The sequence below is a fragment of the Orcinus orca genome, chromosome 20 (assembly GCF_937001465.1).
Source record: "Orcinus orca chromosome 20, mOrcOrc1.1, whole genome shotgun sequence".
Taxonomy (NCBI): domain Eukaryota; kingdom Metazoa; phylum Chordata; class Mammalia; order Artiodactyla; family Delphinidae; genus Orcinus; species Orcinus orca.
In genome coordinates, this window is record NC_064578.1 from 57,272,327 (window position 1) to 57,374,746 (window position 102,420).

The following is a 102,420-nucleotide window of genomic DNA, read 5'->3' on the forward strand; positions in this document are numbered from 1 at the left end:
GGACACTGGGAAAAGGAGTTCCCTGCTCCAACCATGGGACAGGCCTTGCTTACTCTTAAATCGCACCCAGATTTGGAGAGCAGTCTTGGAAAAGCCCACAAAGATTAGGGACCTGTAATTTCAGACTCTATGAACTACAGCAAGTTCCCAAATCTACACACCGAAACAGACACACTATATCATGACATTCTATGTCCACACATAGTTGTCAGCTGTCTTGTTGACTGTCAGATAGACTGAAATTTTAGAGGCTGTTTCATGATATTGAATATGCAAGAAAAGACCCCAGACAGGGCATGAGGAAGAATTGGAGACAGGTAACTTTCCTGCCTTGATAATCAGTGATCGCGTTCCAACCTAGCAAACAACACTTTTATTGAAATGATATTTATTACTAAGATTTCTTTCAAAATCTGAAGCCTAGCTCTAAAGGACAGTGAATTATCACATGCCATCTCCTGCCAAGATACATCACTGAACATTTAAAGATGGTAGATAAATTTTATGTGTATTTTACCACAACCACAACAAAATGATTAATGATTTAAAAATGCACTAAGAACTTTTATGACACAAAGACATAGCTGAAAGACACTACAAGAAAAAAGAAGTCAAATAAGAAAAATCTAGAAAGATGTGTCGGTGGAAGCTTGTTTACAAGGCACATGGTTCAAAATTTTTAAAGATATTAATTTCCTATGAAATTGAATTTAAATTTACTTAAACTTCACTTTCCCACTTTAAACAACTTTTTCTCAAAGTGCCTGTCAGAACACACAGCTTTACTACATAACAGAGGCTTGTTTATTCTTATATGATGCCATGCTTTTGTGCACACAAAAGGGATAACACTAAATATATATTTATACACTTAGTGAAAGCAGCCATACAAGAGTAACTATAGGATTCCATTTATATAAAATTCTAGAAAATAAAAACTATACTGGGAATTCCCTGGAGGTCCAGGGGTTAGGACTCCACACTTTCCCTGCTGAGGGCCCGGGTTCAATCCCTGGTCAGGGAACAAGATCCCGCAAGATGTGTGGCACAGCCAAAAAAAAAAAAAGAAAAAAGAAAAAAAACTATAATGTCTCCCTAGAGATGGCAGGTTGGCTAGGGCTGACAGAGAGAATACAACGGGGCCAATGGAAACTCTACGACAGACATGTTCATTATCATGACTTTGGTGATGGTCCCATTATGCACACATGTGAAAATACATCTTACATTTTTAATAAATGCCGTTTATTGTATGTCAGTACAACAATAAAGGGATTAAGAAAATCTAAATCTCTTCCTCTACAAAAATCATATCTGGCAAGGTAGTATTGACTCCATCAGCACCCTTCCCCATGTCTTGGGTGGGTCAATTCTGATTCCTTCTCAAAACAGAAGGAAATGCTGACAAATGCTTCAACATGGGGAAGTTATGCTAAGCTAAATAAGCCAGTTACAAAGAGATGAAAAATGTATGATTACACTTATATAAATTATCCAGAGTAATCAAATTCATAGAGACAGGTCCAATAGAGAGGGCATAGGAAGAGATGTTGTTTAATGGGTATAGAGTTTCATTTTTGCAAGATAAAAAGAATTCTGGAGATTAGTTGCACAAATACTTGAATTTTTAAACACACTAAACTGTGCAATTAAAAAGGTAGAGGGTAGGGCTTCCCTGGTGGTGCAGTGGTTGAGAGTCTGCCTGCTGATGCAGGGGACACGGGTTCGTGCCCTGGTCCGGGAAGATCTCACATGCTGCGGAGTGGCTGGGCCCGTGAGCCATGGCCGCTGAGCCTGCACGTCCGGAGCCTGTGCTCCGCAACGGGAGAGGCCGCAACAGTGAGAGGCCCGTGTACCGCAAAAACAAAAACAAAAACAAAAACGTAGAGGGTAAACTTTGTTACATGTATTTTGCCACAATCAAAAATGTAAAAAAAAAAAAAATACTGTATTAGGATACTATTAAGGATAGATTACAGCAGATATTTTGCTGAAGTCTTTCCCCATTTGCAACACTCCCCCTGTTGTGAAATTTTTGGTGAATGAGGTAGAAATTTTGGCTGAACATATGCCCATATTCACTGTACTTACAAGGTTTTTCTGCATTGTGAAATCTGTGATGTGCAATGGGCCTGATGTTTCACCTAAAGACTTATCCACATTCACTGCACTCAGAAGGCCTTCCTCCAATGTGAACTCTTGATGTCTAATGAGTGGGGAGCTGTACCAATTTCCCATATTTTCTGTACTCATAAGGCCCATTCCAACATCAACTCATAAGGTGCTCCTCCAGTGTAAGGAGTTTGGAGTAGTACCTAAAGAATTTACCATATTCTCTGAACTCATAAGTTTTTGACCACTGTGAATTCTCTGCTGAATGAGGTTGGAGTTGTATCTAAAGAGTTCGCCACATTAAGGGCACTCATATCGTTTTCACTGTGGATTTTCTGGTGATGTATGAGGTAGGACTTCCTAATGAAGGCCTTCTGCATTTTCTGCACTCATAAGGCCTTTCTCCAGTATGGGTTTTCTGATGCTGAAGAAGTACATTCTTATGGCTAAAGGCTTTCCCACATTCGCTGCACTCATAAGGCCTCTCTCCACTGTGAACTGTCTTATGTCTAATGAGTCTACAGTGGTACCTGAAGCCTTTCCCACATTCACTGCACTCGTAAGACCTTTCTCCAGTGTGATTTTGCCAATGTTTAATAAGCTTGGACTTGTAGTTAAAGAATTCCCCACATTCACTGCACTCATAAGGCCTTTCTACAGTATGAATTCTTTGATGTCTAGTGAGTGTGGAGGTGTACCTAAAGAATTTCCCACATTCACTGCACCCATAAGGCCTTTCTCCACTGTAGACTCTCTGATGTTTAATGAATGCAGAGTTGTACCTAAAGAATTTTCCACATTCACTGCACTTATAAATAAAGCCTTTCTCCAATGTGAACTCTCTGATGTTTAATGAGTGTGGAGTTATACTGAAAGAATTTCCCACATTCACTGCACTTATAAGGCCTTCCTGCAATGTGACCTCGCTGATGTCTAATGAATGTTGAGCTGTACATGAAAGATTTCCCACATTCACTGCACTCATATGGCCTTTCTCCAGTGTGAATTCTCTCATGTCTTACCAGTCTGTAGTTATATCTAAAGAATTTTCCACATTCTCTGCACTCATAAGGGCTTTCTCCATTGTGAATTCTCTGATGTTTTATGAAGTTAGCATTGTACTTGAAGAATTCCCCGCATTTGCTGCACTCATAAAGCCTTAATCCAGTGTGGATTTTCTGGTGCTCAACAAGCATCTTTTCTCAGCTGAAGGCTCTCCCACACTGAGTACACCTGTAATCACTCTGTCCACTACCAAAGGCCTCCCTGCACTCAGTGTCCCTGTGTGGCTTCCCCACACTGTGAGGGGCCGGCTGCTGCAGAAGGCCTGCGCTGCCTGAGAAGTCCTTTCTGTCTCTGTTGCATGTCAAGGTCCTCTCTGCCATGTGAACGCTGCTGTTGGTCAGAAAAGAAGGCTGCCCCTCACCCCTTCTGGAAAGTTTGTCTGTAATCTGCTCCTTCTGGTGTGGAAAAGGTTTGCCCCACCAAAGTATAGTCTGGGATCAGAGAACATTCTGTCATGCTCAAGCAGCTGCAAAAAGTCTTTCAAGAGTGGGCCATATATCTCACAGGGCTGGGCCTTCCTGGAGGATGGATCTGGCTTTGGAGTCCTGACCGGTGACACTCCTACAGAAACATCTTGCTCAGAAGGTGTCTCCTCATCCTGGACTCCATGCCAACAACCTGTAAGCAGAGAAATGCTGGTGAAGTCCATGATGATTTTGGTAGGAGGGGCAGCCCCATCAGAAATGACACACCGAAGGCTAGAGCCAGAGAGAGGAAGGTCTGCTGTGCAGAGATGGACCTGCATAGCTCCCATGAGAGAGCCCTGACAGTAGGTAAGGACTGAAGGAAAAGTTACTGTCTCAGTCCTATTTTGCTATGACAAAATACCACAGACTGGCTGGCTTATAAAGAACAGAAATTTATTTCTCACACTTCTGGAGACTGGAACCCATAGATCAGTCTGCACTCTCCTGCGTCACAGACTTCTCATAGTGTCCTCACGTGGTGGAAGGAGCTAGGAAGCTCTGTGGGGTCCCTTTTATAAGGGCACAAATCTCATTCATGAGGGCTTTTCCCGCATGACCTAATCACCCCAAAGGCCCCATCTCCTAATACTGTCACCTTAGGCATGACGTTTTCAACATACAGAACGTGGTGGGGACACAAACATTCAGACCAGAGCAGGGAGGAGAGACAGGCCTCCAAGTCAACATGGCCATGGCTACTGGTGACAGGTGAGCACTGTGTCAAAGGTTGTACCCAGACCTAGAAATACTTGATACAAAAGAAATGCTAAAGTTCAAGGACTATTTAAGGATACATGCAGACCTCACAACATCTTACATATAGGTGAAATGTTGAACACTGCAAAGGGAGCAATGAAACAACATGTGACAAGTCACATGTGAGAGTCACAAAAGTGTGGCTGGAGTGTGACAGAAGAAATAAAAATGAAAAGTAAGAAATGAGGTGTGGCACTGGTCCAAACATCAATCAATGGTGAACACAGGACAGGTTCCCAGCTCTGACATGTGACCTTTCTCAGGACCTCACACCAAGCCCAAGTACTTCTGAGTGTCTCCTGTCATTGATGTAGTGATGGCCACACTAGCAGATACCCCGAGTCCTCCCCATTGTTCCAGGTGAGCATTGATATAGCACCTGAAAGAGGCTAGTCCTACATGAAAGACAGAAAAAGAAGGGGCCAGCACACGTAGATAGAGATCCAACGCAGGGCTTCCAGCTTTCTAAAATTATAAGAACTTCACAGGAGAGACTAGTGACAATCAGTGGTTCCCCAAATTAGTAACTAGGTTGGTGCTAAAATTCCTGGCACAGGAGGCCCTAAGAAATGTCAGCAAGAGGAATGGGTTAAGCCTGGCACAACAAGAGTCCAAGCATCTAGACTGAGGACCCAACCAAGAACAGGCCAAGTCTGAAGGGATCTCAGACAAAATCTAGATTTCTGACTCCTGAGCTCTATCTTGGAAGGACTCAGAGTAGAAGAGATGGGGCTCCCTGCGGAGAAAAATGACACTGTACACACAGTCCAGCCCCGGCACCAACAACACATATGCCAGGAAACCAGGAAAGGAAGCAGTACCCGTGGTCTCAGTGTGGGGAGTACAGAGCTGCCCCCTGGGAAAAGGGAAAGAACAGAGCACAGCTCAGGGAACTGGCTGAGCTTGTGGACCTTACCTAGGGAGGTCACAAGTGCAAAGTTCTCCGTCATCACAGCATGGTACAAGTGTCTCTGAGCTTCATCAAGGAGGCCCCACTCCTCCTGGGAGAAATACACAGCCACGTCCTCAAAGACCACACGGTCCTGCCAAAATTGGAAGAGTTTGGTTCATGGACAGCTTCTTGTTTTAACTATATTTTTGTGGATTCTGTATTTATCTATTTGCCATCCATTAATTACAGGGCTAAACTAATGCCCAAATTTGTTTACATCTCCCTTGCAATCCAGAGCCCATACTCTCAACCAACTCCTTAACTAACTCTCACGAACCAGGTCAGTATTTCCCCTGCCCTAAAGCAGCCCAGGGCCAGGTAACAGACAGCTGGGGACAGTTCCCATACCCCAGGTACACAGAATTATACAAACTAGTCACCCATAAACTTTTCATCCAATCCTCCCTGCATTTCCCTCAAAAGTCTAATAAAGGCTCTGACCTTTGGTGTCCCTTAGCTTGTGCTCACGCCTCCTGACCGAATCTGGTGCTTCTAGAGGTAGCTCTGTTACATAGTGTACCTCCTCCTCTTGGGAAATATAAGTAATAAAACTGTCTTTTAATGTCATTGGCCTCTCTGTATCACGACTCACTCGTCTCCACTAGTTAAAATCCTGTGGGTGCAATCACTGATGCACTTCCCTTTCCAGGACCTTCAGCCCTCCCCCTACACATCCATCCCTGCTCATCCTCCTCCCACACGTCCCACCATGGAATATATACCAGGTCCCAGTGGCACCAGTGCCTGCTCTCTCCTTATTACCATTGATCACTGTGTCCGGCACACAGCATAAAACACATGGGAGAGGGAGCAGAAAACCACCACCTAAGGTGTGGAACTGCATGCATGGCCCTACCCCTCTCCTGCCACACAGTTTCCCTGGGGTTCCCCAGGTGTTGACCCTCAGACACATTCAGACTCGTCCCTGTCCTCAAGCACCCAGTGCCAGGGCCCAGGGCCAACCAATCACACTCCTCCTTACCTGCATCTCACTCGTTGGACTGCACCTTCCTCATGACTCTAACCCTTCCACAGTGACAGTTCCACAGACAGCCCCAGCCCACACCATAGGCACTTCCTTCACCTCCTTATAGGGCACTCTGCACATGGAATCCAGGCAGTGAATGGAAATGCATCCAGCATTCATCTCAGCCCAGTTCTGCCCCTGAACACCAAAGTCCCCTGGGGCCAGGGCCTGCCGCAAGCCCTTCTTAGAAGGTCTCACCACCTGGCCCTGTTTTTTCCTTCCTCCCCAGCCACCCTTTTTATGTGAGACCTCATGTCCCCTTAGCCCTCTCCCTCTTCCGTGTTGCACGAACTGTCCCATAAGCAGTCAGCACCTTCTCTCCTCACATGAAGCCCAGGTACACCGACCTCCCCACCCACACTGTGACTGCACCCTAAGTCTAGCGACTCTCCTAGCTGATCCCATTTCCTCCCTCAACATCCATCTCATGTTCGCTCTGGCCTCAGAAGACTCTCACGCCTACATCCCGCTGTCATGCACAGACAAGGACACTCTGCTCCCTCATCTGTCTTTGTGATGCGCATCACCACCAGCCAGGTACCCAACCCACAGACTTAGTCCTGAGGCCCTTCATTCTCACTCCTTGTCCTCTAATGGCATCACCACCATAAACTAGAAATGATGCCGCCTAAATCTTACCTTTGGCTTCATCGTAGTCCACACACGGGCCACTATGTTGTGGCTGTCTCCATCCTGAATCCGTCCTCTGAACTCCAGCCCTCTGTGTAAAAGTGCCCACTCAACACCTCCCCTTGGGAGTCTCTGGAACATTTGTGACGTGGACAAAAACGGACTCTCCTTATTCCACCTGCAAATTCCTCCTAAAGCTGACTTTGCCCATTTTAGTTGATGAGGCATCCATCCTTCCTAACAAGCCCAGAAACCTGAAGTCATCCCCAATTCTTCCTATCAGCCCACTTTCTTGAGTCCCTCACTCTCCATTACATAAAACATGGGCAGCTCTAGTTCAAAATACATCCAGAAACCAACCGATCCTCTATCTCAACAACTAGCATTCTTGTGTAACACCACCAACACTCATCTGGATTGCTGCAGGAAATCCCCCCTCCAAATATTCCTGCCTTCACTCATCCGTACCCCCAGCCTAATCTTTCTTCCAATTTGCAGCCAGAGGAAGCCTGTTAGGCTAGGTCATAGCACCTTTCTCCTCTGATTCAAACTTTCCCTACCACCCACCTTCCTCAGTAGAGGCTCAGGACTTCAGGCTATCATTAAAGGCCTCATACCTGTGTAATTCTCACTCAGCTCCCCATTTCCACTAGATATAACAGAGACATGCAGTTCCCTGACCTTCCCAGCTAAGTCTCACATGCAACTGTCTGAATATTCTGCATCCTGTAGTCAGGACTCTCTGCCACACCTTACCCCATCAGTTGTCAGAAATGGAACTGTTCCATGTAACCTGGTACTAAATATAGGATCCTGGGCCTGGTGAAAGCACATGATCTATAGATGCGAGAGAGGGAGAATGGATAGAAGTCTTGGGAGCTACCATTCCCTGAGGGCATATATATCAGAGTGAAAAAAACATCAGGGTGACAATTGGGATGGGTGAAAGGTAGGACCCCTCCACTCACCTGTACAGGGTCCATAACCATTTCTGCCACTGCCGTGGGACCCTGAGGAAGAAGGAAGCCTTGAGAAATGGGTAGCATTGTAGGACCCTACAGCTGAGCTGGACAACCACCCCAGCCTTGCCCTGCCCTGGTATAACGGGATCTCAGCCTGACAGTCTATGGTCAGTTCTTCAGAAAACAGTACTGCCTCTTACTAGCTCAGTGACACTGGAGAAGGACTAAGCCTCCCTGAGCCTCAGGGAAAAGAAAATGTTTATGAAGATAAGAATGCTTCCAAACTCATAGGGATCTAATGTAAGGAGGACATACCATGTATCAGCTATGATTGTACATAGGATCAATAGTTTTGTACATATTTTCAGTGCAAGTGAAGCAGCAGAGTTTTGAAACTTAGGGTCTTCATTTTTACTGCTTTTTAAGATTTCAGAGGATGTCATATATAGAACTTTGCATTGTAAGCAAATACCTAGAGGTAAATCAATGCCAAGCCATTTAAAAAGTGTTTGCATAAATTTAACTGAGTGAACAGGCTCATTTCTAATTGCCTGTATGTATTTAGAGGAATGTTGATTAATTAGTGTTTAAATTAGTTTTCATACATTCTTAAGTTAATGAGTCATGGGGAGGGGCTGGGCAGGCAGGTCAGCTATTAGTCCATTCAGCACCAGGCCTATCACTAAATAATCCTCAAAACAGAGCTTGTTGGGGACCCTTGACCGAAGCAGTTGATCATCCCTCTTGCCTTGAGAGGTGGAGGTGAGTTGGCAGTGCCCTTGTCTGGGACCCACTGGCTGCATTAGCCTGGCTGAGTGGCCCTGAGGGTTGGCAGAGCCTGCAAGTGGAGAATCCGCACCAGCACACACTTCAGGCTCTACAGAAGGAAAGCTCCTTACTCCATCCAGGCCTCCCTTTCTACAGACATATCCCAGAATCCCTCCTATGTCAGGTCTGCTCTTTTCTGGAGGGAGCATCAGGGATGCCAGCACCAGCCCTCATGCCCTGCCCTCCAACTCTCAGCCCTCCCCTCCCTCACCACAGAGCCCATCTCAAGTAACACTCTTAAGACTCCCTCCTCAATCTGATCCCCAGGTCATGCCCTGGTCCAATCCACACCCTCCATGCCTTTGATATTTCCAACCCTGTCCCCTTCCTCTGCTTTCAGACTATATGTTCACCTCCACATATGGTATCTCCATTTGGTGACATCTCCATCTTGATACATGTCAGGATCAACATGTCCAAATACAACTCATGATCTTCCCCCTGAACCTGCTCCTCGCGCTGACTTCCTCATCTCCCCACTATCAGATGTTCAGGCAAAAAACTTGGATGGTACTTCATTCCCTACTTTTTCTTACAACCGTATTTTATGCAACAGGAAATCCCGTTTCCTCCAAGTTTGAGATTTTTCCAGAATCTCATTCCATCTCCCAATGTCGCACTACCTTCCTGGCCCAGCCCCTGCCATAATTCTCCTGGGGTCTATCGCGGTGGTCTCCTCAGCAGTCTCCCTGCCTCCATTCTCATCCCGTTCTCCCAATTTTTAACTTCTAACTCTGGATACGGTTCTCCCATCCCCATTCCCTTCACAACCTTCCATGGATTCCACCTGCTCAGGTTGCCGTTTCAGGTGAGACAACTCCTCCCCCTCTGTCCACGACACAAGAGACTCCAGGTGTCCCCAATGCTGCCGACTCCGTAGCACCTGCAAGCCGTGCACCGGGGACCACCCCCCCCCGAGGGAACTCTCTCCCTCACCCCAGTCCACGGGCTGAAAGGGGACCCCTCCCAAGGCCGCCTTCTGTTCTGGGCGCTGGGGCTGACCGGCAGGGAATTGAACGGGCGCACCACCGGGTGGGGCCCTGGGAGACACATCACCCACCTCAGCTGGGCCCATCCCTAAGCCTCTCCACCTGCTTTTTCACTCGGTCACCTCCATGCCCGCCAAGCGGCGTTTAAGCCCGGAACTCCTAAACGTCCAGAGAGACCCCCCAAAGACAGGAAGGAACTCCGGAAGTCCCGCCCCAGATGATGCGCACGCAACCATCAGTCCCTCCTCTAAGCTTTCATTGGCCCAGTTACCGCCGCCGCCGCCAGTCACCGAGCTAATGAAGGCTCAGCAGACGAACGTTTTCCTCTGCACGCATTCGGGGGCGGGACTTCCATAGGCTTCATGTGGGGTCCGGTTTCCGTGTTTTTTCACCTTTTTCAGGGCAGTGAGTCCTGAGTCGGGACCGAAGAGAATGGAACAGGCGAGGAGAGGCGTTGGCCCCGGTGCCCAGAGGCGGCTGTGAGGCCCCCCCGAGCCCGTAGTTGACGGCAGTGCCCTCGTTCCCGCCCCGCCCGCCGCCTCTTCCGGCTCCGTTCTTCCCACCGACCGGTGACCCCGGTGACCGAGGCTGCGCCAATGAGGCCCGCTCAGGTGGGTGCTGCGTCTCCCGGGCCCCCACCCGGCCCGACTGCCGCCTCCGAGTCCTAAATACGGACGGAGGGGCGCCCGCTCGGTTCCCTGACAGTCAGCCCCAGAGTCCAGAACAGAGGGCGGCCTTGGGAGGGGGTCCCCTTTCAGCCCGTGGACTGGGGTGAGGGAGAGAGTTCCCTCGGGGGGCCCCCTGTGCACGGCTTGCAGGTGCTACGGAGTCGGCAGCATTGGGGAAACCTGGGGTCGCTTTTGTCGTGGACAGAGGGGGAGGAGTTACCTCACCTGAAACGGCAACCTGAGCAGGTGCAATCCGTGGAACGTTGTGAAGGGAATGGGGATGGGAGAACCGTGTCCAGAATTAGAAGTTAAAAATTGGGAGAATAGGATGCGAATGGAGGCAGGGAGACTGCTGAGGAGACCACCGCGATAGACCCCAGGAGAATTATGGCGGGCTGGCCCAGGAAGGTAGCGCGACATGGGAGATGGGATGAGATTCTGCATAGATTTCATTAATAGAGCCTACAGGACTTTCTGATGTGCCATGTATAGCTGTGAGCAGAAGTAGGGAGTGAAGGACCATCTCAAGGTTTTTTTTGTTTTTGTTTTGTTTTTGCGTTTTTGGCAGGAAGCAACCACAAGGATCAGGTTTCAGAAGATAATGAGTTAAATTGTGGATGTGTGACCCTAAGATACCTCAAGGTGGAGACGGCACATAGGTATGTGGACATGAAGGTCTGGATGCGGGGGAAGAGGGCTGGACTGAAGCCGTCAAACGAGTGGAGGGTGTGGACTGAACCAGGGCATGGCCTGGGGATCAGATTGAGGAGAGAGATTTTTTTTTTTTAAGAAGATGTTGGGGGTAGGAGTTTATTAATTAATTAATTTATTTTTTCTGTGTTGGGTCTTCGTTTCTGTGCGAGGGCTTTCTCTAGTTGTGGCAAGCTGGGGCCACTCTTCATCGCGGTGCTCGGGCCTCTCACTATCGCGGCCTCTCTTGTTGCGGATCACAGGCTTCAGACGCACAGGCTCAGTAGTTGTGGCTCACGGGCCTAGTTGCTCCACGGCATGTGGGATCCTCCCAGACCAGGGCTCGAACCCGTGTCCCCTGCATTAGCAGGCGGTTTCTCAACCACTGCGCCACCAGGGAAGCCCGAGGAGGGAGATTTTTAAGGTTGTTATTTCTGATGGGCCCTGTAGTGAGTGTCAGGAGAGCTGAGACTTTGAGTTTGGGGCATTAGGGGGTTCATCGTCCCTGATGTTCTCTCCATAAAGGAGCATATCTGGCATAGGAGTTACTCTGGCCTGTGTCTGTAGAAAAGGATAGCTGGATGTGATGAATTGCCGGCCTGGATGGAGATGAAGGTGTAAGGTCGTGTAGAATGAGCCCTGCAGGTCAGCTCTTCTCCTAGAGGAGAATCCCTGTGGAACAAAGAAATAGCCAGGTTTGTGGAGCAGATTGGTTCCAGACAAGCACACTTCTGACACACCTCTTCCACCACTCAGGGCAAGAGGAATGAGAGCTCTATAGTCAAGGGACTCCTGCAGTGCACTTGAGTGGATCCTTTGCAAACAGGAAACAGTCTTGTTTGCAAAAAGGAAAAGTACCTGACCTGCCTGTTCAGACTCTCCCTACAACTCATTAAATTTAAAATGTATGAAACATACTTACTGATCAAAACATCTGTTAACCAGTATCCTTCTAAATATGTACATGTAGAGGGGCAGTTAGAAATGATGACATTCAATAGATTAAACATAGGAACACTTTATAAAAAACTGCTTGAAATTTAATTTACCTGTAGTATTGGTAATACTTTAGGTGTTAGCAAATTTAGTGGAATGTTATATATCTCATTTTCTGAAAACCTTAAAAAGCAGAAACAGGAGGGGTGGGATGAGTTGGGAGATTGGGATTGACATATATATACTCTATGTATAAAGTAGATAACTGATGAGAGCCTACTGTATAGCACAGGGAGCTCTACTCAATGCTCTGTGTGACCTAAACGGGAAGGAAATCTAAAAAAGAGAGGATATATGTATACGTATAACTGATTCACTTTGCTGTACAGCAGAAACTAACACAACACTGTAAAGCAAATATACTCCAATAAAACTACTTTTTTAAAAAAAGCAGAAACAATGCAAACCCACATTTTGAAAACCCAGTCCCTTCATTTGAACTGAAAACATGAAAAATTGTGAATCTTATGTATAGTTACAGCTGATAGGTAGTGTGTCCTCTTATGTTTAATACTACTGTCAGCCTTATGAGGTAGAAACCATTGTTATCCCTATTTTACAGTAAAGGAATTGAGGCTCAGGGAGGTTCAGTCATTAAAGAAGAGTCACACAGCTGATAATAGTGACACTGAGGTCAGAGAAACAGCATAGACCATCAGGCTGAGACCATTTTGCTCCAGGGCAGGCCAGAGGTGATAGTCTAGCCCAGCCTGTAGAATCCTAACATGGTTGCCCATTTCTCATGGCCTCCCTCTTCCCACAGGTTCCCATGGCATTTGCAGAAATACTTATGGACCTGTACAGGTGAATGGAGGATGTGCCAGACCTTCATCCACCCCAGTTATCACCCTGATGGTTCTGCCACTCTCATATAAAGAATGCTGGTGGCCTGAGATTGTTCACCCATCCTCCCTTCCTTGGGTCTGAAGTCCCTGTGGTTTCACCAAGGCCTAGGGTCTTGAACTCAGTCCCAGATTATATGGAGCTGTTCCCGTTTCCAACAACTGATGGAGTAAGATGTGGAAGGATGTCGTGGGCACAGGATCCAGAATGTCCAGACAACTGGAGGTGAGACTGAGCTGAAATATTCAGGGAACTGCAAGTCTGTTACATGTGATAGGATTATGGTTGTGGGGAGTGAGTGGAGGGTAGGGGCACACAGTTATCAGGTCTCAATTACAGCCTGAGGTTTTGGGCCTCTAATCCGAGGGAAGTAGGAGTTAGGGAAGGTTTGAAGTAGAGGAGCCAGGTATTTGACCCAGGTTGTAACTGGCTGTGTGAGAGGGAAGGTAGACGTAGAGTGACATGGGGGAAGTGACTGTGGTGGACGTTGGTTGTCGCTGGACAAGAGTCACTGCCGTGGAGGTAGCGAAGTGGTTGCCTTCTGTTTGTGTTCTGAACAGACCTGCCCACATTGAGTGATGTGGAGAGCGTGGGACTGGGAGATGAGATGGAAGGGCAAGTCAGAGGTGACCCCAAGTTTCTAGCTTTCTCTGGAAAGATGTGTTCTGGACACAGTGATCAGTAGAAATAAGGAGAGAGAGGCACTGGTGTCACTGGACCTTGTATCTCTTCCACATTTGGGAAGTGGGGGTGGAGGTTGAGGAGGGAATGGACTTGTCGGGGGAAAGAGTAAAGATCCTGGAGAAATGAGCTGCGCATTGATTGAACCATCCCCATTTTGGCAGGGACTTGTGGTTTTTACAGACGTGGTCATACATTTCTCTCAGGAGGAGTGGGGGCTCCTTGATGAGGCTCAGAGACACCTGTACCACCATGTGATGCTGGAGAACTTTGCACTTCTCTCATGACTAGGTAAGGCCCTCATAACCCTTCCCCCACCCCAGTGTCCTGGGCTGGGCTGTTTTTTCCAACCAAACCATGAGTAATCCTTCCTTCCTTGGTTTCCTAGCATATATGTGTGGGAGCCATTCCCAGGCTGTGTGCACCGTACTGCCTCTCCCCAAGCAGCCCCATCGCATGTTGCTCTGAAACCTTGCCTGTCCCTGGTCAAGTTACTCTGTTCAGATGCATGGAGGCCTTCCCCCTTCTTGCTGATGTTTTGGGGGGCCTGCCTGTGGCAGAAATACATGCTTACTACTTGTAGAGACCACTGACTCTGCGAGACCCTTCTCTGTAGTTCTTGCGATTTTTGAATGGGGGCCGTCATGTGTTGGCTCGCTCTGGGGGCATGCTGTCCACTCCCTTTTCCTGTGTTTCACCTGGGTTGGTCTGTGCCAGGTCCCATAGAAGTGCTCACCATGAGGCAGCGAGAGGGGCCTGAGTGTCTTGAAAGGATGGACATTACTCCATCAGTGCCAAAAAGAAGTGGCTCTGGAGCTTAGGAGCTGGGAGAGGGTGTGTTGTCAAAGCTGGCTTCAAATCACACTGGAAGCCAGGCCTTTGTCCACCACTGGGTGATGCCAGGGACAGTGGTCACACTTCATTTCTACATTTTCTTTCCTATTGTCATTTCTAATCTTCCAGTCCTCGGCTACCCTGACTTTTGTAGTCTCCACCTCCTATTTGTTCCTTTGCCGTGCTGTCAACATTTGACCCACACTTAAGCTATTGTGACATTTGCACATATCTTTTTTATCTAAGTTACAAGTTCCTGTATTTTTTTAATTGAAGTATAATTGATTTACAATGTTGTGTTAATCTCTACTGTACAGCAAAGTGATTCAGTTATACATAGATATACATCCTTTTATTTTTTAATATTCTTTTCCATTATGGTTTATCACAGGATATTGAATATAGTCCCCTGTACTATACAGTAGTATCTTGTTGTTTATCCATCCTATGTATAGTAGCTTACATCTGTTAACCCCAACCTCTCACTCCATCCCTCCTCCAACACCCTCCCTTTGGCAACCACCAGTCTGTTTTCTATGTCCATGAGTCTGTTTCATAGATATGTTCATTTGTGTCATATTTTAGATTCCACATATAAGTGAAATCATATGGTATTTGTCTTTCTCTTTCTGACTTACTTCACTTAGTATGATAATCTATGGCTGCATCCATGTTGCTGCAAATGGTATTATTTCATTCTTTTTTACGGTTGAGCAATATTCTATTGTATATATGTAGCACATCTTCTTTATATATTTGTCTGGCGATGGACATTTAGGTTGCTTCTATGTCCTGGTTATTGTGAATAGTGCTGCTGTGAACATACGGGTGCATTTATCTTTTTGAATTAGAGTTTTATCTGGATATATGCCCAGGAGTGGGATTGCAGGATCATATGGTACTTCTCTTTTTAGTTTTCTGAGGAAGCTCCATAGTATTTTCCAGTGACAGCACCAACTAACATTCCCACCAACAGTGTAGGAGGGTTCCCTTTTCTCCACACTCTCTCCAGCATTTGTTATTTGTAGAGTTTTTAATGAATGGCCATTCTATTTGCACATATCTTTAAACAGTCCTTGGATACCAACTACTGGGTCACAATCAGACATCTCTGGCTCTGGACACAGCCTTCTACCCAGTACTCACTTCTCACCAGCAGCCATGGCCTTGTGGAAAGCCATTTTCAGAGGAGTGAGCTGGGGATCCTTCTCCTCCCTGCACTGTAACCCTTCCTTGTGTCCTTGCCTACTGTCAGGGCTCTCCCATCATCTGAGCTTCCCAGGTGCAGCTCTGCACAGCAGGCCTTCTCACTGGCTCTGGCCCCTGTTACTTATCATCAGTCCTATGGATTTATTCGTAGGTGTGGGTGACACATATTTGTGGTGGGGCTGCTCCTCCCACCAGTGTCAATATGCTTCACCAGCGTTTCTCTGGTTGCAGGTTGTTGGCATGGAGCCCAGGATGAGGAGCCAGCTTCAGAGCAAGGTGTTTCTATAGAAGTGTCACTGGCCAGGACACCAAAGCCAGGTCCCTCCATCGGGAATGCCCAGCCCTGTGGGACATGCAGCTCACTCTTGAAAGACATTCTGTCCCTGGCTGAGCAGGGTGGAATGCACCCTGGGCAAGGACTATACACTTGTGAGGCAAAGCTTTGCCAGCACCAAAAACGTCACATTAGAGAGAAACTTTCCTGAAAGGACAAGGGGAGGCCTTCATTTGTGAAAAACTGTACTGTCCACATGACACAGAGGACCTTCACATGCAGGGAAGGTGGGAAGGACTTCCCAGCCAGCACAGGCCCTCTCCAGTACCAGCCTCTTCATGGTGTGGGAAAGCCACATGGGGACATTGCAGATGGAGAGGACTTTCAAAATGGGCAAAGTGCTTACAAGTGCACTCAGTGTGGGAAAGCCTTCAGCCATAACCATACACTTGTTGACCAAGAGAAGATCCACACTGGAGAATAGTTTTATGAGCATAGGGAATGTGGGAAGGCCTTTCTTAGAAAGTCCCAACACGAGCAGCATCAGAAAGTCCACACTGAGCCTGGGCTCTATGAGCACTCAGAATGTGGAGTATTCGTTACAGAAATATCTGGCCTCAATGACCACCAGAGAATTAACACAAGGCCAAGGCCTTTTGAGTGCAGCCTTCTTTAGACCGTCCCAACTCGTTGGTCACCAGAAAATCCACACTGAAGAAAGAACTTACGGTGGTAGTGAGTGTGGAAAATTCTTTAGGAACTGTTCCACACTCATTAGACACCAGAGAGTTCACACTGGAGAAAGGCCTTTTGAGTGCACTGAATGCGGGAGAGCCTTCACCTGCAAACATAGGCTTGTTGAGTACCAGAAAATCCACAGTGGTGAAAAGACTTTTTCAGTCACAAAGACACAGTTGTTGAGCACCAGAAAATCCACACTGGAGAAAGGCCTTACAAGTGCAGCAAATGTGGGAAATTCCTTATGGACAGCTCCTCATTATTCATTAGAAAGTTCACACTGGACAAAGACGTTATGAGTATGGCAAATGTGGAAAAAAAATTTTTTTAATTTATTTTAATTTATTTATTTTTGGCTGTGTTGGGTCTTTGTTGATGCACGCGGGCTTTCTCTAGTTGTGGGGAGCGGGGGCTACTCTTTGTTGTGGTGCACGGGCTTCTCATTGTGGTGTCTTCTCTTGTTGTTGAGCACGGGCTCTAGGGCACGTGGGCTTCAATAGTTGCAGTGCATGGGCTCAGTAGTTGTGGTTCATGGGCTCTAGAGCTCAGGCTCAGTAGTTGTGGCACACGGGCTTAGTTGCTCTGTGGCATGTGGGATCTTCCCGGACCAGGGCTCGAACCCATGTCCCCTGCATTGGCAGGCAGATTCTTAACCACTGCACCACCAGGGAAGTCCCCAATCTATTTTTAACATTTTGAACTCTTTCCTTTATTGGCTATACCATTTTATGCTCCCATCAAACGTCCACAGAGTTCCAGTATCTCCACATCCTCATTGACATAATTCTATTTTCCGTTTCATGTTTAATAGTAGCTATCCTAATGGATGTGAGGTAATATCTCACTGTAGTTTTGTTTATTTTATTATATATATATATTTTTTATGGCTGCGTCGGGTCTTAGTTGCAGCATGCGGGCTCTTTGTTGTGGCACACGGGCTTCTCTAGTGTGGCATGCAGATTTTCTCTTCTCTAGTTGTGGCCCGTGGGCTTCTCTCTAGGTGTGGTGTGCAGGTTTTCTGTTCTTTAGTTGTGGCGCGTGGGCTCCAGAGCATATGGGCTGTATAATTGTGGCATGCAGGCTCCAGAGCGTGTGGGCTCTGTAGTTTGCAGCATGCGGGCTCTCTAGTTGAGGAGTGCGAGCTCAGTAGTTGTGATGCGTGGGCTTAGTTGCCCTGTGGCATTTGGGATCTTAGTTCCCCAACTAGGAATCGAACCCACATCCCCTGCATTGCAAGGTGGATTCTTTACCACTGGACCACCAGGGAAGTTCCCTTACTGTAGTTTTGTTTAGCATTTCCCTAATGATTAATGATCATGCCTTCTTGGCCATTTGTGTATATTCTTTGTAAAAATCTCTATGTTTACCCCTTTAAAATTTTTCTTATTGGTGAGTTTTAGCAGTTCTTTATATAATCTGGATACTGACCACTTATCAAATATATGATTTGCAAATGATTTTCTTCCATTCAGTAGCTTGCCATTTCACTCTGTTGATTGTGTCCTTTGCACAGAAGTTTGTACCCTTATTTTTGCTTTTGTTTCCTATGCTTTTCATGTCAATGCCAAGAAGTTATAAATCCAATGTCATGAAGCTTTTCCCCTATGTCTTCATCTAAGAGTTTTTGAGCTTACATCGTACTGTCAGGTCTTTGTTTATTTTGAGTTCATTTTTGGGTGTGGTGTAAGGTAAGGGTCCAACTTCATTCATTTGGATGCAGATATCCACTGTAATTTGTTGGAGAGACTGTCCTCCTCCCATTGAATTGCGTTGACACTCTTGTTGATTATTTGATCAAATATACTGGCTTCCAGTTCGGGGCACTCTGTTCTGTTTCATTGGCCTAAAGTTTTGTGTTTATGGCAGTACCAGTGTTTTGTTTTTGCTTTTTAAAAATTTTTATTACAATGTAGTTAATTTACAATGTTGTGTTAGTTTCAGGTGTACAGCAAAGTGAATCAGTTATTCGTATACATATATCCACTCTTTTTTAGATTCCTTTCCCATATAGACAATTACAGAGTTTTGAGTAGAGTTCCCTGTGTTAGACAGTAGCTCCTTATTAGTTATATTTCAGTTTTGAGTCCCTGGCTTGATGTCAGTCATTTCCTCTTTTAGAGCAGCAGCTGATTAAGACCACAACCAATCACTGTCTATATCAGGCACTCACACTCTGGACACCATCCCTTATGTCCCAGGGCCAGGAAACCAGGCAACTGGAGACAGCCTGTATGCCCCTGACCCCATGAAATTATTCCAGCTAGGTCATCCATGGGGAGCCTGGGAAACCTAGGTAGCCCCAGACCACCTGCTATGTATAGGGTGCTCCCTACAGCCTCAGGTTACTTACTGTGTCCCTGTACAGCCTGTTGTGTGCCCTGCCTGATGCCCTTGTCTCATCCTAAGCCCTAGGTAACAGAATTCTTCTTTTTATCTACCCAAGTGTCATCAAGAACTTTTAAATCTTACAAAACAACTACAAACCCAGAAGAGTGTTAGGAATGCAGTGAATGTTGAAAGTTATTCAGCTATTAGCCTAAACTCAAACAGCACTGGTAAATTTAAATCGGAGAAACATCTTCGGAGTGCAGGCAACATGCTGGTTCCTTGTTCTACGTAATTACAGAGCGACATTTGGAGATTAGTCTTTGTGAAAGAGAACTCAGCCATAAATTGAACTTCATGCCTCCAGACATCCCAGGAAGATTCTCTTAAGTACCAAGTATATTGGAAGCTTTCATGATAACACCTTGCACTTCCGGACCTGCCTGGAGTCCTTGCCAGAAATAAGTTGTTACCAGTATCTGTTATGTTAGCCTTCCCTCCTCTGCCACATGGCAGGGTGCCGCACTGTGTATGAGTCATCCTTACAGTGCTTGGGAGGCAGGAAGCTACACTTTCTTCCTTCATCTGGAGGACTCACCCGTCTCTTGACTTTTGGGGTATCTCATTCACTTCCCACTGATTGTTTTGGGTGGGATATTACCCAGTTCTGGACAAGACGACTCCAGCTGGCTTCTGCAGGCAGCTTGTGGAGATTTCCCTTCTTCGTGAGTATATTTGATTGACTTGTAATGGTTGGGTTGGTTTTTCCACCCTCAGAGTCACCCAACCCAGGACTATCAGCAGAGCTTAGAAGGGTTTGAATTCCGCTCTATCCCCAGAATCAAAGCTCTCAGACACCAGGGAACACTACCCTGCTCACCTGTCCCATGACTCCAAGATTCAACCCTTCTCTCACTCATGAACTCAGGATACATTTCTGCCATAGCAGTAGAATTGTTTCACTGCATGCACCTGCTTTCACATACGTGTACCATACTTAATGACGAGCTCGTTCCCTGCTCAAGGGCAGGACCCATATCTCTGTCATCCATATCATCCCACTACTCAGAACACAGTGCTTGGTGGGTGGAGCAGCAAGACCACAGCCAGACCCTCTGAGTGACCACAGATATGAAGACAAGGCAGAGAAAACTGGATGGTGAGAGAATGAACCCTAGTGGGTCCTTCACCCACTGGGATGCATCTCATATGTCTTGCAGTTTGGGGCCCAGGTCCCTTTATGGGCCACCTTGTCCCAAGGAGCTCCCAGTTATGGAAAGAATAACCCTCTGCTTTGAACCAAGAATTGTTTCCTGAGAGTGGATTCTCTGACTCTCATGGATCCCAAGGCTCAGATTCATGTACAGCTACAGCTACAACCCAGACAATTATCTTGAGAGGAGATATAAGAGGGTAGTGTCTTCAAAACGCAACTTACTTTCCTACAGAATACAGGAACCACACAAGCTATTCTCAAAACATTATAAATTTAGTGGAAAGAATGATGTTTTTTCTCACTGAGAGCCGTATGTGCAGTAACAATATTGGATAAAACACAACATAAAGGGTTCGTGTCCACCTTGGCAACACAAAAGTATGTATTTGATTATATAAAAGGCTCCAAGGAGGGCTCAACTGGACAGTACATTTTTTTAAACCAAAGGTCATATTGATTATTTCATGCAGCTTTGAAATTAGCCCCAAAGACAGTCCCAAGGGAGGAATTTCAACACAACCTGACTGATAAGAGCATCCTGAGAATAAGACCACAGTAGTAACTGTGAAACCCATACGTGGCTACCTGTATGCATCCTGGTTTTCCTGTTAAAGTTCCAGTCACTTTACAATGTTTCACAGAAACTTTTTTTCCCCTGCAAAAAGCGCTATTTTTTCCATTTGGCCCAAGGCTTGGAGAGGGCTCCAGGGTGGTTAACAAGCTGCCCAGTGGCTGCAGGGACAGGCTTCAGGGAGAAGCCCTGACCCCAGAGGGGCTCCTCACAGGCCGCTGGGCTCCAGGGGCTCCTAGTGGTGCTTGAGGCTGAGCCTTTGGAAGAGACATTCGCCCAGCCCAGCCTGGGGGCCAAGCAGCCTGCGGAGGTTGGTCAGGTGGTCGCCAATCTTCTTGATGAATTTCACCTGCTCATCCAGGAAGTGGCTCCAGGAAGTCCAGAGGTGGAGTCTGCGCGGGCAGAGCCCAGGGCCTGCGGACCCACAGGGCCTGGCGCAGGTTCTTCTCCGTCAGCCGGGCGGCTTCCACGGCGTACTGGGCTTTACCCACGCTCCTGGGACGGCTTCGGCACGTCCTGTAAGAGGGCGCGGCCACAGCGCTGCTTTTGCCTTTTCCAGTGAGCTCGGGCCCTCCGGCTTCTCCTCGGCCAGTTCGCGAAACGATGTCTCACGCCCTCGAGAAGCGCAGAGACAGGTAGGTATGGGAGAGAGGCAGATGCACGTTATCAGGCGGGTGACTGCGGCCTCCACCTGGCGGAGTAATTGTGACGAATCTGGGAGCTCATGCTTGGTCGGCAACAAGGAGCTAAGCTCAGAAAGTGGTGTTGGCTGGTCCCGGAGGGCGAGGAGAGCTGAGTGGGTGGTTCCAAGATTGTGACTGGAAAAAAGGTTGGAGAGTGGTCAGAGTCAGGAGGAAGGGGCGCCCCTGGGTCTGTTCAGTCCAAATGCTGTTGAAATGAGAGATCTGCCGGACGGCCAAGAAACTTTTATAAAATTAAGCAATGAGTTTTCTTTTCCATGTTTGTTTCTCTGAATTTAACTTAGCTATGTGTTTTATTGTCTTTGTTGTAGTTGCAGTTCAGCACATAGAAAATTAGAAACGCCCGTCTACTCAGGAGTAAAGACTTCAAGAAACACCAGGAAGAGGAAAGACTTAGGACTCACCTGGGATGACAACACAGCTACATGATCATCCTCACCCCTCTGGGTAAAATACAAACTTCCCAAACAATGGCTAACAATCCAGGGAAATAATTCCTCCCTTTGCCAAACCATCCTTGATACGCTGTCCCTGAAACTTCCTCAACGCATACTGACCCTCCAGTAGAGACCATAACCTCCCCCAACTCTGTCCCCTTCAGACTGTGATTCCTGGGCCTTGTTAGCAGGCATTTCGGATATAGTTTTCTGCTACCAGGGCTTGGGCTGATTTGCTTCCATCACGTGACCTTTAGTGTTTACATTCGGTCTTCAAACGTGTGAGACTGCAGGTTGTGGCAAGATGAGCACCCAGCTCCTGTTCTGGCTGCCATCAGCACATCATCAAACCTACAGGGATGGTGCTAGGATGGGGAAGAGCAGGGGTTATCTCCCAGCCAGGTTGAAACCACCTGTCACACTCGGTCCACGTGCATGATTGTGTGATCCTGTGTGTATATCCACACACTAGGCTTTTGGGCCTCCCTATCCCATGCTTGTCTCACAAGTCTTCCTGGAGCATTTGTGCATTTGTGTCCTCATACCTGGTGTGGTAGTTCAGCACCTCTCTCTATTCCCACAAGCCTCTAATGTGTGCCACATACACTGGTTGTGTGTCTCATGACTATCACATGTCTTTTCTGTTGTGGATGTGGTGTAATGCATGTGTGTGCGTAGGCTTGTTGAGGGGTGTCAGCATGCAGACCTCATCACAGTGTCCCCAGGATGCCTGTGCACGGGCCTCCAAGTTGTGCTGAGGTGTATCATTATTGTTACCGGACTCAGTGGGTCCTTCCCTTGGGGTGCATAGCCAGTGAACACACCAAGTACTTTCAGTTAAAGCAGAAGCATTTATTACTTGTGACAAGTAAGGAGACAGGGAGATAGCTCTCAAAGCACTGGACTGAAGTATTAAGCCTGGGGGGCAAGCATATTTAAGAAAGGACCGGCTTGGAAAATGTTACTGTAGGTTGCCAAAATCTGCAAGCAAGCAGGCACTGGGTTGTTTGCTCACGGTGTGTTATCTTGTTCACTGGGATTCACCGTAACCTTTTCGGAATGTTGGGTATTTGGAGCTTTGTGCCATGAATCTCCTCCAATCTCTTTTCTTAGAGCATTTCCGTTAGCAAACTTCTAATTCTGAATTCTTTCTCTGTCCCTTTGAGACGTACATAAAACTTTCGAAAAGCTAAATAATCCTCTTGTCAGTTTTACAACTGTGTAAAAATGTGCTCCCGGGATTTTAATTTATGGAGGTGACTGAGTGAGGACAGGAGAGGCTACTGCCGTTGAAAGTTCCCGAAGGAAACGACAGGCACAGCAGGACACGTAAGACCACCTGAAGCCTGTCACATGCAGGTGTCAGGAAGCAGAGAGGAGCTGGGGCTGTGCCTTTATGACCACAGTGGCGGGAAAAACTAGGTAGTGACTTCCACTAGTGGGCAGGAAGCAAAAACACACATGCTATAGCTGGGAGTTTGTAACCCGTGGCCATGAGACCAACTCGGAGGTGGGCCGGGACGTAACGAGGTCGGGCATCCGGGCGGCCGGCAGTGCGCCCTCGCCGGCCAGCGATCCGGATCCGTTCCGCTAATGTTCCCGCCGGTTGTCGGGCGCCATCTGGCGGTCACGTTTATTTTGTCCCTTCCCGTCCGGAGCTCGGGCGACGTCTGCAGGGGATGGGATTCGGCCGCGATGCCCGAGGCAGAGTTCCGGGAGGTCGGCGGGGCTGGCGGGATCATTCCGGTCTTGCCGGGCGGGCGCGCTTAGTGCTCTCTCCGGAGGTTGTACCTGCAGACTTATAGGGAAGAGGCTGGGTCCCCTCCGGTTGCTGAAGGGAGCAGGAAGGGGGTCTCCCGGCTCCGGAGGTGGGAACCGGGCCGGGTGGGGAGGCCCGAGGAGGGCGTGAGCCGTTCGGCCGCGGGCTCGCGTGGCCTGGTATGCAGAGGTTCCCCCGTGGGGTTTCCCGGGTCCTGATTCAGAGGCCGGCTGGCCCGCACTGCCTGCGGGCGAACCAGGTAGGGTAAGCCGGGCCGCCTCTGCCCCCGGGGTCGGGGGTAGAAGGGGGGGCCGTCAGCAGGTTCTGTCATTTTCTTCACAAGGGAATTAGTGATGCAGCCCTGGTCTCCAGCTCTGAAGGGCTTCCCTTACTCGTCAAGAGGTAAAGTAAACATTTCAATCACAGCCAAGGAGTTTTTTGCGTTGAATGGGCTCTGTCTGCTTGGTGTATCATGAATGGGTGCGGTTTCTGTCTTTATAATGTCTTTAGTGGGTTGTCTGTGATGTGCATCAGTTTAGTTTCGAGCTCATAGAAGGAAGTATGTTTTTTCTCTACTTTGTTGAAAAGGTCTTGTTTTATTATCTCCCCAACATTGGTCACCGTGTCAAACAGTATAAGATCCAATACAGGTGAAATTGAGAAACGTGGCAAATCCTAAAACAACGGCTATTGCAAGAAGGAAGAGTATTTTCTAGTATCAATTCTGTAGGCTAAAGGGGGGATTAATTACAAATGGCTAGGAGAGGGCTTCCCTGGTGGCGCAGTGGTTGAGAGTCCGCCTGCCGATGCAGGGGACATGGGTTCGTGCCCCGGTCCGGGAAGATCCCACATGCCGCGGAGCGGCTGGGCCCGTGAGCCATGGCTACTGAGCCTGCGCGTCTGGAGCCTGCGATCCGCAACGGGAGAGGCCACAACAGTGAGAGGCCCGCGTACCGCAAAAAAAAAAAAACAAATGGCTAGGAGAAAACCTTTGGTTTCAGAAGTGTAACCCTGTGCCAATGTTTTTCAAACCCTGCACTTAAAATGCATTTTATTTTTAAGTTGATTATACGTAACAAAACTTTTTAAAAAGCACAATTACGTTCTGGAATGTGGAAGACCACCTTCAGGTTAAATAAATTGCTATCCACACTTCCAGAAGTTAGAGAAGCTATTATGAATTAAGGGCTAATGATCTGTTACAGTGAAAGGATACAGATGAAAAGCAGGAAAGATGGCACAATAGGATAAAGTCACAGAGGGACCACATTGCCAGTTTCCTGTGCCCTGTCACTTAGGCCTCACAGCATCCGTGGGTGACAATATGAAGTGTACTGCTAAGGGGGGACCTCACACAAGACCTGGTATTATACAGGCTTTTTTTTAGTATGTCACGCACAAGGGACACCTGTGTGGCTGAACTTACTCTCTAGCTTCTCTGAATGTCAAACAGCTACAGAGACCCTAAGGCTCCCCTACCCACTGGCATGTCAGATTATTAGTATAAATTAGCTAGCATGGCACAAGGCCCCGGGTAAACACACACACTCTTATTAGTCCAAATGTTTCAAGGGCTTAGAAGTTATCTCCCAAGAGTCGGGCCAGTCTGCCAAACGTTTCTTTCAAATGAATACACATTGGACAACACAGGCCTGTGATGTAATCCTTTATACAGGTCAAGTAAAAATACTCAAAACTCGGACCCTTGTTTTAGCACATGTCGGTACTTATTATCTATGTCCTCAACCTTATTTATGGGCATCTGTATAAGGGAAATAGTAGAAAGGAGTGCTACTGCATGTGTTCCCCAGTCCACATTGGATGACCTTGAAACTGTGCCCCATAGGGGTTAACAGAAGCTGATGACTAACAACTTCTTGAGCTAGAATTATTAAAAAAAGGGAATATCATGTCAAAACCCCTTGCTTGTGAACTGCCTTAATTGGTTAAGCTCACTTGGGTGGGTTTTTTTTTCTCCTACTTGCATGTGCTCCAACTTCCTCCCTAGTTGAGCCATGTAGGTTTTCTCTTCTCTAGTTGTGGAGTGGGCTCAGTTTGTGGCATGTAAGTCTTAGTTGCCCCACTGCATGTGGGATCGTAGTTCCCTGACCAGGGATTGTATCACCCTCATCCCCTATATTGGAAGGTGGATTCTTTACCACTGGACCACCAGGGAAGTCCCCCACTGTAGAAAACATCTCTGACAGGGTGGGGACACTGTAGGGAAGGGAGCCTCAGTTGTTTTTTAGGAAATTGGAGTCAGCTCTTATCCAGCTATGTGTGAAGAACAGAAGCCTGTAATGCAGATACAGCTGTACACACTGACTACTGCCTCACCTTTTCTCTGATTGCCCTTCCCCCCACCTAAGACTACCCTGCCTCTTTGTCCCCCTACAGCACCTCACCTCCAGGAAGGTGGCTGTGAGACTTTTTTGTCTCCTGGCTTGTGCTGCCTTGTGAGTGAAATTCCTCTCCGGCAAGCTTTGACGTCCCACTGTTTGGCTTCTTGCACCTCTGATTCAGTAAAATAACCTCCTGTTCACAGTGTGAAACTCCCCACAGTTGGAGTATTCATACCAGGGAAATTGGCAAACACAATAATTGGGGGGGGGGGTGTTGGGTTTTTTTTTAAGTAGGTGTTTAGACTTACAGTAATGGAGACTATGTTAATAAGGACTACATGTGGGGCACTAAACATTTATTCCATCCAGCAAAGTCACTGAGAAAAACAAGTTGCAACACATTTCTTTTTATTCTCTCCACAGTTACTAATAAAAAGACATTTTAATCAAAGAAGACAATACACCTGGCAGAGAACACAGGAATGTTCAACATCATGAATCACTAGGGAAATGCATCAGACCACAGTGAGGTATGTATCCACACTTTTAAAACAGCTAATATTCAGGGGCTTCTCTAGTGATGCAATGGTTGAGAGTCTGTCTGCCGATGCGGGGACATGGGTTTGTGCCCCGGTCCAGGAAGATCCCACATGCTGCAGAGTGGCTGGGCCCGTGAGCCATGGCAGCTGAGCCTGCACGTCCAGAGCCTGTGCTCTGCAACGGGAGAGGCCACAACAGTGAGAGGCCTGTGTACCGCAAAAAAAGTAATATTCAAAACAGTAACCATACCAACCCACTACTTGTGCAGAACACAGGGGATGGAAGATTCCCAATGCAAAAAGGATACAACCCTATTCATTCGTTTTGAAATATGAAACCAGGGGTTTCCCTGGTCCAGGGGTGTAAGACTGTACTTCCACTGCAGGGGCCACAGGTTCAATCCCTGGTTGGGGTAGATGCCCCATGGTGTGTGATGTGGCAAAAAAAAAAAAAAATTAGAATATGAAACATAAAGACCGCAATGATATTAAAAGTCTAGAAAACACTAACTGAATGGGAAAAAAGGAAATCAATAGTAGTTGCCTGGGAGTTGTGAGGGGGTGTTCAAAGGTGGGTGTGGCAGTGATGGTGGATGTTTGGGGGTATATGTATCAAAATTTAATCAAGCTGCACATTTTATGAGGTATGTTCAAATTCAATACATGCCCATATACAGCTCAATTAAATTTTGGCTCCACATAAAAATCTGAATTTGGGGTGTGTGTGTGTGCCATGTGCCTTGCAGGAGCCAAGGATCCCCCTGGAATCTTACTCTGAATCTCCTTTTCAGTAGAACTCTGGCAAACCACAACCCCGTCCTTGACTCCTTGTCTCATGGGAGGGATTCTGTAGTAGTAGCGATGAAGACTGGTGAGCAATGAAAGGTTTTTTTTATTTTATTTTTTGTTGTGTTGGGCCGTTGTTGCTGTGCCTGGGCTTTCTCTAGCTGTGGTGAGCAGAGGCTACTCTTTGTTGTGGTGTGGGGGATTCTCATTGCAGTGGCCTCTCGTTGCAGAGCACAGGCTCTGGAAGTTGTGGCACACAGGCCTAGTTGCTATGAGGCATGTGGGATCTTCCCAGGCCAGGGCTTGAACCCCTGTCCCCTGCAGCAGGTGGATTCTTAACCACTGTGCCACCAGGGGAATCCCTGAAAAGTGTTTCCACTTAAGTTATCCAAGAACTCTGCCTGGGTCCTAAAAATCACATGCCTGTACTACACGATTTCCACACTCATTCCCCATTGTTTTCACTGTGCATCAAATGGCCTTGAGATAAACTATTTGCAGATGCTGAGGGAATCCTAAAACCTTTATGTTACTCAGTCTGACACTGACTGAGGTTCAGGAGGTTTCTGCAAAAACCTTTATGCAAAACAGCCACAGTGGTGGGAAAATACATGAATGCAATTTTATATTTTATTCCTTCTTCTTTGGTAGTCTCTCCCTGTAATTCCCTGTTTTAGTCCCACAGAGAGCCCTGCACTCTACCCCAGAAGGCCTTGGACAACGATGCAAAAATGGGCCAGAACTGGAGTGAAAACTATTCTCTGCCATGATACTACCCCCAGTGAGGTATACTAAGTTTGGAACACCCACAAAACCTGTTCCTGTGTCCTGTCCTAGCCAGTTGATGGAAGAGAATGACAAAACCCACGTGCTCAGGGAATCCATGCTTTTCTACAGGGGATACGAGAGCACAAAAGGCTACCTACCCTGATCACACTTAGATGACTGAGTCCCAGTATGGGGATCTGCCACTTGGAAAAGGTAAGAAACTCACAGTGACAGTAAGTCAGAAAGTAGAGCATAGCTCCTGAAAAGCTTCCTACAAACCTCGTACTCACGGGCAATCTGCACACTAGGGTTGTTCAGTTGTATGGCATTCAACTTCCGTTGATGAGTCCCTCACAAAGCCTATTCAGTATGATGTATTAACTAAGGAGACAGCTCATGTGCTACTCTCCTCATCTCATCTCAAGGCCTTTCTCCAGTATGAACTCTGGTGATAGATGAGGTTTTATAGACCTTTGGCTGAAAGCTTTCTTACATTTGCTGCACTCATGGTCTTTTTCTGTGGCGTGACCTGTTTGGTGTTCAGTAAGCTGGGTGTTTTGGCTGAAGAATTCTCCATATTTAGTGCATGCGTTTTTTTCCTCCAGTGTGACTGTCTTCTTCAGGCCTCTCTCCTGTGTGGACTCTCTCATGCTCTGCAAGCCTATACATCCAGGGGTAGGCTTTCCCACACTCATAGCACTTATAGAGACTTTTACCATTGTGAAACACTGCTGTGCAGTCAGCATCCTTTTGTGGAGTGACCTGGTGCTGGAGAAGGCTAGAGCTACCAGGGAAATCCATCCCAGCCTCCTGGCATGTGAAGGAGTTCTTGGATGCATGGACTATGTGGCTCCTCATAAAGGCCTTACCCCTGTCTCTTCTAAAGAGTTTCCCTCCACTGTGCTGGTGAAATTTCACACCTGACACACACAGTTTCTGGCCAGGAATTGTTCCCAGGTCTTCACCTAGAGGCAAACTTACTGTTTAAGGCCAGGCTACACATCTTCCAGGGACAGGACTTTGGATGGACAGGTCTCTGAAGTATTTATTCATGGCACTTCTACAGAAACATTCTGCTCAGAAATTATCTCCTTGTGCTCTGCTCCATGCCAACAAACTGAAAGCAGAGAAATGACACAATGTTGGGGGGAGTGCACACAGAAATGAGGTACACAGTCACTGGCTTTGGCACCAAAACACTGTGGGGCACAGGACATGATCCTGATATAATTTGAACCCCTGATGCCAAATCAATGGGGCCAAGCCCACTTTGAACCCCTCATGCTGGGGCTTGGAGTCATGTCCACTCTGTCATGTCCCAGGGTTCACCTCCCAGCTCCAGTTGGACAACAACATGGAACCTAGAAAATGCAAGTCCTAAGGGAAAGACAGGACAGGTGAACAGTCAGTACTAGCCCAGGAGAACAACCAATCCCCCAAAAAACCTGAGGAAAGAAAAACAGTGTCACAAAAAGAACCAGTGTCCCTGCTGGATCCCAACAATTCCTGGTACAGTCAGGGCCCAGGAAATATCAGCTGGAAGGGGGCAGAACCTAGTGCACAGAGGTGTGTGGGTCTACAGAGTCAACTTAGCAGGGAGTGGCTGAGACTGATGGAACCCACTGAACTAATTCCAAGTCTTATGACCCAGAAAAACTTCACTGAAAAAACTTCAGAGCTGCTGGTACTGGGGATACTTCTGAAAGGAGGTCGTACTCATTCAGCCTTGGCACCAACACAGATGAGAGGGAAGCAGTAATAGAGATGTGCCCACTGTCTAGGAGTCTGTGAAAAAACAGACTTGCCTTTGGAAAAGGGAAAGGCAGAGACCTGCCCAGGATGCTGGGATAGGTGGGAGGCCCTTACCCAATGATGCAACAAGTGCAAAGGGCTCCAGGATCACATCACGGCACAGGAATCTCTGGGCCTCATCAAGAAGCTTCCATTCCTCCTGGGAAAAGTACCCAGCCACGTCCTCAAAGGTCACAGGGCCCTGTGATGATGGGACAGATTTGTACATAAGCAGCCTCTCTCCCCAGGACCCCATAAGTACTTCTAAACCCAGCCCATACTCTGGGTTCATCATCCACCCCAGCTCTGTGACTTAGAGGGCAGTGGGCCCAATAACTCTTCATGCTTCCTTGATCAGTATGTACAACCCTGAGCAACAACAGGCAGGTGGACAGAGAGATACCATGTAATCTGTGAGCCTGGTATGCAGGGCCCTTTCCCTTTCCTCCAAGACAACAGCCTGAGTGTACCCACTATCATGTCTCCCAGATACAAGCAAACTTAGCCCCATCCTTCTCTCTTATACTTCTAGTACTAGGGCCTGGGGCAATTACTTCACACACTTTCCTCACTGAACCTCCTCATACATTACATGTCTACCATCATTCTCAGAACAGAAACCTCGTGCTACCATTCTAATTCTGCCCCCCTTGCTCTCTGTCCTTATCAGTTGTTAACAGACCTACATGTCCTAGAGCACTCCCATCACAATCACATCCTCAAGCATTTGTATATACTAGCCCCATTACTAAGACAACCTTTCATGTCTCAGTCCGCTGGCTGCCAAAAATGGGAATCTGTCCATAAAACCTAGGGTCTACAGACACCAAGTCCACAAAGACACCTGACACCAGTGCAGGGGCCATAAATGGTTCTGCTGAGCAAACCATTTAATATTTCAGGCAAAGACAAATACTCAAGAGAAAAATAAAGCATGTAAAAGAGGACAGAAAATGTTATAGAGTTGTGCCATAAGGTCATGTGGATACCTTGAGAAAAGGCTGTCCAGAAGTGGGACAAAAAAGTGCAAAGCCTCTCTATCAGAGTCATGTCTGGTGTGTATGAGCAGCATCCACAAGGCTAGTGTGACTGGAGCCCATTGAGCCAGAAGAATAAGGGATTGTGTTGGAGAGGAAATGGTTCTTTTCAAACTTTACTTTGGTTATATTAAAAATTATTACTTTATAAAAATCTCCACCTTACATAATCCATAGATTAAATTCTGATTTGGAATTATGCTAACATTACATAATAGGATTCAAGAATATATACTTTTTATACTTATCCACCATATTCTTTGATATATCCATTTTTTTCCCCCATACCTGTTCAGAGAGACTATCTGTAATTTCCTACTAGATTTCTTCTCCAGGGGTAGAGATCATGAACCACAATTTACTGAATTCACACTGAATATGACTCTCTGGAAAAGGGGTTCTTGCCAGAATCAAAGTGCTTGGCCTCCAGCAGTTGGGGATAACTGGGCATCATTGCTGACTCTTTAAACTTAAGAGAACTGCAACAAGCTATAGGACTTACCTCTAGTCCATCTGCATTGTAGAAACACAGAAATACCTTATTGAGTTCTTAACATCTTGCATTATCACTTTTTACACTTACAATGTCACTTACAATGACAAAAAGTGATAATGACAAAGCATTATCACTTTTTACACTTACAATGATTCATTTTATCACCCTTAAAACAAGTATTTTAACAAGATAGCTTAATCATTTATGATTTTCCACTAAAATAAGTATTATTCAGGAACTTCCCTGGTGGTCCAGTGATTAAAAATCTGCCTTCCAATGCAGGGGATGCAGGTTGGATCCCACATACTGTGGTGGGGCAACTGAGCCCATGTGCTTCAACGAAAGATCCTGTGTGCTGCAACTAAGACCTGACACAGCCAAAAATAAATAAAACAATACATAAGCATTATTTGAAGAGTACAATCACATTCTACCTGAAAAAGAATTCAGAGTAATGATAGTAAAGATGATTCAAAATCTCAGAAAAGAATGGAAACAGACGGAGAAGATACAAGAAATGTTTAAAAGAAAGGTAGATTTGATGAACAATACAATAACTGAAATGAAAAATACACTGGAGGGATTCAATAGCAGGATAACTAAGGTAGAAGAACGACTAAGTGAGCTTGGATGACAGAGTGGTGGAAATAACAACATTTAATGAACCAACATTTGCATTATAAGGGTCGAAGAAGAGAAAGGGAAAGGGCCTGAGAAAATATTTGAGGAGATTACAGCCGAAAACATCCCTAACATGGGAAAGGAAACACCCAAGTCCAAGAAGTGCAGAGTCCCATACAGGATAAACCCAAGGAGAAACACACCAAAACACATATTAATCAAACTGATACAAATTAAACACAAAGGAAAAATATTAAAAGCAGCAAGGGAAAAGCAACAAATAACACACAAAGGAATGATAACCATAAGGCTATATCAGCTGATTTTTCAACAGAAACTCTGCAGGCCAAAGTGGCACAATATATATTTAAATGGTGAAAGGGAAAAAACCTACAACCAGCAATACACTACTCAGCAAGGCTTTCATTCAGATTAGATGGAGAAATTAAAAGCTTTACAGACAAGACAAGCAAAAGCAAAGAGAATTCAGCACCACCAGACCAACTTTGCAAAAAGTGCTAAAAGAACTTCTCTAGGCAGAAAAGAAAAGGTCACAACTAGAAACAAGAAAATCACAAAAGGGAAAGCTCATCAGTAAAGGCAAACAGACAGTAAAAGAAGGAAACCAAAAAAAAAAAAAAAAAAAAAAAAAGAAGGAAAACATCCACACACGAAATATGATATCAAAACAGCAACCATGAGGAGTACAAATGCAGGAAATGGGAATTGCATTTGAAATTAAGACACCAGCACCTCAAAACAATCCTGTACATACATAAACTGCTATATAAAAACCACATAGATGCAGGGGACACGGGTTCAAGTCCTGGTCGGGTAAGATCGCACATGCCATGGAGCAAGTAAGCCTGTGTGCCACAACTACCGAGTGTGCACTCTAGAGCCCCCAAGCCACAATTACTGAGCTCACGTGCCTAGAGCCAATGCTCTGCAATGAGAAGCCATGTAAATGAGAAGCCTGCACACTGCAATGAAGAGTAGCTCCCAATTGCCGCAACTAGAGAAAGCCCGCACACAGCAACAAACACCCAACTCAGCCAAAAAGAAAAAAAACATACAGGCAGACTGCAAACCAAAAAATTACAATAGGTTCAAAAAAAGAAAAAAAAAAAAAACCCCAAACACAACACTAAAGATAATCATCAAACCACAAGAGATGAAATCAAAAGGAAGGGAAGACAGAACACCAGACAAAAACAAATCCAAAGTTGGGGAACTATGATCCCTCAAGCCATGGGAAGAAGAAAAAATAAAAGAAATTGCCTATATGAAATCCAAAGAAAGCTGGAGTAGCAATACTCATATCACACAAAATAGACTTTATGGTACAAGAGACAAAGAAGTACTGCAGAATGATCAAGGGATCAATCTATAATGAAAAAAACGCTAACAGCCATAAGAAGAGAAACTGACAGCAACACAATGATGGGGGGACTTTAACACCCCACTTACACCAATGGACAGATCATCCAGAGAATCAATATGGAAAAACAAGCCTTAAATGACACATTAGACAAGATGGCATTAATTGATATTTAAACCACATTGCATCCAAAAGCAACTGAATACACATTCTTTTCAAGTATACCTAGAACATTCTCCAGGATAGAACACATCCTGGGCCACAAAGAAAACCTTGGCAAATTTACATGAAATCATATCAAGCACCTTGTCCATATGAGATTAGAAATAAATTACACAACGAACTATTAAAAAAAAAACCCCACACATGGAGGCTGAACATGTTACTAAAAAACAATGGATCACTGAATACATGAAAGAAAATCAAAAACTACCTAGAGGGTTTCCCTGGTGGCGCAGTGGTTGAGAGTCCGCCTGCCGATACAGGGGACACAGTTTTGTGCCCCGGTATGGGAAGATCCCACATGACACGGAGCAGCTGGGCCTGTGAGCCATGGCCCCTGAGCCTGCGCGTCCAGAGCCTGTGCTGCGCAACGGGAGAGGCCACAACAGTGAGAGGCCTGCGTACCACAAAAAAAAAAAAAAAAACTACCTAGAGACAAAGGATGATGAAAACACACTGATCCAAAACTATGGGATGTAGCAAAAACAGTTCTAAGAGCGAAGTTTATAACAATACAATCTTTCCTCAGGAAACAAGAAAAATCTTCAATAAACAACCTAATCTTACTTACACCTAAAGCAAATAATAACAAAGATCAATGAAACTAAAAGCTGTTTTTTTGAAAACATAAACCTTGCCAGAGTCATCAAAAACAACAGGTGAGGGCTCAAATCAATAAAAACGGACACCACAAAAATACAAAGGCTCCTAAGAGACTACTGCAAGCAACTATATACAATAAAATGGACAACCTAGAAGAAATAGGCAAATTCCTAGAAAGATACAACCTACCAAGACTGAGCCAGGAAGAGAGGACCAGATGGCCTCATAGAAGAACTTATCAAACATTTAAAAAGAAAACACCTATAAAAAACTGCAGAAGAGGAGACACTCCCAAGCTCATTCTGAGGTCATCATCACCCTGATATCAAAACCAAATATACCACCCACACACAAGAAAATTACAGGCCAATATCACTGATGAACATACATGCAAAAACTCCTCAATAAAATACTAGCAAACTGACTACAACACATTAAAAGGATCATACACCATGATCAAGTAGGATTTACCCAGGGATGCAAGGATTCTTCAATATATGCAAATCAATCAATGTATACACCGTATTAACAAATTAAAGAATAAAACCCATATGATCATCTCAATAGATGCAGAAAAAGCTTTTGACAAAATTCAAAACTCATTTATGATAAAAACTCTCCAGAAAGTTGGCATGGGGGAACCTACCTCAACATAATAAAGGCCATACACAACAAACCCACAGCTAACATCATTCTCAACGGTGAAACACTGAAAGCATTTCCTCAAAGATCAGGTACAAGACAAGGATGTCCACTCCTGCCAATAGTTTCAGAAGTTCTAGCCACAGCAATCAGAGAACAAAAAGAAAAGAAATGCAAATTGGAAGTAGTAAAACTATCACTGTTTGCAGATGACATGATACTACTCAGAGAAAATCCTAAAGATGCTATCAGAAAACTACTATGCTCATCAGTGAATTTGGTAAACCTGCAGAATACAAAATGAATGCACAAAAATCTCTTGCATTCCTATACACTAACAATGAAAGATCAGAAAGAGAAATTAAGGAAACAATCCCATTCACCACTGCAACAAAAAGAATAAACTACCTAGGAATAAACCTACCTAAGGGGCTTCCCTGGTGGCGCAGTGGTTAAGAATCCACCTGCCAATGCAGGGGATGTGGGTTCGAGCCTTCGTCCGAGAAGATCCCACATGCCGCAGAACAGCTGAGCCCCCATACCATAACTACTGAAGCCTGCATGCCTAGAGCCTGTGCTCTGCAACAAGAAAAAAACGCCACTGCAAAAAGAAGCCTACGCACCACCACGAGGAAGTAGCCCCTGCTCGGCACGACTAGAGAAAGCCTGCGTGGAGCAACAAAGACCTAATGCAGCCCAAGATAAATACATGAATAAATTTATTAAAATAATAATAAAAATAAACGTACCTAAGGAGGCCAAAGACCTGTACTCAGAAAACTGTAAGATGCTGATGAAAGCAATCAAACATGACATAAACAGAGAGATAGACCATGTTCTTGGATTGGAAGAATCTATATTGTGAAAATGACTATACTACCCAAAGCAGTCTACAGATTCAGTGTAGTCCCTAACAAATTACCAATGGCATTTTTCACAGAACTAGAACAAATAATTTTACCATTTGTATGGAAACAGAAAGACCTCGAATAGCCAAAGCAAGCCTGAGAAAGAAAAACGGAGCTGGAAGAATCAGGCTCCCTGACTCCAGACTATACTACAAAGTTAGAGTAACCAAAAGTTTGGCACTGGCACAAAAACAGAAATACAGATTGATGGAACAGGATAGATAGAAAGTCAAGAGATAAACCCACACACCTATGGTCACCTAATCTATGACCAAGGAGGCAAGAATGTAAAATGGAGAAAGGACAGTGTCTTCAATAAGTGGTGTTAGGAAAACTAGACAGCTACATGTAAAAGAATGAAATGAAAACACCCACTAACACCATACACAAAAATAAAGTCAAAATTGATTAAAGACCTAAGTGAAGGCCAGACACTATAAAACTCTTAGAGGAAAACATAGGCAGAACACTTTCGACATAAAGCGCAGCAAGATCTTTTTTGACCCACCTCCTAGAGTAATGAGAATAAAAACAAAAACAAATGGAACCTAATTAACCTTACGAGGTTGTGCACAGCAAAGGAAACCATAAAAAAGACGAAAAGACAACCCACAAAATGGGAGAAAATATTTGCAAACGAAGCAACTGACAAGGGATTAATTTCCAAAATAATCAAACAGTTCATGCAGATCAGTATCGAAAAAAACACAAACAATCCAATCAATAAATTGGCAGAAGACCTAAATAGACATTTCTCCAAAGACATTCAGATGGGCAAATGCCCATGAAAAGATGCTCAACATCACTACTATTAGAGAAATGTAAATAAAAACTACAGTGGGAACCACCTCACACTGGTCAGAATGGCCATCATCAAAAAGTCTACAAATAATAAATGCTGGAGAGGATGTGGAAAAATGGGAACCCTCCTACACTGCTGGTGGGAATGTAAATTGGTACAGCTGCTATGGAGAACAGTATAGAGGTTCCTTAAAAAACTAAATATAGAAGTACCATATAATCCAGCAATCCAACTCCTGTGCATATATCCATAGAAAACCACAATCTGAAAAGATACAAGCAGCACAATGTTTACTGCAGCACTATTTACAACAGCCAAGACATGGAAGCAACTTAAGTGTCCACCAATGGAGGAGTGGATAAAGATGTGGTACATATACACACTGGATAAAAAAACCATAAAAAAGAACAAAATAATGCCATTGGTAGCAACATGGATGGACCTAGAGACTGTCATACTGAGTGAAGTAAGTCAAACAGAAAAAGACATGATGATATTGCTAAAAAACAAAAAATAATAGAAATAAACTTATTTACAAAGCAGAAACAGAGCCACAGGTGTAGAAACAAACTTCTTGTTACCGGGGGAAAGCGGGGAGGGGGGGATAATTTGGGAGACTGGGATTGATATATACACACTACTATATATAAAACAGATAACTAATTAGGACTTACTTTATAGCACAGGGAACTCTACTCAGTACCCTGTAATGACCTATATGGGAGAAGACTCTAGAAAAGAATGAATATATGTATATTTATAAGCGATTTACTTTGCTGTACACTTGAAACTAACACAACATTGTAAATCAACTATACTCCAATAAAAATTATTTAAAAAACCCCAAAACCCTCTAAGTGTGTGTATGCTGTAAAACTGAGTTTATGCAATGTATAATAAGTCTGTATCAAAATCTAACAATGGGGTAGTTGAAAAATATGTATAATTTCATTCAAAGAACTAAGTTAAAATTAGTAAGAACAAAATTAAAAACTGGAAATGTTCATTTAAATAAATAATTTTAACATATATGTTAGATAAATGCATATGTACACAAGAACAGATGGCAGGTATGGCTATAAATACAGAAAGTAGACCAAAAAAAAAAAAGAAGAAGAAAAAAGAAACACGTAAACAAAGAAGAGCCTTCAACAGGGGAACTTATAAAGACATTTTACCCATATACTCATATCTACAGAATACAGCACAAGAAAGGAAAATGAATGTGTTAGGGAACTGAAACCACCCACCTTGGCCAGGCACAATGATAATCACTTGCCTGAATTGTCTCACAACAGGAAGTTCTGATAAAGAGGTGCTGCCTCTGAAAGCTAACTGGGAGAATTTGGGAGGGTCTGAAAGGAGGAGGGAAGAGATGATATGTCCTGCCTACCTCCCAGAATCCCCCTCACGCTGGAATCCACCTTGGCTGAGAGGTGAGTGCACCACCAGGAAGGACCCTGAGTCAGAACAACTGGCCATAGACAACCCGGAAACTAACCCTATTACCATAAAAGCTGAGATTGCGAGCATCATGGCAGAGCAATTCTCCTGGGTTCCCTACTGTGTTGCTCTTCGCCTAGGCACCCCTTTCCAATAAAGTCTCTTGCTTTGTCAGCATGTGTGTCTCCTTGGACAATTAATTTACGAGTGTTACACAAGTGCCCACTCTCAGACCCTGCAAGGGGTCCCCCTGAAACCATGCAACTCAGATTGGGACTTTACTTGATATCACACACCTGGTCTCAGGACTTAATGAACCTCAGGTTCTTGAAGTCTCCTCACAGAAAGAGTTCAGTGAGACAACGTGATAGGTAAGAATTGGATTTATTTAGCGAGGAACACACTCCACAGACAGAGTGTGGGCCATCTCAGAAGGCGAGAGGCCTCAAAATATGACGTGGTTACTTTTTATGTTCTACGTAATTTCACAGGCTGAGTGGGAGGATTATTCCAACTACTTCCCGGGAAGGGGCAGGTATTTCCAGGAATTGGGCCACCACCCACTTTTTGGCCTTTTAGAGTTAGCCTTAGAACTGGCAGGTCGCTGGTGGGTGTGTTATTTACATGCTCATGTATTACAATGGGAGTATAATGAGCCTCAAGATCCACTGGAAATCAAATCTTCCGCCATCTTGGACCTAATTGGTTCAAACCTGTTTGTTTTAGTCAAGTCCTATGGATATGTCATTCCTTTAAAGGCTGTGCCCTGCCCCTTCCCTCCTGTTTCACCTCTTTCTTCCACAAAGGGATAGCCATGAAAAACATGGGTAAAGTCACACCACATTGCGCAAAAGAAGAAAAACACATCATAAAACATATTACATTCATAAAAAACTTTTAAAACAAGCGAAACTAAACAAGACACGTCAAATAGTTTCCACATAGTTGGCAAAACTATCAAGAAAAGAAAGGAAATGCTTACTTCAAACAGCAGCCAATACATTAACTTGCTGGGGATGGGGATAATTGTTTGGAAAAATCCCACAGGCTGCTTCTGAGGTCCTATTTATATAGCAATTTTGGCCTGAGCGGTGATATTAATCTCATAGCTTCTTCAACCGCACATTGAAGTCCTCTGCAATTTTTTTTTCCCAGGCAGGTCACATTTCAAACTTCGGAAAGCCAAGTTTTGGGGGTACAAATAATAACTATAGGACACTAGTAAAAGAACACAGATAAAACACTGCTGAATGAGAAGAGTTGGGGGAGGGCCCGGATGACGCAGCATTTACCTGAATCAGACACATCTGCGCCGGCGCCAGCGGAGTTTGTGGGTGAAGGTGGGGCCCGGGCACTGCGGCACCAACCGCCCGACAGAGTCAGGCCGGATAGCGCCCACGCCGAGCCTCAGACGAAGCTCAGAGAAGCGGGCACGGCGCCTTCCTGGCTCCCTGACCTCTGGCCTTCACAGCGTTGCGAAGTTCCCCGCCTGTGAACACAGCCGAGTTTACAAAATAACGACCTCAGTCGACGCCGGAAAAGCCGCCCAGACTCCGTCCTCTAGAACGGAAGTGACTCTTTCATGAGCCTTCATTGGCCCAGGGGCGCCCACGAACTGGCGTAGTTTTTTTCCGGGTAATGCAGTTCACGGGCCTCTAGAACCTGTCAAGGGGTGGTGCTCCCCGCCTACAGGAAAAGCCCCGCCTCACTGCCCGGGCTCCTGGGAAAGAGTGTCCTGGAGGCTCTGAGGACGGGGGCGGAGTTTCACGCTTCTTAAAGGAGACGAACCCAGATTTCCATGGAATGTAGTCTTCGCTGGTCCCAGAGAGACAGCCATAATATTTCAGATGTTTCCGAAACCTACAAAACCAAACGGGCACATGATACCAGGTTGTCACTATGACACAAAGTTCATGCATCCATAGCTGGGGTCTATTAAACATTGTCTTATTGCTCTTCCAAAGGATGTAGCCTAAGGCTTTAGACCTCACTGTGTTAGGTCAGAGTCAAGAGAACATAGACTCCAGACAGGGAGCCATAGTGAACAAGACAGAGGAGGAATGTGGGGTGGCCATAAGCAGGTGGACCATGTGTTGCTTCTCTGGTTCCCTCATTAAAGAGTAGAGCCAGTGATGTCCCATTCAGGGACACCATTTTTGAACTTGCATCTGTGAAGAAGCATGTGATGAAATACACCTGCACACAGCAATTACCTCACCTTTTCTCTAACTCTGATGGCCTTTTCCCACACCTAAGACCACACTGCCTCTTTATACCTTAAATATTTCAAGCACATCGCCTCCGGGAAGGTGGATCTGAGACTTCTTCTAGCTCCCGGCTTGGCTGCCTTCTCCCCTGCAAACATTGGCATCTCAGTGTTTGGATTCTTGCGCCGCTGGTGCAGTAAAAACTTCATATTCACTGTTTGGAATTGCCCACAGTTGGAGTATTCATACCAGGGAAATTGGCAAACACAACAATCAAGGTTTGGTTAGTTGTTTTATACGTGTCTAGACTTAAAGTAACGGAGACTATGTTAATAATGAGGACCATACGTGATGAATAACGATGTGAGCACATTTATTCCACCCAGCGAAGTCATTGAAGAAAAGTCAAGCTCCAACAGGTTTTTGCCTTCTCAGTTACTAATAAAAGACAGACATTTTATCAAAGAAGACATACACCTGGCAAATAAACACAAAAATGTTCAACATCATGAATCATTAGGGAAATGCAATCAGACCATAGTGAGACACCTCTACACATTTAAACAGGTAATACTGAAACACTAGCCATATCAACCAAGTACTAGAGAGGAATACAGGAAAACCGGAATGCTCCCATACTGTGAATGGCACACAAAAGGGTATAGTCATTGAATTTTGAATATGAAACCATACATACATATAATTTATTAAACTTATCTGTCATAGACAAAAAGGATACAAACCACAAAAACCCATCCTTTAACAGATGTATGGATAAACAGTCAGTGGGTGGTATATCCAAACAGTATATTTTTCAGGAAAAAAAATGAATTATACTTATCAGCAACTTAAATGATTCTCAAAATAATTATGCATCATGAAAAAGAGACAAATATAAAAGTAAACATTAAGACCCCAATGATATTAAGTGTAGAAAACACTAATTGAATGGGAAAAAAGTAAATCAATACTAGTTGCCTGGGAGTCCTGGGAGAGATGTCAGAAGGTGGATATGGGAGTGATGGATGTTTGTAATTATGATGGTTCTGTGGGTTTACACATATTAAAACTTAACCAAGCTGTACATTTTAGGTATGTTCAGTTCAGCGCATACCAACTATACAGCTCAATTAAATTTAATAAAAATTGGATTCACATAAAAAAATCTGAATCTTTTCTGAATCTCCTTTTCAGTAGAACTCTGGCAACCACATGTTAACCCCATCACATCTCCTTGTCTAATGGGAGGGATTCTGTTGTGGTAGCAGTGAAGACTGGTGAGCAATGAAAGGTGTTTCCACGTGAGTTATCCAGGAACTGCCTGCATCCTAAAAACCACATGCCTGGACTACACGATTTCCACTTTTATTACCCATTATCTTTGCTATGCACCAGTGGCCTTGAGATAAACAATCTGAAGATGCTACGGGATCTCAAAACCTTTACATTATTTAGCCTGACACTGACTGGGACCTCAGGAGAGAAACCGCTCTGTATCTCCTGAGAATTTTTGCAGAAACATTATCTTAAACAGCCACAGTCAAGGGAACATTCATGGATGTAATTTTAGAATAGGTTCATCTCTTTTTGTTTGCTAGTCACTCACTCCCTATTAATTCCTGTTTCTGTACCAAATATGGTTCCCATCTGATGTCTGTAATCTAACGCTCAGCAAAACCAGCCTACCATATTATGGACATTATGGCACATGGCTCTTTTCCAGCTGGACCTAGAGAACTTCTTCTCTTGAACAGTACTGGGGTCATGATCTGACATCCCATGTGAAAAAACAGAACTTATGCAGCTCCAAAAAACACTGGTGGTTCATAAAACTGTCCTCATCTCAGGGTGACCTCGGGACCCACCAAAAATTCTAACATCCAGGTCACATTAGTCCCAGAGCCCTGTAGTCTACCCCAGGAGGCTTTGGACAACAATTCAAATTAGATCAAAACTGGAGTGAAAACCATTCTCCGCCATGATACTATCCTTATTGAAGAATACAAAGATTGGAACACCCACAAAAGACGTGGTTTAAACTATAGTCTTTATTTTTTCACAGAGTAGAGCAAATGGAGGCAGATAGTTCCCAAACAGGGTGATCTGGAGCTAGAAACATCCATCGTGAGCATGACATGAGACAATACCACCAAGGAAAGTAAACTGTAAGCTGCCAAGGGAACCCACATTGGGTCACAGTGGTCAAAGCTGCTTAGGTCCTGTCCTTGACAGAAGAGCATGACAACACCCAAGTGCTCAGGCTATTCATGCTTCCCTCCAGAGAACAGGACAGCACAAAGGTCTACCTACCCTGATCACAATGCGATGACTGATGCCCAGTACTGGGATCTGCCACTTGGGAGAGGTAAAAAACTTACAGTGATATTGAGTCCAGCAAGGGGCTTGCACAGGTTAGAAAGTAGAGTATAGCTCCTGAAAAGCTTCCTATGAAGCCAGTACTCATAGGCAATCTGCACACGAGGGCTGTTCAGATGTATGGCATTCAACTTCCAGTTGATGACTTCCTCAGAGAGTCTATTCATTATGATGTATTAACTAAGGAGACAACTCATTCACTGCTCTCATCTCATTTGAAGGCCCTTCTCTAGATGAACTTTCTGGTATCAAATAAGGTAAGACCTTTGGCTGAAAGCTTTCCTACATTTGCTGTACTCATAGGGTCTATCTGAGCTGTGAAGTTTCTAGTGCTCAGAGCAGACCTTTGACAGAAAACTTTTCCACATCTGCTGCACTGATGAGGCCATTCTGGGGTGTGAGCTTTTCGGTGTTGAGTAAGCTGGATGCTTTGGCCAAAGAATTCTCCTCATTCAGAATTCTCCTCATATGGTTTTTCTCCAATGTGAACTCTGGTGCTTAATAAGAGTAGAGCTTTGGCTAAAACACTTTCCACATTCACTGCACTTATAAGGCCTTTCGCCAGTGTGAACTCTCTGGTGCGTAGTGAGAATAGAGTTTTGGCTAAAACATTTCCCACATTCACTGCACTTGTAAGTCTTTGCTCCAGTGTGAATTCTCTGGTGGACCTGAAGGTGGGCCCTTTGCCTAAAGGACTTCCCACATTCACTACACTCATAAGGCCTTTCCCCAGTGTGAATTCTTCTATGTTTAATGAGGCTGGCGATGTACCTAAAGACTTTCCCACATTCACTGCACTCATAAGGCCTCTCTCCAGTGTGGACTCTCTGATGCTGAACAAGCATGCGTTTATAGGTGAAGGCTTTTCTGCATTCTCCACATTCATAAGGTCTCTCTCCAGTGTGGACTCTCTGGTGCTGAATAAGTTTGCTTTTAGTAATGAAGGTTTTCCCACATTCACTGCACTCGTAAGGCTTGGCTCCAGTGTGAATTCTCTGGTGCACAATAAGTTGGGCGTTTTGTCTAAAGAACTTCCCACATTCTCTACACTCATAAGGCCTTTCCCCAGTGTGAATTCTTCTATGTATAACAAGGTTGGAGTTGCATCTAAAGACTTTCCCACATTCACTGCATTCATAAGGTCTTTCCCCAGTGTGGACTCTCTGGTGCTGAGCAAGCCTGTATTTACGGCAGAAGGCTTTCCCACATTCACTGCACTTGTAACGCTTTTCTCCATTGTGAAAGGCCTCTACAAACTCGGTGTCCTTTTGTGGAGTGACCTGGTGCTGGAGAAGGCCAGAGCTACAAGGGAAATCCTTCCCAGACTCCTGGAATGTGAAAGACTTCTTGGATGCATGGACGGTGTGGCTCTTCATAAAGGTCTTACCCACGTCTCTTCTAAAGAGTTCCTCTCCAGTGTGCTGGTGAAACTGCACACCTGCCCCACAGAGTTTCTGGCCAGGGTTTGTGCCAAGGTCCTCAGCTAGATACAAACCACCTTCTAAGGACAGGCAGCACGTCTGCCAGGGATAGGACTTCAGGGTGGACAGGTCTGCCTCTGAAGTATTTATTTGTGGCACTTCTACAGAAACATTCTGCTCAGAAGGTGTCTGCTTGTTCTCTGCTATATACCAACACCCTGAAAGCAGAGAAATGCGGGTAAACTTGACATAGGATTTTGGTATAAGGAGGCAGCCCCATCACAAATGTTTGTCTGACATAGAAAGGAATAAATCTATGGGACTGTTTTCAAGACAAGAAGTTGCACAGAGGCTAGGCAAGCCTTGCTGTACAGTACTGACCCTCTACACATCACAGGACAGGGAGCACTCACCAGGCAAATGACAGAAGGATGCGGTGGAATGCATAAAGGAGCTAGGGGTCCACAACTCATTCCTCCAGGAACAGTTTTCACTAGGACCTTGGCTGCTGGTGACATGTGTGTGCTATGTGGAAAGCTGTGTCCAGGTCCAGGAAAATCTGATTTTCACTAAGTAGCTGGCGTTCAAGGACTATTTTGAGGACAGGTGCAGACCTCATGAAACATTAAGTGTAGGTGAATAGTGGAAAGCACAGCAGAGGGAGGATGGAGAGGAACAATTAGGAGTGGAAGACAGAGAGGTGAGGGATAATTCTGGGTTGGAAGTCAGAGGAAAAATCACAGGAGGCAAGTGTCAAGGATGGAGGAGAAACAGAAATGAGGTACACAGTCACTGGCCTTGACAACAAAACAGTGTTGGGTACGGGACATGTTCCTGATATGATGTGAATCAAACCATGATGTCACTTCCTCCCCCAATGCTAATTACCAGGGCCAGGCCATATTTGAGCCCCTCTTGCTCTGTCTGGAGTCATGTCCACTCTGTCATGTACCCAGGGTTCTCCTCTCAGCTCCAGCTGGACAACATGGTACCTAGAAGATGAAAGTCCTAAGAGAAAGACATGACAGGTGAACAGTCGGTACTGGTCCGAGGTGCAACCAATCCCAAAACAACCTCAGGAAAAAAATATGTAACAAAAAGAATCTTTGAGATGAGGGTCTCACAGAAACAGTCAAGAAGACCCCACAAATACTGACCACATTAAGTCCCAACAATTCCTGGAATGGTAAGGCCCCAAGAAATGTCAGCTGGAAGGTGGCAGAGCCTGGAGCACAGAGGTGCAAGGGTCTATGGAGTCAACTTAGCAGGGAGTGGCTGAGACTAATGGAACCCATTGAACTAATTCCAAGTCTTATGACCCAGAAAAACTTCACTGAAAAAACTTCAGAGCTGCTGGTATTGGGGATACTCCTGAAAGGAGATCGTATACACATTCACTCAGCCTTGGCACCAACAACACAGATGAGAGGGAAGCAGTAATATAGATGTGCCCACTGTCTAGCTGTGAAAAAACAGACTTGCTTTTGGAAAAACAGGGAAAGGCGGAGACCTGCCTGGGATGCTGGGATAGGTGTGAGGGCCTTACCCAATGACGCAGCAAGTGCAAAGTTCTCCAGCATGACATCGTGGTACAGGAATCTCTGGGCCTCATCAAGAAGCCTCCATTCCTCCTGGGAAAAGTATACAGCCACGTCCTCAAAGGTCACAGAGCCCTGTGATGACAGGGACAGATGTCTCCATAAGCAGCCTCTCTCCCCAGGACCCCATAAGTGCCCCTAACCCATACTCACTCGGTTCATCTTCCTCCCCAGCTCCTTAACTTAGAGGGCACTGGTACCTAATAACTCTTCATACTTCCTTGAGCACTAGGTACAACTCTCAGCAACAACAGGTAGGTAGGTGGGCAGACAGATGCCATCTAAGCTGTGGGCCTGGTATGCATGTCTCCCTCCCTCTCCTGCAAGACAACAGCCTGAGAGTCCCCAGGATCATGTCTCCCAGACACAAACAAACTTGGGCTCATCATTCTCTCTTAAACTCCTGGTATGAGGGCTCTGGGGCAATTTGGTCACACACCTTCCCCACATGCATACTCACTGGCTAACTCCTCATACATCTGATCCCCATCACCACCACCCAGCCCACAAAACTGGCATGTCTCCTGCCTCCTCACATACCGTCCTGCACATGGCATCAGAAAGTTCCTGCCAATGCAACAGGATCCCACCATACCCCAACTCTCCACCGGTCTGTTCTGAAGGCTTCCCCACCAGGCCTTGTTCCTGACTTTAACCTCAGTCAAAACATGCAAATCTAAATACGCCTGTTCATGTTCCACCTCTGTATTGCACATTATGTCTCTTCACCAGTTGCAATCTCTGTCCATATAACACCCATTCAATATCCACACCCACTTGACACACCTTAGGTAAACTCATCTGACATTCTGTCAGAAACTACCCAAGTTCCACCACAAAAGCCTAGTGAGTGCACAGGAAGAAAAATAACCACCAGCCTGACTTTACTTTCACTTCACCTACATTCTGCTTTCCCTCTGCATCAATTAATCAATTTCATAGGCACTCCCCCATAAAAACCTGAGCCACCTGATGGACTTTCCCTCCCGCCCCCCACCTTCCCACTGATGACCACTCTTCTTATCTGTCTTTGTGACAGCCCCCTTATCTTCCCTTGTCCCCTAATGGCATCCTGAAGCCTCCGCCAGCACTCTAGATCTGCACGTTCAGCCGTCCCCTTGTCTTCTATACTTGGAGTCACTGGAACATCTGAGAATCAAAACAGCCAAAACCCAATTCCTAATATTCTCACGGAAAAGGACTGCTACCACTGACTTCCCCATCTCAGTTGATGGCACTGCCACCCTTCCAGATGCAAAGGGAAAAAAAACTTGGAGTTACCCGTGAGCCCTCCACATTAGAAAATCTGATCAGCCCCTACTTTAAAAGCAAATCCAGAAGCCAAGTATTTCTCCTACCTCCTCATGCACCACTTTGGTCCAACAAGAACTAATGTGCATCTGGATGACTGCAATAGCCTCCTTCATTATCTCCTTTTGTTTCTCTCCCCCAGTCTCTTGTGCACTCTGCAGCCAGGAGTAGCCTCTTAAAACCTAAGTCACATCACTTTCCCTCTCTGTTCCAAAAATTCCATGTCTTCCATCATTCTCAGAACAGAAACCTCTTCTCAGTCTACCATTCTAGGTCTAACTCTGGCCCCCTTGCTCTCTGTTCTTACCAGCTGTTAACAAAGACCTACAAGTCCTAAAACACTCCCATCTCAATCTCATCTTCAAACATTTATACATATTACCCGCTATACCTAAGACAACCTTTCACATCTCAGTCCACTGGCTGCCAAAAATGGGAATCTGTCCATATAACCTCTGGCCTGGACTTGGAAACCTGGGCTTAGGGTCCCCAGACACCAAGTCCAGGAAGAGTGGCAGCAAAAGACTTCTAGGACACCTGACACTCACCAGTGCAGGGTCCATAAGTGGTTCTGCTGAATGTGGAACCTGTGGGAAGAGTAGGGCCATGTAATATTAATTCCCATCAGCAACATAGACAAAAAAGGTTAATGAGTGAACCATTTAATATTTCAGATGAAGACAAATGCTCAAGAGGAAACTAAAGCATAAAAGAGGGCAGAAAATGTTACAGTTGTACCATAAGGTCATGTGGATATCTTGAGAAAAGGCCTTCCAAAAGTGGGACAAACAAGTACAAAGCCTCTCTATCAGAGTCATGCCTGGTGTCTTTGAGCAGCATCTACAAAGCTAGTATGACTGGAGCCCAGTGAGCCCAGAAGAATAAGGGATCGTGTTGGCAAGGAAATGGTGTTGGCATGTCATAAAGCACTATTATAGTCCTACGTCACAAATATCAAAATTAAGTCTCATTTTACATACAGGTCTGTTTCTGACACTTCCATTTGATTCCCTCTTCTATTTCTCCCTTGCTAATAATATATTTTTCTCTTCTTGTAGCTTGTAGTTAGCCCTCACATCTGATCAGAAGTTCGTATATTATACTTCCTTTTCCAATTTTACTTGGTTATCTTTTTGTTTTGTTGTTGTTGTTGTTGTTGTTTTTTGCAGTATGTGGGCCTCTCACTGTTGTGGTCTCTCCCGTTGTGGAGCACAGGCTCCAGACACGCAGGCTCAGTTGCCATGGCTCACGGGCCCAGCCACTCTGTGGCATGTGGGGTCTTCCCGGACCAGGACACGAACCTGTGTCCCCTGCATTGGCAGGTGGACTCTCAACAACTGCACCACCAGGGAGGCCCCTTTGTTATCTTATAAATTATTGCTTTATATAAAATTTCAGCTTACATAATCCAAATACTAAGTTCTGATTAGAAATTATTATAACATTATGGAAACTGGTTCAAGATGGCAGAGTAGAAGGATATGTGTTCTCTGCCTTTTGTGAGCGCACTGGAATTACAACTTACTACTGAACGATCATTGACAGGAAGACACTGGAACTCAGGAAAAAAGAACCCCACATCCAAAGACAAAGCAGAAACCGCAATGAGAGAGTAGGAGAGGTACAATCACAATAAAATCAAATTCCATAACTACTGGATGGGTGACTCACAAACTGGAGAACACTTATAGCACAGAAGTCCACCCACTGGAGTGAAGGTTCTGAGCCCCAAGTTAGGGTTCCAACCTTGGGGTCTGGCAACAGGAGGAGGAATTCCCAGAGAAACAGACTTTGAAGGCTAGCAGGATTTGACTACAGGACTTCGACAGGACTGGGGGAAACATATACTCCAAGCTTGGAGGGCATACACAAAGTAGTGTGCACATCAGGACCCAAGGGGAAGGAGTAGTGACTCCATAGGAGACTGAACCAGACCTACCAGCTAGTGTTGGAAGGTATCCTGCAGATGCAGAATATGGCTGTGGCTCACCACAGGGACAAGAATAGCGGCAGCAGAAGCTCTGGGAAGTACTTGGCATGAGCCCTCCCAGAGTCCACCATTAGCCCCATCAAAGAGGCTGTAGCCTCCAGTGCTGCATCGCCTCAGGCCAAACAACCAACAGGGAGGGAACTCAGCCCCACCCATCAGCAGACAAAACAATTAAAGTTTTACTGAGCTCTGCCCACCAGAGCAACACCCAGCTCTACCCACCACCAGTCCCTCCCATCAGGAAGCTTGCAAAATCCTCTTAGATAGCCTCATCCACCAGAGGGCAGACAGCAGAAGCAAGAAAAACTACAATGCTGCAGCCTGTGGAATGAAAACCACGTTCACAGAAAAACAAACAAAATGAAAAGGCAGATGACTATGTACCAGATGAAGAAACAAGATAAAATCCCAGAAAAACTACTAAATGAAGTGGAGATAGGCAAAACTCGGAAAAAGAATGGAGGCAAAGATCAAGAAGATGCAAAAAATGTTTAAAAAGACCTAGAAGAATTAAAGAACAAACAAACAGAGATGAATAATACAATAACCAAAATGAAAAATATACTAGAAGGAATCAATACCAGAATAACTGAGGCAAAACTCACCTGGAAGACAGAATGGTGGAATTCACTGCTGCAGAACAAAGAAAAAAGAATGAAAAGAAAAGAAGACAGCCTAAGAGACCTCTGGGACAAAGTTAAATGCAACAGCATTCGTATTATACAGGTCCCAGAAGCAGAAGAGAGAGACAACGGACCTGAGAAACTGTTTGAAGAGATTATAGTTGAAAACTTCCCTAACATGGGAAAGGAAATAGCCACCCAAGTTCGGGAATCACAGAGAGTCCCAGGCAGAACAAACCCAAGGAGTAACATGCTGAGACACATAGTAATCAAACTAACAAAAATGAAAGACAAAGAAAAATTATTGAAAGCAGCAAGGGAAAAATGACAAATAACGTACAAGGGAACTCCCATAAGGTTAACAGCTGATTTCTCAGCAGAAACTCTACAAGCCAGAAGGGAGTGGCATGATATATTTAAAGTGATGAAAAGAACCTACACGAAGATTAATCTCATTCAGGATCTCATTCAGATTTGACAGAGAAATCAAAACCTTTACAGACCAGCAAAATCTAAGAGAATTCAGCATCACAAAACCAGCTCTATAACAAATGCTAAAGGAACTTCTCTAAGTGGGAAACACAAGAGAAGAAAAGGACCTACAAAAACAAACCCAAAACAATTAAGAAAATCGTGACAGGAACATCCATATCGGTAATTACCTTAAACGTGAATGGATTAAATGCTCCAACCAAAAGACACAGGCTCGCTGAATGGATACAAAAACAAGACCCATATACATGCTGTCTACAAGAGACCCACTTAAGGGGTAAGACTTAGGGACACATAAGACTGAAAGTGAGGGGATGGAAAAAGATATTCCATGCAAATGGAAATCAAAAGACAGCTGGAGTAGCAATACTCATATCAGATAAAATAGACTTTAAGATAAAGAATGTTACAAGAGACTAGGAAGGACACTACATAATGACAAAGGGATCAATCCAAGAAGCGATAACAATTATAAATATATATGCACCCAACATAGGAGCACCTCAATACATAAGGCAAATGCTAACAGCCATAAAAGAGGAAATTGACAGTAACACAATAATGATGGGGGACTTTAAGACCTCACTTACATTAATGGACAGATCACCCAGACAGAAAATTAATAAAGAAACACAAGCTTTAAATGACGCAGTAGGCCAGATAGATTTAATTGATATTTATAGAACATTCCATCCAAAAACAGCAGATTACACTTTCTTCTCAAGTGCACACAGAACATTCTCCAGATAGATCACATCCTGGGTCACAAATCAAGCCTCAGTAAATTTAAGAAAATTGAAATCATATTAAGAATCTTTTCCAACCACAATGCTATGAGATTAGAAATCAATTACAGGGGAAAAAGGTAAAAAAAACACACAGAGGCTAAACAGTATGTTACTAAATAACCAAGAGATCACTGAAGAAATCAAAAAATATCTAGAGACAAATGACAATGAAAACACAACGATCCAAAACCTATGGGATACAGCAAAAGCAGTTCTAAGAAGGAAGTTTATAGCAATACAAGCCTACCTCAAGAAACAAGAAAAATCTCAAATAAACAATCTAAACTTAGACCTAAAGGAACTAGAGAAAGAAGAACAAACAAAACTCAAAGTTAGTAGAAGGAAAGAAATCATAAAGATAAGAGCAGAAATAAATGAAATAGAAACAAAGAAAACAATAGCAAAGATCAATAAAACTAAAAGCTGGTTCTTTGAGAAGATAAACAAAACTGATAAACCTTTAGCCAGACTCATCAAGAAAAAGAGGGAGAGGACTCAAATCAATAAAATTAGAAATGAAAAATGAGAAGTTACAACAGACACCACAGAAATACAAAGCATCGTAAGAGACTACTAAGGGACTTCCCTGGTGGTACAGTGGTTAAGAATCCACCTGCCAATGCAGGGGACACAGGTTTGGGCCCTGCTCTGGGATAATCCCACATGCCGTGGAGCAACTAAGCCCAGGTGAGCTGAGCCCAGGTGCCACAACTAATGAAGCCCAGGTGCCACAACTAATGAAGCCTGCATGCCTAGAGCTTGTGCTCCACAAGAGAAGCTGCCACACTGAGGAGTCCACACACCACAACAAAGACCCAATGCAGCCAAAAATAAATTAAATAAATAAATAAATAAAAATTTTAATTGAAGAATAAAAGCCACATGATCATCTCAATAGATGCAGAAAAAGCTTCTGACAAAATTCAACATTCATTTACATGATAAAAACTCTCCAGAAAGTGGGCATCGAGGGAAACTACCTCAACATAATAAAGGTCATATACAATAAACCCACAGCAAACATCATTCTCAATGGTGGAAAACTGAAAGCATTTCCTGTAAGATCAGGAACAAGACAAGGATGTCCATTCTTGCCACTATTATTCAACATAATTCTTGAAGTAGTAGCCATGGCAATCAGAGAAGAAAAAATAAAAGGAATACAAATTGGAAAAGAAGAAGTAAAAGTGTCACTGTTTGCAGATGACATGATACTATACATAGAGAATCTTAAAGATGCCACCAGAAAACTACTAGAGCTCATCAATGAATTTGGTAAAGTTGCAGGATACAAAATTAATGCATAAAAGTCTCTTGCATTCCTATACACTAACAATGAAAGATCAGAAAGAGAAATTAAGGAAATAATCCCATTCACCATTGCAACAAAAAAGAATAAAATACCTAGGATTAAATGTACCAAGGAGGTAAAAGACCTGTACTCAGAAACTGTAATACACTGATGAAAGAAAACAAAGATGACACAGATGGAGAGATATACCATGTTCTTGGATTGGAAGAATCAATATTGTGAAAATGACTATACTACCCAAAGCAATCTACAGATTCAATGCAATCTCTATCAAATTACCAGTGGCATTTTTTACAGAACTAGAACAAAAAAATCTTAAAATCTGTATGGAGACACAAAAGACCCCGAATAGCAAAAGCAGTGTTGAGGGAATAAAATGGCACTGGAGGAATCAGACTCCCTGTCTTTAGACTATACTACAAAGCTACAGTAATCAAAACAATATGGTACTGACACAAGAACAGAAATATAGATCAATGGAACAGGACAGAAAGCCCAGAGAAAAACTCAAGCACCTATGGTCAACTAATCTATGACAAAAGAGGCAAGGATATACAATGGAGAAAAGACAGTCTCTTCAATAAGTGGTGCTGGGAAAACTGGACAGCTACATGTGGAGAATGAAATTAGAACACTCCCTAACACCATACACAAAAATAAACTCAAAATGGATTAGAGACCTAAATGTAAGACTGGACACTATAAAACTCTCAGAGGAAAATATAGGAAGAACACTCTTTGACATAAATCACAGCAAGATCTTTTTTGATCCACCTCCTAGAGTAATGGAAATAAAAACAAAAATAAACAAATGGGACCTAATAAAGGTTAAAAGCTTTTGCAAAGCAAAGGAAACCACAAACAAGACAAAAAGACAGCCCTCAGAATGGGAGAAAATACTTGCAAATGAATCAACGGACAAAGGATTAATCTCCAAAATATGTAAACAGATCATGCAGCTCAATATTAAAAAAACATACAACCCAATCCAAAAATGGGCAGAAGACCTAATTAGACATTTCTCCAAAGACATACAGATGACCAAGAAGCACATGAAAAGTCACTCAACATCACTAATTATTAGAGAAATGCAAATCAAAACTGCAATGAGGTGTCATCTCACACCAGTTAGAATGGGCATCATAAGAAAATCTGCAAACAACAAATGCTAGAGAGGGTGTGGAGAAAAGGGAACTGTCTTTCACTGTTGGTGGGAATGTAAATTGATACAGCCATATGACGAAGAGTATGGAGGTTCCTTAAAAAGCTAAAAATAGAATTACCATATGACCCAGCAATCCACTACTGGGCATATACCCAGAGAAAATTGTAAATCAAAAAGACTCATGCAGGGACTTCCCTGGTGGCACAGTGGTTAAGAATCTGCCTGCCAATGCAGGGGACAAGGGTTCAAGCCCAGGTCTGGGAAGATTCCACACGCTGCAGAGCAACTAAGCCTGTGCGTCACAACTACTAAGCCTGCACTGTAGAGCCCACAAGCCACAACTACTGAGCCCAAGAGCCACAACTACTGAAGCCCACATGCATAAAGCCCATGCTCTGCAACAAGGAACTGCAACGAGAAGCCCACGCACTGCAATGAAGAGTAGCCCCTTCTTGCTGCAACCAGAGAAAGCCGCGCACAGCAACAAAGACCCAACATAGCCATAAATAAATAAATAAATAAATAAATGACGCATGCACCCCAAAGTTCACTGCAGCACTATTTACAAGAGCCAGGTCATGGAAACAACCTAAATGCCCATCGACAGATGACTGGATAAAGATGTGGTACATATATACAATGGAATATTACTCAGCCATAAAAAGGAACGAAATTGGGTCATTTGTAGAGACGTGGATGGATCTAGAGACTGTTATACAGAGTGAAGTAAGTCAGAAAGAGAAAAACAAATATTGTATGTTAACACATATATGTGGAACCTAGAAAAATAGTACAGATGAACTGGTCTGCAGGGCAGAAATAGACACACAGATGTAGAGAACAAATGTATGGACACCAAGGGGGGATGTTGGGGTGGGGGGAATGAATTGGGAGATTGGGATTGACATATACACACTAGTATGTATAAAATAAATAACTAATAAGAACCTGCTGTATATAAAAGAAATAATAAAACTCAAGAAAATTATTATAACATTATATAATAGAATTCAAGAATACAAATTTTAAATTTTTATCCATGTTATTTATATATCCTTTTTCTTTCATAAATATTCAGACAGATTTTCTGTAATTTCCTACCTGCTTTTTTCTCCTGCAGTAGAGAAGGGAACCACCATTTGTTGACTTCACAGTGAAAATGAATCTCAGAATTCCCTGGTGGTTCAGTGGCTAAAACTTGGTGCTTTCACTGCCATGGGTTCGATTTCAATCCCTGGTCTGGGAACTAAGATCCTGCTAGCTGCACAGTGTGGCCTAAAAAAAAAAAGAGAGAGAGAGAGAGTTACAAGAAGAAAATGGCACCAGAAAATTAATCTGTGATAAAGGGGTTGTTGCTGGCATCAGAGTAAAAGTGCTTGGCCTCCAGCAGTTTGAGATAAGTGGCTGTCAAAGATGACTCCTTAAACTTAAGACAAAGGAAACAACATATGAGACCTGACCTCTATTCCAACCTCATTATAAAAACATGGAAATTTCTTTGGTTCTAAACATCTTGATAAGGATTCCCAGCATTATAACTTTTTATCCTTACAAGGATTCATTTTGTCCCCCTTAAAACAAGTATTTTAACCAGATGTCTTAATCATTTTCTCTTCCAATACCAGCAGAGGATGATGACGTAACAGTAAAATAAATACTATTAACAGAGTACAATCACTGCAAAAGCAGAAACTCTGTAAGTGGCTGCATACTGTAAAACTGTAAGTTTACCTAATGCATGATGTGTATAAAAATACAACTACGGCATCACTAATCATTAGAGAATGCAAATCAAAACTACAATAAGGTATCACCTCACACCAGTCAGAATGGCCATCATCAAAAAATCTACGAACAATAAATTGTAGAGAGAGTGTGAAGAAAAGGGAAGCCTCTTGCACTGTTGGTGGGGATGTAAATTGATACAGCCACTATGGAGAACAGTATGGAGGTTCTTTAAAAAACTAAAAATAGAACTACCATACGACCCAGCAATCCCACTACTGGGCATATACCCTGAGAAAACCATAATTCAAAAAGTGTCATATACCACAATGTTCACTGCAGCACTATTGACAATAGCCAGGACATGGTAGCAACCTAAGTGTCCATCGACAGATGACTGGATAAAGAAGATGTGGCACATATATACAATGGAATATTACTCAGCCATAAAAAGAAACGAAACTGAGTTATTTGTAGTGAGGTGGATGGACCTAGAGTCTGTCATACAGAGTGAAGTCAGAAAGAGAAAAACAAATACCGTATGCTAACACATATGTATGGAATCTTAAAAAAAATAGGTTATGAAGAACGTAGGGGCAGGACAGGAATAAAGACGCAGATGTAGAAAATGGACTTGAGGACACGGGGAGGGGGAAGGGTAAGCTGGGACGAAGTGAGAGAGTGGCACTGACAGATATACACTACCAAATGTAAAACAGATAGCTAGTGGGAAGCAGCCGCATAGCACAGGGAGATCAGCTCGATCAGCTCAGTGCTTTGTGACCACCTAGAGGGATGGGATAGGGAGGGTGGGAGGGAGACGCAAGAGGGAGAGGATATGGGGATATATGTATACATATAGCTGATTCACTTTGTTATAAAGCAGAAAGTAACACACCATTGTAAAGCAATTATACTCCAATAAAGATGTTAAAAAAAATACAACTAACTACGGGATAGATTAAGACTAAGTATAACAATCTCATTCAAAGCACTAAATTAAAATTAGTAACATGGAGCAAAACAAGATCAAAAAGTGGAAATGTCCATTTAAATACAATAATAATTTTAACATATACGCTAAACAAATGTGTGCTTTATATACCCCAGAAAGCAAGGAAGGTATGGCCAGCATAGCAATGTTTATAATTACAGAAAGGAGACCAAAAACAAACAAGCCAAAAGAAAAAAACAAAGAAAGCCTTCAACAGCAGGATTTATAAAGATATTTTACTCATATACTGTATTCACACTATTAGAACACTGCAAAAGAAGGAAAATTAACGGATAGCCATGAAAAAATGGGTAAAGTCCCACCATATTGGGTGTGACACATCATAATACTTATATGATTCCAGTCATAAGAGAGTTTTAAGATAACTGAGCGAAGGTAAACTACAGTCGTCGAATATTTTCCACACAGCTGAAACTATCAGGAAAAGCAACGAAATGCTTACTTGAAACATCAGACAATACCTTAACTTTTGGGGGATGGGGATAACTGTTATGAAAGGAACCCACAGGCGGCTTCTGGGGTCCTACTTATATCTCATATCTTGACTTGAGCAAAGAACGGGTATTAGTAAGAGCTGCTTATTCAACTGAACATGGAAGTTCCCTGCAATTTTTTTTTTCCCCACGCACGTCTTATTTCAATATTCGGAAAACCAAGGTTTTGGGAAACAAAAAAACACAAACATAGGATGCTCGTTATAGAACATTGATGAGAACGAAAATACTGCAGAATGAGAAGAGTTGTCTGAGGGTCCGGAGGGAGCAGCATTTACCTGAATCGCACCCATCCGCTTGGCCGTCCCAGCGGAGTCTGTGGGCAATGGTGGGGCCCGGGCACGGAGGCCCGTCCCGGCCCCGAGACAGAGTCAGGCCGGATGGCGCCCACGCGGAGCCTCAGCCTTTCCTCAGAGCAGCGGACACAGCGCCTTCCTGGCTCCCTTCACCTGGTACCGACCCAAGGTGCCGGAGCAGGCACCAGCGAACAGGTCCGAGTTTAAAAATGTCGCCCGCGGTCGACGCCGGAAGGCCCGCCCAGACGCCGCCCCCCTAGAACGGAAGTGGCTCTCTCCTGAGCCGTCATTGGTTCAGGGGCCCTTACGCGCCGCGCTTTGCCTTCAGGGTAATGTGGTTCACAGCGCTCTACGACCTGTCAAGTGGCGGTGCTCCCCACCTCTGGGAAAGTTCCTCCTCACCCTGAGGGTAGCTGGGAAGGAGTGTCCCAAGGCTCTGAGTACTGGCGGGGTTCACGCTTCTTAAAGGGGACGCACCCAGATTTCCGTGGAATGTAGTCTGTGCTGTTCAGAGAGAGGTACTCAGATATAATAGAGTTATATTCATATATATATATATATATATATATATATATATATATATATATAAACTATAATAGAGTTATAGTTCAGATGTTCCCCAAACCTAAAAAAAACAAATGCGGGGCTTCCCTGGTGGCGCAGTGGTTGAGAGTCCTCCTGCCGATGCAGGGGATACGGGTTCGTGCCTCGGTCTGGGAGGATCCCACATGCCGCGGAACGGCTGGGCCTGTAAGCCATGGCCGCTGAGCCTGCGCGTCCGGAGCCTGTGCTCCACAACGGGAGAGGCCACAGCAGTGAGAGGCCCGCGTACCGCAAAAAAAAAAAAAAAAAAAAAAAAAAAATGCGCACATGATACCAAATTGTCACTCAGCCACAAAGTGCATCCATCCATAGTTGGGGTCTAATAAACACGGTCTTACTGCTCTTCCAAAGTATGTAGGCTGATGCTTTAGACTCAATTTATGAGTCTCAGTGTGTTAGGTCAGGGTCAAGAAAGCAAAGTTTCCAGACAGGGCCATGGTGGGGAAGACAGAGGAGGGATGTGGGATGGCCAGAAGCAGGTGGACAATGTGTTGTGTCTCTGCTTCCCTCAGAAGAAACGTAGAGCCAGTGACGGTGTCCCATTCAGGGGTGGACACATAATTCTTACTCCACATTTAGATATGTATTCAGTTCTTTTCTAGAATCTAAGATCTACCTATCTCAAAAGAAGAGTGACTTACCGCATGCCATTTTCTCCCTGGACAGTGACTCTACGGTCCCAGTCATAGTTTATTTACAAAGGGGGCATTTGAATCCTGAGATAAAGGATTGGTTTACATGATCCTCGTTCCTTGCTGGGTACAATATAATTTTACCCACAATTGCAGTAACAATGCATAGAGAGTTGATATCATCTCAGAAAAATATTTGTGAAATTTGGAAATTGCTGAAATCCATCATTATTTAATTATTCAAAGTTAGTGGCCAAAATAGCCCTTGACCATGTGAACAAGGTTAGGCTCTCAGTGCAGTTTCTAGAGACACTGAAGTCTGAGAAGTGAGGGAATAAAGCAGAGCACGTAGTTACACAGGAAACTTGGCTAGCTTGTGGTTATAGCTTTGTAACATGTGATTTATTATTTATTTATTTAAAATTTTTTTATTTAAGTACAGCTGGAAGGGCTATGTAAAGAGAGCAGACAGCTAAAAACAAACAGGGTATCTGTAGCATCATATTTGTTCCCTCCTTAAGAAACATTCTTTAAGTTTCCCTCTTAAGAAACATTCATTAAGTGCCTACCCCATTCCAGACACTACTTTGGTTGCATCAAGATCAAAAGAGAAAAAGATGCCTGCCCTCATGAGTCTGACCTTCCGGTCAAAGGAGATGAACAGTAAGAATTAATGACAACACAGTCAATTACAGAATACATTTATGTGTTTTGAGTGTTAGCCAAAATTTCAGAAATGAAGACGTGATTGATCAGGCATTTATTTAGGGCTTGTTAGGACGCCCAGGAAACGTAGGTGAGAGAAGCACTTGAATTGTTACCTGAACTACAAATGGAGGAAGCCTATAAAGGCAAAAAATGGAAGGCCACAGTTAGTTCCATAAGTTGTTTGTCAAGAATTATAATTGGAGCTGTCAAGAAGTAAGGGTGCTTATAAAGCAAGGATTGGTTAGGGTCAGAAATGGCTATATAGTTACAAAGGGGGGAATGTTGAAACTGCAAGGTTGTAGTTAGCAGAAGTTTTAAAAATGTCTCGTGTCTGTTATCAAACTGAACCTGGGTCTGCTCACCTACTTTCTTCTGATTGGTTGCTGGTAAGGTCACAGGGTGATTTTCAGCAATATTTATCATCAACTTTCTGTTTCCAACCAGTCTCAGGCTTATGTGCTTGTTGTCATCATGTAGTCACCATCCTCCACCTGGCTGGAGGTCTTGTTTCTGCAAAACAACTCAAGGATATGCATCAGATTGTTATCTATAACCTTTCAGAAGGAACTAGAATTCCTGTGAGTGTTTTATCACTGAACTATTGTTCCAACTGTCATTACTGGTTTTGACTGCTTTTCCTTTCTTTCTACACTCTCACCTCTCTAATTAGTAACTACTTGAATCTGCTCTTTGGAACTCAGGGAAGGCCTAGGAAACTAAAGTCTTTCTCTATGTACAGGAAACAAGGGAGACTTCCCTGGTAGCACAGTGGGTTAAGACTCTGTGCTCCCAACGCCGGTCGGCCTGAGTTCGATCCCTGGACAGGGAACTAGATCCCACATGCATGCCTCAATTAAGAGTTCACATGCCACAACTAAGGAGTTCACCCACCACAACTAAGATCTGACACAACCAAATAAATAAATAAATATTAAAAAAAAAAAAGAAAGAAACAAGGGGGACAGACTTTTGTACCCAGGAGGGCCCTGCAGGGTCCTGTTCAGTTTCAGAAACAAGGGTGCCATGGCTTGCAGAGCCTGGTTCAGCTAGGCCTCAGAGGCACCTCTGTAACGTCTCTTCTTGTGCTTTTCCTCTTGGTCACCTCTGCGTGGACCCAGAGCTCTAGAAGCCCATACAGGTGGGAAAAATCCAGAGTCCATAACAATGCCATCCCTAAAGGATGCAGGAAGTTCCACTCACCTGTTGTGCACTGCATCTTAAGAGCACTTTGTTAAGCTTTCACTGGCTCAGTCACTGTACCTGCAGACTGAAGTGACTTCTGGGTAATACAGTTCCCAAATGAAGCATGTAGATCTCCAAAATGTGATTTTTTTCATACTTGAAAACACGGGTACTTAACTACTTAGCAGGAAAGGTGAAGACAATGTTTAGACTTGCCAGAAAGGTAAAAATGAATAAAGAAGCTGTACTGTGGTATGTATTCACTGGCCTAACAAATGTACCACAAGCATCTAAGGAGTTTCAACCACAATAGTAGGTGCATGGGACATATTGGGAATAGGGTTGTCAGCTGTTTCATGTATACAGCACAAGTCCTGTATTTCACAATTTTGTCCACAGTCCTTTGACTTCGTCAGCACGACATAAACATCGTACATCCCGCTTTTTGCAATGATTTCCAAAACGCCGTCAGTTAATTTGGAAAATGCTTTATGGTTTCTCTCAGGTTTGGCTGAGGGAAGACTAAAAACAGATATTAACAAATAAAGTGCTTACTTTACATAGTCAGGAGAGGGAAAATGTGTTCCTTGGCCACAGTCCAAAGTCATGAACAAATAATCATCGTTTCTAAGAGATAACTTTCGATGAATACATGTGTCCTCAAAATCAACAGGGTCAACGACAGCCTCAAGAGAGAAACTAAGCTTCTGGAAGTTAGCAAATCATTGATAGGGACAAGCTTTTGAAATTTAACCAATCGGTGATAAGACTACTGCTCCCCAACCCGAGTCCTCAAAGACAGCCTATCAGTGACAGCTCCAGGCTCCTAAGCAACAGTCAATCAGCAACTACCTCAGTTCCATGCCCCAGCTTCTTAAAGTCAGCTGGTCAACAGGAGTGACCACACTAACACTGCGGAAAGTCCAGAAATCCTTCAACACACACTTCTGAAATTCCTCCATTCCTTAATGACTGGCTCCATAAAAGATAAATGCAGCTCAAGCTTTGTTCTAGGACACTGCCTGACAACTACAGCTCTCCCTCGTATGCATGCATAAGGTCCACATTTTTTGTATAAATATTAAGTTCAATTGATTGTTAGCTCAGAAGTTTGTAAACTTTTCAATGGTTCAACATTTGTTTATGGTTTCTTATGAGTTTAGAGTTAATAGCTATGTATAGATGGCAATTTGGGTGGGGATGCAAGGAAAAGAAAAGAGAAGGGCACTGAAACCTTACTGAGGCAACGGGAATATTCATTGACAACTCTGATGATGGGTTCAATGTCTATACATATGTGAAAATATGTCATGTTGGACACTTTATATAAATGCAGTTAATCTACATCAGTAATCCCCCAATGAAGCTGTTTGGGGAAAACTTTTTCCCATAAAGCGTTAAAATGCTATTCCTTCTAGAATATCAAACAACTGACAAAACTGTACTGATCATCAGGACCCTCTCCCCACATCTTACATGAGTCAACTCTGATTCTTTGTCTACAAAATGGGGGAATAATGGAAACATGTCCACTCGTGTCACCAAGAATGATGGCTAGGACACAAAAGACCCATCCCTGAAGAAGAGAATCTCTCTTCACTCCCTCATGAGGTTCCTGCTTTGCCATTATTGTTTGAGGGAAACAGCCCAGACAGGCTACAGGGATCCATAAAACCTCTGGCTCTGCTGCTCTGCCAATAAACTGGCTACGGGGACTGGTCTGCAGGTCCCGAGTTCTGTACACTCTCTTTCCACCTGGCCAGTTACTCAGATATTCACAGAGGCCCCTTTGGAAGTGGTTTATCCACTCTACTTTGGGGCAGTCTCCACCAGTCCAGTCCCTATTAATCCAGTCACAATTTCTGTACACAATATGGTTCGCAGCCTGGGCCTTGTTAAAAGTTTTATGTCCATGGACATAAACCTACATGATTTTTCTTCCTCAGGACACAGAGCTCCTAGGTGGGTATCAGGAGAAAGCTATCTCTCAATAATACCATGGAACATCCACGAAGTTCATGGTACTGTCAAATACACTATTGTTTGCAAACCAACTGCCCCAAGTGACTGCGGAGCCACAAATAATCTTCACAACCAGGGCAGGAGATCTTGGTGCAAGGGTCATTCAGACTTTCCTAGGAGGCCTCAAGCAGCAATGCAACTAGGCCAAATCTACACTTAGAGTTGTGCTTTGTCCTCCTGCTGTTTCCTTTGGAGCACACAAAGTTGAGGGCCCCAGAAGTCTGTACTTTTTATTCTGGCAGAGCCCAATTCTGTTCTCAACCCACAGCATACAGTAAACAGAAACCCAAGAGTAAAGGTGGCTTAAACAATAAGACCTAGGGGAGGGATGGAGTGGGAGTTTGGGGGTAGCAGATGTAAACTTTTATACAGAATAGATAAACAACAAAGTCCTACTGTATAGCACAGGGAACCATATTCAATATCCTATGATAGGGCTTCCCTGGTAGTACAGTGTTTAAGAATCTGCCTACCAATGCAGGGGACCCGTGTCCGAGCCCTGGTCCAGGAAGATCCCACAGGCTGCGGAGCAACTAAGCCTGTGCGCCACAACTACCGAACCTGTGCTCTAGAGCTCGCAAGCCACAACTACTGAGCCCATGTGCCACAAATACTGAAGCCCGCACGCCTAGAGCCTGTGCTCCGCAACAAGAGAAGCCACCACAGTGAGAAGCCAGTGCACCACAATGAAGAGTAGTCCCCGCTTGCCGCAACTAGAGAAAGCCCACGCGCAGCAATGAAGACCCAACACAGACAAAAATAATTAAATTTATTTATTTGTTTATTTTAAATCCTGTGATAAACCATATGGGAAAAAAATACATATATCTGAATCCCTTTGCTGTATACCAGTAATAAACACAACACTGCAAATCAACTGTAGTTCAATAAAAAAGAAAGAAACAAAGAAAAACACCCAATAATAACTTTATCGCAAAACCCAGCAAGGTGAGCAGTTCCTAGGGTGGGTAAAATTGAGGCTCGAAAAAATCTGTCAAGAATGTCATAAGACAATCAATAATGACCCTGAAACAAGCGAAACCTCTGTAAGCTGCCAGCCAACAGCTGATGGAGTCCTCTGTCCAAAGTGGGTGATGTCCACACCTGAACAAATCAAAGGGGTGGGCATGAGATCTCACCAAAGGGCTCAAATGGCTGGCGAATACTCCAGGAAAAGCAAGAGACTACAGCAATCTGTTCTCTCTGCTTTCTAAAAAAAATTGAGATATAATTAACATATAACATTTATTAGTTTCAGATGTATAACATAATGATTCAGTATTGGTTTATATTGCAAAATGATCACCACAATAGGTCTACTTCACGTTTTCCTCATAGTTACATAAGTTTTTTTGTGTTGAGAACTTCTATGATTTACTCTTAGCAAGTTTTAAACACCCAATACAGTATTACTAACTATAGTGACCATAATCCCTGCCAGCTAATACCAGGAGAGTGGCTTCTATAATACACATGGGCAGTGACAGAACTCCAGTGACGGCCCCAGGCAGGTCTGAAAGTGCAACAGAATTCACCAGTTTCCCACAAACCTGGCCCTTACCGTGAATCTCCCAGTGAGGACGTCTGGATGTACAAGATGCAGTTTCTGGGGGATATCTCCCTCACAGGGGCTAATCTCCAGAGCTTACATCTGTTATTATGTTAAAAAGCCAAGAGCACAGTGGCTGCACGTGTAACGTCTTTCTCCAGTGTGAGCTTCCTTGTGCTGAATGGAGACAGACTAGTGGCTGAAGACTGTCCAACATCTGCCGTACTCCTAATACCCTGCTGGGTGTGGAATAGTTCTGTAAGACCAAAAGTTTCTTGATGGTGGAATACACAGCACAATGATACTGGGATACATGAAAGACAGAACACTTTGTTACTTACAGCTCAGAATGAAAGACGTTAGACAGGCCAACAAAGAGGGCTGAGCCCAGGGACAGGATTAACAGAAAGCTGGAGCTGTGGTGGGCAGTTTATATTTGTCAAGAGTGATGGGATTAGCTAGGTTTCATGAGCTGTCTGTGGATTGGCTATTTTGAATAATTGTATGGGTTCCAGAACATAGGAGCTATCACTAAATGTCTGACACCTTCGTGTCTGGTAGTCCAGAGAATGAGAGCCTGATAAGGAAAGTGGTTGGGGTTGTGGGCTTCATCAGCTGTTCTAGAAGGGGAATGGACAGTTCTTCTCCTGCCAGGGCTTCAAAACTGAGTCAAACCACTTTCAAAAACTTAAAAAGTATATATCAAAATGCTGTGTTATTGACATACACAAACATATAGGAGAATGGAATAAAAGAGCACAGAAACAAACCTTCGCATACATACTCAGATGTTTTTAAAGGGTGCAGAGACCATTCAAAGAGAAATGAGTTTTTTCAGCAGGTGGTGTTGAAAAAACTAGATAACCATACATAAAAGAATGAAGTTGCACATGCACCTTACATGATATAGCTGTATCGGTGTAAAATGGTACAGCTACTATGGAAAACAGCCCCTTAGTTCCTCAAGAAATTTACATATTGAAATAATGATCCAACAATTTTCCATCTGGAAACATACCTAAAAAGGACAGAAACCAGGGCCTCAAAGAAATATTTGTGCAATTGTGCTTACAACAGCATTATACGCAATAGCCAAATAGTGAAAGCAACCCAAGAGCTCACTGATGAAGGGATACAGAAAAAGTAGCTTATACATAAAATGGAGTACTAATCACTCAAAAAAGATGGGAAATTCTGACACATGCTAGGACGCAGATGAAACTTGAGGACATTGTCTTCAGTGAAATAAGCCAGCCACAAGAGGAGAAAACCTTTATGACTCTTATATAAGGTACCCAGAGTGGACAAATTCATAGATAGAAAGTAGAATAGTTGTTGTCAGGGGATAAGAGAGCGGGGATGAGGAGTTGTTGTCTAATGGGTTTACTTTCAGTTTTATAAGATGAAAATACTTCTGAATATTTGTCTGCACAAAAGGTGAATGTATTATTACCGATAAACTTACAGTTAAATATGGTTAAGACTGTAAATGCTATGTTACAAGCATTGTATCACAATTTAAAAAAATTTTAAACACCTGCATAGCAGTACTTCCCAGCGCTAAATCAGACCAGACTTTTCCCACATTCACTGCATTTATATGGCTTTTCTCCCATGTGAACGCTCTGATGAAAAATGAGCGTAAAGTGGTCTTTTAATGTGCTTCCCACACTGGCTGCACTCATAAGACATTGGCCTAGTGTGAGCTCTCTGGTGTTAAATGAGGCCAGATCTTCGTGTAAAGAACCCTCCACATCCAAGGTGCTCATATAGCCTGGTTTCAGTGTGGATTTTCTGGTGCTGAACCACATGGAATGGTCTGATTAGTCTTCCCACTTTCGCTGCAATGGTTTTTCTGGTGCTCAACAAGTATGTGTTCATGGCTAAAGGTTTTCCCACATTCACTGCACTTGTAATCATTCTATCCACTTTCAAAGGTCTCCCTGCCCTCCATGTCACTGTATGTCTTCCCTCGTGTGAGGGGCCTGGTTCTGGAGAAGGCCTGAACTGGCCGGAAAGTCCTTCCCTCCCGTTCAGCACGTCAAGGTCCTTTCTGCCACGTGAAAGCTGCAGTTCTTCACCAATGAAGTCCTCCCTTCATCCCATCTGGGGAGTTTCTTCCTACTCGGCTCCTTTTGGTGCTGGGAAAGACTCACCACACGGGTACACCTCTTGCTCGCGCTGTGTCCCATCATACTCAACCAGGCGCAAAATGTCTTTCAAGAGTGGGCCACACATCACATTAAGAATGAGACTTCTGGGACTTCCCTGGGGGCACAGTGGTTAAGAACCCTCCTGCCAATGCAGAGGACATGGGTTTGAGCCCCGGTCCGGGAAGATCCCACATGCAGCGGAGCCACGAAGCCCATGCCACGACTGCTGAGCAGGCAGTCTAGAGCCCATGAGCCACAACTACTGAGCCCTGATGCCACAACTAATGAAGCCCATGTGCCTAGAGACAGTGCTCCACAACAAGAGAAGCCACCACAATGAAGAGTAGCCCCTGAGTGCTGCAACTAGAGACAGCCTGTGCAGCAACGAATACCCAATGCACCCAAAAATAAAAAGATAAATAAATTAATTTAAAAAAAGAAAAGAAAAGAATGAGACTTCTGGATAGATGGACCTGGCTTTGGAGTCTTGACCTGTGACTCTATAACTGCATCACCTTTCTCTGAAAGCGCCTCCTCATCCTGGGCTCCATGTTGAAAACCTGAAAGGAGAGACATGCCAATAAACGTGGCCCCAGCAGAAATGTGTCTCAGACACACCCAGCAGTAAGTCCTTAAGATTGTTGAGATGCATGGGGCCAGAGCCTGTGTGAGGAAGGCCTGCTGTGCAGAGCTGAGCCTGGGAAGCTCATCTGATGGCAGAGCACAGACGATGGGTAAGAACACGAGGAAGGGTCTTCAACTTACCTTTCAACAAAGCCTGGCTACTGGTGACTGGTGAGCAATGAGTAGAAGGCTGTGTCCAGACCCAGAATGTCTGAATGCATCACAGCAGCTGGGCTACAAGGAGTATTTAAGGACACATGCACATATCCCAACACTTTAAGTGCAGGTCAATGTTGACAGCACTGCAAAGGGAGCAGTGGAAGGGAATGGGTGAGAACCAGGGCCAGAAGTGAAGAGTCACAGCATCAACAGCGGGCTTCCCTGATGGTGCAGTGGTTGAGAACCCGCCTGTCAATGCAGGGGACCTGGGTTTGATCCCTGGTCCAGGAAGATCCCACATGCCGCAGAGCAACTAAGCCCATGTGCCATAACTACTAAGCCTGTGCTCTGAGCCCGCATGCCACAACTACTGAAGCCTGCTTCTTGTTGCTTGAAGCCTGCACGCCTAGAGCCCATGCTCTGCAATGAGAAGCCACCACAATGAGAAGCCAGCGCACTGCAATGAAGAGTAGCCCCCACTCGTCGCCAACTAGAGAAAGCCCGCACGCAGTGGCGAAGACCCAACACAGCCAAAAATAAATAAATAAACTAAAATAAACTTATAAAACAAAACAAAACAAAAAACATCAACAAGAAAGTAAAGGTAGAAACTCTTGAAATCTGTCACTGGTACCACACACTGGTGGATATAGGACACAGGCCTGGTGTGATGGGAACCCAGCTCTGATACCTCACCATTTCCTCACCCCCACGCACGTGGGCCACGTTCATTTCAGCCTCTCTTGATGCTGCAGGAAAAACATCCACCCTGTCAGGCACCCAGGGCCCTCCTATTGCTCAAGGTGAGAAACCACCTGGGCCTGAGGAGGCCAGTCAAAGAGGAAAGACAGGGAAAGGGAGTGGGCCCCGTCCCATGAGATCACACATTCTAAAATTATAAGGACATTAAAGGAAGGTCTTAAAGGAAACAAGCCAGTGGTCCCCTCAAGTAGTGACCAGGTCAGTATGTGAACATCCTGGCATAAGCAGGTCCCAGAGTCTGTCAGCAAAGGACAGTGGAAGGCCTGGGACACCAAGGTTCCATGCCTCTGGACAGAGTCACCCAACCAGGGACAGGGAAGGCTGGTGGGATCTTTCACACAAACATCAAGATTTCTGAGCCCTGTCTTATAAGACCTCAGAGCAGCAAGGATGGGACTGCTGGGAGAGAAGGAATACAGTGCACAGAGCCCAGTGCTGGCACCAATGACACACATGCCAGGAAACCAGGAAAGGAAGCAGTGCCCATGGTCTCACTGTGGGAAGCTCAGAGGTTTCACTTGGCTTGATCTGACTCTGGTTTGGTAACAACCTCATATTAACAGCTTGAAACTGCCCAGGGTTGGAGCATTTATACCAGGGAAATTGGCAAATGCAATAATCAAGGGTTGGCCGGGTTTTTTTTCTTTTTACTAACTGTCTAGACTTAAAGTAATGGAAACTATGCTAATAATGAGGACTACACATGGTGAGTAATGTTGTGAATAGCAGAAACATTTATTCCACCCAGCAAAGTCACTGAAGAAAAGTCAAGTTCCAACACATTTATTGTCTTCTTACGTACTAAAAAGAAGACATACATCTGACAAATGAACACAAAAATGTTCAACATCATGAATCACTAGGGAAATGCAATCAGACCACAGTGAGATACATCTCCACACTTTTAAAACAGATAATATTAAAAATACAGACCATACCAACCTAGTTCTGGTAAGGAATACAGGGGAACTGGAATGCTCCCATACTGCTGATGGGAATGCAAATGGGTACAGCCACTCACTTTAGACTAAGAATCCCTATGTTCGTATAAAGAATTTTATGTACACATTCATAGTAAGCTTATCTGTGATAGCCAAACTGGAAACAAACCACAAAACCTCATCCTTTAACAGAGAGATGGATAAACAGTCAAATGTTGGCATATTTAAACAGTACATTTTTCAGATATTTAAAAAATGATCTCTTCATGTAGACAAATTAGATGATTCTCAATATAATTATGCATCGTTAAAGAAGAAAACAAATACAAAAGTAAACATTAAGATCACAGTGATGGGGGCTTCCCTGGTGGCGCAGTGGTTGAGAGTCCGCCTGCCGATGCAGGGGACACGGGTTCATGCCCCGGTCCGGGAAGATCCCACATGCCGTGGAGCAGCTGGGCCCGTGAGCCATGGCCACTGAGCTTGTGCGTCCGGAGCCTGTGCTCCGCAACGGGAGAGGCCACAACAGTGAGAGGCCCGCGTACTGCAAAAAAAAAAAAAAAAAAAAAAAAGATCACAGTGATATTAAAAGTCTAGAAAACACTACCTAATTGAATGGGAAAAAAGTAAATCAAAGGACTTCCCTGGCAGTCCAGGGATTGGAAATCTGTGCTTTCACTGCCACAGCCAAGGTATAATCCCTGGTTGGGGAACTAAGATCACACAAGCTGTGCAGCATAGCTGGGGGAAAAAAAAAAAAGTAAATCAATACTAGCTACCTGAGAGTCCTGGGAGAGATGTCAGAAGCTGATATGGGAATGATGGATGTTTGTTATTATGATGATGATTCCATGGCTTTAGAAGTATTAAAATTTACCAAGCTGTACATTTTAGGTATGTTCATTTCAATGCATACAAACTATACAGCTCAATTAAATTGTAATAAGAATTGGTTTCACATAAAAATCTGAACTTCTTTTCTGAATCTCTTTTCAGTAAAACTGTGGCAACCACAGCTCAATTCCATCACCTCTCCTACTCTCATGAGGGGATTCTGTCACAGCAGCAATGAAGACTTGCAAGCAATAAAACGTGTTTCCACTTAAGTTATCCAGGAACTCTGCCTGGGTCCTAAAATTCACATGCCTGAACTGCATGATTTCCACTCTCATTCCCCATTGTCTTCACTGTGCAGCAGTGGACTTCAGAGAAAAAATTTGCAGATGCTATAGGAATCCTAAAACCTTTACGTTATTCAGTCTGACACAGACTGGGGGCTCAGGGGGAGAGAAATAGCTCTGTAGCTCCTGAGAATTTCTGCAAAAACCTTATCCTAAACAGCCAGTCATGGGAACATTCATGGATGCAGCTTTAGAAAAGGCTCATCCCTTCTTGTTGCTAGTCTCTCATATCCTATTAATTCCCAGTGTTTCTGTACCAAATATGGTTCCCTCCTGATATCTGTAATCTAACAGTCATGAACACCAGCCTACCACATTACGGACATCATAGCACACGTGGACATTATGGCACACGGCTCTTTTCCAGCTGGACCTAGAGAAATTCTTCTCTTGAACAGTACTGAGGTCATGATGTGACATTCCATGTGAAAAAAGAGAACTTATGCAGCTCCAAAAAACACTGGTGGTTCATACAACTGTCCTCATCTCAGGGTGACCTCAGGACCCACCAAAAATTCTAACATCCAGGTCACAACATTAGTCCCACAGAGCCCTGCAGTCTACCCCAGGAAACCTTCAACAACAATTCAAATTAGTGAAAACTATTCTCCACCATGATACTATCCCCAGTGAGGTATACAAACTTTGGAACACCCACAAAACCTGCTCCTCTTCATCCTGAGAGTCCAATTTGCTTCTCAACATCAGTCTAACAGTGGACAAAGCCCAAGATGAAAGGTGGCTTAAATAATAGTTTTTATTATGGCATAGAGCAGAAAAACTGAGGCAGATAATTCCCAAACAGGGTGACTTGGACCTAAATAAAATCCACCATTAACATGGTATTAGACAATGCCACCAAAGAAGGCAAACCACTGTGAGCCACCAGGAGAAAATGGACTGGATCCCCATGATCAAAGCTGCTTTGGTCCTGTCATAGGCAGTTGACAGGAACTAAGAGAACGACAAAACCCAAGTGCTCAGGGTATCCATGCTTTTCTACAAGGGATAGGAGAGCACAAAAGCCAACCTACCCTGATCACACTGAGGTGACTGATTCCAGTATTGGGATCTGCCACTTAGTAGAGATAAGAAACTCACAGTGACATTAAATATGGCAAGGGCCCTGCACAGGTCAGAAGTAGAGCATAGCTCCTTAAAAGCTTCCTATGAACCTGGAACTTACAGGCAATCTGCACACTAGGGCTGTTCAGATGTATGGCATTCAACTTCCAGATGATGAGTCCCTCACAGAGCCTACTTAGTATGATGTATTAACTAAGGAGACAGCTCATTCGCTGCTCTCCTCATCACATTTGAAGGTCTTTCTCCAGTAGGAACTTTCTGGTGATGAATGAGGTTAGACCTTCAGTTGAAAGATTTCTTACATTCACTGTGCTCACAGGATCCATCTGGGCTGTTAAGTTTCTGGTGCTCAGTCAGAGCAGACTCTGACAGAAAAATTTTCCACATTTGCTGTACCGGCGATGCCTTTCTGTAGCATGAGCTTTTCAGTGTTGAGTAAGCTGGGAGTTTTGGCTGAAGAATCCTCCACATACAGTGCACTCATATGGTTTTTCTCCAGTGTGAACTCTGGTGCTTAATGACAGTGGAGTATTGACTAAAATGTTTCCCATATTCAATGCACTTATAAGGCCTTTCCCCAGTGTAAACTCTCTTGTGTAAAACGAGAGCAGTTTGGCTAAATCACTTCCCACACTCACTGCCCTCAGAAGTCTTTGTGCCAGTGTGAATTCTCTGGTGTACAATAAGGTTGGAGATTTGGCTAAAGAACTTCCCCTTTCACTGCGCTCATAAGGCCTTTCTCCAATATGAATTCACTGGTGCCAAACAAGTGTGAGTGGGTCACTATTTAAAAGTTTTCCCAGGGGCTTCAACTGAAGACGCCTCAACTAAAGATCCTGCATGCCGCAAAAAAGATCAAAGATCCAGGGTGCTGCAACTAAGACCCAGCACAGCTAAATCAATCAACCAAACAATAAATATTTTTTTAAAAAAAGTTTTCCCACATTCACTACACTTATAAGGCTATTTTCCACTGTGGACTCTCTGGTGCTTAACAAGTGAGTCTTTGCGGCTAAAGGCTTTTCCACATTCACTGCACTCATAAGGCCTTTCTCCAGTGTGGACTCTCCAGTGCCGAACAAGACTGTCTTTATAAATGAAGGTTTTTCCACATTCACTGCATTCATAAGGCCTTTCTCCAGTGTGGACTCTCTGGTGACGACAAAGGTTTACTTTAGAAATAAAGGCTTTCCCACATTCACAGCACTTATAAAGCAGTTCTCCAACATGGAGTCTCTGGTGCTCAACAAATGACTTTTTGTGTCTGAAGGCTTTCCCACATTCACTGCACTTATAAGGCCATTCTCCAGTGTGGACTCTCTGGTGAACAAGTGACTTTTTGTGTCTGAAGGCTTTTCCACATTCACTGCACTTATAAGGCCATTCTCCAGTGTGGACTCTCTGGTGCTTAACAAGTGAATTTTTGTGTTTGTAGGCTTTCCCACATTCGCTGCACTTATAAGGCCATTCTCTGGTGTGGACTCTCTGGTGCTGAACAAGCGAGCTTTTCCAGCTGAAGGCTTTCCCACACTCACAGCACTCATAAGGCCTTTCTCTAGTGTGGATTCTCTGGTGCTTAACAAGTATCCCTTTAAAGCTGAAGGTTTTCCCACATTCACTGCATTCGTAAGGCCTCTTTCCAGTGTGGACACTCGGGTGATGAGCCAGTTTGTGTTTGCAGCTGAAGGCTTTCTCACATAGATAGTATTTATAGAGGCTATGTCCATTGTGAAAGGCCTCTGCACACTTGGCTTCCTTTTGTGGAGTGACCTGTGGCTGGAGAAGGCTAGAGCTACCAGGGAAATCCTTCCCAGCCTCCTGGCATGTGAAAGAGTTCTTGGATGCATGGACTATGTGGCTCCTCATAAAGGTCTTACCCATGTCTCTTCTAAAGATTTTCCCTCCACTGTGCTGGTGAAATTTCACACCTGACACACACAGTTTCTGGCCAGGAATTGTTCCCAGGTCTTCAGCTACACACAAACTACTGTCTAAGGCCAGGCAGCACCTCTCCCAGGGATAGGACTTCCGGATGGACAGGTCTGTCTTTGAAGTATTTATTTGTGGCACTTCTATAGAAACATTCTGCTCAGAAGTTATCTCCTTGTGCTCTGCTCCATGCCAACAACCTGAAAGCATAGACATATGGATGAACTTCATGTAGATTTTGGAAGAAGGAGGCGGCCCCATCACAAATATGTGTGTGATGTACCAAGAAATAAATCCATGGGACTATTTTCTGGACAAGGGAGCTGGCAGCATGTTAAGGAAAGGGCCTCTGTGCAGCACTGTGCCTCTCCATGTCACAGAACAGGGAGGACTAACCAGACAAAAGACACAAGGGTGGTGGGAGCTCACGGAGGAGCCGCGGGTCCACAACTCACTCTTCCGGAAACAGTTTTGACAGGCCTTGGTTGCTGGTGACATTTGTGTGCTGTGTGGAAAGCTGTATCCTGGACCAGGAAAATCCGACTGTCACTGAGTAGCTGGTATAAAAGGAGTATTTTATAAATAGGTGCAGACCTCATGACACATTAAGTGTAGGCCAATATTGGAGAGCACAGCAGAGTGAGGATGGAGAGGTCCAATAAGGAGTGGAAGACAGAGAGGTGAGGGGTAATCCTGGGTTGAAAGGGTAGAAATGAAAGAAGGAGCAAAGTATCATGAATGGGTAGGAAAGATAGATATGAGAAAAACAGTCACTGTCCTTGGCACCAAAACAGTGTTCAGCACAGGACATGTGCCTGATATGATCTGAACCCAGCCATGGTATTACTTCCTCCCCCTGATGCCAATCACCAGGGCCAGGCCCACTTTGAGCCCCCCTAGCTGGGGTTGGAGTCATGTCCACTCTGTCACGTACCCAGGGTTCTCCTCCCAGCTCCAGTTGGAGAACAACATGGAACCTAGAAGATGCAACTTCTGAGGGAAAGATAGCACAGGTGAGTGGTCAGTACTGGCCAGGGGAACAACCAATCCCCCCAAAAAAACCTCAGGAAAGAAAAATAATGTCACAAAAATACTCATTGAGGAGGGTATCATAGAAACAGCCTAGTGGACCCCACAAATAGTGACCATGTTGGTTCACAACAATGCCTGGTACACTCAGCACCCAGGAAATGTCACCTAAAAGAGGACAGAAGCTGGAGCACAGAGATGGCATGAGCCTATAGAGTCAACGTACCTGGGAGTGGCTGAGAATTATGGAACCCACTGAATAAATTCCAAGTTTTTGAAGCAGAAAATCTTCACTGAACAAACCTCAGAGCAGGTGGTATTGGGGCTCCTTGTGAAAGGAGGCAATCTACACACTCACCCAGCCTTGGCACTTACAGCACAGATGACAAGGAAGCATTAATAGAGATGTGCCCACTGTCTAGCTGTGAAAAGAGCAGACTTCCCCTTGGAAAAAGAAAGAAAGGCAGGGAGCAGCTCAGGATTCTGGGATAGGTGTGAGGGTCTTACCCAATGATGCAACAAGTACAAAGGTCTCCAGCAACACATCATGGTACAGGAGTCTCTGGGCCTCATCAAGAAGCTTCCATTCCTCCTGGGAAAAGTACACAGCCACGTCCTCAAAGGTCACAGGGCCCTGTGATGATGGGACAGATTTGTACATAAGCAGCCTCTCTCCCCAGGACACCATAAGTACTTTTAACCCCAGCCTGTACTCACTCTGGGTTCACCATCCACCCCAGCTCTGTGACTTAGAGGGCAGTGGGGCCCAATAACTCTTCATGCTTCCTTGATCAGTATGTACAACCCTGAGCAACAACAGGCAGGTGGACAGAGAGATACCATGTAATCTGTGAGCCTGGTATGCAGGGCCCTTTCCCTTTCCTCCAAGACAACAGCCTGAGTGTACCCACTATCATGTCTCCCAGACACAAGCAAACTTAGCCCCATCCTTCTCTCTTATACTCCTAGTACTAGGGCCTGGGGCAATTACTTCATACACCTTCCCCACATGCATATTACTCAGTGGACCTCCTCATACATCTGATACCCATCACCACCACCCGGCCCACAAAATTGGCATGTCTCCTGCCTCCTCACATACCCTTCTGCACATGGCATCAGAAAGTGCCTGCCAAAGCAACAGGATCCCACTGTACCCCAACTATCCACTGCCGGTTCCCCAGCCCTCTTCTGAAGGCTTTTCCACTAGGCCTCATTCATGACTTCTACCTCAGTCACAACATGCAGATCTAAATACGCCTGGTCATGTTCATTTCCATATAGCACATTATGTCTCTTCACCAGTTACAATCTTTGCCCATATAACACCCATTCAAAATCCACACCCACTTGACACACCTTAGGTAAACTCATCTGACGTTGTGACAAACTCCCCAAGTTCTACCACAAAATCCTGGTGAGTGCATAGGAAAAGAAATAAGAACAAGCCTGACTTTGCTATTACTTCACCTCCATTTCTGCCTTACCTCTGCATCAATTTCATGGCCAATCTCCCATAAAAACCTGGGCCACCTGCTGCACTTTCCCTACCCCCTACCTTCCCGCTGATGATCACTCCTCTTGTCTGTCTTTGTGACAGCCTGCCTCTCTTCCCTTGTTGCCTAATGGCATCCTGAAGCCTTCCCCAGCACTCTAGCACTGCATGTTCAGCTGTCCACTTTTCTCCTATATTTGGGAGTCACTGGAACATCTGAGACTCAACATGGCTGAAACCCAGTTCACCTGGTGCTTTCACTGCCATGGGCAAGGGTATGATTACTGGTCAGGGAACTAAGATCCCTGCAAGCCGCATGGTACAGCCAAAAAAAGAGGGAGAGAGAGGGAGCAACAAGAAGGAAATGGCACCAGAAAATTAATTTGTGATAAAGAGGTTGTGGCTAGAATCAGAGTAGTTTGAGATAACTGGACATCATTGATAACTCTTTAAACTTAAGACAAAGGAAACAATCTACAGGACCTGACCTTTACTGCACCCTCATTACATAAACATGTGTTCTTGGGTTCTAAACATCCTGATAGGGATTCCCAGCATTATAACTTTTTAACCTTACCATGATTCATTATATCCCCCTCCAAAAAAGGATTTTAACAAGATGTCTTAATCATTTTCTCTTCCAATACCACCAGAGAACAATGATGTACCAGTAGAATAAATACTATTAGAAGAGTAAAATCACTGAAAAAGCAAAAACCCTCTAAGTGCCTGTATACTGTAAAACTGTTAAGTTTACCTAATGCACAATGAGTGTGTATGAAAATACAACTATGGGGTAGATTAAGACTAAGTATAATCATCTCATTCAAAGAACTAAGTTAAAATTAGTAACTTGAAGCTAAAAAAGATCAAAAAGTGGAAATGTTCATTTAAATATAATAGTAACTTTAATATACACGCTAGACAAGTGCATTCTTTATATATCCCAGAACACATAGCAGATATGACTGCAGTACGAAGTTTATAAATACGAAAGTAGACCAAACAAAAAAGCAAACCAAAACCATAAACAAAGAAAAGCCTTTAAGAAGAGGATCTATAAAAACATTTTAATCATATAGTAATATCTATAAAATACTTCATAGAAAGAAAAATGAATGGATACTCACGAAAAACATGGGTAAAATAACACCATATTGTGCAAATGAAGAAAAACACAGAATTCTTACATGATTCAATTCATAAAAAATTTTAAAACAAGCGAGCAAAACTAGAATCATCAAATATTTCCCACATGGTTGGCAAAACTATCAAGAAAAGAAAGAAAATGCTTACTTGAAACATCAGCCAGTACGTTCATTTTGGGGGGATGCGGATAATTGTTTTGGAAGAACCCCGCAGGCGGCTTCTGGGGGTCCTATTTATATCGCATTTTTTGACCTGAGTGGTGAACGGATATTAGTTTTAGAGCTTACTGAACTGCACATTGAAGTTCTCTGCAATTTTCTTTTTCCACGCAGGTCATATTTGAAAATCCGGAAAACCAAGGTTTTGGGGAATAAAAATAACTATAGAACACTGGTAAGAGAACACAGATAAAATAAAACACTGCTGAATGAGAAGAGTTGGGTGAGGCCCGGATGACGCAGCATTTACCTGAATCCGACACATCTGGGCTGTCGCCGTCGCTAGAGTTTGTGGGCGAAGGTGGGGCCCGAGCACGGACGCCCCTCCCGGACCCGGGAGAGAGTCAGGCCAAAGAGCAACCACACCGAGCCTCAGACTAAGCTCAGAGCAGCGGGCACAGTTCCTTCCTGACTCCCTGACCTCGGGCCGGCCCTGCGTTGCTAACCTTTGAACACATCGGAGTTTACAAAATGACGACCACGGCAGACGCCGGAAAAGCCGCCCAGACGCAGTCCACTAGCTCGGAAGTGCCTCTTTACTGAGCCTTTATTGGTCCAGGGGCGCCGAAGAACGGGCGCAGAGCCTTCAGGGTAATGTAGTTCACAGGCCTCCAGGACCTGGCAAGGGGCGGTGCTCCCCTCCTCCAGGAAAGGTGCCGCCTCTCTGCCAGGGTTGCTGGGAGTGAGGCTCTGAGGAAGGGGGCGAGGTTTCACGCTTCTTAAAAGGGACGCACCAGATTTTCATGTAGTCTTTGATGATCACAGAGAGGTACACGGACATAATATATGAGTTGTTCCCCAAACCTACAAAACCAAATGGGCAGATGATACCAGGTTGTCACTCAGACACAAAGTGCATCCATCCATAGTTGGGGTCTAATTAACGCTGTATTATTGCTCTTCCAATGGATGTAGGCTAAAGCTGTAGACTCAATTTATGAGTTTCACTGTGTTAGGTCAGGATCCAGACAGGGCCATGGTGGACAACACAAAGGAGGAATGTGGGGCGGCCAGAAGCAGGGGGACAATTTGTTGCTTCTCTGGCTCCCTCAGAAAAGAGTAGAGCCAGTGACGTTGTCCACTTATGGACACCACTTCTAAACATGCATTGTGAAGAAGCATGTAATGAAACACACCTGTATACACCAATTACCTCGCTTTTCTCTAACTCTGATTGGCCTTTCCCCACACTTAAGACCACCCTGCCTCTTTATCCCCTAAATATCACAGACACCTTGCCACCGGGAGGGTGGATCTGAGAATTGTTCTTCTGTGTTCTCACTTGCCTGCCTTGTGAATGAAATACTCCCCAGCAAACCTTGGCATCTCAGAGTTTGGCTTGCTGTGCCTCCGGTTCAGTAATAACCTCATACACACAGTTTGAAATTGCCCACAGTTGGAGTATTCATACCAGGGAAATTGGCACACACAACAATGAAGGGTCGGTTGGCTTTTTTATTAAGTGTCTAGGCTTAAAGTAATAGAAGTATCTTAATAATGAGTATACATAGTAATAATGTTGAGTACAAATACCTATTCCACCCAGCAAAGTCACCGAAGAAAAGTCAAATTCCAACACATTTATTAACTTCTCAGTTACTAATAAGAAAGCAGACATTTTGTCAAAGAAGATATACACTTGGCAAATGAACACAAAAATGTTCAACATCATGAATCATTAGGGAAATGCAATCACACCACAGTGAGATATGTCTCCATGCTTTTAAAACAGGAAATATTCAAACTACTGACCATACCAACCAAGTACTGGTGAGGAACACAGGGGAACTGGAATGTTCCCATACTGTCAATGGGAATGCATTTGGGTACAGTGATTCATTTTAGAATGAAACCATGTGCTCATATAAAGGATTTTATGTACGCTAATAGTAAGCTTATCTGTGAGACAAACTGGAAACCACAAAACGCCATCCTTTAACAGATCAATACCAGTGAAGTAATGGTATATCCAAACAGTATATTATCATGAAAAAAGTGAATTATTCACATCGGCAACTTAGATGATTCTCAAAGTAACTATGCATGGAGATAAAAAAAGACAAACACAAAAGTAAACATTAAGGCTCCAATAATATTAAAAGTCTAGAAAACACTAACTAATTGAAATGAGAGAAAAGTCAGTCAATAGTAGTTGCCTGAAAGCCCTGAGAGAGATGTCAGAAAGTAGATATGGCAGTGACAGATGTTTGTTATTATGATGGTTCCGTGGCTTTACAAGTACTAAAACTTACCAAGCTGTGCATTTTAGGTATGTTCTGTTCAGTGCATACCAACTATACAGCTAATTAAATTTCAATAGAAATTGGCTTCAAATAAAAATCTTAATCTCTTTGCTGAATCTCCTTTTCAGTAGAACTCTGGCAACCTCACATTAACCCCATCACATCCCCTTGCCCATGGGAGGGAATCTGTAGCAGTAGCAAAGAAGACTTGTGAGCAGTGAAAGTTCTTTCCACTTAAGTTATCCAGGAACTCTGCCTGGGTACTAAAATTCACATGCCTGGACTACACAATTTCCACTCTCATTCCTCACTGTTTTCACTGTGCAGCAATGGCCTTGAGATAAATTGTTTGCAGATGCTGATTCCTAAAACCTTTACATTATTCAATCTGACACTGACTAGGGGCTCAGGAGGAGAGGAACAGCTCTGGAACTCCTGAGAATGTCTTCAAACACTTTATCCTAAAGCGACAGAGTCACTGGAATATTTGTGGATGAAACTTTAGAAAAGGCTCATCCCTTCTTGTTTGCTTGTCTCTCAGTCCCTATTAATTCCATGAGTGTTTCTGTATGAAATATGGTTCCCACCTGATGCCTGTAATATAACACTCAGGAACACCAGCCTACCACTTTGGGCACATTATGGCACATGGCTCTTTTCCAGCTGGACCTAGAGAATTTCTTCTCTTGAACAGTACTGGGGGCATGACGTGATATCCCATGTGAAAAAGAGAACCATTCATGTTGCTCCAAAAATCACTGGTGGTTCTCACAACTGTCCTCATCTCAGGTGACCTCAGGACCCACCAAAAATTCTGACATCCAGAATTCAACATTAGTCCCACAGAACCCTGCAGTCTACCCTAGGAGGCCTTGGACAACAGATTGGACCAAAACTGGAGTGAAAACTATTCTCTGCCATGATACTATCCTCATTGAGGTATAAGAAGTTTGGAACACTCACAAAACCAGTTCCTCATCATCCTGAGAGTCCAATTTGGTTCTCAACACCAGTCTGAAAGTGAACAAACCCCAAGATGAAAGGTGGCTTAAATAGTCTTCATTATGGTATAGAGTGGAGCAAACTGAGGCAAATAGTTCCCAAACAGAGTGACTTAGACCTTGAAAAACCTACCCTGAGCATGATATGAGACAATGCCACCAAATAAGTTGTGAGCCACCAGCAGAACCGAGACTGGATTCCATTGGTCAAAGCTGCTTTGGTCCTGGCAGGACCAAAGAGAATGACAACACCCAAGTGCTCAGGCTATTCATGCATTTCTAATGGGATAAGAGAGCACAAAAGTCTACGTACCCTGATCACACTGAGGTGGCTGGTGCCAAGAATGGGGATCTACCACTTGGGTGATGTAAGAAACTCACAGTGACATTAAGTCAGAAAGTACAGCATAGCTCCTTAAAAGCTCCCTACGAACCTGGTACTCATAGGCAATCTGCACACTAGAGCTGTTTATATGTATGGCATTCAACTTCCAGTTGATGACTCCCTCAGAGAGTCTATTCAGTATGATGTATTAACTAAGGAGACAGCTTATTCGCTGCTCTCCTCATCTCATTTGAACGCCTTTCTCCAGTAGGAACTTTCTGGTGACGAATGAGGTTAGACCTTCAGCTGAAAGCTTTCTTACGTTCACTGCACTCATAGGGTCCATCTTGGCTGTTAAGTTTCTGGTGCTCAGTCAGAGCAGACTTTGACAGAAAAATTTTCCACATTTCCTGTACTGGCGATGCCTTTCTGTAGCATGAACTTTTTGGTGTTGAGTAAGCTGGGAGTTTTGGCTGAAGAAATCACCACATTTAGTGCACTCGTGGTTTTTCTCCAATGTGAACTCTGGTGCTTAATAAGAGTAGAGCTTTGGCTAAAACGTTTCCCACATTCACTGCACTTATAAGCCTTTGCTCCAGTGTGAACTCTCTGGTGCAAAATGAGAGTAGAGTTTTGGCTAAAATGTTTCCCACATTCACTACACTCATAAGTGTTTGCTATAGTGTGAATTCTCTGGTGGACTTTAAGGTGGGAGCTTTGCCTAAAGAACTTTCCACATTCACTACACTCATAAGGCCTTTCCCCAGTGTGAATTCTTCTATGTTTAATGAGGCTGGAGATGTACCTAAAGACTTTCCCACATTCACTGCACTCATAAGGCCTCTCTCCAGTGTGGATTCTCTGGTGCTGAACAAGCATGCGTTTACAGCTGAAGGCTCTCTTGCATTCTCCACATTCATAAGGCCTTTCTCCTGTGTGGACTCTCTGGTGCTGAACAAGTTTGCTTTTAGTGGTGAAGGTTTTCCCACATTCACTGCACTCATAAGGCTTGGCTCCAGTGTGAATTCTCTGGTGCACAATAAGTTGAGAGCTTTGGCTAAAGAACTTCCCACATTCTCTACACTCATAAGGCCTTTCCCCCGTGTGAATTCTTCTATGAGTAATGAGGCTGGAGTTGCATCTAAAGACTTTACCACATTCACTGCACTTATAAGGCCTTTCTCCAGTGTGGATTCTCTGGTGCTTAAATAGTATGGGTTTACGGGTGAAGGTTTTCCCACATTCGCAGCACTCATAAGGCCTCTCTCCAGTGTGGACTCTCTGGTGCTGAGCAAGTCTGTATTTGCGACAGAAGGCTTTCTCACATTCACTGCATTTGTAAGGCCTTTCTCCAGTGTGAATTTGCTGGTGCCGAACAAGTGTGTGTTTGTCGCTAAAAGCTTTCCCACATTCGCTGCACCCATAAGGCTTTTCTCTAGTGTGGACACTCCAGTGCTGAACAAGTATGTATTTACAGCCAAAGGCTTTCCCACATTCATCACATTCATAAGGTCTCTCTCCAGTGTGGACTCTCTGGTGCTGAGCAAGCCTAGACTTCCGGCAGAAGGCTTTCCCACATTCGTGGCATTTATACTGCCTTTGTCCATTGTGAGAGGCCTCTACACACTTGGTGTCTTTTGGTGAAGTGACCTGCTGCTGGAGAAGGCCAGAGGTACCAGGGAAATCCTTCCCAGGCTCCTGGCATGTGAAAGACTTCTTGTATGCATGGACTGTGTGGCTCTTCATAAAGGTCTTACCCACATGTCTTCTAAAGAGTTCCTCTCCACTGTGCTGGTGAAAGTTCACACCTGCCCCACACAGTTTCTGACCATGGTTTGTGCCAAGGTCCTCAGCTAGATGCAAACCTCCTTCTAAGTACAGGCAGAACCTCTGCCAGGGATAGGACTTCAGGGTGGACAGGTCTGTCTTTGAAGTATTTATTTGTGGCACTTCTACAGAAACTTTCTGCTCAGAAGGTGTCTCCTCATCCTCTGCTCTATGCCAACACCCTGAAAGCAGAGAAATGTGGGTGAACTTCATGTAGATTTTGGTAGAAGGATGCAGCCCCATTACAAATATGCGGCTGACATAGAAACGAATAAATCCATGGGACTATTTTCAGGACAAGAGAGCTGGGGCAGGTTATGAAAGGACTGCTGTGCAGTATTGGGCCTCTACATGTCACAGAACATGGATGACACACCAGGTGAAAGACACAGGATGGAGTGGAACACACAGAGGAGCTGGGGTCCACAACTCACTCCTCTGGGAGTGGTTTTCACCAGGGCCTTGGCTGCTGGTGCCACATGTGCTGTGTGGAAATGTTTGTCCAGGCTCAGGAAAATCTGACTGTCACTGAGTAGGTAGTGTTCAAGGACTATTTTAAGGATACGGGGGGAACTCATGACATGTTAATGTAGGCCAATATTGGAGAGCACATCAGAGTGATGATGGAGAAGACCAATAAAGAGTGGAAGACAGAGAGGTGAGGGATAATCCTGGGTTCAGATTCAGAGTTGAAATGACAGAAGGAGCAAAGTATCAAGAATGGGTAGGAAAGATAGAAATGAGGTACACAGTCACTGGCCTTGGTCCTAAAACATTGTGGGGCACAGGACGTGTTCCTGATATGATCTGAACCCAGCCATGATATCACTTCCTCCTCCTGATGCCAATCACCAATGTGGGTCCCACTTTGGGTCTCTCTAGCTGTGCCTGGAGTCATGTCCACTCTGTCATGTACCCAGGGTTCATCTCCCAGCTCGAACTGGAAAACAACATGGGACCTAGAAAATGCAAGTCCTAAGTGAAAGACACGACTGCTCAGTACTGGCCCAGGGGGAACCAATCCCAAAACAACCTCAGGAAAGAAAAATAGTATCACAAAAAAAATCTTTGAGGAAGGTCTCACAGCAACAGCCAAGTGGACCCCACAAACAGTTACCACATTGAGTCCCAACAATTCCTGAAATAGAGACCCCAGGAAATGTTAGCTAGAGGGCACAGCCTGGAGCATGGTGGTGTATGGGTCTACAGAGTCAACTTAACAGGGAGTGGCTGAGACTAATGGAACCCATTGAACTAATTCCAAGTCATTTGACCCAGAAAATCTTCGCTGAAAAACTTTCAGAGCATCTGGTATTGGGGATACTTCTGAAAGGAGATTGTATATACACTCACTCAGCCTTGGCACCAACAGCACAGCTGACAAGGAAGCAGTAATAGAGATGTGGTCACTGTCTAGCTGTGAAAAGAACAGAGTTGTCCTTGGAAAAAAGGGGAAAGACAGAGACCTGCCCAGGATGCTGGGATAGGTGTGAGGGCCTTACCCAATGATGCAACAAGTGCAAAGGTCTCCAGGATCACATCACGGTACAGGAGTCTCTGGGCCTCATCAAGAAGCCTCCATTCCTCCTGGGAAAAGTACACAGCCACGTCCTCAAAGGTCACAGAGCCCTGTGATGATGGGGACAGATGTGTACATAAGCAGCCTCTCTCCCCAGGACCCCATAAGTACCCCTAACCCATACTCACTCTGGGTTCATCATCCTCCCCAGCTCCCTAACTTAAGGGCACTGGTATCTAATAACTCTTCATACTTCCTTGAGCACTAGGTACAACTCTCAGCAACAACAGGCAGGTGGACAGATAGATGCCATCTAAGCTGTTGGCCTGGTATTCAGGGCTCCCTCCCTCTCCAGCAAGACAACAGCCTGAGAGGCCCCAGGATCATGTCTCCTAGACACAAACAAACTTGGGCTCATCGTCCTCTCTTAAACTCCTGGTATGAGGGCTCAGGGGCAATTTGGTCACACACCTTCCCCACATGCATATTACTCACTGGCTAACTCCTCATACATCTGATACCCATCACCACCACCTGGCCCACAAAATTGGCATGTCTCCTGCCTCCTCACATACCCTTATGCAGGCAGCATCAGAAACTTCCTGCCAATGCAACAGGATCCCGCCATACCCCAACTCTCCACTGGCGGTTCCCCAGCCCTGTTCTGAATGCTTCCCCACCAGGCCTTGTTCCTAACTTTAACCTCAGTCAAAACATGCAGATCTAAATACGCCTGGTCAGGTTCCACTTTTATATTGCAAGTTATGTCTCTTCAACAGTTACAATCTTTGTCCGTATAACACCCATTCAAAATCCACACCCACTTGACACACCTTAGGTAAAACTCATCTGACATTGTGACAGAAACTCCCCAAGTTCCACCACAAAAGTCTGGTCAGTGCATAGGAGGAGAAATAAGCACCAGCCTGACTTTGCTATCACTTCACCTCCATTACTGCTTTCCCTCTGCATTAATTCCATGGCCACTCCCCCATAAAAACCTGGGCCACCCGCTGGACTTTCCCTACCCCCTACCTTCCCGTTGATGTTCACTGCTCTTGTAGTTCTTTCTGACAGCCCAAGTCTCTTCCTTTGTCCCATAAGGGCATCCTGAAGCCTCCCCCAGCACTCTAGTGCTGCATGTTCAGCCAGTTGTCTCCTATACCTGGGAGTCAATGGAACTTTTGAGACTCAACACAGTCAAAAGCCAATTCCTAATATTCTCACTGAAAATGACTCCTACCACTGACTTCCCCATCCCAGTTCATGGCACATACCCCCTTCCAGATGCAAAGGAAAAAAAACTTTTGGAGTCATCTGTGAGCCCTCCACATTAGAAAATCTGGTCCACCTCTACTTAAGAAACAAATCCAGAAGCCAAGTATTTCTTACCTCTACATCTGTCACTCTCGTCCAGGCACAACATATGTGCTTCTAGATGATTACAAGAGCCTCCTTGATTATCTCCTTGTCTTCCTTCCCCCGAATCTGCTGTGCACACTGCAGCCAGAGGTAACCTCTTAAAACCTACGTCACATCACTTTTCCCCCCTGTTCCAAAAATTCCATATCTGCCATCATTCTCAGAACAAAAACCCAACTTCTCAGGCTACCATCCTAGGCCTGACTCTGTCCCCCTTGTTCTCTGTTCTCACCAGACATTAACAGAGACCTACAAGTCCTAAAACACTCCCATCTCAATCTCATCCTCAAACATTTGTACGTACTACCCCCGTACCTAAGACAACCTTTCACATCCTAGTCCACTGGCTGCTAAAAATGGGAATCTGTCCATATAACCTCTGGCCTGGACTTGGAAACCTGGGCTGAGGGTTTCTCTAGGGTCTACAGCCACCAAGTCCAGGAAGAGTGACAGCAAAATACTTTCAGGACACCTACACTCACTGGTGCAGTGTTCATAAGTGGTTCTGTTGAATGTGGAATCTGTGGGAAGACTAGGGCCATGTAATATTAATTCTCATCAGCAAAATAGACAAAAAAGAAGATTAGTGAGTGAACATTTAATATTTCAGGCAAAGGCAAATACTTAAGGGAAAAACAAAGCATGTAAAAGAGGGCAGAAAGTATTTTGGAGTTGTGCCATAAAGTCATGAGGATATCTTGAGAAAAGGCTTTCCAGAAGTGGAAAACACAAGTGCAAAGACTCTTTGTCAGAGTCACCTCTGGCATGTTTGACTACCATCTATGAGGACAGTGTGACTGGAGCCCAATGAGAAAAAAGAATACAGGATCATGTTGGCAAAGAAATGGTTGTGCCAGGATATATAACACTATTATAGCCCTAAGCCACAAATATCAAAATTAAGACTCATTTCATGTACAGCTATTTCTGACACTTGCATTTGATTCCCTTATTCTGTCTCTCCCTTGCCAATAACGCATTTTGCTCTTCTTGTGACTTGTAGTTGGCCATAACAGCTGACAAGGAGTTTTTATACTTCCTTTTCAAATTTTACTTTGGTTATGTTAAAAATTGTTTTATATAAAATTCCAACTTACATAATCCATAGATTAAGTTCTGATTTGAAATTATTATAACATTACATAATAAGATTCAAGAACATGTACTTTTTTCATTTATTCCTATTCTTTGATATATCCATTTTTTCCCCCACAAATGTTCAGAGATTATTTGTAATTTCCTAAATGCTTTTTTCGCATGTGATAGAGAATGGAACTACCGCTTACTGGCTTCACATCCAAAGTGAATCTGTGATAAAGGGGTTGTTGCTAGAATCAGAGTAAAAGTGCTTGTCCTTCAGCAGTTTGGGATAACCGGTTGTCATTTCTGATACTTTAAACTTAAGAGAGGGGAATTCCCTGGCAAACCAGTGATTAGGACTCCGTGCTTTCACTGACGAGGACGCAGGTTTGATCCCTGGTCTGGGAAGTAAGATCCCACAAGCAGCATGGTGGGGAAAAAAGTAAAGTAAAAGTAAAGTAAAATAAAATAATCTTAAGAGAAAGGAAACAAGCTATAGAACCTGACCTCTATTCCATCCTCTATGGAAATATCTTCTTGCTTTCTAAACGTCTTGAAAGGGATTTGAAGCCTTATAACTTATTACCCTCACAATGATTCACTTCGTCCCCCTTCAAACAAGTATTTTAACAAGATATTTCTTAATCATTTTCTCTTCCAATACCACCAGAGTAAGAAAACTTAACAGTAAAATATATATTATTATGAGTACAATCACTGAAAAAGCACAAACTCTCTAAGTGGACGTACAATGTAAGACTGTAAGTTTACCTAATACATAATAAGTGTGTATCAAAATGTAACTAAGGGGGACTTCCCTGGTGGTCCAGTGGGTAAAGCGCTCCCAATGCAGGGGCCCAGGTTTGATCCCTGGTCAAGGAACTAGATCCCACATGTGTGCCGCAACTAAGAGTTCACATGCCACAACATAGAATTCTGCATGTCACAACTAAGGAGTCCACATGCCACAAATAACAGTCTACATGCCACAAGGAAGAGTCCACATGCCACAATGAAGATCCTGTGTGCCGCGACTAAGACCCAGTGCAGCCAAATAGTAATAAATAAATAAATAAATAAATAAACTATTCCTTTAAAAAATGTAACTATGGAATAGATTAAGTAGAATCATCTCATTCAAAGACCTAAGCTAAAATTAGTAACATGGAGCAAAACAAGATCAAAAAGTGGAAATGTTCATTTAAATACAATAATAATTTTAACATATACCCTAGACAAATGTATGCTTGATATACCCCAGAAGACATGGCAGATATGACTACAGTAGCAATGTTTATCAATACAGAAAGCACACACCACTGTAAAGCAATTATACTCCAATAAAGATGTTAAAAAAAAATACAGAAAGCAGACCAAAAAACAAAGCAAAACAAAACAAAACAAAAAAGCCTTCAACAGCAGAATTTCAAAGGACATTTTACTCATATATCCATAGTAAAGAATACTGCACACACACATAAAAATTAACGGACAGCTATGAAAAACATGAGTAAAGTCACGCCATGTTTTGCAAATGAAGGAAAACACATCATAATATTTACTTGATTCCATTCATAAAAAGTTTTAAAACAATTGAGCGAAGGTAAACTACAGTCGTGGAATAATTTCCACGTAGTTGGCAAAAGTATCAAGAATAGCAAGGGCTTCCCTGGTGGCGCAGTGGTTAAGAATCCGCCTGCCAATGCATGGGACACGGATTCGAGCCCTGGTCCAGAAAGATCCCACATGCTGCGGAGCAACTAAGCCCATACACCATAACTACTGAAGCCCGCGCACCTAGAGTCCGTGCTCCGCAACAAGAGAAGCCACCCAATGAGAAGCCTGCGCACCACAACAAAAAGTAGGCCCCGCTCGCCGCAACTAGAGAAAGTCTGCGTGTAACAACGAAGACATAACACAGCCAAAAATAAATAAATAAATTTATTTTTAAAAAAAAGAATAGCAAGAAGGCGGCTTCCCTGGCATTGCAGTGGTTAAGAATCCGCCTGCCAACGCAGGGGACACGGGTTCAAGCCTTGGTCCGAGAAGATCCCACGTGCCACGGAGCAACTAAGCCTGTGCGCTACAACTACTGAGACCGCATGTCACAACTACTGAAGCCCACGTGCCTAGAGCCCGTGCTCCACAACAAGAGAAGCCACCGCAATGAGGCCCGCGCACCGCAACGAAGAGCAGCCCCCATCTCTGCAATTAGAGAAAGCCCGCGCGCAGCAACAAAGACCCAATGCAGCCAAAAATGAATAAATAAATAAATTTTTAAAAAAGAAAAGCTTACTTAAAACATCAGACAATACCTTAACTTTTGGGGGATGGGGATAATCGTTTTGAAGGACCCCACTGGCGTCTTCTGAGGTCCTATTTATATCGCATTTCTTGACTTGAGCAGTGGCCGAATATCAATTTTAGACCTGCTTATTCAACTACACTGGGAAGTTCTCTGCAATTTTTTTCTACACGGGTAATATTTCAATATTCAGAAAGCCAAGGTTTGGCGGGACAAATAAATATAAATATAGGACACTTGTAAGAAAATATTACTAAGAACAAAAATTCTGCAGAATAAGAAGAGTTGGCTGAGGGCCCGGGGGGCGCAGCATTTACCTGAATCGGATCCATCAGCGCGGCCCCTGCAGCAGAGTTTGTGGGCGAAGCAGGGGCCCAGGCCCTGCGGTCCCTATCCCGGCCCCGAGACAGAGTCAATGCGGATGGCGCCCACACCGAGCCTCAGACCCGCCTCAGAGCAGCCAGCACAACGCCCTCCAGCCTCCCTGACCTCGCGCCGGCCCAGTGTTGCGAAGCTCACCACCGGTGAACAGACCCGAGCTTACAAAATGTCGCCCGCCGTCCACGCCAGAAAACCCGCTCAGACGCGGTCCTCTAGGTCGACGCTCAGGAGCAGTGCCTTTCGGGTAATGTAGTTCACAGCGCTCCAGGCCCTAGCAAGGGGCGGTACTCCCCGCCTCCGGAAAAGTTCCGCCTCACCCAGAGGGTTGCTGGGAAGGAGTGTCCAGAATCTCTCAGTACCAGGGCGGGGTTTCACACTTCTTAAAGGGGACGCACCCAGATTTGCGTGGAATGTAGTCTGTGCTGATCACAGAGAGGTACAGAGACATAATATTTCAGATGTTCCCCGAACCTACAAAACCAAGTGGGCACATGATACCTGGGTGTTGCTCAGACACAAAGTGCATCCAGCCATACTTAAGGTCTAATAAACAGTGTCTTATTGCACTTCCAATACATACAGGCTGAAGCTTTACACTCAACTTAAGAGTTTCACTGTGTTCGGTCAGGGTCAAGCGAGCAAAGGCTCCAGACACGGCCATGACTGGCAAGACAGAGAAGGGATGTGGGGCGGCCAAAAGCAGGTGGACCACGTGCTGTGTCTCTGGTTCCCTCACAAAAAACGTAGAGCCAGTGACGGTGTCCCATCCAGTGACCGACACATACTTCTTACTCCACATTTTGATATATATTCAGTTCTAATTTATTTATTTATTTATTGTATATATTTATTTATTTATTTATGGCTGTGTTGGGTCTTCACTGCGGTGTGTGGGCTTCTCATTGTAGTGGCTTCTCTTGTTTCAGAGCACCAGCTCTAGGTGTGCAGGCTTCAGTAGCTGTGGCACGCGGGCTCAGTAGTTGTGGTTCGTGGGCTCTAGAGCGCAGGCTCAGTAGTTGTGGCACACAGGCTTGGTTGCTCTGCAGCATGTGGGATCTTCCCGGACCAGGGCTTGAACCCGTGTCCCTTGCATTGGCAGGCGGATTCTTAACCACTGTGCCACCAGGGAAGCCCCAGTTCTTTTTGAGATGCCAAGTTCTACCTGACTGAAAAGAAGAGTGACTTACCACTTGCTGCTTTCTGCCTGGAGTGTGACTCTATGGTCACAGTCATACTTTATTTGGAAAGGGGGCCTCTGAACCCAGAGATAAAGGACTGGACTACATGATCTACTTTCCTTGCTGGGTAGTCAATATAATTTCACCTGCAATTGCAGTGACAATGCATGGAGACTTGAGATTATCTCAGAAAAGTATTTGTGAAATGTTGAAAGTGCTGATATCGACCATAATTTTAGTTACTCAAAAGTGGTTGCTTAGGTCTTCCCTAGTGGCACAGTGGTTGGGAGTCCGCCTGCTGATGCAGGGGACACAGGTTCGTGCCCTGGTCCGGGAGGATCCCACGTACCGTGGAATGGCTGGGCCCGTGAGCCATGGCCACTGGGCCTGCGCGTCCGGATCCTGTGCTCCACGACGGGAGAGGCCACGGCAGTGAGAGGCCCGCGTGCCTCAAAAAAATAAAGAAATAAAAATTTTTAAAAAGTGGTTGCTGAAATAGCTCTTGGCCATGTGAACAAGGTTAGGGTCTCAGTGAAGACTGAAGGAACATTGAAGTCTGAGAAGTGAGGGAATGAAGCAGAGCACGTAATTACACAGGAAACTTGGCTAGCCTGTGGAAATGGCTTTCTAAATTGCGATTCATTATATATTTAAATCTTATTTTTTAGTACAGCCTTAGGGGACATCAAAAGACAGCAGATAGCTTTGCCTAAAAACAAACAGGTATCTGTCCCACCATATTTATTCCCTCCTTAACCAACACTCATTAAGTGCCTATCCCATTCCAAGTACTATTTTGGCTGCATGGGACACATCAATATTCAAAATGTCAAAGATGCCTGCCCTCGTGAGTCTGAACTTCCAGTCAAAGGAGACAGACAGTAAAAACTAATGACAACATAGTCAATTACATACTTTTATGTGTTATGAGTGTTAACCAAAATTTCAGAAACAAAGGCCTGAATGAAAGAAAGAAACATGTATTTGGGGCTTGATACAACTGCAGCTGGGAGACACAGATTCGAGAAGCACGTGCATTGAGTTCCCCTGGACTACAAAATGGAGGAAGGTTATAAAGGCAAAAAACGGAAGGCCACAGTTAGTTCCATAAATTGTTTGTCAAGAATTACAATTGGAGCAGTCAAGATGTAAGGGTGTTTGTAAACAAGCATTGGTTGGAATTGGAAATGGCTTTAGAACTGCAAGGGGAAATATTGAAACCACAAGGTTGTAGCTAGCAGATGTTTTAAAAACGTCTAGTATCTGTTATCAAACTGAACTTGGGTCTAATCACCTACTTTCTTCTTTTTAATTTTTATTTTATATTGAAGTATAGTTATTTACAAAGTTATATTTGTTTCAGGTGTACAGCAAACTGATTCAGTTATACGTATACATATATCAATTCTTTTTCAGACTTTTTTCAAATACAGGTTATTGCAAAATATTGAGTACAGTTCCCTGTTATATACAGTAGATCCTTGTTGGTTGTCTGTTTTATATATAGTAGTGTGTATGTGTTAATCCCAAACTCCTAATTTATCTCTCCCCACCATATTTATCCTTTGGTAACCATAAGTTTGTTTTCCATGTCTGTGAGTCTGTTTCTGTTTTGTAAATAAGGTGATTTGAATCATTTTTTTAGATTCCACAAATCATATTATATTTGTCTTTCTCTGACTTACTTCATTTAGGATGATAATCTCTAGGTCCATCCATGTTGCTGCAAGTAGCATTACTTCATTCTTTTTTTTCTATCTGAATAATATTTCATTGTGTATATATACCACATCTCCTTTACCCATTAATCTGTTGATAGACATTTAGGTTGCTTCCATGTCTTGACTATTGTAAATAGTGCTGCAATGAATATTGTGGTGCGTGTATAATTTCCAATGATTATTTTCTCCAGATTTATGTCCAGGAATGGGATTGCTGGATCATATGGTAGCTCTAGTTTTAGTTTTTTGTGGAACCTCCACACTCTTCTCCATAGTGGCTGTGAGCCATATTATATTCCTACCAACAGTGTAGGAGGGTTCCTTTTCCTCCAGCACCCTCCAAATCATATGGAGGCCTCTTGAATAAATCAAGGTTTCTCCTGTTGGAGTTTTCATGGGAAATTGAATCTACCCGGATTATCTAAAATGGTTCCTTCCGTGACCTTTATCAAGTCACTGGGATGATGAGGTTATGGGAATGCACCCCTGGAATTTCCCCCAGCTCTATATAGAGACATTTCAGCTCAGACACATTTTGAGAGCCAGTCCCTGACTTGAGGAGACTGAAGGCAAGAGGGTTCGAAGGGGTAAGTGACAAGAGGGAATGTCTAAAGAGAGTCCTTAGAAATCAGGACAGATGGAGGCGGGCTTCAGAAAGCTTTGGCTTCCTATTCACCTTGCATTAGCTCAGAGACCTTGTGAAAGCAATGGATCTCCCTCAAACCCCACATTAACTATGGTTGATTGTTGAACTCTTCTGTGAGATGAGAAGAATGTTTCCACACACGTTGGTGTGGTGTGGTGTGTTGTGGTTCATTTTTTCAACAAGTTTCTGAACCGCGGCCCTATAGACATTTTTGACCAAATACTTTTTTGCTTTGCTATAAAGGTGGATGTCAGAAGAATAACAGAATGGATTATAGTTCCTGGTATCAAATATTGAAACAGTGGGGGAGTGGTGTCCAATACTGGGATGAGGGATGTAGGAGAGATGGAAAGGTGGAATAAAGTGAAAGACATCAGGTTCATTCTTTTTGTTTGTTTGTTTTTGTCCCCAGCCTTCTGAACAGTGACTCTATTGCAGAGGAAAAGCAGAGGAAATCCCTTTCCATAGGGGTCAACTGGCCACCAGCTTCTAGAAGCGTTTGCTCAGAGTCCTATTGGAAAATTCCTCCCTCAATATGGCTGAGGACCAGACATTTTTCCAGGGTCGTGGAAAACTCCCCAGAGGCCCTAGTTCAGAGTCACCAGTGTCTCTGCCATGCCAACATACACTTATGGAAAAGCCAGACTGTGACTGGGAGATGTGGCACGTTCGCTTCAGAACATTTAGAAGCTCAGAGGAATCCGACCCCGTCCAGGATCTGAGGAGACTCTGTGAGCTCTGCTATTAGTAACTGATGCCAGATCTTCACACAAAGGAGCAGACGATGGACAAGCTAGTGCTGGATCAGTTTATGATCTGCATGCTGCTGGAGTGCCAGGTCTTAGTCAAGGAAAGTGGAGTGCAGAGTTGCAAAGACATGGAGGACATACTAAGAAATAACCAGAAACCCAGGAAATGGGTGAGTTGGACCCTTATGATTGGTATGGGAAAGGGAGAGGTGGGATGGGATCTGCAAGCTGGGGATTGAACAGATAGGACCTGAGTGACTGACTCTAAATCAGTGATTCTCAAATGGGTGAGAGTTTGCGTTGGGCATCGTTGAGAGATATTGATCTTTTAAACAAAAAGAAAAACGTATGCTTGTGTGGTATGATGTCATCGGATGCCTTGAGAGCTACTTTCCAGGTCTTATAGGAGACCAATCTCAATTTAGTTTTTCCCTCACAGACTACAGTTCGCATACAAGGAGATGAATATCTTGTGCAAAGCTTGGATATTGAGACGTTTGAAATTGAGCTCAGTGACACAAACGATGAGAAAGACCTACCCAGGGATCCCCAATCCCTTGTTAGTGAGATACCTCCAAAGAATGGCCAGCAGGTAAGCCAAGAGCTGCAGAATCCAGCAAGAGCCAAAGAACTGTCAAGAGGGCGGGTGAGTGTGTGATGTGCTGATACCTAGAGAGAGTCTGGGAGAAGGTAAAAGAGGTTCAGACGGGCGTGGCTGCTAGAGTAATTGGTAGATTTGGCAAAGGACAGAAATGGACCCATTGACTCCATGAATTCCCATGGATGCATTCGGTTCCTAGACATTTTCAAGACAGTGTGAGAATGAAGACTCATCCTTCTTTGTCCCTCTGCCATGAAAGCTTGTGGCCATAAGCGTGAGGAGGAAGAAATCCCGTCTCAATGGGATGGTGCTGGGTCAATTTGCCACGGGTGAATTCTTTGACAGCTGTTTCCCCATGGTCGTTTCCCTCAGAGGCACTTCTTATTTTGGAATATTGTTAATCCCTTGAGTTGAATGAGGAGTTCCCAATTGGAGTGGTTTTGCCTCTCAGAAGATATTAGAGAATGTCTGGAGACAGTTGATTTGTCCAAATGGGGATGGGGGTGGGGGATGCTATTGTTTTCTAGTGAGTAGAGACTAGGGATTTGCTGCTCATCATCATACCATTCACAGGACTACTGAAGCCCGTGCGCCTAGAGCCTGTGTTCCTCAACAAGAGAAGCCACCACAATGAGAAGCCCACGCACCGCAACGAAGAGTAGCTCCCGCGTGCCACAACTAGAGAAAGCCCGTGCACAGCAACGAAGACCCAACGCAGCCAAAAATAAATAAATAAATAGATTTATTAAAAAAAAAAAAAAGGAGCCACATCTTTGTACAAAGGACAGTTCTCAGGACAATTTGAGTCCCATTCTGTTGTTTCACCTAGCACAGTGGGACCAACCAGTCTTCCTGAGGGAAAAGGAGCCCAGGGATAGGCACCCTATTAATGTAGGGTATGCAAGAAGAGATATCCTTATCAATATCAGGTTACCCTTCACCAGAGGACACACACAGGAGAGAGACCCTTTCAATGCAATATCTGTGCCGAAGGGTCCATGCAGTCTTCCGACCTGTAAACTCACGAGTGGATCCACACAGGCGAGAAGCCATACTGCTGTGATCTCTGCCCCAAGAAGTTAACCCACAACTCCACGTTGTGTGCTCACAAGAGGACCCACACCAAGGAGAAGCCTTTCCGATATGAGCACTGTGACAAAGCCTTCAGCCACAGAGGGAACCTCAGCGTTCACCAATGTACCCACTCTGGGCTCAAACCGTACGTGTGCCCTGAGTGTCACAGCGCCCTCCGTCAGCTGGGAAGTTTCAAATGCCACCAGAAAACACATTCAAAATGACTCACCCAGGGGCTTCCCTGGTGGCTCAGTGGTTAAGAATCCGCCTGCCAATGCAGAGGACACGTGTTCGAGCCCTGGCCCGGGAAGATCCCACATGCCGCGGAGCAACTAAGCCCGTGCGCCACAAGTACTGAGCCTGCTCTCTAGAGCCCGTGAGCCACAAGTACTGAGCCCCCACGTCACAACTACTGAAGCCCGCACGCCTAGAGCCCGTGCTCCACAACAAGAGAAGCCACTACAATGAGAAGCCCACACACTGCAACGAAGAGTAACCCCCACTCGCCACAACTAGAGAAAGCCCAAGCGCAGCAACGAAGACCCAACACAGCCAAAAATAAATGAATAAAATAAATTTTAAAAAAAATGACTCACCCAGGACTCTGCTCTCAGATCCAAGTCCCTTCTGCTCCAAGAAGGAAATTCAGGATGATTTGTCACCTCTGAGATACAAAGGATGGATGACATGTGAAGAACTTAGGAGGATACTGGAACCCAGTTGGGTTCCATCTACATGAATTAGGAGGATCTTTGAGTGATGACTTATTTTCCCTTTGGCTTTTGTTTTCTTCTTTATATAGCCTATTTTCTTATAAGTTTTTGCTTTGTGTTGTTCTTTTTCTTCCAATGAATGCATGTCTCATTGGCTTTTAGTACTTCAGCATGAAACTGAGGCTACTGCTGATTGTCTTCATGTTAGGCATGATTTGTAAAATAGGATGTTCCAGGTAGGGCGGCCAGATTAAACATAGGATAATCAATGAAATTTAAATTTCAAATAAACAAATACATTTCTGTCAAAGAGTGTTTGAGTATTTCCTTCTCCAAGATTTTCTACATGGAGTAGATAATAGCTGTGTTTTTGTCCATGTGGCCTTTATTTCGTTGAGATTTGTACCCTCTATACTTGTTCGCGTATTGCTTCCTTGGTTATTTAGAAGAAGGAAGGTTCCCTAAATTGATAGGTGTCATTATTTTTCCCTACTGGTGTACAACCTCTGGTTTTCTAAATGCCTACTCCGAAATAGGTTCTTCGCACACTTTAGCTCATCAGCTGATTTTAGACAAAAAGTCTTTTAAGACTTATTTCATGAAAAAAAGAAAAATAGATTAGGTAACCCAATTCGATTACAACTACCAGATCTCAATTCTCTGACTCCCTCAAACTCTCCAGGCAATGAGAAAAAAATCCCTAGATCAGGAAAACCAATCTGTTTCCCCCCAAAATGCAACCCATAAAGTCTAAAATAGATAAAATACAATAAAGAAAATCTACCACCAAACCAATGTGGAGGCCTCTTTAATAAATCATGGTTTCTCCTATTGGAGTTTCCATGGGAAACTGAATCTATTCGGATTCTCTAAAATAGTTCCTTCCATGACATTTATCCAATCACTGTGCTGATTGGGTAACAGGAAGTGACCCCTAGAGTTTTCCCTAGCTCTGTAAATAGAGACATTTCAGCCTCAGACACACTTTGAGAGCCAATCCTCGACGTTTTATTTTTAACTTATTTTATATTGGGGTACAGTTCATTAACAATATTGTGTTAGTTTCAGGTGTACAGCAAAGTGATTCAGTATACATATACGTGTATCTACTCTTTTTCAAATTCGTTTCCCAATTAGCTGTTACAGAATTTTGAGCAGAGTTCCCTGTGCTATTCAGTAAGTCCTTGTTGGTTATCCATTTTAAGTATACCAATGTGTACATGTCAGTCCCAAACTCCCTAACTATCTGTCCCCCCTGCCTGCCCTTCCCTCTGGTAACCACAAGTTCGTTCTCTAAGTCTGTAAGTCTGTTTCTGTTTGTGAATAAGTTCATTTGTATCATTTCTTATATTTTGCATATAAGTGATATCATACGATATTTGTCTTTGTCTGACTTACTTCACTCAGTATGACAATTTCTAAGTCCATCCATGTTGCTGCAAATGGCATTATTTCATTCATTTTTTTTTTTTTTTTTTTGCGGTACGTGGGCCTCTCACTGTTGTGGCCTCTCCCGTTGCAGAGCACAAGCTCCAGACGTGCAGGCTCAGCGGCCATGGCTCACGGGCCCAGCTGCTCCGCGGCATGTGGGATCTTCCCGGACCGGGGCACGAACCCGCGTCCCCTGCATTGGCAGGCATACTCTCAACCACTGCGCCACCAGGGAAGCCCGTTTGTGGATTTTTTGATGATAGCCATTCTAACTGGTGTGAGGTGATATCTCATTGTAGTTTTTTTTTTTTTTTGCGGTACGCAGACCTCTCACTGTTGTGGCCTCTCCCGTTGCAGAGCACAGGCTCCGGACGCGCAGGCTCAGCGGCCATGGCTCACGGGCCCAGCCGCTCCGCGTTATGTGGGATCTTCCCGGACCGGGGCACGAACCCACGTCCCCTGCATCGGCAGGCGGACTCTCAACCACTGCGCCACCAGGGAAGCCCATAATTTCAAGTTTATTTTTCTTCTTATTTATTTGGTTGTGTCAGGTCTTAGTTACGGCAGCTGGGCTCCTTAGTTGTGGCATGCGAACTCTTAGTTGCAGCATGCATGTGGGATCTAGTTCCCTGACCAGGGATCGAACCCTGGCCCCCTGCATTAGGAGTGCAGAATCTTAACCACTGTGCCACCAGGGAAGTCTCATTGTAGTTTTGATTTGCACTTCTCTAAGAATTAGTGATGTTGAACATCTTTTCATGTGTCTCTTGGCCATCTGTATGTCTACTTTGGAGAAATGTCTATTTAGGTCTTCTGCCCATGTTTTAATCGGGTTGTCTATTTTGATGATATTAAGCTGCATGAGCTGTTTGTAAATTTTGGAGACTAATCCCTTGTCGGTCACATCATTTGAAAATATTTTCTCCCATCTGTGGGTTGTCTTTTCATTTTGTTTATGGTTTCCTTTGCTGTGCAAAAGTTTTTGAGTTTAATTAGGTCCCATTTGTTTATTTTTGTTTTTATTTCCATTACTCTGGGAGATGGATCAAAAAAGCTCTTGCAATTTATATCAGAGAATGTTCTGCCTATGTTTTCCTCTAAGAGTTTTATAGTGTCTGGTCTCAGAATTAGGTCTTTAATCCATTTTGAGTTTATTTTCGTGTATGGTCTTAAAGAATGTTCTACTTTAATTTTTTTACATTTAGCTGTCCAGTTTCTCCAGCACTATTTTTTTTTAATTTTATTTATTTTTGGCTGCATTGGGTCTTCATTGCTGTGTGGGCTTTCTCTAGTTGTGGCAAGTGGGGGCTACTCTTCGTTGTGGTGCATGGACTTCTCATTGCAGTGGCTTCTCTTGTTGTGGAGCACAGGTCCTAGAGCAAGTGGGCCTTAGTAGTTGTGGCACATGGGCTCAGTAGTTGTGACTCGTGGTCTCTAGAGCACAGGCTCAGTAGTTGTGGCGCACAGGCTTGGTTGCTCTGCAGCATGTGGGATCTTCCAGGACCAGGGATTGAACCTGTGTCCCCTGCATTGGTAAGCGGATTCTTAACCACTGCACCACCAGGGAAGTCCCCTAACACTATTTATTGAAGAGACTGTCTTTCCTCCATTGTATAGTCTTGCCTCGTTTGCCACAGATTAATTGACCATAGGTGTGTGGGTTTGTCTCTGGGCTTTCTATCCTGCTCTATTGATCTATATTACTGTTTTTGGTGCCAGTACCATACTGTTTTAATGACTATAGCTTTGTAGTATAGTCTGAAGTCAGGGAGAATGATTCCTCCAACTTTGTTTTTCTTTCTCAAGGTTGCTTTGGCTATTCAGGGTCTTTTGTGTCTCCACACAAATTTTAAGATTTTTTTGTTCTAGTTCTGTAAAAAATGCCATTTTAAAATTTGATAGGTATTGCATGGAATCTGTAGATTGCCTTGGATAGTATAGTCATTTTGACAATGTTGATTCTTCCAATCCAAAACATGGTATATCTTTCCATTTGTTTGTGTCATCATCAATTTCTTTCATCAGCATCTTATAGTTTTCAGAGTACAGGTCTTTTATCTCCTTAGGTAGGTTTATTCCTAGTTATTTTATTCTTTTTGATGCAATGGTAAATGGAATTATTTCTTGAATTTCTCTTTCTGATCTTTCATTGTTAGTGTATAAAAATGCAACAGATTTCTGTGTATTAATTTTGTAACCTGCAACTTTACCAAATTCATTGATGAGCTCGAGTAGTTTTCTGGTAGTGTCTTTAGGATTTTCTATGTATAGTATCATGTCATCTGGAAACAGTGAGAGTTTAACTTCTTTTCCCATTTGGATTCCTTTTATTTCTTTTTCTTCTCTGATTGCCATAGCTAGGACTTCCAAAACTATGTTGAATAAAAGTAGCAAGTCACTTGTCTTATTTTGTTTCCAATCTTAGAGGAAATGCTTTTAGCTTTTCACCATTGAGTACGATGTTAGCTGTAGGTTTTTATGGCCTTTTTTAAGTTGAGGTATGTTCCCTCTATGCTATCAGCTATCTTCTTGCTTGTCAAAGACATGTTGACTGAAGTTTTGGAAGATGTTTCATGACCTTCAATATTCAAGAAAAGACAGGGCATAAGGGAGAGTTGGAGAGGGATATCTTTCTGGCCTTGATAATCATTGATTGCTTTCTGACCTAGCAAGTAAAATTTATTGAGATATTTATTATTCTCTGAGATATTTTCCATTTCTTTTAAAATCTGAAACCTGTCTGTAAAGGAGAGCAAATAATCACATGCCATTTTCTGCCAAGATAGCAGGTGACCTTCTAACTGTCGAAACCTTTGTGCAAAGGGGGCATCTTACCATGGAAAAAAAGGTTTGGCATTCCATGGTCTCATCTCCTTTATGGAAACTGATTTAGCAATTCACCTGAAATTGCAGCAACAGTGAATGCACAGGGAGTTGAAATTATCTCTGAAAATTACTTACGAAATGGATATTACAAAAAGTTAATAATAATAATTATGTAGCTATGCAACAAAATTGACAAAAATTGTAGAGAAACGTATGTTACAGCCAAAAGAAAGTTAAGATCTCAGTGAAGTTGGAGTGAGAGACAGAGACGTCTGAAAAAGTCATAGAATGAAATTGCACCTGTGGCTGTGCTAGAACCTTCACCACACTCAGGTTTTTATCTCCAAACAGTGCTTCCTTTTCACATTTGAAAATGTTGGACTCTAACAACTTGGAGAGATAGGGTCGAGATGACATTTTGAAGAACTTACTGGAAATGTAAAAAATAAATAGGAGAACCATAATGTCATGTGTATTTACTGCTCTAACACGTGTTCAATAAACCTCTACTCAGTTTCAGGAACAGTGGTAGGTTCATGAGACACATCTGCAATAGGGTGGCCAGTTCTGTCTATACAGGGTATTTCCTATATTTAATGATTTTCATTCCGGTTCCTATACTGATTTGTTAGGATGCCTTAAGTCTCTTGTAGTCCACTTTTTGTAATGGTTTGCAAAAAGTTGACACAGTGCAATTGTTTGATCAATATTGGAAATGATGGGCAGTCAACTATAAAACAGCATGTAATAACAGTTAAGCATGAGAGATATAAATTTTCCACTACTGGCAAAGAAGACGATAAAATAAGATTGTTATTAAGAAGAATGTGGGTGAAAAAGATTTTTAAAAATCAAAGGAGAAGTTGTAGTGGTCTTCCACACTGGACAGTATCATCTGTCCTCCAGCTCACAATGCTACTTACAGCCTGTGTCTCCATGAGGAATGTTCAGTGGACAAAGGAATCAAATAAATTGGATGAGACTACCCTGGAAACTATGAAACAAACTAAATGGAATATAGAGGGTAATTACAAGGAATTTTATAAACAAATACTACAAAACAAGGAAAAGTTAAGAAGAAGCAAATTACCAGGTAAGTATACTTAAAGAGGTATGAAACTTAGTTATAATTTCCTTCAGAAACACAACAAATGATTTTTATATAAGTATGTCCTATGCAACATTTCCTTCTTATTTCAGTGTATATGTGCATAGGGAGTTAGAAATTTTCAAAATTTACTGAGCCAGATATTGTTTACTAAATCTAGCAAGCCTACTTTTCCACGTTATATTACCTAATAACCCTCTCAAGTAATTTCTGTTACTCATCCCCTCAATGGTAAATTCTGCATGTTGGGAGGACTTTTTCTTTAAGGGAGAAAAATTCCACCAGCAGAATAATATTATAAACCTGAATTGGGATATGAGACAGCCAATTGGTCATTTTGGGCTCCTCGTGCCACTTAGGAAAAAAGTGAAATGCTCTACTGCCCAGGTGATGATGATTACTATTTTTTACTAGAGGAAACTGAGTTGCTGCTCTCAATGGAATCCTGGAGCACAATGTCCGGAATCTGGGGGATTCTCCAGGGAATGTGACGGTAAATCCATGTCCAAAAATAAACCTGCAACAACACAATGAAGGCAGGATCCCTTGGAGAGTCGGACCATTCTGGTTTTGAATTTTTGGTTCATCCACCAAATTAAAAAGCAAACCAAAACAAAGAAACCTCTGCCTAGCTGAAGGTCTGGCAAAGACAAAGGTGTAGGGTGGGTGATGGACAATGAGTGAAAATTAAAATAAAGTTCAACATGTGACCAGTTAAGAAAACAAGAAATCTCACTACTTTTTTTAGGTAGGAGAGATTGACTATACAAATTGGCAACGGGTACAGCAAATATAAAATAGAACTCAAGACTGCTCTCAGGAACCTAATAAGAGTTGTTGATTTTCAGTATTTTCAGCTTTTTACTTGCTGTTAGGATGGAGTGATAACTTCCAGCTTCTTACACGCCAGGACAGAAAATGGAATTCCCTCTATCTGCTCTTATTTTCTTCATTTCTAGGGTCTTTGACTTATTTCTTAATAAGAATCTAAAACTCGTATGTCTAAAATTACACAAAAATAGGCACATTTAGATATTTTAAGTATCTTCTCTTAATGCCTCAAATCTCTAAATTTTGACTGTCATGAACTTCATGAAACAGAAAGACTTAAATTCAGATACAATTATCTTAAATTTTTCATTAAGTACATTGTGCACATTGGGACTTTAAAAATACAACCAGACAGTGGCCTCTGTGATTGTTTCCTAGCTCTCACTCTAAAACTATTCTCTTTTGATTTCCTGGTCTATAATGCCTGCTGACCTTTGTAAATTTTCATTTTCTCAAGAGCCACCTGGTTTGAGGATTACATGATAAAAAGATGACAAGGAATTGTACCAGCAGACTGCCTTTTGTCTTTTTTTTTTTTTTTTTTTTTTTTTTTTTTGCGGTACACGGGCCTCTCACTGTTGTGGCCTCTCCCGCTGTGGAGCACAGGCTCCGGACGCGCAGGCTCAGCGGCCATGGCTCACGGGCCCAGCCACTCCACGGCATGTGGGATCTTCCCGGACCGGGGCACGAACCCGTGTCCCCTGCATCGGCAGGCAGACTCTCAACCACTGCGCCACCAGGGAAGCCCCTGCCTTTTGTCTTGACGGCAACTCTTCACTGGGTCTCCAGCCTACTGGCCTACCCTGCAAATTTTAGACTTTGCTGGCTATCACAATCACATCAGCTAATTCCTTTAAAAATCTCTCTCTCCTTTCTCTGTCTCTACAAAAAATGCACGCGCTCACACACATACACAGATGGTTCTATTTCACTGGAGATCCCAATATATCACAGAACTGAACACTTAAAATAATGAGATGATAAAGTGTATGTTAAGTGAATTTTACCACAACAAATGATTTTTAAAATTCCCTAAGAACCTTTATGACACAAAGATATAGCTTAAAGACACGACTAGAAAAAAGAAGCCAAA

At 44.0% G+C, this 102,420-nt stretch overlaps 3 protein-coding genes, 1 long non-coding RNA gene and 2 pseudogenes across 21 annotated transcripts; 2 read left to right on the top strand and 4 right to left on the bottom strand.

Annotated features, from left to right (window-relative positions):
• Nucleotides 1–536: 536 nt before the first annotated feature.
• On the bottom strand, nt 537–9,995 carry LOC101286664 (zinc finger protein 548-like; annotated as a pseudogene).
• A 106-nt stretch (nt 9,996–10,101) lies between these two features.
• Nucleotides 10,102–41,525, top strand: LOC117197939 (uncharacterized). Of its 18 annotated transcripts, none has more exons than XR_007474265.1 (12): nt 10,102–10,702; nt 11,025–11,115; nt 11,672–11,841; nt 12,906–13,210; nt 13,831–13,957; nt 15,941–19,771; nt 21,393–21,468; nt 21,846–21,981; nt 26,496–26,602; nt 27,358–28,183; nt 28,295–28,378; nt 37,967–38,288. It is a non-coding gene; the product is annotated as an uncharacterized LOC117197939 (long non-coding RNA). The 18 variants fall into 18 exon arrangements; XR_007474267.1 differs by lacking the exon at nt 37,967–38,288 and adding an exon at nt 28,771–33,267; XR_007474264.1 differs by lacking the exon at nt 37,967–38,288 and having other exon boundaries at nt 10,103–10,702; nt 27,358–27,482; nt 28,075–28,183; nt 28,295–33,267.
• On the bottom strand, nt 26,464–88,520 carry LOC105747723 (zinc finger protein 501-like). Its single transcript, XM_049703301.1, is given in 9 exon segments — nt 26,464–29,282; nt 30,032–31,857; nt 39,404–39,600; nt 39,900–39,971; nt 40,388–43,188; nt 43,190–44,333; nt 45,004–45,123; nt 45,662–45,788; nt 88,386–88,520. Coding segments are annotated over 5 exon segments (1,452 nt in total). The 5' UTR covers nt 88,401–88,520; the 3' UTR covers nt 26,464–29,282; nt 30,032–31,857; nt 39,404–39,600; nt 39,900–39,971; nt 40,388–43,142.
• On the bottom strand, nt 62,830–88,519 carry LOC101286412 (zinc finger protein 501-like). Its single transcript, XM_049703305.1, is given in 4 exon segments — nt 62,830–72,655; nt 73,992–74,118; nt 76,597–77,150; nt 88,386–88,519. Coding segments are annotated over 3 exon segments (1,416 nt in total). The 5' UTR covers nt 76,612–77,150; nt 88,386–88,519; the 3' UTR covers nt 62,830–71,381.
• Nucleotides 77,788–88,526, bottom strand: LOC105748736 (zinc finger protein 304-like). Its single transcript, XM_033411863.2, has 3 exons — nt 88,386–88,526; nt 83,245–83,371; nt 77,788–81,924 (listed from the first exon to the last, which is right to left on the bottom strand). The coding sequence occupies exons 1-3, from the start codon at nt 88,398–88,400 to the stop codon at nt 80,285–80,287; spliced, it is 1,782 nt and encodes a 593-aa protein (XP_033267754.1). The 5' UTR covers nt 88,401–88,526; the 3' UTR covers nt 77,788–80,284.
• LOC105748735 (zinc finger and SCAN domain-containing protein 5B-like) lies at nt 88,490–94,642 on the top strand (annotated as a pseudogene).
• The last annotated feature ends 7,778 nt before the right edge of the window (nt 94,643–102,420 follow it).

What these genes read in the sequence shown, in the direction of transcription:
- LOC105748736 (XM_033411863.2), bottom strand. An exon ending in TGCACTTGTTGCATCATTGG is followed by an intron (nt 81,925 to 83,244) that starts GTAAGGCCCTCA and finishes CTCTGCTTTCAG; the next exon opens with GGTGTTGGCATAGAGCAGAG.